The 138,000-nt window shown below is 57.3% G+C and overlaps 3 protein-coding genes and 1 non-coding gene across 8 annotated transcripts; 3 read left to right on the top strand and 1 right to left on the bottom strand.

Moving 5' to 3' along the window:
- Window positions 1–18,331: 18,331 nt before the first annotated feature.
- On the top strand, window positions 18,332–46,154 carry MAEA (macrophage erythroblast attacher, E3 ubiquitin ligase). Of its 3 annotated transcripts, XM_031685153.2 has the most exons (11): window positions 18,332–18,466; window positions 32,111–32,293; window positions 33,999–34,202; window positions 35,235–35,351; window positions 37,509–37,631; window positions 38,316–38,429; window positions 40,759–40,835; window positions 41,814–41,922; window positions 44,278–44,411; window positions 44,822–45,017; window positions 45,276–46,154. In XM_031685153.2, the coding sequence occupies exons 1-11, from the start codon at window positions 18,398–18,400 to the stop codon at window positions 45,369–45,371; spliced, it is 1,422 nt and encodes a 473-aa protein (XP_031541013.1). In that variant the 5' UTR covers window positions 18,332–18,397; the 3' UTR covers window positions 45,372–46,154. The 3 variants fall into 3 exon arrangements, with proteins under 3 accessions (XP_031541013.1, XP_031541016.1, XP_031541018.1); XM_031685156.2 differs by lacking the exon at window positions 35,235–35,351; XM_031685158.2 differs by lacking the exons at window positions 35,235–35,351; window positions 38,316–38,429.
- Window positions 43,633–43,706, top strand: TRNAT-AGU (transfer RNA threonine (anticodon AGU)). The gene has a single exon. It is a non-coding gene; the product is annotated as a tRNA-Thr (tRNA).
- Window positions 46,155–52,905: 6,751 nt separating the features above from the next.
- Window positions 52,906–81,968, top strand: UVSSA (UV stimulated scaffold protein A). Of its 3 annotated transcripts, none has more exons than XM_072947414.1 (14): window positions 52,907–52,982; window positions 53,838–53,937; window positions 54,956–55,286; window positions 56,036–56,156; window positions 57,076–57,195; window positions 57,910–58,022; window positions 58,120–58,248; window positions 64,973–65,081; window positions 69,963–70,107; window positions 70,523–70,648; window positions 71,290–71,473; window positions 71,869–71,980; window positions 74,073–74,247; window positions 75,687–81,968. In XM_072947414.1, the coding sequence occupies exons 2-14, from the start codon at window positions 53,840–53,842 to the stop codon at window positions 75,778–75,780; spliced, it is 1,857 nt and encodes a 618-aa protein (XP_072803515.1). In that variant the 5' UTR covers window positions 52,907–52,982; window positions 53,838–53,839; the 3' UTR covers window positions 75,781–81,968. The 3 variants fall into 3 exon arrangements, with proteins under 3 accessions (XP_072803510.1, XP_072803515.1, XP_072803506.1); XM_072947405.1 differs by having other exon boundaries at window positions 56,863–57,195; XM_072947409.1 differs by lacking the exon at window positions 70,523–70,648 and having other exon boundaries at window positions 52,906–52,982; window positions 56,863–57,195.
- A 7,514-nt stretch (window positions 81,969–89,482) lies between these two features.
- Window positions 89,483–92,980, bottom strand: NKX1-1 (NK1 homeobox 1). The gene is made up of 2 exons (XM_072974515.1): window positions 92,512–92,980; window positions 89,483–90,360 (listed from the first exon to the last, which is right to left on the bottom strand). The coding sequence occupies exons 1-2, from the start codon at window positions 92,978–92,980 to the stop codon at window positions 89,483–89,485; spliced, it is 1,347 nt and encodes a 448-aa protein (XP_072830616.1).
- Between the last annotated feature and the right edge of the window lie 45,020 nt (window positions 92,981–138,000).

The following is a 138,000-nucleotide window of genomic DNA, read 5'->3' as shown; positions in this document are numbered from 1 at the left end:
AGCCAGTTTGTGGCAAAACTTGGGTTTGCCCCTGACGTTCTGGCTCTGACCTCCAGCCATGGCGGCAGTGCCCCTCCACCCCAGGGTCCTGCGTGACACAGGCCCTTAATGAGCGATCATGGGGGAGGGAACAGAGGCGTGAGCTGTGCTCCCTGCTGCTGGGTGGGGGCACGGGGAGAGGGGGCGCAGACGGCAGGCCGCGCGCTCAGAGCCACAGAAGCCCTGTGGGACTGGGGGCAGACTTGTTCCGGCTGCTCTAAGTGGAGGAGTGGGGCTGGGTGGACAGAGCAAGGCAGAGCAGGATTCAGGTGGGAACTGGGAGACCGGAGGGTGTTGGCGGACGTGGAGGGAAGGGGCTGCTTCCAAGAGGCGGAGCTGAGAATCAGTGATGAGTGGACGCTGGGGGGCTGCGGGCAGCAGCTAAGGTGGGGTGTTGCCCCCGCCTGGCCTCTTGCCCACCTCCTTCCCTTCCTGAGAGGGCTAACCAGGGGCCCGAGGGGTCAGCGGCCCAGTGCCCTGCTCCACATAGCCCACATGTCTCCTCTACCATCAGCCTTGTCAACGGCCTCTGTGACAGCCTGTCCTGCCTGCTCCTGCCCGACCCTGGGACAGAAGAACACAGGCCCCCCCACCCCACGGAGGACTGTGGCACCTGTGGCCTCACAATGACCCGAAGCCCTCAGAGGCCCAGGGAGGGGCCGGAGACAGTGCAGCCGTTTCCTGAGAGTGCTGAGGGTGACAGGGCCCTAAGTGTCAGGGCCACAGGAGAGGACGGATGGACATCCGACCGAGGAGTTGCCTGACCGACGTCCCGGGGTCCTCGGGGCGCTGAGCGCTTGCCCCAGGAACAAGACCTGCTCTGGAACGCACGGGGACGCACCTGGACGTCCCCGCAGGGGTGCATGCCAGCTCCAGCACTGACTCCGGGAATGGGCAACGACAGCGTTGGGAGGCCACGTCCGTGTGTCTGCGTCAGCACCCGGGACCTGCGCATCCTTGGGGCCCGAGAGTGAGGGCCTATGAGGCTGGGTGACCCCTGGGTCCCGGATCCTCTGAGTGGCGGCTGGCAGGCCCCACAGTGGCTCTGTGGCCTGGGTGGCAAGAAGGAAGAGGAGGACACAAACGCCCACCTCCAGGCGGGCAGCCCCGGGGAGGGGAAGGGCGGGGGAGACGTGGCCAGCTTGGGCGGCGGCCCCATCGCGCACCACTTGGCCCCTGGTCTCAGCCTGACAAAGCTGCGGGTCCTGCAAGCTGACCGTGAACTGACTCTGGGCCTTACTGAGCAGCAGGTTGTGGTGTGTGTGTCACTGACGTGACCCGGTGCAGCCAGCGAGCCTCCCTGTTGGGACCCAGGAGCCCTCACCTAGGGCCAGGCTAACTCCCTGCCCTCTGCCGGACAAGCCGGACACTCCTCAGGGCAGCACGCTGGTCCTGGACGGACGACGTGTTAGCTAGGTCCCTGGGGCTGCTGTGACGAAGCACCACACAGAGTGGCTTGGCCGACAGTTGTGGAGACCAGAAGTCCGAGAGCCAGGGGCGGCGGGGCGGCCCTCCCCGGGGGCTGCCCCCAGGGGCTGGGCTTGCCGCAGCCTTGGGGCTCCTCGGCTCGCGGACGCGAAGCCCCTCCTCAGCCTTCACCGTCGCGCACCTGCCCCCACGCGCACCGGTGTCTGAGCCTCCCTGATGAGGACGCCTGCCGCGCTGCGCCAGCCCGATGGCCTCAGCGCAACCTGATCTGTGGAGACTCTGTTTCCAAATAAGGGCGCGTCACTAGCTACTTGGTGTGAAGACGCCATCGTGCGAGTTTGGGAGGACGCAGTCCAACGCCCAGCGGGTGATGCGGGCGAGGAAGCGATGGCGGTGATTCTGGGGCCTCAGTGAGAGACACGAGCTTCAGAGAATGCACACAGACCTGCAGAGCCTGGGGGCCGCCACATTAGGGAGGGCAGTCCCCTTCAGGCTGAAGGACAAACGTTGTGTCTTGCACCTCCCACCCTAAGAACGAAGAGGCCTCTTTGCGTCCCGGCAGTAGCGTGTCCCACACCACTAGTCACTGAGGGGGCCCCAGGGCTGCCGGGTGTGTGCAGGGTCCAGCCAAGAAAGGGCCAAGGGAGCAGCCCTGCTGGACGCCCTAGAACCAGAGGCACCAGCAGGCTGCTGCGCCCAGAGGAAGGCAGGACGCACGCCTGGTGGCTCTGCAGCAGGAAGCGATGCTGGGAAGCCAGGCTTGGGAGGGCGCAGATCTCTGACCTGGGGCCTCTAGGGGCCCAGGCCTCCCACCCTGAGCTGACTCTCCCTGTCCTGGGCCTCATAGCAAAACACTGCAAGTCTTGTTATCTGTCCTGACCGGAAGAGAAAGCCTTCACTTTTTCCCTCCCATCATTTTTCAAAAGGATTTATCTCCAGAACTGAACTTCAGGAAACATCTTTCTTGTATCTGATGTGTCCTGGTGTAGGTCCGCGTGTCCAGGGCTGGCCAGCTCCCCACCCACCTGCTGGGTCACCTGGTCACCCGGCGACCCCACCTGCCCCGTCCTGCCCTGTCCACTCCCCACCTGATTGGGCCGCCATCCAAGATGCCAACAGCCGTTACAAACGTTGCATACTTTGCTGGCATTTTCCTATTAACATAAAACAGAGTTAGTAAAACCTCAGACATGACAACAAATGCACAAATTCGAAAGGAATCTCCCCTGCCCCCAGATGAACTTGTTTTTCTGGTATAGACCCCAACCTGGTTACTGTCACTGCCTTTTTTTTCCTTAATGAAGTCACACTTTCCAAGGGTGGTTGTGAGAAGTCATCATAAAATTGGTGGCTTAAAGCAGCAGAAATGTATTCTCAGCGTTCTGGAGGCCAGAAGCGCAAAATCAAGGTGTCATCGGGCTTGCTGAGCTGAGGGAGAATCTGCAGCGTCTCTGCCGCCGACGTCGCACGGCCCCTCCCTCCTTGGGCCTCACCTCTTGTCTTTCTCTTCAAAGGACCCTTGTCATGGGGTCAGGGCCACCCTAATCCAGGATGCTCTCCTCCCAAGACCCTTAACTCAATTCCATCTGCCAAGGCCCTATTTCCAAATAAACCCACATTCATGGGCAGGGGACAGTGTTGGGCACATCCTTCTGGAGACATCGTTCAGCCCACTACACGTTCTAGGCAGATTGTCAAGCACCCTTTTTTCCATGTTGTAATGTATCTCAGATAGTGTTTTTTGGCCAATATCTGTATCTTTGCTGTATTTTTTTCAAGTTTTGAACACCACTCCTCCGTTTGGATGTCCCTTTCATGCAGGCGGCTGTGTTGGATTTATCTCCGTGGCAGGTGGCACTGCAGTCAGCACGCTCATCCACGTCTCTCCAGGAACCTGTGGGGCGGGGCTGCAGGATGAGCCTAAAACGTGTGTCCCCTGGGGCAAAGGACACCAGGGTCCATGAAGGAAAGAATCAGTGGCTGGACTTCATTAAAATTATGCTCTTTTTTCCTTTTGGCCATTTTCACCTATTTCCCCCACCTCCGCCCCCTACTTCTGGCAACCACCAATCTCTTCTGTTTCCGTGAGTTCAGTGTTTTAGATTCCACACGTAAATGAGATCACACAGTATTATTCTTTCTCTGTCTGACTTATTTCCCTTAGCCTAATGCCCTCAAGTTCCATCTACGTTGTTGCAAATGGCAGGATTTCCTTTTTCATGGCTGAGTAATATTCCTGTGGGGGTTGTGTGTCACATCTCCTCTGTCCATTTATCTTGATAGGCACTTAGGTTGTTTCTATATCTTGGCAATAGTAAATAATGCTGCCATGAACTTAGGGGTGCATATATCTTCAAATTTGTGTTTTAATATTCTTCAGATAAATACCTGGAAGTGGAATTGCTGGATCATATGGTAGCTCTGTTTTTCATTTTTTGAGAAACCTCCATACTGTTTTCCACACTGGCTGCACCAATTTACATTCCCATCAACAGTGCATGGGATGCCAATATCTCACTGTGGTTTTGATTTGCATTTCCCGGATGATTAGTGCTGGTGAGCACCTTTTCATGTACCTTCATGTTGACCATCTGTATTTATCGTTTGGAAAAATGTCTGTTTGGCGGGGAGGGTACAGCTCAGTGGTAGAGCATGTGCTTAACATGCGCAAGGTCCTGGGTTCCATCCTCCCCTGTACCTCCATTAAATGAATAAAGAAATCTAATTATCTCCCCCCAAAAAAACAAATAAGAAATGATGAAAAAAAGAGTCTGTTCAGTTTCTCTGCGCATTTTTTAATCAGATTGCTTTTTTGAAAATTAAAAATTTCTTTTCTTTCAAAGACACTCTCAAGAGAATGAAAGACAAGCTACAGACTGGGAGGAAATATTTGCAAATTGTGTATCTGATAAAGGACTGTTATCTAACATATGGAAATAACTCTTAAAACTCAACAATAAGAAAAACAACTCAATTAAAAAATGAGCCAAGGACGTTAACAGACACCTCACCAAGGAAGATATTCACATGGCAAATAGGCACATGAAAAATGCTCCACATTATATGTCATCAGAAAATGCAAATTAACATGAGATACTCCTCCACACCTGTCAGAATAGCTAGAATCCAGACACTGACAGCACCAGGTGCTGGTGAGGACGTGGAGCCGCAGGGACTGTCATCACTGCGGGTGGAGATGAGAGATGGTGCAGCCACTTTGGAAGGCAGTTTGGTGATTTCTTATGAAACTAAAACATACTCTTACCATATGACCCAGCAATACTGTGTGCTTCTTGGTATTTGTGCAAAGGAGTTGAAACTTATGTCCACACAAAAATCTGCACCCAGATGTTTACATTTTTATTCAGAGTTGCCAGAACCTGGAAGCAGCCAAGATGCCCTTCAGAAGGTGATGGATAAATAAACTGTGGTCCCTCCAGACAATGGAATGTTATTCAGCACTAAAGGGAAATGAGCTATCAAGCTGTGGAAAGACATGGAGGAAACTTAAATGCATATCCCTAAGTGAAAGAGGCCAATCTGAAAAGGCTGCAGACTGCAGGGTTCCAACTCTGTGACATTCTGGAAAGGCAAAACTACGGAGACAGTAAAAGGGTCAGGGGTTGGGAGGGAGGAATGAACAGGTGGAGCACCGGGGACTTTGAGGGCAGTGAACTCACTCTGTGTGACACTATACGGGTAGACACCTGTGATTAAACATTTGTACAAACCCACAGAATGTACAACACCAAGAATGAACCCTGATATAACCCTGGGGTGACAATGACATGTCAGTGGAGGTTCACCAGTTGTAGCAAATGTACCTTCTGGGGCAGGATGTGGACGGCAGGGAGACGCTGGGGGAGGAATGACATGGAAGTCTCTGTACCTTTCAATTTTGTTGTGATCCTAAAGCTGCTCTAAAAAAATTAAGTATTTTTTAAAGTAAAAGTGACGTTAGTTTGGGCTATCCCAAAATTGTTGGTATTTTTCCATTTTTGATCTTGAAGAGCAGCAGATTTGTATAACTTAGCCAATTAAAATAGTTTGTTCTTTAAAAAGAATCCACAAACTTCTGGCAGGTCTGGCTTTTTTTTTTAATGAAAAACAAGAGAACAATAAATATTCAGACTGAAAGGACGTCACACAGTAGACATGGACCACGAAGGGGTTCCGCGAGAAACCGTGGACCGCCAGGGGTTTCCCTGAGAAACCGTGGACCGCTGGGGGGTTCCCTGAAAAACCGTGGACCGCCGGGGGTTCCCTGAGAAACTGTGGACCGCCGGGGGTTCCCTGAGAAACCTTTGACCGCCAGGGGTTTCCCTGAGAAACCGTGGACCGCCAGGGGTTTCCGCGAGAAACCGTGCTCCTGTCTGTTCTAGCGGGAGATTAAGCAGGTCCCCGTCCTGGAAAGCCAGCTGCTGAGACAGAGGGCTTATGACAGGCTCTTTCTTCCTTTCTTTCTTTTTTATGATGTTGCTTTAAACGATTTTTTTTTATTGAAATATAGTTGGTTTATGATGTTGTGTTGGTTCCTAGTGTGCAGCAAAGTGACTCAGTTATGCTGTATATATACTCTTTCTTTACCATTATAATTTATTACAAGATATTGAATATAGTTCCCTGTGCTGTACAGTAGGGCCTTATTATTTATCTATTTTATATATAGTTGTGTGTATCTGCTAATCCTAAACTCCTAATTTATTCCTCCCCCCCTTTCCCCTTTGGTGACCATAAGTTTGTTTTCTATGTCTGTGAGTCTGTCTCTGTTTTGTAAATGAGCTCATTTGTGTTACTTTTTCAGAGTCCACATGTAAGTGACATCATATGATATTTGTCCTCTGTTTGACTTACTTCACTTAGTACAATAATCTACAGGTCCATCCATGTTATTGCAAAAGGCATTATTTCATTCTTCTTTGTGGCTGAGTAGTATTCCATTCTACAAATATACCACATCTTCCTTATCCAGTCATCTGTCAGTGGACATTGAGGCTGCTTCCATGTCTTGACTACTGTAAATAGTGCTTCTATGAACACTGGGGTGCATGTATCTTTTTGGTGTGTGTGGGGGCAGTAATTGGGTTTAATTATTTATTTATTTAGTTTTTTTTTTTTTAACGCAGGTGCTGGGGATTGAACCCAGTGCCTTGCGCATGCTAAGCACACACTCCACCACTGAGCTATACTTTCCCCTCACACATGTATCTTTTTGAATTAGAGTTTCCTCCAAATACATACCCAGAAGTAGGATTGCTGGGTCATATGGTAAGTCTATTTTTAGTTTTTTAAGGAATCTCCATACTGTCCTCCATAGTGGCTGCACCAATATACATTCCCACCACAGTGTAGGAGGGTTTCCTTTTCTCCACCGCCTGCAAGGGGCTCTTTGAGTCTCCACCTAGGTGGGGTCAGTAAGGCCACCCTCCCACGGGAGGAGTGATCCCACAAGAAGGCCATGTGAAGGAGGCCGGGGCAATGTTCTGTGGCACTGATGTGGCTACTACATGAGGCAGGAGTGCAACAGCCGCGCTCAGCCGGCCTTGGGACTTGGCCTCCCTCCTGCCTGTGCATCTCCCCACCCCCACTGCCAGCCCAGGATCCCAGGAGAGCCTGAGGCCCTGAGAAGTGGCCACCGGCAGCTCTGATGGCAGAGAACCGAGAGGAAGCCAGGTTGGCAGTGACTGCTCTCCAGAGCTACTCAGGCTGAGGGCAGAGAACATGGGCCAGGCCTTGGTGGAGAGTGGACAGGGGCTGCTTTTAGGTCCTGTCCCAGGGGTCATCTGCAGAGTCAAGGGACCTTAGTGCCTGGGAGAAAGAAGCTTCTTTCAATCTATGAATCTGGTGGAGGACACAAACATTCAGCCTACAGCACCCACAAAACTTTTGAGAGAAATTAAAGAAGACCTGAATATTGGGAAAGTTATACCATATTCATGGATTAGAAGACTCAATATCATTAAGATGTCAATCACCCCCCAAACTGATCTATAAATTCAGTGCAATCTAAGTCAGAACCCGGGCAGGACTACTTTTTTAGACACTGACAGACTGATTCTAAAATGAAATTGGAAATGAAGGGAATCTAAAATAGTCAACACTATCTTAAAGGGAGAAGGAGGCAAGTCAGAGGGCCTACACTCTGTGATTTCAGGACTTTTTGTTATAAAGCTACAGAAATTCGGACAGCAGGGTTTGGTGCAGGGACAGAACAGATCAATGAAGCACAACAAAGAGTCCCAAATTGACCAACACAAAAGCCATCAATTGATTTTACACGAAGCTACCAACGCAATTGGATGGTGAAAGGAAAATGTTTTAAAACACAGTGTTGCAGCCACTGGGTATCTGGACAGAAGGGAGCCTTGGCTGCAGCGGCACACAATTTGCAAAATTAATTCAAGGTGGAACATAGGCCTTGATGTAAAAACTACAGTTATTGAACTTCAGGAGGGAGAGCATTTTCTCTCTCAAGTAGTCAACAATTTCTAGATAAGAAGCCAAAACCATGGCCCATGAAAGAAAAAAATGGGTTAGTAAGACTTCATTTAAATTAACATCATCTGCTCATCGAAAGGCAAATTCAGTAAATAAAATTCAAGCAGAGTACGTGGAGAATATCACAAAACATATCTGGCAAAACCCCAAAGAACTACAACTCAATGATAAAAAGACAACACAATTTCAGCACAAGCAAATCCTTTCAACAGACAACTCACAGAAGTACGTCTGCGAATAACCAGTCAGCACACGGAAAGCTGCTCACGTCACCAGTCAGGCCAACCGTGGATTTAAACCCCGTGCACTAAACTGGCTAAAGGGGAAAAGGCAGAACGCTGGGGCCGGGGCGGCCCTCCCGCTGCGGGGAGCGACAAGCGCGGCGGTAGATGGCGTGGCCGTCCCGGCGCCGCTACACAAGGTCGCGTGCAGCTTGGGCGACTCTCGCGGGCGTCCGGCTCAGCCGCGGGGCGCGGCGGGCTCGCTCCGCTCCCGCGGCCCTAGGAGAAAGCCTCCCGCGGCGCCTGGCGGCGTCTGCGCCCGGATCCCCGCTTCTCCCTCCCAGCAAACGTTCCCAGAGCAAAACCAGGGCGCGGCGGTGTTTTCGGGCAAATCGCCCACGGCTCCAGCCGCGGCCTCGCGGGGGCGTCGGCCCGGGGATGTGCGACACCGGCGCGCAGGTGCCCGGCGTCTCCCCGCAGCTCTCAGGCTCGCGAGTCCCCGCGGGGCTGCCCCTCTGTCGCGACAGTGGCCTCAACTCTCTGCTGTGTCCCAGCCTTTTCATTGTCTGGCTCTTAGCCCCTTTGAGAAGGAACGTCCACAACCTCGCCCGCCGGGAATTCCCTCGAGCGCCCAGCCCAGGCCGCGCCCCCCGAGGCCCAGGCAGCACCTCCGGACTCCCACCGCAGCCGCCTGCGAGGGTTTACAGGCAGATGCGGTGGAAACGACCATTACGTGGTTTGGGTGGGGCCGATCGCTGCTGTTAACCTAGAAACGAATTCTAGGTTGTCCCACATTCTTTTCTTACCAAAAAGCCAACCAACTGTGTGTAAAATCTCACCGCTCTGGGTGAGGTGCATGCTTTATTCAAGAATCAATTTTTTTTAATTTTAAAATTTATTTTATTATTAGTATTTGGGTGGAAATCTTTTCTTTAAGTATAGTCAGTTACAATGTGTCAGTCTCTGATGTACATCATAATGTCCCAGTCATGCATATATATACACATATATTAGTTTTCATATTCTTTCTCACAAGATATTACAAGATATTGAATATAGTTCCCTGTGCTATACAGAAAAAAACTGTTTTTTAATCTATTTTTATATATCATGGTCAACATTTGCAAATCTCAAAGTCCCAAGAATCAATCTCTTAAGCAGGATTGGCAGGCGTTGGCCACTTCCTAAGAGATCAAAATGCAGGTCAAAATAAGCATAGGTGGTTCCGGTTTGGGACATGGAAGTGGGCACAGGCCCCTGAGCCCTGGTGGAGCAATGTGCTCCGCTGCTCTGCTGCGTGATTGAGATGAAGGAAGGGCACCGGGTCCTGACAGGTCTTCCCAGCGGCGGCCCCCCACCCGGTGACAGCCCTCCACCCTCATCTGCAGAGCCAGGGCCGGGGGACATCCTCCCAGTGCCCTGTCAGGGAGCCTCCAGCCCCTCCTCTCTGGGTCCTTCTGACCTGCCCAGGAGGCGGGTCCCACACACATGTGACCCTCAACCCGTTCCCTGGCATAGCTGATGAGTACAAACTTTAGATCCTAAGATTCTGGAAGTTTGAATGGAGAGGACCTGGCCGCTGTTGGGTGCCGTGCTGTGATGAAAATAGATCTGTCTTTGTTCCTAAAACCCTGGGATTTCTTGAGTGATAGGCGTGCCTTTTATTCACCATCAGCCCCTCTGGAGCTCACCTGAGTTTATGTCAGTGCGGTGATTTGCTGGGGCCCTGGATAGTGTCAGATCTGGCCACCAGAAAGACTCAGTGGCCAGAGGGTGGGGGCCTCAGCCCCCCACCTCTGGGAAGAGGACAGGGGCTGGGGGGCAGTTTATAGGTCTTGAGTAATGAGATTTGTAGAGCACAGGGTGGGTGAACAGGAGTTGCTGGAGGTGATAACCGAGAGTGGGGGGAAGGAAGCCCCCACCAACCCCCACCAGTCCTGTTCCTGAGTTGTGTCTTTTATCATAAACAGGTAAATGTATGTAAATTTCCCTGAGATCTGTGAATCATTCTAGAGAATTGTGGAACCAGAGGAAGGGCTCGTGGGAACCACTGGATTGTTGGTGGTTGGCTGGGAAGAAGTGCGGGTGGCTTGGGACTCCGTGCGCAGCTGGCAAGTGGAGTTGGGCAGCCTTGGGGGCCTCAGCCCTACTGGGGGTCGGCATAGCTCCCAGAGAGAGTGGCAGAACTGAACTGTAGACACCCAGCCAGTGAGGGAGAACCGTCTGGGCTTGTTAGTGCTGGAGTCCTGGGGGAGGTGCTTCCAGGAGTTCCCAGTCTCCTCCACGTGACGCCCACCCTCCCTGTCTCTCCCTGTTCTCCCCCGCCCCAGCGCCCCCTTTGCAGGTGGTGGGAATTAACCCCCACCCCTCACACCCAGGGTGCTTGTGAGCTCCTCTACCCTGGAGCTCAGGTGTATCTTGCTCTGGGGCTTGGTCAGGCCCATCCCCATCCCCAGAGCTCTGGCCCTGCCGCACACAGTGGTGCCCCCGGGAGCCACAGGGTGAGGGGCCGGCGGGCCCCTAGGTGTTCCCAGGATGCAAGGGTGTGAATGACCAAGGACAAGCTGACCATAAATGACCCCATCCCTGTCCTCCCACAGAGGCACACTTTCGCTGCAGACACCTAAGGTGCTAAGGGTGGGCCCTCATGATGGGACTCAGCTGGCAGAAGAGGGAGAGAGCCTGGGTGGAAGTCTGTCACAACGTGGGGCAGACATGACCAATCAGGACGGTGCATTCTTCAGTGAATCTTAAGGAAGCTGATGTATGGGGTAAAAGGTCAGGAGGAGGGCAGCCCCTGGGGGCACAGACTGGGCGGGGCAGGGAGCCCTCCAGGCTGCAGGCGTTGTCCTCGATCCTGCCCAGAGAGGTGGTTCCGTGAGTTCATACACTCGTGTGCACGGTTAGGGTGTGCACGCTTTACTGTAAGGTGAACTGGAAAGTGTCCGAAAGTGCTCCGGGTGATGGGAGTGTGCAGCCATAATGGGAAACTGTGGTTCTCTGCAGCCCCATCGCCTGGTAAAACGGACCATTGTCTGAATGAGGGCATGATCACTAGCATCCTGGCTCCACCACGGCTGCTTCCGGCTGGTTCCAGGGTCAGCTGCGCTCATGCGGCCCCCAGGGCGAGGCTCCCGCCTTGAGACCACACATTCCCTTAGGTGGTGCTGTCCTGGGGTTGGGGGACAATTCTTAGCTGTGCCTTTATTTGCCTCAATTAGTTTAAAATGTGCTTTTTTACTGTGATAAAATATACATAAAATTTACCATTCTTAAAAAAAATATCTTCTTAACCATTTCTTAAGTGCACAGCTCAGGGGATTAAATACATTCATAATGTGCACCCCAAACCACATCCATCCAGACTCTTCATCTTGTGAAACTGAAACTGTCCCCATTAATCAGTAACTCCAATTCCTCGCTCCCGGCCCCTGGTTCCCACCACTCTCCTTTCTGCCTATGAATTTGACTCCTCTGGGGGCCTCACACAAGTGGAATCAGACAGAATTTGTCCTTTGGTATCTGGCTTATTTCACTCAGCATATGTCCTCAAGGTTCACCTGCGTGGTAGCAGGTGTCAGAATTCCTTTCCTGTTCAAGGCGGAGTCATATTCCATTGTGTGGCTGCCCCATGTTTTGCTTATCCATCGTCCCCTGATGGGACACTTGGGTTGCAATCCCACTCCTGGGCATACATCTGAAGGGAACTCTAATTCGAAAAGACACATGCATCCCAGTGTTCACAGCAGCACTATTTACAACAGCCAAGACATGGAAGCAACCTAAATGCCCATTGACAGATGGCTAGATAAAGAAGCTGTGGTGTATTTATATAATGGAATACTACTCAGCCATAAAATGGATAAAATAATGCCATTTGCAGCAACATAGATGGACCTGGAGATCATCATTCTAAGCGAAATAAGTCAGAAAGAGAAAGAAAAATACCAAATGATATCACTTATATGTGGAATCAAAAAAAAAAAAAAGAGAGACACAAATGAACTTCCTTTGTACAAAACAGAAACAGACTCACAGACAGAGAAAACAAACTTATGGTTACCAGGGGGTAAAGGAGGTGGGAAGGGATAAACTGAGAGTTTGAGATTTGCAGACACTAACTACTATATATAATATAGATAAAAAACAAGTTTCTTCTGTATAGCACAGAGAACTATAGTCAATATCTTTTCGTAACCTATCATGAAAAAGAATATGAACAGGAATGTATGTATATGTATGACTGAAAAGTGATGTACACCAGAAATTGACACAACATTGTAAACTGACTATACTTCAATTTAAAAAAATGATGACAGATAAAAAAATTAAAATATGAATAAATAAAATGGATGTGATAATAAAAAAGGAAGAATAATAAAATGTAATTTTTAAAAGTACATTAAATTTTAGAATGATTGGAAGAACTGAATTTGCCTGACCAAATAAGTTGCATGTGTTATGTAATATTTGTAAACATTTAAAAAGTAAAACATGTTCTGTAAGTGCTGAAAAACAATCTCCATAGTGTAAACATACACACCTTGAAACTCAGCTGTGTGGACAGATGCCCGCAGCAGCAGGAGAGGCGATGGAAGGGTGGGAGCTGAGAGACCGTGTGCAGGAAGGTTGCTTTTCCTGCCATTATGGGTACGTCCCTTCTACTAACACATCGACATTCCACACACATCTAAATACGCAAGGCTGCATTGTGACCTGCTACATGTGTAGTGTCCTTACTACATCTTTCTGTGATACTCCCATAAAAATAGCAAAGCATGAACCCCATGCAGGTGGTAGGAAGCATCAGTCATTTATCCTAGGTTGGACCTGGGAGATGTTTAAGTCGACATTAATGTTTGTAAATAGCCTATTTCTCCTTTTGCTCTTTTTCTTCACGATTGACATGCACTTAGAGTGGGCTGTGTTCATAGTCGTTTGACCTAAAAGTGGTAACTGAAATACTCTTAGAAACACAAGAACTTTAATAACATATTTAAGTCAATCACCTATAGCTTTAAATCAGAAGGTAGAGGGAATTCGTCTGAATACCAGCACTTTTAGTTTCAGTATTCTGTAGCTCCTTCCACTGTTCTAAGGAACAAGACCAATAAAACTTTATAAGCAGGAACCAGTCTGAACTCGGAGGTCAGAAAAAGTCCGAAACAACAGAAATGTCACTCGGTTTTTCTCCCCAGGCCCTTCAAGAAACTAGGCCAAATTTATAAATTACTCAATGTTCCTATTGAACAGTGGTGTTTTTCTGTGTGTACCTGTCTGTACAACAAACCAAATAAGAACTCCCTAATTCTGTCAGAGTGTTGATCTGGGGTTCACTTATTAGGACTCAGGAACCTTGAACAGCACTTCAGAGTGTTCTTATACACACCCACTCACCCTGCTTTTTGCCAACTATTACGGCCAATGAATTTGGGGGTGAGGGGTGCTCAACAAATTAGGCCTAAAGACCCTCTTACAAAGAATTCTCCATAACTGAGAAGAAACCCTTCTATGGAGAGCTGGCCATGATTTGAAGCTATACCACAAAGCTATAGTAATTAAAACAATATGGTCCTGGCATAGAAATAGACACATAGACCAATGGACCAGAACAGAGAGCCCAGAATCAACCCCCTGCATATATACTCAGCTAATATTTCATAAAGGAGCCAGGAACACCCAGTAGGGAAAGAATAGTTTCCTCAGCAAACAATGCTGAGAAACCAGAAAAACACATGCAGAAAATGAAATTGAACTCTGATCAGACACCACTCACAGAAGTTAACTTGAAATGCATCAGACTTAAATATAAGCCCTGAAACCCTAAAACCCTTAGGAGAAAATGTAGGGAAGAAGCTCCTTGATGTTGCCTTGGCAATGATTTTTTGGTTATGACACCAAAACCACAAGCAACAAAGGAAAAAATCAGCAAGTGAGACTGCATCAAACTCAAGCTTCTGCAGAGCAAAGCAGTCATCAGCAAAAGGAAGAGGCAACCTATGGGGTGGGAGGAAATATTTGCAAACTATATATCAGATAAGGGGTTAATATCCCAAATCTATTTTGAAAAACTAATACAACTCAAAAACAAAATAGGGCAAAAATATTTAAAAATGGGTAGAGAGACTAAATAGACATTTTTTGAAAGAAGACATCCAAATGATCAACAGATACATGAAGAGATGCCCAGCATCACAAGTGATCGTGGAAACACAAATCAAAAGCACGATCAGCTATCACCTCACACCTGTTAGAATGGCAATTACCGAAAAGACAAAGATGACAAGTGTTGGTGAGGATATGGAGAAAAGGGAATACTTGTACACTCTTGGTGGGATGTAAACTGGTTCAGCCACTGTGAAGAACATTATGGAAGGTCCTCAATAATTTAGAAATAGAACTACCATAAGATCCAGCAATCCCACTGTGGGTATGTATCCAAAGGAAATGGAAACAGGTTACCAAGGGGACGTATGCACTCCCACATTCACTGCAGCATTATTCACAATAGCCAAGGTGTGGAAGCAACCTAAGTGCCCATCAGTGAATGAATGGATAAAGATTTGGTATGTATATGCAAAGGAATACTGTTCAGCCATGAGACAGAAATGGAAATTCTGCCATTTGCAACAATGTGGATGGACCTTGAAGGCATTATGCTAAGTGAGATGTCAGCCAGAGAAAAACAAATACTGTATGATACCTCTTTTATGTGGAATCTAAAAACAAAAACAAAATCATAAATGCAGAGAGTGAAATAGTAGTTGCCAGGGGCTGTAGGATAGGGGAATGGAGAGGTGTTCTTTAAGGGTACACACTGGAAATAGTAGGTGAGTAAGTCCCAGAGACCTAAGACACAGTTCAGCGACTACAGACAACAAGTCTGCCTTATAAACATTAAACTTGCTAAGTGACTAGATCTTAATTGTTCCCAACACTGGAAGAATTGCTAATTACCTGGTCAATAGAGGTGTTAGCTAATGCTACAACAGCAACCATGTTGCAATACAAATGCATCAAACCAATACTCAGCACACCTTAAACTTACACAAAATGTTGCAGGCCAAATATATCTCAAAAAAAAGTTGGCTAGTTCTGTGAGCCTAGAGAGGAGACTGAATGTCTCTCCGAATGCTCAGTTGCAAGTTCCCATTGGGGAAAGAGCATTAAAATAACTTGAGGGTCTATTCTATTGGCAGTTTAGAATGCAAAGTACTTTATTTTCAAATAAGGCCACCTAGGTTAAATAATAATAGTTTTCCAAAGCTGCATATTGCTCATTTCAAACTCAAAGTGAAGAGTTTTTCTGCTTAAAGTACAAAACAACTTCCTAAAACTCCTAGGCAGAACACTGCTGTTCTGATGATCTGTGATTGGATGAACTGATCAATTTCAGTTGGTAACTACCCATTTTCACCTTGGTAAGGACTAAAAAAAATTCCAGAACAGATGCATTTTTCCAGACTTATACTAACAATTTCATTCCAGATGTCTCCTGTGAGGCATATGCCATACACTGGAATCCATCTTCATCCTTCTCACCTTCACACTCTTCAGAAATCAGTGTGGACACACTGGCCACACTGTGTCTGTTCACCAACAGGAAGGTGGTGTCAGAAGTGGGATCCAAAGGTGTCAAATCCTGAGAGACGATGGCCTCTGGAATTGAGCACGGTATCTGCACGGAGCCCCCTGTGCTCATCGCTTTCATCACCACCTGCTGTTGGTTTGGTGAGTCTCCTCTCAGATTCCAAGTTTTGCTCTTTTTGCCTTTTGAGCTCTCCAACTTTGGGATCTGGAAAACCTTTGTCCTTTCAGGGCAAAGGTTTGTCCTTTCCGGTTCAAGACTCCATCCGTGCTGAGTGCTCAGCTGTTCTCTGGAATGCACAGCAACAAGATTATCTTCGGGGGATGGCGTGCACCATGATCTAGGAATTCATTTTATCCCTTTGGAATCTGGTCTAGGACTCTAGCAACTTTCTTGGGTTTCCAGGAGAACTTAGGGAAATGGGATCCTGGTCATCTAAATGTTTTGAGGGCAGCCTCTTTCATCGACTTCAGCCAGTTCTGTGCTTAAAAACTATGGATGCCCCCCACATGCTCATTTTTAATTAAGTGGGCTGAACAAACTAAAACTAATCTGGAATTACAGTGCCTTTATGGGAGTTTCTGATCTTCCCAAACATGTTTTTCTCAAGATTAAATTGGAGGATGGCAGTTCTGAAATTAAACAAAACGGATGGAATATTTGTTTTCATGGGTAACTGGAAGCTTCCAAACATACACAAAACTGTAAAATTGCCTCTTTGCAAGATACCATTTCTAAGTCGGCTGAAACAACAAATCGGAAAGGAATAAAATGGCTTTAGAAGCCTAGCGCTCCTTATGATCCCCTCCCCCAACTTGTTTTCAGGGCCATCTTGTGTTTCTTCCCGACCCCTTTGTCTCAGACCCCACCTCTCACCTCAGACCCCACCCCACACTTCAGACCCCACCCCTCCACCTCACCTCAGACTCCACCCCCTCCACCTCTCACCTGACTCCACCCCTCGCCTCAGATTCCACCCTCTCCATCTCAGACTGCACCCCAGCAGCCATCTTGTGCTCAGGTCCTGCCCCCACCACCACCTGCTTTCCTCCTCTAGGAAAACCTACCTCTTTACAATGAGGTCCAAATGCTAAACCCGTAAGTACTGTTTCTAAGTTAACTGGGGCAGACCACTACGTGAGGGGAGCCTGACTCTTGGTCAGGGACCCTTTGGAGGAAAGCTCCTGATCAAAGGGGAAGTGTGGATTAAGGAGACCTCAGCTCAAGTTGGCGTGGGGACAGGACTGCGGGCGGCACTCTCACGTCCACCATGCGTGTCAATTGTCCCGAAGAGAAAGAGGCGTCTGCCTACAGCTCCTACAGGAAGGTGCCTCTACTTACTGTCCAGCAGGACGAAGACGTCCCTCCAAACTCCGACAGCCCAATCAGAGGCTGCGGCAGCACAACCCACGGGAAGTCTCCGTACCCCGGCCCTGGCTCCCCCAGCGCCCGCTCTTCCTGCGAAAGCAAGTTCCCCTTCCTTGTTCTCCGGATCTGTTTGTGCATTCCAAACTGCGGCTCCTCCGCTAGTGCTGAAAAAGCTCACTTCTGCTGGTGAAGTAATTGCTGTTAGATTATTACAGGCGGCAGAGGTGCGGTTGGCGTCGAGCTGTACGTGCCCTCTAATTGCTTTGATGAATTCACTCACGTCGTGTGAGCAGTTCCGGAGCTTGGTTTCAGCCGGGACAGGAAGCTCGTCTCGTCTGAGCATGGTTCTGTTACCACTGGGATTTTGCTGGAATGCTGCAGGGCATGGGGCCGCAGGAGGGTGAGGTCCTGGCAGCCCCACTCGGACGCAGTGGCTTTCTTGTGTCGCCTTAGCTGTTTTTCACATTAAACTTTATATACATATATATATTTTAAGTCGTTTCAGGAATGAGTGTGAAATGTGGCGTAATTTGAAAGTCTTCTCCTAACTAATGAAACCTACTTTCATCTATTTTAAAAAAGAATAAAAGGGAATACGAATGCGAAGTGGTTGAAAGGAAACCATAGAGTCCGTGTGTATGCCGGGCCGCGTGTCGGGCGCGGGGGAGTCCGGGAGCGAGTCCGGACACTCCACCTCTCCTGACCAACGGGAACCGGGCTCTGCGTCCCAATCCAGCAGCCGTCCCTCTGCGGAAAGGCAGCCGGTGGAAAGCTGACATGCCCCGGTGGCCTGCGGACATTTTGGCCACGACTACCACGAAGGGTCATGGGGGGGGTCACCGCCCCGAGGGGCCGCCCACGAGAGCCCAGTCACCTCCCCAGCCGCGCCCCTCGCGGGTCCCCGGCCCCCATGCCCGAAGGTGTCCTGGGCAGCCAGAGAGCAGACCCGGCTGCTTGGAGCCAAGGGAGATAACCTGGCGAAGCTGCCGTCTCGCCCCGCCTCGAGTTCAAGGAGGGACCCCGCCCAGCCGGGCTTCCCGCTGATTGGACGAAAGAGAGACAGACCGGCGGTGATTGGGTGGGGCGGACGCCTCTCGGCGCGCGCGCCACGGCCGCGCCTTCTTCCGCCGCCATAGGACGGGAGGCGGACGCGATTGGTGCAGACGCGTCGGCCCGCCCCGCCCCGTGACGTCACTACCCGGCGTGCCGCGCGCCGCGCTTCCCCTCCGCCCGCTAATGTTTTGGCCGATCCAAGATGGCGGTGCAGGAGTCGGCGGCTCAGCTTTCCATGACCCTGAAGGTGCAGGAGTACCCGACCCTCAAGGTGGGGTCTGAGGCCAGGGGGCGCCCGCGCCGGGCCGGGGCCGCGGGCCGCGGGCGGCCCGGGGGGCAGGGACAGGCGGAGTTTGGGGCGCCGGGCGGGGGCCAGGGGGCCCGGGGCCGGGCTCCTCGGGGGTGGGGGGCCGGGCTCCCCGCCGTCTGAGGGTCTGCGGGCTGGGCCCCCGAGTTCTGGGGTCTGGGGGCCGGGCTCCCCGGGTCCTGGGGGCCTGTGGGCGGGCTCCCCTGGGCCTGGGGACCTGCGGGGCCGGGCGGGTGTGGCGTGAGGCCGTCCATGCCCCCGCCAGCCCTGCGAGGTCTTCGTGACAGCGCAGCCAGCGCGTCTGCCTGGCTCCCCGCTTCGCCCTCCGGAGAACCATTGTGGCCCCTTTGTCCTGTAAAGACCGTGAACTGCATCAGTGACGGTCCTGGCCGTAGGCAGGTTGGTGACTTTGGAGGCTGGGGTCTCCGGGGTGTGGGGTCGCGGGCGCCCAGCCAGAGTGCCCAGCGTGACTGGCGGTTTGTGTCCAGCTGTCCTCTCGGAAGCTTAATGTCAGAAGATGTTGATATTTGGCTTCTAACCACTAATTGGGGAACCTGAAAGGAGAGACCTCATGACCCAGTGGGAACACATTTGCGGGGCGTCACCAAACCTGAAATACAGCCCTTGCCACTCAGTTACCAGTTGCGTGACCTTGGATGGTTACTTAGGCAGGTCGCATTCCATTGAGAAGAAATTAGTGTTCTTGGGAAAAGGGGCTGTTCCTTGTTCCTTACCTAGTTAGGGGAGGACTGGGTGGTGATTGACTCTGCAGTGAAGCACCTGGGAAAAAATCCCTTAAAAGATCAGTTATAATGTTCCCAGGAGAACTGTGGCCCAGCTTCTGTGACTCCAGGTTCCTTTCCTGGGGAGCCGAGGGGCCTTTCTCTCCTCCTGAGGACACCAGCATTCCTGTCCACCTCAGTGGTAACAGGTGGTAGGTGCTGGATGGCCAGGTTGCCAGAAGCTCTGAGCTAGCCTGCCGGGGTAAGTCCTGCACCTCTGTGTTCACGTCTTTGGAGACTCCAGGCAGGGGTCCCACCACTCTGAGATTGTTTACTCCTGGCAGACGTAGGTAATGAGAGCAGCTGTGTCAGCTCAGGGTGGGATGAGGGGCTCCCTGTTGCCTGGAACCCTGCTGGTTCTCCATGGAAGGTAGCTGTCCCTGTGGTACTCAGGGCAGCCTGGAGGAAGGGAAGCACTGCTGGTCTGGACCAGACGCCTGTTTGCCGGGACCCAGGGCGGTTGGTCTTTATCTTCAAATCCATTAAGAGCCTGCAGCTCGGAGAGGCCGTGTGCTGCCTGAGGCCCCCAGCTAAAAGTTCTTCCTACCCCACCCCCTCCTCCAAAAAGGGAGGTGCCAGTGGGAACCGGTAACTGCTGACCTTCTGTCTCCCTTAGCCACCATCAGCCCCACCATTTGACTGACAGACAGGAAGGTTAAAGATGAGAACAGCAGTGGTGAATGTGGGAAGCACCAGGCAGGAAGGAGTTCTCCCTCTGGTCCTCCTTTTCTTGTTTCATAATCAAGACTGTAATTTGAGCTGCAGAGTTGTTCGGTAGCCTTGAGGAAAGTCGGCATTCAGATAATCGTAGAGGTACAGGGATATTAGAGTGTCATTTCAAGTGAGCCTGCCAGGTCAGAAAGAGTTTTACTTCTTTTTTTAGGATGATTTTAAAATCAGAATGTTTGCAAGATACTTCCAACGTTTTCCCTCACGGATTATTCTGATCCCACATAATTCTCTGTTCTATTGACACGTGTGTCACTGCTGAGTTGACACTTTTTCAGGAGTAATTCCTAGTGGATAATGAGGAAGCGTCACTAGGAAGCCAGGGATTCGTGATTTAGAAGCACTTGTTAACATGGAATTAAACAGGTGAGGGTGCACGGGCAGAGGTCAGGGAAGGAGGCAGTGAGGCCTGGGGGGCTGGGGTTCCGGAAGGTGCGTCGGGCTTCTCTAGTCCCAAGGCACATTCTCCCACGGGGTGATAGGAATGGATGTGTACCGGGCTAAGTCCTCACTGCTTTCCTGGCCAGCACATCCTCTTGAGACACGATGGGGACCCCACAGTTCAGAGGATCTCACAGGGTCCTTGTGGCCTTGGGGCTTGTGGGCGGCTCCTGGGCAGCCTGGCAAGCACTTCTGCCCTAGCTCCTGGCCAAGCGGCCAGAGAGTGGAGTGCCCCAAGCTGCTGCTACCAGCGTGCTGTGACCTGGCCCTCCTCACTGAGCCCCGCAGCATGGTGGTCAGTGTGCGGACGACACAGGCTTCTCTCTGCCTAGGGACGCTTAGGCCAGATGAGTCCTCGTCGCGGGGGCTGCAGGATGTTTAGCAGCCCGGCCTCCACTTGCCAGATGCACATGCCTGCACGGCAGCTCCGGCACTGCTGCTCGTCGCAGGGCGGGGGTGGGGGCGGGACGGCCCGGCAAGAGCGGCTGGTTGGGACCATGCATCCTGGAACTGGTTCCTGCAGCAGTGGGCATTCACAGGAGTGCGCCTTGTGCTCTGGCCCTGGTGCGCTCATCCTGGAGGTGGCCTGGTATGGTCGTAAGACCCTGCCTGTCAGGCCTCACAGAAGGAGGGGACCTCCAGGGCCAGACCCACCATCATGAACTGGAAGCCCTGCTTTAATGATGTTTTTAAATTTTTTCTGGTGTTGAAAGCAATTTGTGTTTATGCTCCAAATTATTTTGTTAATTGTCCCATTAGTATTTTGGAGTTTTTGCTTCTGTGTTTTTCCTTTAGATAGCGGAAGTAAAGCAATCTTTTAGAGATCTTTATCACCACCCAGACCGGGTGGGAGTCCGCACAGCCCAGGAGAAGGGGCATGGCGCCTGTTGCTGGGATACCTGGCTCTGGACCCGACTCCTCCCCTTGAGTCTCACCTGAGCCGGCCTCAGTTCCGCACCCCCGCCAGGGGGGTCCCTGGCTCCACTCAGTGCCCCCTCCTAGCCAGCCTCTCTGCGCACAGGGCAGGCTGGGGCAAGGGTCTTGCTCCTGACTCGGTCTGGAGGTGGACTCTCCTGGGTCTTTGAATTCTACTGTAATATTTAAACTTTATGCTTTTAGGGGTGTGGGTGTAGCTCAGTGGTAGAGGGCTACACTTAGTACTAGCATGCAGGAGGTCCCAGGTTCAATCCCCAGTCCCCCAGTTAAAATAAATAAATAACCTAATTATTCTCCCCCAAATAAATAAAAACAAACAATAAAAAAAAATTTTATGCTTTTAACTTGGTGACAGTCTCGTTGACCAAATACTGCCTTGCAATTTCAAATCCTGGCTTTGTACTTGTAGAAAGTTTGGGTGCCAATTATATGCTCAAAGATAAAACTTTCAGAGCAGTTTTCCAAATCTGATCTTAGCAGACTTGGGGTCACCTATTCTCATGTTTTGAGAAATGCTGGTAAATGTTTGGACATTTGAGACAAGTATCTGGTTATGCCGGATCCTCAATGATGCCTGTAGGCTAGGTCCTAACCTCTTTTCACTTTAGATTATTTGATTTACAAATGAGCTGGTCCCTCCCTCAGACACTGGTCCTTTCTGGTCCACAGACCTCGGAATCCTAGTTGCCTCCTTCCTCTCAAGCTCAAACCTCGTCAGGCCTTCAGGGTGCTGTCTGCCACGTGGCCTTGGCCCCCAGAACCCCACAGACCTAGAACTCCAGTGCAGGGCCCCTTTGTGAAGGCTCCTGACTCACACCACTGGCTGGATGTTGAGCACAGGCTGACCTCCTCCTGCCACGCCCTCCCAGTGGATGCAGGTTTACCTGAGCCGGAGTCAGCCTGTCCCGGTTTTAAAGTATCATTGTCGTTTTAAACAAACTTCAGATCTGGAAAGGAAAGGGCTTTCTAGTACCCAGCTCTCTAAGGGGTATGAGGTCCCTGAGCTGGGTGGCCAGGCTTGGTGGGGGTGAGGCATTGAACACTGGGGTGCAGCATTTTAGGTGAGGTCCTGGCCAGGGGGGTGGGGCCTTCTGGGTGGGGGCAGTGGCCTTAGTGGGCAGCTGGGGAAGGCGGATTTTGGGAAGAAGTTTCAGGAGCTGGGTTGGAGTCTTGGCGACCCGAACGCCGAGGGCATGTGGCCCACTGGAGAAACGTGGCTCCCGATGTCCCCAGAGCCTGACGAAGGGGACGTGATGGCCAGGCCACTGAGTGCCTGATTGCCACACAGGCTGATCATGAGTGGAGTCAGTGGGAATGAAGTGGTAGGAGGGCAGACCAGCAGGGGGAGGGGGAGGAGGAGCTTGGGCCCGGGGAGTGGGGTGTCCGTGCCCCCAAACCGGCAGAGCGGTTCCTTTATTTTCACGTGTCGTTTCAGAACTGTTTGAAAACCAGTTAGTTGCTGTTTTGGTCCCTGCTGACTGAGGGTTAGTAACTGAGCACTGCTGAAGGCGGCTGCGCGGAGAGTCCCCAACTGTGCAGGCGGCCCAGCGTCAGCGGGGCACTGGGCCAGTGGGGGGTGGGGGTCGCCCTCCCCTTGCACACTCACCGTCCTGCCCGTCCCACCGCGGGGCTGAGCTGCCCCTTCTCGGCTGTGGCTCCTGTGTGTGGTTCCCCGCCCTCCCGCCTGTTTCCCTTCCCACTGGGTCCCTGGCGGCCTGCGGCCGGCTCTGACTGCCTTGCCTGGGCCAGACCCTTCCCAGGCCTCCTGGCCTCTCCAGCTGCCGCTCCGCTCCCTCTCTTGCCCCTCGCATTCCACCATATGAGTTTGTCAAGCTCGCCACCCACCTGATGTTGCCCAAGTGGCCAGTCCCCAGAGGCCACCCCTGCTCCTGTGCCTCGCCCCTCAGCCGCCTCCGCAGCTCTCCCTGCCTCCTCCAGGCTGTGTGTCTTTCAGTCTTCGTATCTCCAGCTGGACCTCCCTGCCCCACACCTGCTCCGTCACGCCCAGCCAGCCCCTCAGGTGGACTGCCTCCTCCTGCCAGGAGCCCCCTCAAGTGGTGTCCTGACTCTGTCGTCCCACGACCTTCCTGCGGCCCCTCTTCGTCTGCTTTGGCTGCTGGGGCTCTGTCCCCACAGCATGTCTGTCCCTCTGCCGGCAGCGAGGGCATGGCGAGGGGCGGGGAGTGCCAGCTCCCTCTGCGGGGCCTCCCGGGAGTGCCGATGGCATTTACGCTCCAGCTCAGAGACCAGCCCTGGGGTGTCCGCGCTGGCTCGAGGGACCTCACAGACACAGCCTGGCGTGGGCTCCTTGCTCCCTGGCCCTGGACGGTATCGGGCTTTGTGCTCCTGCACTCTGTCCTCACCCTTGTCTCTGGGGCTTCCATCCCAGCCTGCCGGTTCTCTGTCCGAAGCGCCCTTGGAACCCTTGCACCTCGGCAGGGGCCGGGCCTTGGTGGCTGCACCCCCCAGCAGCTGGGAGAGCGCCTGGGCTGTGGGAGGCGAGGTTGGCTGTTGGCTGACTGAGCTCCTCCTCTGTCTGGTTGGGAAGTTCCTTGAACATTTGCACCTCTCTTTGGCCCCTGAGTTGCATTCTGGACGGGCGGCCTTCTGAGTTTCCTTTCTCACCCCCGGCGCCTACACCCTCCTCTTCCCCTCGAGAATCAGCCTCCCCTCTTGTCACGACTGGGGAGGAGTGGTCTGCGCCCGCCTCTGTGTTCTTCCCATGAAGGCCTGCCCCAGCTGTGACCTGAAGGTGTCTGTCCATTACCTTCTAGGTGACAAGTGGACGTGCTCCGAGTCTAACCACGTTTTACCTTCTCTCCTGCTGCTGTCCCAGCCTAAACAGGTCCCCCGGGTGGTTGGGGTGGCCTCCTAGTGGGCCCCAATCTGCCATGCCCAGCACAGCCAGCCGGTCGCCAGGTGAGGCCTGTCTTCTGTCCTGATCGCCCCTGTCTTACTCGGGGTGCAGTCCGAGGTTGTCAGGGTGGCCCTGCCTTCACCTCTGCCCCCGGGCCCTTAGGCACAGCTGCCCCTACTGCTGCGGGCTGTGCCAGCCTGCTAGGCCTCGGAGTCTGTGTGCTGTGTACTTTGTGCGGAGTCCTTTCCCCAGATGCCCGTCCGGCATATCTCCTCACCGTCTCCAGCCTCGGCTCAGACAGCACCTTCTCAGAGAGACCGGCTTGTTCTCACCTGGGAGTCCACGTCCCTCTTCTACTGTTTTCCTCCTTTATAGTTACTGCATCTCACACTGTATTTTGCTTCTTTGTCTGTTTCTAACCACCGGGATTATAAGCTCAGTGGAGGGCAGAGAAGAAATAATTCTTCAGTTAACAGATGGACTATTAAGTATTATTTTGGCAATTCCACCCAAAGAAGTCAGACTTGGAACAGAAGTAAATGTAACTATCACAATGGAGGAGACATGATATGTTTTATGTTCCCAGAAGCTCGGGCAAAGCAGCCGGAAGACGATTGCCCCTGGTTAGACAGGCCAGCACAGTAACCAGGCATGGGAAAAGCAGACAAAACCGGTCTCTGTTCTGCAGCCCCGCAGCCAGCTGTAAAGCACTGAGGAGCTGCCCGGGGAGGTTAGACAGCAGGGTCCCCGTCGGTCACCCTGGGGGGCACCCAGCGTCTGCCACAGAGCCTGTGGACAGACTCGCCACAGCAGGGCTGCGGTGTCTCCTTGTCACAGCGGACGGAGCCGTAGGTGCCTATGTGGCGGGCTCAGCCCTCTTGCTCTCAGGGAGGGAGCACCTGGGGAGTCTGGTCCAGACTGAGCTGCTGACGTGGCTGCTTTGCTGCACAGCTGCTAGCTTCGTGTCTATATCGTAGCTCTAAGGTGAAAGGGTGTGTTTTGCCGGTGATAGGTCTGCAGTCTGCACTGGTGCCCACAGTGTACTGTGTTTGGTGTGACGAGGGCGCGGCCTGGCTCCCCATCCAGTGCCCCGTGTGCAACGTGCGCCCCTCCCTGAGCCACCCGTTCTGAAAGGGACCAGCGGCACGAGAAGATTCCTGCCAGGAGCAGCGGTCATAGAGGGCATCCCCACGTCCAGGGGAGCGAGCACCAAGGTGCCGACAGCGCCCTCCCGCCCCAGCTTTGTTGGCACTTTGTGGAAGGAGAAGTCCATCTCATCACGTCCCCCCAGAGGCTGGCCAGAACCGTGTCATCTTTCAGGAAGCTGCTTAAAGGGGACTGGGAAGCACACCTGTCCTCCGGGAGCCTCCCTCGGGGTGTGCTGTGCAGGAGACTCACCTGCTGCGGGATGGGGAGGGACTGTTGCCATTCAGGGCTCCGCCCAGTACTTTAGAAGGTGTTGTTAGCTTTGTGATAAACACTGGTGAAAGATAAAAGCTTTGTGCCGCCAGGGAAACCCTTCTTGTGCTGGTGAAAATGGCTGAGAACATAAATGACAAACTAAAATGCATTTCTTTGACAGCAGGTACTGTGGGAAAACACACAGCAAACATTGCAGAAGGTCTGCAGAAACATGTCCTAAAGCAGACGGTGCGGTGTGGGAGGGTTGCTGTCGAGCTGGGCAGAGGTACCGATGTTTCATGCAGGCCTCAGCTTAGGGGATTTGACAGATTTTCTTCAGTTATGAGAACAGGAAGGAGTACTTTTTGTGAGTCACTGAAGGGGAAGGCGGTCTGGAGGAGATGTAATTTAACGTCAGCTAATTAAATGGAGACGTCCTGTGACATGAAAAGCAACAGATTACCAAGGAAAAATTAAGCAGATTTGTTCAGTACAAATTTAAGTCTTTGGTATAACCAGATAAAATAAAACGAGAATTTAAAAGCAAATAACAAACCTTTAAAAAGTCCACCAAATATGACCCACAAAGAGCTGGTTCCTATTGGTGAGAAAGGTCCACAACCCTCTCCTTGTTGCGTGTTGGACAAGGGGTACAAACAGGAAACATGTAGAAGGAAAAATGCGTTGAGTTGACTCATATAAAATTGCTGTTTTGTAAAAACAACGATAGCTGAATAGTCTAACGTGTAAAGAGAGTAAAAAACAATAGCACGGGGAGCTATATTCAATATTGTATCATAACCGTTAATGAAAAAGAATGTGGAAATGAACATGTATCACATGCGTGGCTGGGACAGTGTGCCGCGCACCAGGAATCGACACCTGGCAGCTGACTGACTCCAGCTAAAAAAGAAATTGCCCTAAGAAAAGCCCAGGCCCAGAGGGCTTCACTGGGGAATTCTGTTAAAAAACATTTAAAAAAGATTAGCATTGATCCTTCACAAACAGCCAGAAAATCGAAGAGGAAGGAACATTTCCCAACTCATTCTGTGCCGTCAGTTTTACCCTGATGCCAAAACCAGACAGGACACCACAGGAAGACTACAGACTAGTGTTCTGTTCAAATGGATGCGAGTGCTGAAACCCTCAGGAACGTGCCAGCACACTGTATCTGACAACACGTAAGAAGGGTGACGTGCCGCGGCTGAGTGGGGTTTGCCCCAGGAATGCAAGGTTGGTTCAGCCCAGGGAAGCCCACGGGGCTGCACTGAGAAGGGCAGGAGCCCTGCAGTCACCACCCTGGACATGGTCTTCTGAATCCAGCATGCTTTCATGAGAGAAACACTCAACAGACCAGAACAGAAGAGAACTCCTCAGCCTGACAAAGGGCAGCTCTGAGAAGAGCACGGCTGGCCGGCAGCACACGGGGTGGTGGACACGACCTCCCCTCCGCACAAGGAGCTGGACGCCCACTCTCAGCACCTGTGTTCGGCACTCAGGCAAGGAGAGTAAGTGGCAGGCGTTCAGACTGGAAGGGAAGGAGGAAGCTCAGTTACTGGTGAGGCGATGTCGTATGTGGAAAAGTCTAAGACACACACATTCACCTGTTAGAACTAGTAATCTGGTTCAGCAAGGCTACCGGATACAACATCAGTATATGAAAATAATTTGTATTTCTGCGCCCTAGAAATGAATAGTCAAAAAGGAAATGGAGAAAACTTTTATTTACAATAACACCAAAAATAGCAAAATACTGGGGAATAAGATTAAGATAGCAGTACTCCACAAATTGATCTACAGATTCAGCACAATCCAGATTGAAATCCCAGCTGGCTCTTTTGCAGAAATTCACAAGCCTGTCTGAAATTCACATGGAAATGTGAAGTAGCCGAAACATGACCTGGGTCACCTCAGGCTGCTGTGACAAACGCTGGAGACCTCTGAGACCTCAGGCCTTAAGCAGCCAAGCGTTTGCCTCTTGCAGTCCTGGAGGCTGGAAGTGCAGATCATGGTGCCGCAGGCTTGGTTCCTGGTTTGCAGATGGCTGCCTTCTTGCTGTGTCCTCATCTGGGAGGAGGGGGGTGGTCTTTTCCTCTTGCAGAGACTCATCCCATAATGGAGGCGCCACACTTGTGACCTCCTCTAAAACTACTAACACCACTGCATTGCGGGTGTGGAGGGCACACGTTCAGTCTACAGCAATCTTGAAGAACAAAGCCGTAGGGCCCACAGTCCCGTTTTCGGAACTCATTCCTGGCTGTAGCCATCAAGGCTGTGGGACTTGGGGAAGGGTGAGATGATAGACCAGTGGGGTAGAGCTGAGAGGCCAGATGCAGACCCACACAGTCTTCTGCAAGAGTGCCAGGCCTTCACTGGGGAGGGAAGAGCGCTTTCAGCGAGTGGTTCTGGGACAGCTGGTCGTCCACGTGCAGAAGAATGAGGTTGGCCCCCACTTCACACCATACATACACAGATTAACTCAGAGGCCAGATTGTGAGCGCTAAAAACAAAGGCTTGAACCTTCAAGATTAGGTAGTGGTTTCTTAGGTACTGTGAATGAAAAATACTGCAAGCGATGTCAGTAAACAAAGAATGCTGAAACCATCAAGTCCTCAGCGGCTGCCCCCCCCCCCCAGTGAACCAGCCTGCAGCCCGGCCTCTGCAGCCACTCACAAGGTGCACCCTGAGGGGACTCGGTAAGAAAGGACAGGACACTGGCCCTGGATGGCCAGGTGCTTGTCAGAGGAATGAATTCAGTGAGCCCAAGTGTTTGCTCCCTCCCATACACAGAACAGTGCTAAATTCTTTAACTTGAGATGTCTGGCTTTCTTCAGTTAACAAGTAATCTTTTAAGTTCTGACTACCTGGTCTTTGTTGTAAACCTGTGTATGCTAACTTCTCCCCTGCCTCTTCAGAGCAGTCCCTCGGAGCGAGTTGAGAGGCTGTCCTCCCAGGCTGAGTCCTCAGGCTTGTCCACCGAATAAAACATAACTCAACTTTTAGGCTGTGCATTTATTCAGTCGACAGTATAAACACAGAAAGCAAATTTGCACATCACGTCTGATAAAGGTCTCATACCAGCGTGTGTAAAGGACCCCTGTAGTTCAGCAGTGTAAAGGCGCGCAGCCCAGCCTTAGGTGAGACAGGCTTCTCCAAAGAGGGGCGCGGCACAGCAGCACGAGAGGCTGCACGTTGTTAGTGGGGCAGAGGAACCATGGTGAGGTGCTGCTGTGCACCCCGAGGGGGGCTGTGACCAGAGAGGTGGGGATTAAAGGTGCTGATGAGGATGTGGAGAAGCTGAAGTCCTGCTTGCTGCTCAGGAATGTGACGTGGTCGGGAATGGCCTGGTCGTTCTCTGGAAAGGTCAGCCGTTACCGTGTGACCTGGCAGCTCCACTCTAGATACGCCTGGGAAAGAGATGAGGACATGTCCACACAAAACCTGTACAGGAGTCTTTATAGCCCCAGAGTGGACTGTCCAGCCCCTTACAGATGCATAGACGAACGCGCTGTTCATACAGCAAACACAGCGCAGAAGAGAGGAGTGATGTACGTGCTGCGTTGTGGACAGAGCTTGGGAACATCACGACAAGTACAAAGCCCAGCAAAGGCCACGGGACGTGTGATTCCACCCGTGTCCAGAGTAGGAGACCCCTGCGGGCAGGCGGTAGATTGGTGGCTTGCTGCACTAGGGGGACTTCGGTAGGCTAAGGGTTCTTTCTGGGGTGATGAAAATGCCGTGGAAGTAGGCAGCAGTGACGGCTGAATGGCCTGGCGGCTGTACTGAAAACCACTACTTTGTGCACTTTAGTTAAAAGGGTGAATTTTATGGTGTCTGAATTATATCTCAATTAGAAACTGGTAAAATAAAAAATGATGCTGTTTACCTTAATTGTCTTTCTTCTTGACTGTCTTTGAAGAGCAAGAGTTTCAGTTTTGATAAAGATTGACTTACCGGTGCCTCTCTTGTAGTTAATGCATTCTGTGTCCCTGTGAAAAATCTGGGTCTATTTTAAGGATGTGTCGATTTTCTGCTGTTTCTGTCTAGAAGTTTTAACGTTTTAGCTTTTGTGTTCAGGTCTGTGCTGCAAGGGAGTCTGTGCAGGTTGTGGAAGGTACTGGTCGAGGCCTGTCGGTTTTGCACGTGGGTGTCCAGCCCTGGCTGTACAGAGACGGCCGTTCTGCCCAGGGCCGCCCCGCTTCCTGGGTCACCACCTGGACCGTGCACGGGCCCACCCCTGGGTCCCCACCCTCTGCTGGTCTCTGTGTGCCATCCCAGACCAGCACTTTGGAACCAGGTACCCTTGCCCAAAGTCATTGAGAGTATTTGCTGTTGTGCTAAAAACGTGTAAAATTAACCATCTTGATCATTTCTAAGTGTCCAGCAGCATTACCCGCACGCCTGGATCTGCAGAGCTCTGATCTCGCACGACTGGGGCTGCACCGCTAGAGGCCGGGAGTCCAGACAGGGCTCCAGCCTCCCCGTCCTTGCCGCCCCCTGTCCCCGGGCGTGCGGTGCTCTCCCGTGGTTTGGATTCGCGTCTCCCCGAGGACTGGTGGTGCTGAGCACCTGTCCCCGTGTGTGGGGGCTGCGTCTCTCTCGGGGAATGTCAGTTCAAGTCCTTTGCCCGTTTTTCAGTTGGTTCCTTGTCTTTCTGGCGTGGAGCTGGAGGAGCTCCCGCACGCGCTGGACACGAGGTCCTTGTCAGACAGGAGGCCTGCTAATCTTCCTCCCCTTTCTGGGTTGCCTTTTCGCTCTGATGACTGCTCCCTGTGCTGCACAGGTATTTTTAAGTTTAATGTCTCGTTTGTTACCCTTTGTTTTTCGGTTGCCTGTGCTTTGGGGACTGTATTGTTGATGTTTTCCTCTTTTGAGAATTCTTCCAAAGCCTGTTAGATTTACGGTCCTGTTCTCCATGTGTATTCAGACTATGCGGTTTTTTTCTTTTCAAGGGATACATACGTTTTCTATTGGTCTGGCTCTTTCTTGTTTTCTTGTATCTCCTTGATTTTACTGTTGTAGTCTCACTGAGGACTGTCTCAGTAATTTTCTCCCGGGGGGGGGTTAGCTGCTAAGCTTGAAGCCTTGCATATCTGAAAGCATCTCATTTTGCCTCATTCTCAGTGATACTTTGGCTTGATTTAGAGTCCTTAGCATTTCTGAAATTCCATTCCTTCTTTTGGCAAAAGCCCTGTGGGAAGGAGCCCTTGGTGACAGAACAGCAGGGGACAGTTTGGGAAGAGCAGGAGAGGTGAGGCCAGGGCAGCCAGGGAGCTGGCTGGGGGCTCAGCATGTGCACACAGGCAAGGATGCAGATTCTAGGAGCTCCTGTAGGGGGAGGGCCGCTGCTCACACCCAGACCCTGAGTCACAGGTGAGCTCAGAGACTGCCCAGGCAGCAGAAAGTGGGACCTGGAAGCTCAGCCCTGCGGAGCACGGGGCCCAGCTGACATGGGCCCTGAGGGCATGGGTGGGGTGTGGAGGAGTGAGGCCACGGGGATGCCAGTCAGGGCCACTTGGAGGTCAGGGTCGGGAGCGGCGGCCCCCAGGGGTCCAGGGGGTCTTTGCAACTGTCAGAGCGAGGCTGGTGTGGCAGCACCCAGGGTGGCCTGCAGAGCGGTCTGAGCGGTGGTTTTGTTACCACACCGTAGCGGTGGGTGGGCCAGGTCCCCAGTTGGCTTCTTTCATCAAAAGAGAAGTGGTTAAATGTGATATAACCCTACAGCATTAATTGCGAGGACTGGCTCCTGATCATGGACTGATGGAGAGAGCTTCAGAGTGGGTACCTCAGGCCCACAGAGCTTGCTTCGGAATCCCCAGGCTCATGTGCCGAGTGCGGGGAGCCCGGTGCATATTCAGGCGTGTGTGTGGGCTCCCCGGGCAGGGCTGTGACGCTGCTGACGCTGGAGCATGGGGAAGGGGCCTTTGGGAGTGAGGGCAGGTCTCCAGAGGGCGGGGCGGTGACCACGACGTTCAGTGCTGCCTCGTGGCTGCCTGTGTCCCATGCTCTGTAGGGAGTGGGCGGCTTTTATAACTGGGGAAAGGGGCATCCGCTCACTAGGATTCTGTGTTACTGGGATCCCCGTGAGCATCGACACCCTGACTTTTTCTGACCGTGAGTCCTCGGCCGCGTCCGCTCCTCTGCTGCTCCACCAGGCTCCCCTCAGGGATGTCGTGGGTTGTCACAGCCAGTGGGTTAGCACCCTGCGTTTCTCTCCTTTTGGTCATTTCCGTAACTGTTGTTTGGGGTGAACTTGGGGATTCTGCCTCTAGGCTTGTGTCCCCATCCAGTAACCCAGATGGCCCTCCGCTCACATGAGCCTTTGGTGGGCTCTGGCAGGTTTCAGAAGAGACTTGTTTTTAGGGAACTAGAAGCCAACGCCTCCCGCCTCGACAGGTGCCACAGAGGAGGCCCACGAGTCCGCCCGCCACCACATGCACTCAGCCGTCCTGTCTCCTGCAGGTGCCCTATGAGACGCTGAACAAGCGCTTTCGAGCCGCGCAGAAGAACATCGACCGTGAGACGAGCCACGTGACCATGGTGGTGGCCGAGCTGGAGAAGACCCTGAGCGGCTGTCCGGCCGTGGACTCTGTGGTCAGCCTCCTGGACGGAGTGGTGGAGAAGCTCAGCGTCCTCAAGAGGAAGGTTGGTGCCACTCCGGCCCCCGGTGGCCTGGCTCTCGGGCTCACCCTCATGCAGTTTGCTCTGTGGGGCTGGAGTGGTGGGGCGCGTCCCCTCCCCTGCTGGCTGGCTTCCCGCCCCAAGTTCCTGCCCCTGTCGGACTGGTTGTCCCGACCCCGGTGTCCCAGGCCCAGGTGGGGAGGCCAGGGTGGGCAGCAGACTGATTTACTGTTTTGAGAATTTCACCTCAAAGCAGCATCTTGTATCTTGTTTCTGGGAGTAATAGATGTGCCGCTGAGAACAAGCAACACTGAGGTAAGATATTGTAAAACATTTCATTGAAAGTACCGAGGGGCCCAGGAGACAGGAATCAGCAGGGTTGGGGCGCAGGGGTCAGAGGGGCCAGGTGGCCAGGGAGCACTGCTGCCTCCGGAGAGCCGGCCGTGCCAGGCGCGCGGCCTGGGGTGCGGGGCCAGCAGTGGGGCGCCAGGTGGCCGACCTCTGCGGCATGACGCCTCAGGTGAGGGTGCCCAGGGCGGGCTTGCCCAGCAAAGCCCTGCAGCCCTGCTCTGAGCGCCAGGTGAGCCGGGACCGCAGCTCCAGCCCGGAGAGGGTGGTCCTGGCTCCAGGCAGAGCAAACTCAGGTCTCTCGAGCGGAGGGCGCCTTGAGTCTGCATGTCTGATTGTTCAAGTCCAGTGACCGGCACGGTTGGAGAACTAGGCCCTGGAGACACAGAGGGGCGGCAGAAAGGGGCCTGCGGACCCCAGGTGGTTGCCAAACACCATACTTTGTTTAAAGGTGAAAAGTCGGCTTCAGAACGTCTTCAGGGAAGAGGAAGTGTAAGTGATTTAGAATTGTACACAGAAACAAACAAAACTCTAAGAAATGAAAAATACAATGACAGATGAAAACCTCACGTTTGCTTACAGCAAGCTTTTCAACACACAACAATCAGACCAGGCTGCAGAGAGCACGGGGAGCGGGTCGCGGGCAGAGCCGGAGGGGAAGGCAGCAGAGCCAGAGCAGAGACTGCCCTGCTGCCACAGTCGGGGGCGGGGGGGCAGCCAGGACGGACAGGGAGTGGCAGGAGGTTTTCAAACTGCGGAGTCCCCGGTTTTCACTTAGTGAAACTGAAGGAAACAGAGACAGAAAAATCTTAAAAGCAGGTAGAGGGGCAGTCTGCTTCTAAAGGGGCAGCAGGTCTCCTGACAGCGGGCTTGATGGCATTGGAAGCCAATACATGGTGGACGGTGCTGGAAGGAAACGGGCTGGCCAGGCTCCAGGCCTGCCGTCCAGTGCGTAGCCCCTGGCCGTGTGTGTCCTCTGACTCTGAGATGGAAGAAGATCGAGACCTCAGTGCCTGGTTGCACCCGTCACATTGAGGGGGTTGGCGGTGGCCGCCGTGTGACACTGTGCAGAACGTTTCTGCGCAGCTGTGTTAACTTTGAGTAAAACTGACACTAAGGAGAAGTATTGTAAAAGACGGAAAGTCACTTTTAATGACAAGTGGTTTAGTAAACTGGGAAGCTGGGACAAACGTAACACCCTACATGCCTGGCAGCGTAGGTCCAGGGTGCACGAGGCGGAACGTGGCGCCCCTGAGCAGAAGGCACAGGGCCCCCCAGGCCGCGGGTGCGCCTTCCCTCTGACCTGCTCCGGGTGTCAGCGCTCGGGATGGGTTGGGGGGTCCCCACCTGCCCTGAGCGCCTCTCTGTCCGTGTGTCGCAGGCGGTGGAGTCGATCCAGGCGGAGGACGAGAGCGCCAAGCTGTGCAAGCGGCGGATCGAGCACCTCAAGGAGCACAGCAGCGACCAGCCGGCGGCCGCCAGCGTGTGGAAGAGGAAGCGCATGGACCGCATGATGGTGGAGCACCTGCTGCGCTGCGGCTACTACAACACAGCTGTGAAGCTGGCACGGCAGAGCGGCATCGAGGTGGGCCCGCGCCCGGCCCTTCCTGAGACCAGGCTCCGCTTTCAGCGCTCCGAGGGGGCCTCAGTGCCTGGACGCAGGACTCTGGCGGTTGTGGCTGCAGTGCTGTCTGCGCTCTGATGCGCAGGAGCGTGGCCAGGCCCCTGCGCCCCGCTTTTCTGACAGCCGCACACAGATGTGTCCCGAGACCATTCCCATTGGCATGAGCGTTTTTCTGGGGCGGGCCTGTCTTCCCCCAGTGGGTTTGCAGTGGTCTGCGGGGTGTGGTTGGTGGTGCTCGCGATGCCCTGGCCCCGGCGGGAAGGCCACTGGTGGGATGAAGGTGTACCTGGGGCCACTCTCGCTGTCGGCAGTGGTTCCCTGGGGTAGCATTCACCAGGTGGGGGGCCGCAGGGTTCGGAGCTGCCCAGACAGAGTGCATGGCCGCCCCGCTCTGCTGTGTCCCACGTTAACTGAAACCTCCGGTGCACTGCAGTGTCTTCATCATCTTCTTGTCCCATGTTGGTTCCTGGCAGGGCCCCACTCCAGTGTGCTCCTCTGACCTGGAGTTGCGGCCTCTGCCATATGCTCAGTTCCCCCTGGGTCTACCCCCTCCTCAGCCTCATCTCAGTCACAGGGCCGCTGGCCTTCTTGGGCCCACCTGCCCCCACCATGATCCCATCCCTTTGCATGGCGTTAATCCCACCTGTGTGTGCGTGACTCCCAACCCCAGCACAGGACCCCTGCCCCCAATGGGGCCACTCGTCTCAGCCTGGTGCCCAGTGGTCCTCTGTGCCTGTTCCAGCACCCCCTTCCTTCCTTCCCTGCCCAGCACGGCCAGCTTCTGCCTGACCTGCATACTCTCTGACCCTCCTGCCCGTGTGTGGTGGGCACTGGGTGCACAGACACTGCCCCCCAGCACCTGTGAGGGTCTGGCTACACACACCTTGAAGTAGCCGGTGAAACACAAGCTCCTGCTCCTCCGGGCCCCGAAACGTGCACTCGGGGAGCGAAGCGCTCAGCGGACTAGATTTGTTGATAGTGATGTGTCTACAGAGGTGCAGAGGGACCAGAGCTGGCCATCTCCAGGAGAAAGGCAGCGTGCACCTCACAGAGGAGATAATCCAGAAGGCGGTTTCCACGTGGAGCCCCAGCGTCACAGTGTGTGCAGAGGTGAAGGTCTGTTCTAGACACAAACTCGGGAGGATGTCCCTGTGGCCTCAGGGTGGTGCAGGGTCCCCAGCGGGATGCCTGCCGTCACTAAGGAAGAGGCAGCAGCACCAGGGTTTGTTAACATTAAGAACTTCTTTTCATGAAAAGAAACCGAGGAGAGCACGTGCCCCAGCAGCCCAGATGGTCGCGGCACCTGTGTGGCGCCACTGCGCCCTCTGCCTTGGACGTCTTGCTGGCACCTCCCGGGAGGGGAGAGCTGGGCCCACCTCCGGTTGCTGGTTTAACGTCTTTACTGTCACTCCCACCCTCGAGGGTCCATGGACGTCAGAGGGCCGTCAGCAGGAAAGAGGAGGACCTGGCAAGACCGCATGGATGGAGGACACACAGGCCGCGAGGAGCTGGGGAAGAGACCGCCTCTTGGAATTTAGAGCAAAACTGAGAAAGGTGGAAAACAGGAGAGGAGAAAGGTGGAAAACAGGAGAGGAGAAAGAATAGGGTGTCATCACGGAGACCTAGCCTTTTCCAACAGGACGGGCTCTGGAAAAGAGGGGAGGAAATAGTGGCACAGGAAAGCTGCCAGACTCCACAGTGAGGGTCCTGAGCTGAGTCCCAGTTGCAGTGGCCACGTGGCCGGAACTCCTCCTGGAAGCAGCAGCCACACCGGGAGGGATGGGCATCAGGGTGGTCTGGACATGGGGCTGTGGGAGCCATGAGGGTGTCAGTCACGTCCACTGCCTTCATGGGCCCCAAGTGCTGTCCCTTCTGAGGCCACAAGGAGAGCCACCCTTTGTGGCCACCCTGAGCTGCCTGCCGTCAGGAGTGGCCCTGGGGCAGCTGGAGAGCTGACAGCGTCCGGTGCACACACCAGACAGTGGCACACCTCTTGCCCTCTGGTCACTTACTCTTCTGCCCTTGACTGGAGGTTGCTCAGTTCCACAGGAGCCACTCCAAGAGCACCGGTGCTGGCCCACAGGTGCCGCTGCGTCGCCAAGTAGTAATAGTGCTTGGTTTTTTTGTGCTTGTTAATTTTGCCTTAAGTGCCTGGTTTTCTCTGTGGAGATCAGCCAGCGTGTGCTTCTTGATGCGCATACCCTTACTGCTTCTTCCAAGGTAGAACTGGTGTCTGGCGTCTTCTGGGGCTCCTTGTGTTGGAAGGCATGCATCTTATGCTGCATTCACCAGAGGGACCCTGCGTCCTTTCTGCAGCCACAGCTTCTCCAGGGAGCTTGATGTGGCCCTGGTGCTCGGACACAGAAGCTCTGTAGCAAGCTTCTGGCACTCTGCATGCCGACCTTGGCTGAGCGCGTGTGGGCCAGAAGGTCCGCGTGCCCTGTGGTTTGTGAGGCCTGAGCAGGGGTGCCAGAGACATGTGGAGCCGGCGGACGGCGTGGAGAGTCCCGGGGCTCTTAGGGCTGAGTGTTCCACCCAGTCACAGGAGCTGATCTTTGCTGATGGTTTTTGCTCAAGTCTGTTCCAGATAGAAGAGAAATTAACCATTTGAAATTTCCTTTTTCTTCACGTGGGCCCCTCCTTTTGTGATATCCAAGCATTCATCACGCCACCCTGTGTGGCTGGGGAAGTCCTTCTTGCTGGCTGTGCCCTGACCTCCTGTGGGGAACCTCACACCTCTGGCACTACACAGAGCCCCCTGACTGCAGCAGGTGTGTGCTTGAGTAGGTGGGTCACGGCTGCAGGTCCCTGGCCCTGCTGGCATTTTCCAGCTCCGCAGACGGCTGCCCTCCGTCTGCCCTCCCAGATTGCCAGGTCTCAGAGAAGGAGAGCAGGAAGCAGACCACCGAGGCAAGAAAGATACAGCCCCCATCCATCTACTGCCCTGTCTCAAAAACGTAAACTTCAAATCAGTCTTCAGAGCAAACACAGTGGAAATGAGGGTACGGACTGCTGGGGTCTGCAGGACTGCCCTGTGAAGGGGTGATATGCGGCAAGCCATGCCCTCGCTGCCTGAGGTTCTGGCTGAGCTGGGGCTCTCACCCGGCGTGAGAGCAGGCATCCTGTGCGCTGTGCAGACCCGGCCCGCGGAGGGGCTGCCTGGTTGTGGGGATGCTCCTGTGAGATGAGGCTGGGGGCGCGGGGAGCCCAGGGCCTGGGCTGGGCGGGTCCAGAGTCCAGTTCTTTGAACCACTTCCTTCCCCGCAGGACTTAGTGAACATCGAGATGTTCCTGACGGCCAAAGAGGTGGAGGAGTCCCTGGAGAGGCGCGAGACCGCCACCTGCCTGGCCTGGTGCCACGACAACAAGTCCCGCCTGCGCAAGATGAAGGTGCGCAGGCTGCGCCCGGGGCGGGGCTCCCGGAGGGGCGGGGCTGCGCCGGGCAGAGCTTGCAGAGGAGGAGGGGTGGCAGAGGAGGGCCACCTGTACCCCGCCAACGGTGCCTTCCCCTGTGGGTTTAGAGTTCTGTGGTTCTGGTTCACAGGGTGGGGTGCTCGGATTTGGTATGGGTTTGGAGTTTTGGTGATGGTGTTTGGGTTTTAAGTAAAGTGCCTGAAAAGTGCACCCTGTGCATTACGGTTTGGACAGATGTTCTGAGCATGTGGTTGTGAAGGAGCGAGGTGCCGACCACACGTGCGCTGCACAGGGCAGCTGCTGGGGTTGGAGCCAGTCTTCCTACCCACCTGCTCAGGCCTGGCTCGGGAAGCCCCGAGTGCCCGCCCGCCGGGCTGCGGAGTTTTGGGCTGGGATAGTCTTTTCAATTAACAGCCTCTCTTGAGACCTACAAGCAGCTTAAACAATAGATACTTAAATGTAAATGCAGGATTTCAACATGCTTACTGAAGGGCGTCATCGCCACAGGGCTTGCAGAAATGCTTGATTATGTTAACCTCCCCTGCCCCCTTAGAAAACCTTTGTTTTCTGTGTCCTGGACTGAGTGCCTCTAACCCTGCCCCGTTGAGCCTGTCGTGTGCACGTAGTCACCAGCCAAGGGTGACACTCTCTGCCACTCAGGGCCGCCAAAGCGAGCACGACGCGAAGACGGGACGGAAAAGTAGAGTGGCCAGTGGCTCCCTTAAAGAGAGTGAGGATCTTGGTATGGAAACCATAAAAGGAAAGCCAGAATTGGTATGTAACACACACCCGCTCTCCTGCTCCACCCCCACAGCTGTGCGCCCGTGGGGACAGGGTCAGGAGGAAACGGGCCTCTGGTCGTGACAAGTGGTTCTGCAGGCCCTGTTACCTCCCAGAGCACACTGCTGCTTGGCGAGGGTACGCCTGGTGGGCTGGGTTGCAGGTGGGGCCTCGCAGCTACAGGGTGGGCCGGTGGGGGCAGAACCCACAGATGGCGCATCCCGTGGCCTTCCCACTTCACCTGAAGAACGTAAATAGCCATGTGACCTGAAGGCGTCAGAACATGCTCATTACAAAATACCAACTGAACAGAGTCGGTACCAGGTCTCTCACAGTGTGTGTAGCATGTGCACACATGGGCTCACACACTCGACTGCCCATGCAGGCCAGGGAGGAGTGAGGGGGCCGGGAGGGGCCGTGCCAGACGCCTGCGTCCCTCAGATCAGGGACGCGACTCTAGACGAGGAAAGAAAGCGTGAGGCCCAGGTTTCCCACAGTTGGAAAGTACTTCCACGGAAGTGGGTGTGGTGAGCGAGAGTCCCAGCGTTGACCCGGGGCTCTGGACGCTTAATGGGTGTCAGCATGCTGCCGCGTGTCTGCAGCTCAGACAGGGTCGGGACGGCAGCGGCCCAGCCTCTTCGCGAGCGCATGTGGCGTGGTGTACATTCAGCACTTGCGTGCTCACCTAAACACTTGGTGCGTTGCTCGCCTCTCCGCGGACTGCCTGAAGGTTAACCTGTGAGCGCAAAGAGCTGCCACAAGTAACAGAGCGTATTCCCAAGTGTCGGTTGTGCAAAGCTATCACCTGGGGTTTACCCGGGACACTCCCTGCTGGTCCCCGCCCTTGGCCTTGCTGGTCTTGCTCTGTGGGGGCTGCATCCTCTTCACTGGTTTGTGCCACACGCACCCCGCTCCACCTGGTCAAGGTCGAGAGTCAGGATAGACTACTGCCCGGGGCTCGGTCTCCCCACGCAGAGGGCAGGGAGACCCGCCTTCCCTGAGCACCTGCGGTGTGGATGCGAGGGCTCCCGGTGAGGGGCTCTCTGTACCTTTGCGGCCTCTGACGCCCTGGGCAGCACAGCCTGTCTGTCAGGTCAGCCTGTGCTCCACCCTTCGGTCCCTGAAGTGGGGGCTTCATGGGTGCTCTCCCCAGGTCTGGCCAGGGCGCTTCCTGAAAATGCAGTGGACATGCTGGAGGCTCGGGTGGGGAGTCTGCGTGGTTGGTAAACACAGGTTGAGTGTTCACCATCCTGTGACCTGGGTGTGGTGGAAGTGGAAGCAACCTCGAGTGGAGACCTTGAGGTTTGCCTCTTGTTCTGCCTCCACGTAGTCTGTTTCTGGTTGGAAACACTGAGTATTTTCTGAAACCACTTTGGAGATATTATAGTCTAAATTACTATTTCTGTAAAATAATAGGGTTCTTCTTCTTAGGTCACAGAAGTTAATTTTGCCCTTTTGCCCTTACCCCAGCCGCAGGAGTTTTAGCCCAAATTCGCTAAGATTCAGAGTTAGTTTGGGCTTCTACACAAGCGACCCCACTGGTGGTGCCCTGTTAGCACCCCTCAGAGGCTCCTGTGGCACTTTGGGACAGTCGCCCCCCAGACACAGCTGGCCCATGGCTTCCTTGCAACCTTCCAGGTGCACCCCCACACCTCTCGCACCCTCGGCAAGTCCTGGGGCTTCTGCCTTTTATACCAACCAGTATCTGACCAGCGTTCACCTCCTCTGCCATCTCTGCTTGGGACATTCTCTGCTGGGGTCTGTACGGCCCCCACCCCAACCTGAGGGTCCTCGCCCAGGGCTCCCTGCTAGAGACCTGGGTTCTCCACCCCTCTCCCGTCTCCCCCCTCTGGAGCAGCCCTGGCAGGGTGGCCTGCGCCCCGTGTGATTCCAAGGCCTGCCAGGCACCAGGCAAGGCTGGTGGTGGAGGCAGGTGTGGCAGTCAGGACGCAGATGTGGACACGCGCTTACCTGCTCTGTCTCCGTCAAGGAGTGGAAGCCTTTCTTCCCGCGATTACCCACTTCACTTGGGAAGTTGTATCCCCTGCCCTCCACCATCCGCCGCCCCCCAACGGCCGTGCTTAGGGCCTTTGACCTCGGGTTGCCTGACTGCTCTCACCACACTTCACCAAGGCCATGCTGGGAGGGGCTGCGCCTGCTGACCGTCAGAACTGCAGAAGAGCTGGCTGCAGATTGAAATTAGGGTTTTGGCCACAGACCTGCCTCCCCAGTGGCTCTGAGCTTCCTGGCAGTGTGTGCAGCATCAAGCCGGGACACGGCTCTGCAGAAACATGTCTGAGCCACTGTCTTATCTTCCCCTTAGAGCTGCCTGGAGTTTAGCCTAAGGATCCAGGAGTTCATTGAACTCATCCGGCAGAACAAGAGACTGGACGCTGTGAGGTACGGCTTCTCCCTGATGTCCCCTCCAGTCTGGGTTCTGGGCAGGCAGCACGGGGCCCTGCCGGTGACTAACAGCCAGCTCCTCTCCCTGTCCCTGGAGTGTGGGTAGGCCCGTGGCTCGGGAGGCCCCTGACGTGGCCGGACCTCTGTCAGGTCCAGTGCCGTCAAGGTAGGGCTGTTTCCATGTGGTTTCTGCGGGGCCTGGCAGCCCGAGCAGAAGGATGGGGACTCTGTCACTTGCTCCTGGCCAGTCTCGCTGGGGGCACGGTGTCCCTGGGCAGCACTGTCATGGTCTCCCGCTCGGCCCGCCCTTGAATGCAGACACCCTCACTGCAGCTCCGCTGAGCTCTCTGCTGGGTTCAGCCTTGCACTGTGAGCCAGAGGAGCACTGCGAATGCAGCTCCTCGCAGAAGTCGGCCAGGCAGACTTGCAGGGTGTCTGTCGTTTTGGGAACCCTGCGGCCCAGCACCCAGCGCCCTTCCTGACAGCATGGGGACAGGTTGGGGGCTCCAAGCACAGGGGACAAGGTGTTTATGGGTGGGCCAAGGGCAGATTTTCCCTCAGGACAGAGGGACCCTCTGTGAAGGTGGCACAGGGTCCCTGCATCCTCCTGGCTTCCACTCGCACACTGGGGCTGAGAGGGCCTGGAGTCTGATCAGTGGACCTCAGCGAGGCTGTTCTGGGGGTGCGGGTGGAGGCAGTTCCAGGTGCCATTAGTGTCATTGAGTCTGGGCTCGTGTGACCTGAGGTTCCCTGGGAGAGCTCCGGCAGGTGTGGATTCTGCACTTGGTGCATCGTGCCCCATCCTGTGCCCTTGTGGTGGGGTGCTTGGGTCACAACACTGCGTGTCTGGGTTGGGGCAGTGCTACGGGGAGCTGAGCATCTGGCAGACCCAGCCCTGGCATGTGGCTCTGGCTTGAGCTCAGCTTCTTAAAGATGGACATGCAGCCTTCAGTGGGCCAAACTGTCGTTTTCCAGACACGCAAGAAAGCACTTCAGTCAGGCCGAAGGGAGCCAGCTGGACGAGGTCCGCCAGGTGATGGGCATGCTGGCCTTCCCGCCGGACACGCACATCTCTCCCTACAAGGTAAGTGCAGCCGGGGCCTCGGGGCTGGGGCCCCTGCCACGCTCAGCGTGATGGCCACACTACGTAGGCCTTCCCCATTTTGCTCCCGTTCCGCTGGTGAGGACTCTGAATCGGGACAGTGCCTGAATCTCAGCCTAAAAGGCACCATGCTTCAGTCCCAAGGGCTTCAACACTTCCTTCACCTCCTGCCCGTCTGTGCCTGGAGCTCTGCGGGCAGGACTGGACAGGCCCTGGGGGCCTCTGTCCTTCCCAACCTCACCTGTTTCTGCCAGGGTCTGTCCTCCCCTGCACCAGGCACATCTGCCCTCAGTCCCTCCCCTGGATGGTTCTCCTTGACCATGAGGGTCTGTATGGGATCCGGGTGGGGACGGAGCCCCCACAGCTGTGGTCCTGCTGAAAGCAGGTGATGGCCCCCTTTTAAAATACTCGGGGGCAGCCCTGATGATCTGTGACTGTGTTTGGGGTTGTCTTGAAAAATAGCGCACATTCTCAGCCTGGCCCCGTGCTGTAAAATCTAAGTAGTCTGAAGACCCCCCCTTCTTTCTTTCCCATCTTCCTCCCATTCTGTCCAAACTGGGGTTTCTGGACGGTGGCCCATTACGTCTGGGGCAGCACCTGCCGCCAGTATCCTGATCAGAGTGGCCTCTCCTCAACAGCCTCTCTCGGTGTTTGCAGTGGGGACAATTTTCCCATCCTGAGGTGGTGGTCGCTTTCAATGAACAGTTCCTTCTGTCTTTGGGTCATTTCTGTCTTCTCGATTTTTCTTATAAACACTCAAGAAAAGCCACGCTTCACCTTCATCCAGATGCCCGGCCTCATCACCCCGTCCCACCTTCCATGAGCACAGTTCAGCCAGGCCCCGTGCCCCTCAGTTCCCAGTGACCTGTGGCATGTCCGTCTGCAGCCTCGTCAGCATGGACTTTGCGGTCTGTGTTTCTGCCACCATCCTGTCCACAGCTCCTGAGGGTGCTCTCTGCCCCTCCTCTCCTGAGCCCTCACCATCCGTGGTCTGTTCCTTCCAGCATCACCTCTGAACTCGCAGCACTGCCATGCCCCAGCTCCAGAGCCAGCTCCACTTGCTTGGGTATTTGCTAACGGCAGCTCCCAGCTTCTGGTACCAGTTCTCTGTCTCAGTTCACTCTGGCTGCTGTAACAAAGCACCACAGTCTGGGGGCTTACAAGCAGCAGGAATCGATTTCTCACAGCTCTGGAGGCTGGAGGTCTGAGGTCAGGTTGCCAGCGTGGTCCGGTGAGGCCGAATCGCACAGATTGCTCTCTCTGTGTCCTCAGTGGCGGGAGGGTAGGGGGCCCTCCGGGGTCTCTTCTTATAAGGGCACTAACCCAGTTCATGAGGCTCCACCCTTATGACCTCGTCACCTCCCAGAGGCCGGCCCCTTCCGCCCGGTACCATCTCCTCGACATTAGCGTTTCAGCTTGAGAATCTGGCAGGAACACACAGGCTCAGACCACAGTGCCCATCTCACTCAGACAGCTCAGTCCTGTTAAGGGAGCAAAAGTGTCACTCAGGGCAGGAAGGCGCAGGTGCATCCTGCTGGATCACAGCAGGAACTGGACAGCACGTTGTTTGGAGAGGGCTCAACCAAAGGCTGAGCAGGGTTCTCCGGAGCTGGCACTTGGGGTGTGGGCCTCTGGTCATGGGCTTCATTCTTTAGGGACTTTGATAGAAGAAACTGGAAAAGCATTTCTTGGGTGAGGGTATAGCTCAGTGGTAGAGTGTGTGCCTAGTGTGCACAAGGTCCTGGGTTCAATTCCCGGTACCTACGTTAAAAATTAAAAAAATTAAATATGGAAAGCACTTACTTAAATGTTGGGGTTAAGTGTGACGTGTACCCTGTGCTTAGACTCTGAGGAGCTCCCCCAGAACGTCTGATTGTGCTCTTGTTCATGTGCCTGCCCTCCCTCCCCACCCATTTTTGTCTAAACCTCGGTGGTTGTGGGGCAGACGTGAACCAGAGGTAACCGTCTGTCCTGCGGTTCTTGAGCCTGAAGTGGAGTTGGTATTTCCCATTTTAATAAGTTATTTCCTGGGATAAGACGTTTTCTTTCAAGCCTTAATGCTCTTAATAGGAGTCTCCTGAGCTTGCTGTGCTGAGCTGTCCTTCCAGGCCCCTGAGGCCTTGTCTTGCCAGGAGGCCACAGGCCCACATGCTCCAGAGCATCCTGCCGCCTCAGGAACGTCAGTGTCCCAGAAGGTCACTGCAGCAGGGGGCTTGTCGGAGCAGGGAAGTCAGAGCTGCCCTGCAGCTGCACATGTGTGGGTCAGTGGGGCTCGCCTGCGTGGAGAACGTGTTGTGTCGGTGTGCTGTCCTCACCCCTCTGTCCTGTCTCCTCCAGGACCTGCTGGACCCTGCCCGGTGGCGAATGCTCATCCAGCAGTTCCGCTATGACAACTACCGGCTGCACCAGCTGGGGAACAACTCCGTGTTCACCCTCACCCTGCAGGCCGGCCTCTCGGCGATAAAGACACCGTATCCTTCGTGCTGGGCATGGCACCCCAGTGCCCCTTCTTAGTGCGGGGCTCCTGTCCGTGATCCCGCACCTTCCCGACCTTCGTCCTCTTCCTTGACAGCAGGCTCTGCCCACCCTCTCCCCGACTTCAGACCCATGCCTTAATTGCGTTGCGTCCCACGGTGTTGAGACGGGGGTGGAGGGGTGGGGTGCCCCGTGAAACCCGCTCGGACGGGTCACCCCCACGTCCTGCCCACACGGCCAGTTGCACATAGCTTGCTGGGTCGGATGGGAACGAGCCATTCGGAGTGGCGTCCTGCGTGGTCCCAGGTGACCCTAGAACCTGACGCCGGCCCGCTGTCGTGTCGTGTTGTGTGGTGTGGTGTCGCGTCACGTCGCGTGCGCCCCGCGCTCCTTAACCCGCGCCCAGGCAGTGCTACAAGGAGGACGGCAGCTCGCGGAGCCCCGACTGCCCGGTGTGCAGTCGCTCCCTGAACAAGCTGGCGCAGCCGCTGCCCATGGCGCACTGCGCCAACTCGCGCCTGGTCTGCAAGATCTCGGGAGACGTCATGAACGAGAACAACCCACCCATGATGCTGCCCAACGGCTACGTCTACGGCTACAATGTGAGGGCGGGGGCGGAGCCCAGAGGGAGGGGCCTGCAGAGGGTGGAGCTGCGGTTGGGGGCGGGGTGGCGCAGAGCCAGGCAGATCCCGGAACTGTCCTTTGAAAGCGGGGCTGGGTTAGTGAGAACCTCAGGGTTTCTTAGAGCGGGTACCAGCAGCAAGTAACTGCAGAGGAGATTTGTCTCAGTGGGGTTTCTCATGGACATGTTGATTTAAACTGCATGGACTGGAGTTCACATGCCTGGCCTTCCTTTGCAGTCCCTGCTCTCCATCCGGCAGGATGATAAGGTCGTCTGCCCGAGAACCAAAGAGGTCTTCCACTTCTCCCAGGCCGAGAAGGTGTACATCATGTAGGCGGCGGTGTGTCGCCCGGCAGCCGCAGGCCCTCCTGCCTGCTTCTCTGTTTCTTGCGACCAAAGATCAGTGAGCAACGACACACACTCTCGGGAAAAGAGGGAGGAAGATTTAACGAGCTCTGGCTTGATTTTGCAACAAGTCAGCTGTCTGACGCTTCTGAAGCGTGCTTTCACCTTTCAGAGGAACTTTTCTTGAAAGACTGACTCGGCAGAGGGGCACTAGGACATTTCAGATAGGACTCTGTTACCTCCCGTGCGCCCACACTTCCCTCCCTCTTGCTGATGACGAACCTAGGGGAACAGGCTGGTCCTCGGCTGTGGCCCCAAAGCCGTGGCAGCCACGCCAGACTGACCTGTGGTGACTCAGTGCCACGAAGGGCCCCGTCACTTCTCTGTAGAGCTGCTGCCAAACGCCAGCCTGTGGGCCTGGGCGGGGCTGGCTTCCAGGTGGCTGTCTGCCCTCAGCCGCGGCTGTGGGGCTGTTAGGATCCATAGGTCCAGTATTACGTCACTCCTGCCGCCTTACCTCCGCCTGAGAATGTATCACGTGGAAATCCACTGGACCCAGTGTCTGCAGAGGCCTTGCCGATGGTTCCATAACTTTAGCTCTAAATTCTCTTCATTACAGAAACAATAGTGCAGTTGAAATAACCACCAACGACTTTTCAAATCAGATGAAACATTGTAGTTTATACAAGCCCGTGCGTAGAGGTTTGTACTCGGCGCTTATTTTTGCATGTTGATGTTGATTAGCTAATAAACGATAAACGTTAAGACATGCCGATAAAGGGTTTCTACTCGTTCTATGTGAGGCACCAGAGGCTCAGCATTGCTGAGGGTCGTGTCTGCTGCTCGGCCTTCAGTCCAGGATGGAGGCCCGAGTTTGCCGTGAGCTCTGTCCCAGAGCAACCCCCAGGACCCCTTCGGCCTCGCAGGCGCCCCCCCCAAGCAGTGCCTGGTAACCAGGGGCCCTCTGCAGCAGAGCAGGTGCGTGGGCCGGGAGGAGGAGCTGTGTGGGCCCCTCTGCCCCGCAGGCTCTGCTCTATGGAAGGGACTCCCCCACCTACTGCCTCGGCCCCCAGCAGTCCAGAAGCTGTCCAGTTTCCCTTTGGCAGTTTCTTCTTAATTTGCACAGCTTCTGTTACTGTGGTCAGAGGGGGCTCAGCAGCAGCTGGAGGCCCCCCGGCCTGGTCAGCACAGAGCACACCTGCTGGGCGGGGCACCTGCCCGGCTTCCCCAGTGCCCAGACTGGCACTCTGTGCTGTTAACCTCTGTTCCTGCTCCTGCAAATGATTCCTGCTAAGACCGCAGGTGGGCTCTGGGGCCCCTCGCTAACCACTCCCTCGCCTCAGGTCAGCCGAGCTTTCTGGGTTCCTCTGCTGCCTTCCTGGCCCCACCACCAAGCTTCCCTGGCCCTTGGCCTGCCCAGGAGTCTCCCTGCAAGCTGGCGGCTGTGACTCCCTGCCTGGGTCCCAGCTCTCTGCTCCCACCAGGTGCCCACACTGACCCCTGTGCCCGGGGTCCATGTCCCCAGGAGACCACAGCCTCTAGGACGTTGCTGTGCTCTGCTTGGGGGACCAAGGGTGGCAGGGCCATCTGACCTCCGTGCACAGTTGCCACCTACTGCCAGTTGGCCCCAGCACACATGTGGGCTCGTGGCCCTATGGGGCACAGTGGGTAGAGCTGTTCTCAGGGTGATGGGCTCTTCAGAGCTGCCCGCACCCTGGAGGGGAGTGACAGGGGTCTCTGCTGGCCATGCCCCCATCATCCAAGTCAGCGTTCCGGCAATGGTGGTTCTTGGTGAGAGTGGCTCAGCCAGTTCTCAGACTTGGTGAAAACGGAACCCCAGAGCTGGCTCCCTGGGCAGCTCCCCCTTCCCCTGGATGCCTTGAGCGGTGACTTCCCTTCTTCTGCAAGCTGGTGGACTCTTGGGTTGTTTCCAGGTAAACCTGCCACGATCACTCTTGTATGTGGGACACATGCGTTCTGTGGGACGACATGGAGTTGCTGGTTGTGTGTCACTTTTACTAGACAAATGGCTGCCGTGGTCCACCTCACACCACCACCCACCTCCCCAGGCCCCATGCCTGGGCTTCGAGTCAGACATTCTGTTGGCTGTGGGCACCAGCTCACCGTGGGCTTGTTTAATTGGGGTAAAAACGGCCTATGTTGAAAAAAACTCTGAGTCAACAGCCGCGTGAGCTCTGACAAGCGCATGGGCTAGCGAGCAGCCCAGGCACACAGCTCACCCGGTGCTCAGCTGTCCCTCTGGGTCTCATCGGCTCAGGTGAGCTCTCCATCCTGGCTTGTCTCCCCCAGGAGCGCCTGTGGTCACTGTGGGCTGGGGCTCCTTGTCCACCGACCCCACGAGGGACCAGGATCGGTGCCCGTGAGAGTGGTGCCCACATCTCTGGATGTGCCTTCCTTTCTCTGGGCAGGGGTCTGGGACGGGCGCTGCATCCTGGTGTTGCCGTGTCTGACTCTGCAGCTGCCCGTCTCCCCTGAGCGTCCCACCCTCTCGCGCCCTCCACCCCCCCGGCCGCCCGCCAGCACCCTTCTCTGAGCGCTGTGGGTTTTCCAGGCCGGGTCTGCATTTCTCTGACCACCTGTGATCCCGAGGTCCTTCCGGTTTGCAGAGTGGTGAGTCTTCTGCCCGTTTTTCACTAGATTATCTCTTTTTCCCTTTTTTGGGGGGGTGCGTAATTAGGTTTACTTATTTATTTATTACATGTACCGGAACTTCTGGACACCGCAGAGCATTCTAGAGCTGACCTGGCCTTCCAGCGCCGTGTTAAGTAGGAGGCTGAGGGTGGGCGGGCTCGTCTTATTTCTGGCCTCGGGTGGGTTGAGAGCGCCGTCTTTCACTGTGAAGGGGGTGTTGGCTGTGGGCTTTTGCACATGTTCTTTGTCGGGTTGAGGAAGTCTCCCAAGAGTCATTATCATGACTTGACGTTGAACTTTGCCAAATGTTCTTTCTGCGGCTAATGAAAGTACAGATGTTTTTCGTCTTTATTCTGTTGACGTGGAGAATTACATTTTATAATTTTAAGTTGTTCAACAAGCCTTGCGTTCCTGAGATAAACCCCACCTTGTGCGTTCTGTTTTTCCACATCGCGGGGTTTGACCTGCTGGTACTTCGCGGCGCGAGTCGGCCACTATGGCCTCTATCACCGTGTGACGTCTGTAGGACACGCAGTGATGCTCCCTCCCACTCCTGTGTCGTCGCTTGTTTCTTCTTAGTTTTCTCCTGCTCAGTCTAGCTAGAGTCACTTCTCTGGCAATCACTTTCCTATCAGTTTTATAGGCCATTCCAAAGAAGCACCTTTTGGTTTAATTTTTTTCCCTTGTTGTTCGACTGTTTCTGTTTGATTGGTTTCTGCTCTTTATTATGTTCTTCCTTCTGCCTATTTTGGGTTTAATTGCTCTTTTCCTTCTCACAGAGAAGATTACATTACTGATTTGGGTCCCTTCATTTCTAACATACACATTCTGTACATTTTAACGCTGTGTTCGTTTTCATGCAGTTCAAGATATTTTGTAGTTTCCCTTGTGTTTTTTCTTCCTGTGACCCGGGATTATCTAGGTGTCTGCTGGCTAACTTCCAAATATTGGGAGATTTTTCCAAGCATTTTTGTTCATCAAATTCTGGTTTAATTCTGTTGCTAGGAAATACACTCTGTAAAGTTTCAATCCTTTTAAATTTATGGAGACTTGTTTCACGTCCACATCAGTGAACGTGCGCTTACAAAGAGGTGTCTTGTGGCTGTCAGGGTCAGGCTGCTGGATGGAGTTTCATGTCCTCCTGGCTTTCTTACTATGTGATCTGTCCCTCTCGAAGAGTCTCGAAACTGGCCGTGCAAGTTGTGACTCTCTGTCCCTCTGAGTTGTCAGGTTTGCTTCTTGTGTTTTGAGTCCCTGTCATCAGGTGAAGCACACTTAGGATGTGCATTTTCTCCAGGGAGTGACCCCGTTTTCATTATGACATGACCCCCATCCCCTGCCCCCGTAATCCTCCTTGTTACCAAGTCTACTTTGGTGTGAATCCGGCCACTCTTGCTCCCGTGTTTAGTGTTCGCGTCCTGTGTTCCTTGCTCTTTTGATTTAAAGTGTGTTCCTTGTAGTCACCATACAGTTGGGTCTTTTTAATCAATTGTACACTCACCGCCTTTTAATTGGGCCTCCAGACTCTTGACATTTAATGTTATTATTGTTGCTGGTGGATTGAAGGCTATGCTTGCTGTTTTCTATTTTCCAATCTGTTCTTTGTTCCTTTTTCTCTCTTTCCCTGCCTCCTTTTGGACTATTTTTACATGATTCCCTTTTATCTTTGTTGACTTTTTAGCTATACCTCTTTGTGGTGGCTCCAGGGGGCCCGAGTACATCTTTAACTTGTCCCTAGTACCTTCAAATTACACGATAGCACTTCATGTAAAAATGAGAACACGTGCCGCCATTTCTCCCCGTCCTTTGTGCTACTGCAGTCATATTATTTTTCTTCTGCAGACAGTACATACCCTACCATAAGTGGTTATTATGTCTCCTTTAAACGATGACTTATAGAAGACATTTAAAATAAAATAAATCGTATATTTACACGTTTCCCATTTACAGAACTCTCTGTTCCTTTTGTGGGTCTACGCTTGTTTCACAAAAGAAATGTCTTTTATTTTCCCTCAGTGTGGTTGTGAAAAGACGGTCCACTGCATACGGACACTGTGCTTCCTGTCACTGCTGTGAGGACCTTGTTCCATTGTCTTCAAGCTTGTGCTGTTTTGGCCAAGAATTCTACTGTTCTTTTGTCCAGGTCTTTTTCTCTCCAGCTGCTTTTGAGGCTCTGCCTCTGGTTTTTGCCACAGTTTGAGAAGGAAGTGCCTTGGGTGGTTTTCTTTGTGTTCCTGCTGTTTGGGGTTTGTTATCCTGAAAATCCCAGTTGGTTCTTTTACAGACTTTTCATTCTCACAACAATTCCTCTTGGCCAGTTTTACTTACTTATTCAGCATTCCACAAGTGTTGAACACCTAGTGTGTGCCTGACATCTTGAAACAAAAAAGATCTCAGTTCTCACTGAGCCTATGTCCTGGGGGCAGAGGAGGAAAGAAAACCCAACACACTAATAACGAGATGGTGAGCCTGTGTGACAGAGGGTTAAGCTGCAGGACAAAGTGGAGGAGGTTTAGAAGGGCGGGGCAGTCAGCAACAGAGGCGAAAGGCTGGGGAGAAAGTGCTGGGGTGGGGTGAGCAGCCTTCCAGTCGGAGGGGGTGGCTCCTGGAGACCAGAGTGGCTGGAGTGGCCAGTGGGGAGCAGGCACAGAGGACGTGGGCGGCCAGCACAGATAGGAGGGCCCTGGGGACTGATAGAAGTTTTTGTTATGGGGTTGGGGTGGGGTGAAGGGATCACATGGTCTGACCTTCTTTAGAAGGTCCCTCTGGCCGCTGCAAGGTGCATGGCCTCTTGGGGTCCAAGTGCAAGAGTGGGGAAAGGGGAATGACAGCGGTGACCCACTTATGGGGTGGTAGCAGCGACCTGGTGGTGGCAGTGGGGTGATGGGAAGGACTCCGATTCCTGAGTGGACTGGACATGGGGTGAGAGGAAGAGGGGTTCCGGGGGACTCTAAGGTCATTGGCCCCAGTGAGTGGATAGACGTCTGTCCATCAGCTGAGACGTGAGTGCAGGGGCACGTCACTCAGGCAGTGCGGGACAGGAGGCTGGCCTGGACCATGCAAGCCCTGCAGGCAACTTGGGTGGACACACGGGCAGTGCAGGAGGGAACAAGGGAACGGACAGCTCTCTAGGAATTCTGGGGCAATGGGCTGGGGAGGGAAGTTGGATAAAAAAGGTTTTGTTAGGACAGAAGCAGCGCAGTTGAGCTGATGGGAAATGGAATTACACTGTAGGGGGAATTACACAAGAAAGGGGAACTGCTGATGGGTGCCTGGAGCCGGGCTCACAGGGAGGGCTGGCGTCCTGGGTCCAAGTGGCTTCCCTCTTTCTGAAGAGCTACTCACAGATCTAATCCACATGCCACAAGAGCCACCCTTCAGAACGCACAACTCAACGTTCCAGCCTGGTGATGAGGTTGCACAGCCCTAATTCCAGCTCACGCTGTCACCCCGACAGAATTCCTGCGCCATCACCGGCCCCATCCCTTCCCTCCCAGCCCCGGCAACTACTAGTCTGCTTTGGAGTTGACTTTTCCAGACGTTTTGTGTAAGTGGAATCACGACACTTGGCCTTTTTGACCACCTTCTCTCACTTAGGGTCGTGTTTCTGAAGTCCATCCACGTCCGTTTTAAGGCTGAAGACAGTCGCGTTTGTTCACCATTGTCTGCTGACAGACACTGAGCTGTTTCCACTAAGCAGTTGCCGCTACGGCCACGGCGTCCACACTTTGGGGTGGGCCTGTCTTTGGTGCCCTTACCCCACTCTGCCCCTACCCTAGGCCCTAAGAGAACATCCAGCCTGCCCCCTGACACCTGCTGGTGCTGCCCCGTGTACACTAATGCTCCCCGGCCTCCTCGCTGGGTCAAGCCAACCTTCCTGGGGGAGGGCAGGGGCAAGGGCTGGAGGAGGAGGGGTGAGGGCACAAGCTGGATTGGGGCACCCAGCCTGTGTCAAGACCCCGAAGCTGCAGCACTGAGCAGGACGGGAGAGGAGGGCTAGCCGGGCTGCGTGGCTGTGAGGCCCCTGGGGCTGTGTTGGGGCAGGTGCTCTGAGCCGGGGAGGTGGCGGGCAGAGCCCCAAGGGGCGGTGAGGGGTCAATGTTTCATGATGGCCCGGCTGCCAGTGGGTCTGCCTGAAGGAAGTTCATGTGCCGGGGAACACCTGGTGCACGCGTGCAGGCGGCTGGACCGTGGGTGCCACCTGGGGGCCCTGGCTGTGCGAGGAGCAGACGCCCAGCCCGTGTCCCGCCTCCGGGACGCTGGCCACAGGCAGGCGGGAGATGAGCCAGGGGAGGGTCCCTGCGCTGACGTCAGACCCGGGAAGTGGACCGCGCAGGTGACGCTCGAGCCGACAGCGGGGGAGCAACCCTTCGAGAAGCGCCGGGGGCACCTGCCGAGGCCCCCCGCCCGATCCCGTCCTCCAGGCGTCGCGTGGGCCCAGGTTTCCGGCGTCCCCGGAGAAACGCGCAGAGGCGCCCACCCGGGAGTCCCGTCGCAGGGGCCGGGCGCTGGGACCGCAAACCTGCCCCTCACCAACGCGGCCGCGCCACAAAGGCGAAGCACGCGCCCCTCGGGCCGGCCCCGCCCCGTCACCGGCGCCCGCGGCTCCTTTAAGGACTTGCTGCGCCCGCCCGCCTCCTTTTTCTTGCGCGCCGCCCTCCCCGACTGCCCCGCCCGCGCCGGGAGCGCGCCTTGCGTCACCGCGCAGACCTCGGCCTCGACCCCGCGTCCGCGCCTCCGGGTCAGGGCCAGCCACTGCTGGCGGAGCTCGAGGGGCACGTGATGGGAGGTGGGCGGGGACTCCTGCGGAAGGGGCAGGCCGAGGTTTAAGTGGCCGCGTCGCCCGGGCCGGAGCGAGCCAATGACCGTAGGGATCTGGGGGCACGTGACGGCGGCGGGCCCTTCGCCGGAAGGGCGGGGCGGGGCGAGGCGAGCGACCGGGTCGCCGGTAGGTGCCGAGGTGGCCGCTCCGCCGGGCGGTGGTCGCGTTGCGGGGCCGGAGGCGAGCCCTCTCTCCAGGGCGCCCCCTCCGTCCTTCCCCCGGGACGGCCCCTCTCCCCTCTCCCAGGGCGCCCGTCCTCCGTCCCGCGGGGCCGCCGCGCCCCGGTCTCAGGGACGCGGGCCGAGTCGACCCTGACGGGTCCGTGGGCGGCGGGGGCGGCGGGAGCGCTCCAGCTGCCGATCGTGTGCTGAGCCGGCGCCGGCGGTGAACGTTGCGGTCAACGAGCACGCCTGTGCGCACTGGCCCAGCTCCTCCTTCCACCCGGTGAAGCCGAGCTCTGCAGCCGGCCGGGCGTCCTCGCCGCTCCCGGCTCGGCCGGCGCCGAGCGGCGCGGCCCCTCCTTCCCGCCACCGCACTTGCCTCTAGGAGGCTCCCCGCGCGCAGGTCCAGTCGCAGCATCTCGCCCTGCGGTCCGGAGGCCGCCTCGTGGCCTGTGTCGAGCAGTAGTGCCGACGGGGAAGGTGCGGCGGTCCTGGGAAAGCGAGCTTGGTGTCACTCGGACAGCCTCTTCCCTTGGCCTCGCGGAGCCTGCCGCGCCTGTGTGGCGTGGCCCTCCAGAGCTCACGTTCTGTTGTTGCCCTTTCCTTACTTTTCCTGATGACCACCGAGGAGGCCTCGTTGGCCTGGCCCGGACCCTCACCCTGAATTGTATTTCAGCGCTCAGGGGTCATCTCACAGAGGCCAGGGCGTGAGGACCCTAGCCTGGCACCCACACCCCAACGCCAGCACACAGTGCAGCCCGGCAAACATTTGCTAATAAAGCTGAGGTGGTTATTTAGCGTTTGCATTACGTGTTTCTAGATATGGATCAAAAACTCTCAAAGTTGGTAGAAGAGCTCACAACTTCAGGGGAACCCCAACTGAATCCTGAGAAAATGAAGGAACTGAAGAAAATTTGCAAGTATGTCTTACAAAGTCCAACGTTTCACGGTGACTGGCTGGCTGAGCACGTCCGTGACAGCCCTGGGAGACTGTGGGGCTTCCCCTGGGGTCAGCGCGCCCCTGCCTGCCCCCACGCTCCGCCCTCTGCTGGGAAGGACCAGCACAGGACACACATGCGACGCTTCCCCAGAGCCAGCAGCGCCCAGCCCCTGCAGGCGGTCGTGTTTTGGGCAGTGGTCCCAGGGTGGGGGAGAACACATTCAGGCTGTGGTGGTGTCTGTTTTCTGTGTGTGTGTGTCCTTGAGCGCTTCTGTGTGACTTGCAGGTTGGCGCGTGTCTTCCTCTTTATTGTTGGAATATGTGGGGGATACGTGGGGGGAGGCAGGTTAGAGGTCACAGGAGCCGGGCTCCGCAGGGCCTGTCTGTCCTTAGAAGGCGTCCGTCTCTTCCACTGCTGAGAGCCTCTCAGACGTTGGGAACTTAAGCTGAGGAGGTTTACTGATTATCCTTGTGTTGTATTTACGAAACGGGAGAAGTTAAGAAGTGATTACATCTTGATGCAAAGATTTTAGCTCATATCAGGTTTTGCTGCGTGCTCTGGAAAGTCCCCCAACAGCAGGGCTTATGGGGGACAGCTAGGAAGAAGGGCAACAGGAGAGGCAGGGTGCACACCAGCCCTGCCAGGGCCACTCTCAGAGGCCCACAGAGCTTCCCAGGGGGCTGGGAGGTGTGGCCAACCTCTACCAGCCATGAGTGAAGGGGTGTGGCTGGGTCCCAGTGAAACCAGGGGCACTCACACTGAACTTCACATAGTTTTCACGTGCCACAAAGTGTTATTTGCTGATTTAATCAGAGTAAAAACCACTCTTGGCTGGTGGGCCATACAGAAGAAGGCTGGGCCAGATTTGGCCCAAGGACGGTAGATGGTCCAGTCTGCTTAGGAAAAAGAGAAAAGGATTGTGAGAGGGCCTGCATCCCTCCCACTTGTGGAGCCAACTTGTCCTCGAGCACTTGGTGAGGACGACTTCTGTCCCCAGGTCTTCCGAGGAGCAGCTCAGCCACACCTACCACCTGCTGATGGCCCAGCTGAGCCAGGAGCACGCCCAAGTCCGCCTCTCCACCTTCCAGGCTGTGGACGAGCTGTTCACCAGGTCTCACCAGTTCAGGATGCTGGTCGTTTCCAACTTCCAGGAGTTCCTGGAGCTTACGCTGGGCACAGACCACGAGCGGCCGCTGCCGCCGCCCCGGGATGTGGCGCAGAGGCTGAGGCAGGCCGCCGCCCGGGCCGTCCGCAGCTGGAGCGAGAAGTACGGCGCAGCCTATAAGAAGCTGGCCCTGGGCTTTCACTTCCTACGGCACAAGCAGCAGGTGGGCCGGCCCCGCGCTCTGCTGCTCTGCCCGGGCGGGGAGACCCGCCTGGGCCCTGGGCCTCTGTCCCCTGCGCCGGCCTGGCAGTGACCAGCAGGGGGGTTGGGGGTGGGGCTCCCAGGACTGGAGAAGCAGCTTTGCCTGTGGGTGGAGCTGAGCCTTGGGACCTGATTTCCACCAAAAGGTGGAAAAGGAGGATGAGAGTCCGCTGCGCAGACGCAGCCCTTCACTGCATCTCCTGCACTTGGGGGGCCGTGCTGCACTGTGACTTCCTGTGTGGGTCCACTGAGGGCTCTGGCCGGCGTTGGGTGGACGAAACCCCCCCGGGACCGGCTTCAGCCACCCTCCCCCAGCTGCCTGGCCTGCTCTTGGCCTGTGGGCGCTGCCTTCCCGTCGCTCCTCTGGGGTGCACTCTTGGGTGCAGTTCTCAGGCCCGTGGTTGCGGGCCGGCAGCCTCCCCTCCCGCTAATTGGAGTGAGTTTGCCGCCTTGCCACCCGCAGCGTGCTTGGGGGCTGGAGAGTTTTTTTACCTCTTACTTTGTTAGGAAACACCACTGGTTGTGTTTTTAACAGGGGTTAAACGCCAGAGTTGAATTTTAAGAGTTTTATACTTTAAAACACTGTACGTGAACTCGAGATCCATAGAGTTTCTGGCCAGATGTTAGTGTGTCTTTTCTGAGGCCCTTTTTTGATTCTTGTTTCCTTGGGGTCCTTTGTCGTCAGGTCTAACCTTTATCGACACTTCTCAGGTGGATTTCCAAGATGTGAACGCCAGAACCCTGGCAGAGAGAAAGCGAGAAGAGGAGAAACGGCACCGCTTGGAGCGGATCTACAGGGAACGATCTGAGCGGGCGGCCAGGGAGATGGAAGGTGAGAGGTCGGCCTAGGGGTGCCCCACCCACTGCCACACCTTCCCAGGCGGTGCTTGCAAGCCTGCTTCCAGCTTCCATCTTCCCATCCGGCCAGTTCCTGGCGAGGGTAGGGGACAGAGCTCAGGGCTTGAGGGATGGAGTGGAGGGAGGGGCCCCTGCAGGCCATCCACGCCTCTCCTGCGGCTCCTGGCGGTCACACTTGGGAAGTGCACCCCTCCGTGGTCTGAACCTCCAGGTCCGTCTCATGGTGTCTTTGGTCTTGCCAGCTTCCTTCCCAAGCCCCCACCATTTGCCTCTGGCAGCCGGTTCTTCCTGTGAGGGGCAGCCAGGGTGTGAGCAGCTTGGGAGGTGGCCTGGGTGAAGGCACTTCCCGAAGCCTAGCCTCAGGAAGGCTGCAAGGCAGGGAGAGCTGGTCCACCCCAGGGAAGTCCTGGGTGAGAAGTGGCCAGGGTGGGACGGCAGAGGTGTGCTTGGGCTTGGGGGAGGCCCTGGCCACTCCCTTCCACTGGTTCCGCCCTGGCGGCCTCTAGCTGGGTGTCCACAGATGCGCCACCAGCCCCGTCACAGCTTAGGTCAGCACCTGAAGGTGTTAATCCAGCATGTCGCAGAGAATGGCTTTGCTGCGGCCAAGTGGGCGGTCTCGAGCTGGTCACCCAGGGGCCCTCCCTTTGACGGCCCTGCTCACAGTGTTTCTGTCCTACCAGAAATGTCTGGGGAAATCCGCAGCTGCCTCACGGAGGTGGAGAGCTGCTTCCAGCTGCTCGTGCCATTTGACCTTGACCCAAGCCCAGGGGCCGCCTTGCCCGCCATGGCCTCCGCTGTGGTCTCAGCCGTGGCCAGGGAGGGTCCCCACGACCTCGAGGATGAGGAGCAGCCCTGCTGCAGCAAGGCCCTGGCTGCCTGTGCCCCCCTCCCAGGAGCTGTTGGTGTGGAGGGGCCCTCGGAGGACGAGGACGAGTTCAGCGACCAGGAGGGGTTCGTGCGGTGCCATGGGCTGGGCTCCCACAAGTACACGCTGGACGTGGAGCTCTCCTCAGGTAATGTCTCTCTTGCCCTCCACCCAGGCTGCGCTCACACCATGCCTCCTTGACTCCGGATCTCTGGCTTCTCGGGGCCGGGAGGCAAGGGGTGAAGGAGGGGTGGGGGTGACTCAAGGCTTGGGAGTCCTGTGTCCAAGGCCCTCGTTGTGACACAGTCCTGGCCATGATGGCGGGCCTGACTCTCCGAGTGATGGGGGCCCTGGAAGAGGGGTCAAAGGGTGGCTGGAGGAGAACATGGTTGAGAAACAGCCTCTTGCCACTTGTGGTTTGCTGGTGCCGTGGGGTGTGGGTGGGGCTGGAGGGCAGCTGGGCTCTGTAGCTGTGGAAATACCTGTCTCCCTCAGGCACCTTGAACCCTATAAGCTCCAAGGAACTTACTGCCACGTGGCTGGGGGCTGGGGACGCAGCTGGCCCGCAGGAGGTGGGGGGCCCGGGTGCAGATCACTGGGATGGCGGGGCTTGGAGGGGGGACCTGGGGCTGAGGGGCGGGTGGGGCCTTCATCCTGAGAGCAGTGCAGGGAGGGTCCCTGGTCTGCCCGATGTGTGAGAAGGCACTGGGGTCAAGGCAGCGAATCTCCTTCTGGGGCCAGATCTGGGGTCCCGGGCAACGTGTGGCCGGATGGGGTGTGGGGCAATATGGTGGCCCTGTCTGAGGTGCCCAGGTGTCTACCCAGGTAGTGGTCCTCGTGGTGATCCGCATGTGTGTTGCAGACAGCCTGAAGGTGCGTGAGGATGAGGACAACTTTGCCGTCATCCAGGCAGCCCAGGACGCTCTGAGGCTCATCCAGAACAAGTTCCTGCCGGCTGTGTGCTCCTGGGTCCAGGTGAGGCATGTCCCCCAGCTCAGGCCAGGTTTGGGGGTAGGGGCAGCTTCAGGGAGGGAGGGCACCTGGCCCGTCGAGTGACGTCCCGTTCTTGCAGCTGTTCACCCGCACGGGGACCCATGGTGGGCACTTGGAGGGCGCCATTGACCTAAAGGCGGAGCTGGAAACTGCCCTGAGGCGGTCCCGTGAGCTGGACATCTCACCCGAGGCGGGCTGCAGGAGGCAGGTGAGTGCCGCCAGCCGGCTGCGGGGACCGCAGGGGCCCTCCTCTCTCACCCTAGCTCAGCCTTCTAAGGAAGCAGGCGTCCCTGGGGGCTAGGCATGTTCTGGTTTCTTCCTCACTGGGGCCTGACTTTCCCAAGTGGGAGCTCTGAACTAAGGGACCAGAGGCCACAGCCAGGCCCTCCCCGTGGACGCAGGGGCTGGGACGGGGTCTGAGCAGGCGGGGCAGTGAGGGGAACGGGTGAATTGGGTGGAGGCCTCAAGGGGGAAGATCATTAGCGAGCTTCAGGCTGGAGGTGCTTCTGTCTGCGTTGTGGCCGAGGCTGCCTGTGGGGTTCAGAGTCAGGACGTCTCCCTCCTGGCTTATGCAGAGGCCCAGGGCGAGTGAGCTGGGTGGATGTGGGGACTGGTGCCCATTTTGGGGGGCGGGGGGAGGAGCTCTAGGCCAGACATCTGCTGGGCGTGTGGCGCCACCTCTGAGGCCCTGCGTGGTTCGGGAAGGGGGAGGCCCTCTGCTGGCTGTGTCCCCAGCGAGGCGGGGCACGTGGAGAGACCTGTGGGCCTGATGCAGGGGCCCTGAGGGCTGGGCAGGGGCGAAGCCACTTGCTCTGGGACACTGGGTGCCTGTGCATCCAGGCCCCTCTTGTTGGCTCACACCAAGACCTGGACTTGTGTGTTCGAAAGGGACCCGGAGAGAGCTGGGTCCTCCGAGGTGTCCCTGGGGGTGCTAGCCCGGAGGGAGCAGCCACAGATGGCTCCCATCAGCCTCTGGTTGGAAGCCAGGAAATAGACGTCAGTGCACCACACGGTAGGGCCACCCCAACCCTGAGCTGGGGGAGGCGCCTGAGTGAGAGGAGGGGTCAGGAGGAGGCCCTGAGACGGGAGGGCACCGTTCCCCGTTGAGGGAAAGATGGAGTTCGAAGCCCCTCGGATTTGGAGTGGGAGTGGTTGGCACCGCGAGCCTGGCGCCGAGTCCTCGCTGCTGGGGGTCGCATGGGTCCTGCGGGAGCGACGAGCCGCTGTCCGCCTACACTTGGAGGTGTACGGCCGCCAGGGGGCGACCCTGCCTTTCTCCCGAGCCGCGTGGGCGCGGGCGGTCAGCCTGGCGGCTGTGGACTGAACAGGAGATAAGTTAGTTCTGTGAATTTCGACCAAGATTCTTGTTTACAACGAAGAGAGTGTTTTCTGGTTGGGGGAGGAGGACTGCCCCGGCCAGCATGGCCTGGCAGGTCGGGGTACTTTACTTCTGAGCCTCGGCGGACGCCAGGTTGCCGCGCCGGGCGGGAGGCCGGGCGGGAGGCCGGGCGGGAGGCCGGGCGCCTGAGCGCAGCCCCAGAGCCGCAGGCCGCCAGCCGGCTCCGCGGGGCGACTGCGCGCGGCCCCCGTCAGGCTCCTCCGCGCGCTGGGCCCCGGAGCCGCGCTGCCCCCCGCCGGCGGCTGCGGGGACCCGTCGCCCGCGTGGCGGCTGGGCGGCTGAGCGGCTCCGCAGGCCCGCTGCCCAGACTAGACTCGGCGGCGGCGGTATCTGCGCATCTGCGCCCGCGCCGCGCGCTGCGGGGATGAGTTTCATCGACCAGCGTCCCTGGCTGGTCTCCGCGTGAAACGTCCGCGGTCTGACTCCTCCCCCTGCCGCTTCCCCGCTTGGCTCGGCGGCCTTCGGACCTGCCGGCAGAGTGGGGAGCGCTGATCAGCGGCGTGTGGTCCAGGGTTTTGGAGCCGGACGAGCGTGTGACGCCTGGGTCGCGGTGTGACGGCCCTGCGCACACAGGTGGCCCCGCCGCGCCGAAGGCGTGCGGCGTGCTCTCCCCGCGGCCGCCTGCCGACGTGCCTTTTTTGCGATTCCCCTTTTCTGTCTTTGGTGCCTTGTTTCTACGCTGTTTCCTTCTGACTTCGGTGTTTTGTCCTCAAAGAACATTTCAGCCAGTTTTAGTGTGTGTGACTGCTTGTTTTATGGAGGGTCTGCCCAGTGCCCTGCGGACGTGGTCGGGGATAAATCTTCACCAGGTCAATACGGAGCACTGGTTGGTGGATTTAGTTTGCAGCCCCACGGTTAGAGGAGACGTGTAGTGATCGGAGGCTGCTATGTTCATTAAACTGATAAAAATCCTTTCAGAACTTTTTAATTGCCTGCTGTTTAATTACAGAGCAAAGACCACTTACTTCATATCGTGTAGTTAACAAAATACTAATTTCCCACCAACCAGTAAGTCAGAAAAAAAAATCTGAGCACCAGTCTGTTCAAGCTGTTGGCGGCATGGGCGTTTTGCTCGCTGGGCTACACATTTCCACGCCGTGCTGCCTGCATGGACGCCCCTTCTCACTAGCTGGGCTGGTGTGGCAGCCACGGGGTTTTAGCTCAAGCACACCCTCGCTCTCTGCAAAAGCAGACAGAGCTTGAGCCTCTGGACTCTGGGAGAGGTCTCTCTGTTGTTTGCCTGCTGCCTTTCGGACCACCTCCCAACCCATGCACCTGGGTGGTGCGCGGGGTCCGCCACCAGCACGAGGTGGAAGCAAGGCAGCTCCCCACAGTGGACACATTTCTGACTGCTGGGGCCGAGTGCTGGCTGCCTGCAGGTGAAAAGGAGAGCGGGAACCCAGGGAATGAAATGTTGACCCATCGGGCACCCAGAGAGGCAGGAAAGCTAAATCAGCCAACCGACCGGCAGGACCTTGTACTGAGCAGGGCCAGTAAACAACCTTCCTGGTGACGCGCTCCCTCCATCACCTTCACGCTGAAGGCCGCACTTGAGGGCTGGAGCTGGGGGAGGGGTCTGCCCGTGTTCTCGGGAGGAGCTCTCAGCTGCTGGGGGCCACCCTCTCCACCCGCAGCCCCTGTGTGCTTCCACAGCGTATCCGCCCAGCATCCTCCAGGATGGCCCTCTCCTCTGAACCTGTTCACATGTGGTTCCCATAATCGCAAAATCAGGCCTGTGGGGAGATTCTGTTCTCACCCACATTTTACAGATGAGAAGACTGAGTCTGGGGGAGTTTGTGAACCTTCCCACTGAGGCCAGGCTGCCACACCAGGAACCCTAGGAGGTCTAGCTGTGGAGGAGGGCATGGTAGTCGTTGGGGCAGCAACCAGGGCTGAGAGCCAGCCCCGCAGGATGTGGTGTCGGTTACAGGAGGTGCAGGCAGTGCCCCCGCTCTGCGTCCACTCACACTGGCAGCACTGAGGCCGCATCTTACGGGAATCCAGCCGTGAGGCCTGGTGGGGGCACCCGGGGAGAGGGAGCTGCTCATCTGGGTGCAGCACAGACTCAGGCCACCCAGCCTCGGCCTAGAAACACGTCCAGACGTCCAGCTGACCCAGAGCGGCAGTGGCCTCCTTGTGCACCCCCGAGCAGCTCCCAGGGCTTGGCCTTTTCAAGCCTCCATCCCGCTATGACGGCCACTCTGGGCCAGGTGCCTGGCTGCCCTGGATCCCAGACCCCCGTGTGTGCTGTCCCCAGTGCCTGCGTGGTCGCGTCCATCCTCTGCCCTCTGAGGTGCGCCCACTGCAGAGATGCACATGAGATACTGGCTGGGCTGGGCGATTTGCGCGGCCTTCCAGGGAGGGCATTAGCATATAAATAGCAGCCGTGGCGACGACCACCACAGCTGAGCACGTTTAATTTTTAGTTTATAAGATAGAATGGGGTTTTAAATGCGTTGCCATCAAGCCGCGGAGACAAATGCAGCTTTGAGCTCACTTGTCTGACGAGGCCTTACATCATTTTTTTAGAAAAGGGAAACAGACACACATAAAACTGAACAAAAGTGATTTCTTGGGTGGAAAGCAATGGAGATGGCGCCCCGACTTAATCAGGTCGCGCGGGATTTGTTGAGTGGTCCAGCCATGTCTCAGTCCGCCCCGGCCTGCAGACCTGGGAGGCGGCTCTTCCCAGCCTCCTCTGGTAATTAGCATCCCGCTACCTGCTTCTGTAAACTGATTACATTGTATATTTTAGCCGTTCTGTTGCCTGTTTAATTATGATCACAGAACCTCATTTTTCTAAATCCTTTTAACTGTGGGTGAGAATCTATTTGAATGAAACCGGAGGGAGGCCTGGGGCCGCCTCTGGAGGCTTCAGTCCAGGGGGCTGGCCTCTCCCAGAGCCTCCGGCCCCCAGGCCCCAAGGTCTTCACTTGTTAGGGAGGTGGGCGCAGGCCCTGGGCAGGCGGGCTTGGTGGGGCCTCTGGGCCCCCAGGTGAGGGGTGGGGCTGGTTTCCCCAGCGTATTCTGTGATGTTTCATCAGGACTGGGAAGCCCAGCTCCCAGCAGACGGCTCCCGAGAGCAGTTAGTCTGACCCCACGCTGAAAGCTGCCCACCTTCACCGATTCCTCCTTGGGCCGGTGACCACCTTCCCAGCTCCTGGCAGCGTCCACACGGCCCTGCTCTGCCCCCAGCGCCTCCCTACCCGCACCCAGTGCTGCCTTTTGACCCAATCTGTGCCCTTGAACCTTGAGGGAATTGCCACCGCACTGCCCTGGAGCCCTGGGCGGGCCCTTCAGTGTGCTCGGTGGAGTCTTCCCTGCGGCCTCAGTTTCTCCAGCCACATGCTCCTCCAGGGCCTGGGAGGCCTGTCTGGCCTGGCTGGTGGGTTGCTTCCTCCCTCTGAACAGGCACTTGGTTGCCCGGTGTCGCGGCCACAGGACACCTGTGTCTCCAGACACCAGGTGCTGCTGCCCTTTTCCCACGGTTCGTGCGTTCAAGCTTGAGTGCGGTGTTAGCAATGACGTCCCTGCTTCTGTGTTGCCGTCGTTTGAGGGGTCACCCCAGCTGCCAAGGAGCGGGAGATGCGAGTGTGGGAGTGATCACCGCGGTGGCACCTGCTTGGGAGCCCTGGGGTTGTTCCTGGCAGAGCTGTGCCTGGAGGCCGGGCCAGGGACCAGGCGACAGTGGGCCTGACAGCCCTTCTGGACACGTGTGTGGCCTCGTCAGCGCTAATTTAAGGACAAGGGAGCTGGGGCTCTGTATTTAATCACAGGGATAAACAACTTTGGTTGGGGGGAAAGAAGGTATAATTCCTGATAGTTAGCAGAGCAGCTGAGTATTTTGGAGGAAATGAAAATTCAGTAAAAGTCCCTGGGGAAATTCAAGGGTGTGGACAATAAGCATAATATTTTATGAAAACGACCCCCATATTTAAAAGCTGGCACTGTATGTTATGCATTGTAGCACCCAGTCCACAGCTACCTTTTAGAAAATTAAAACACATAAATTCTGTTTAGTGTTTGATACGCGCTGCACAAGCCAGGACCGTAATGCCCGAAAACCTTGGGCTGCTCTCCACCTTTCATAAATTCCTGGGTAGATTCTATACAAAAATAATTTTCAGGTCCGCGGCTCATTGTTATTCAAACGTGATTGATCGTCGCCATTTGCCCGGCTCGGGAGTTAAGTGCCCCTGTCATTTCCAAAGAGTATAATTGGGACGTTTCACAGGTCAGCGGCGGAGACAGGCTTCCCTTTTGATCAGTGTTAGACTGATAACAAAAATTACAGTTTCCAGTGATTAATGTCTCCGTGCTTCCCAGACTCACCACGAGCCGTGCGAGCACAGTGTATTTGCATCTGATTAGGGCAGCTCCTCTGTGGCTTCCTGGGTCCCTGGGTCCCGGGTTGGTGGGCGGCGTGCTAGCCAGGCCTGGGCTGGCGGCCACCCCTGGCCCTGCAGTGACTGTCGGCGGGGGCGGTGCCTGCTGGCCTCCTCCCCAGGGGTCAGCGGGCCCAGGCGGCCACCTCGGGTCTCCGAGCCACAGTGTGAGTGGACTCTGGGAGGGGGTGCGTGCATCAGAGGGTTACAGCCGCAGCTGGTATGGACTCTGCAGGGGTCACCTCTCTGGGTATCTCCTTGCGGTGGGTTCTTGGGGCAGAAGCCCCTGCTGATCTGAGTGGGCCAGAGGCAGAAAGGGGCCCCAAGTGTTTCAGCTGGGGTTGGCCATAGGGCAGAGTTCCCAGTGCCTTCCTACTCTGGAAAGACAGGTCCCCTTGGGGGTTGCTGAGGATGTGGGGTGAGAAGGCTGGGGAGCAGGAGGCTGAGCTGGCCCAGAGGGGTGCCATGCGTCAGGGTCTGAGCAGGGAGGGCTGCTGACACGTAATTCCCGCTCTACACGGCCCTGGTGCCTGGTGAGTATGTGTGGCCATCGGTCGCCCTGCCCTTTGGGGGCCCTCTGCCCTCATGAGGTAAGCCCTTCATGCTCAGGGTCCCTGCTGCACCCACTAAGCTAGGCGGTGCCCAGCAAGCAAATGGGGGCAGAGGGCGGAGAAGTTCTAGGGCCCTGGGCTGGGGGCAGGGGCTCTTTCAGGCCTCTGGGCCCCCCAGGGGTGGCACAGGTGCCCGTGTCTTGCCGAGTGGGCGGGGAGGGCAGCCTTGTCTGGAGAAAGCTTTTGCTCGGTGGCTTTTTAACAAGTCATTTTAGAGACAGAATATTCCGGAAGTGCTGTGGTCACACCGGCACCAGCGGAGGCCTAGGTGGATAGGCCTGGCTGGAGCTAGAAGGAGAGCCAGCATCTCAGGCCCTGCCATTACCCCGGGCTCTAGGGGGCTGAGGCTGTCCCCTCCGTGCATTTCATGGGGACAGCTGGCGGAGGATTTAGGGAGGGAGCAGGCGGGAGATGACAATAGGCACATCCCTCGTGGTCGCTGCTAAACCCCAGCCTGGAGGAAATACACAGGGGCAGGACTGGGGGTCCTGGGGCTCTGCCTGCGGTTCCTTCACACAGATCTGGGGGTTTCCACAGAAGGCGGCCCCCGGGGACGAGGACCAGGACGAGGATGAGGACTTCGTGGAGGTCCCGGAGAAGGAGGGGTATGAGCCCTGCATCCCTGAGCACCTGCGGCCTGAGTACGGTGAGCGGCCAGAGGGGCCCGGGGGGCATGAGCTCACGTCCGGTCCGGGGCCCGCCGAGTGGGAAGCAGGCCCTGGGTCGTGCTGGGCACTCCAGGCTGTGCCTCATGGTCCTGAGGTTCCCCGTGGTCCCGCCCGGCAACCCTGCAGAGCTGCTTTCGTGGAAAGTCCTGTGATCCTCCCTCGTGAGCAGGCTGCTCGCTGGCCCTGGGTGGGCGGGCCCTGCCGCCAGCTCCTGCAGGGGTAGCAGGCTGTCCAGACCGAGGCCCCTGACTCAGCACGCAGGCCTGTGCTGACTCCTCACCCAGCGGCCTCAGGCCCCACCTTGGCGCAGGACCGCCCTGCTTGGGGTCACAGAAATCTCGGGACCGGGGTCCAGGGCAGGAGGGGCACCCTCCAAGCTGAGAGCAGGCCTGGGCTCCTGCACTCACGGGAGGGCGTTGGGGCGGATGGTGCGATTCCTGAGCCATGGGGCCCTTTGGGCTGCGAGGGAGTCGATGGCCGGGGCCGCTGCTGCTCAGTGGGTGGGGACCGCCACCTCGTGCCCTCGGGGCCCCCCTGCTGCGCGGCCGCCATTTCTGTAAGTGCCACAAGTGAGGCCGCATCCTCCTTGCCGCCTGTGGAGTCACGGGCTCAGCGTCCAGCCGAGAGTCTGTTTTCTCCAGGACGCGGAGCACAGATGCAGTTCGGGGAGTGCCCGCCCACCTGCGACTGACCAGTCTTTCCTGTGTAGAATTTTCTTCTTTCCCAGAAAACCTCCAAAAGCCAGTTCTGTACAGGAGGCATCTCTCATCCAAGGAAGCAAACAAAAACAAGAGCTTGTGGGGTTTGTGGCGAAGTGGTCGAGGCGACCAGAGTCTGAGTGTGGGGTGAGGTGTAGCGTCGTCGACGAGCTTGGATGCCTGGAGCCCAGGGTGCAGACATGACCCATCGCGGTGTCGTGCCAGATTAACGGACGGACTTCCCGACCCTCCAGTGTTCGGCCTGTTTACTCTCTGCCTGTGCCTGCTGGCTCGTCTCTGGGCACCCCAGGGCAGCGCTGTCCCCCACCCCCTGCCCACTGGGCCACTCCCGTGCCCTCTGTGCTTCCGTGTCCTCCCAGGTGCCCAGCCATCTGCCACCCGCAGCTCATGCTGCCCCACACCCACAAGGCACACAGAGGTGCAGTGACTGCCCTCCCACACCCAGAGTCCTGCCCATTCCCTGGGGCCCTGCCCACTGTCCCACCCTGGGTCAGGCCTCCCGGAGGGCCCGGCTCTGAGGGCACCCAGCCCCAGCAGGCACTTGTCCTCCTAGTAGAGGCCCCAGGCACGAGAACAGGGGTAAACCGTCCTGGTCCTTCCTGGTCCGGACGGTCTGTGAGCCCTCGTCCGAAGGGCCCCACCGGCCCAGGGGGCTCGGAGGCCCTCTCGGTGCTGTGGGCCTTCGCCACTGCCTGCACCCCACCGCTGCTGCTTCCTCGCGAGGGTGCCGGTGCCAGCAGGTGGGCGCTGGAGCTGGGTGGGGACGCGGCCTCACTGAAGTCCCACGGGCCCACGGCCGGTGCTGGGTGAGCCAGTTCATAATGCTGGCTTATGCTCTGTCGCTGCTTTTTCAGTTGAACGCGGTGAGCCTGCAGTGGATTCGGTCTAGATCCACACGGCGCTCCTTTTCTTTCTCAGAGTTTTCACAGAGGGGCGTTTATCTTCCCCTTAATCCTGCCGTTTCTGTCAGGACGTAATCTCTTTCTCAAATTTACATTTTAATTACAAGGCCAGCTGAACTGGCGAGATCAATACGGTCGAGCTCGCTGCCGAACTTCGCGGGAAGCCCTGGCCTCTCCATTTCCTGCCATCGATCCCGCCCCCACCCCCGCCCCACTCTGCTTCAGCGCTTCAGGCCAATAGCGGCCACTTGGTCAATTTACACAAAAAGGGGGATTTGGACATTTTTATGGCTCTTTCTAAAAGCCACCTTGGGAGTAAATTTGAGCCGAGATCTGGTGCTTCAGTCCGACGCCCTTGGGCAGTGGGAGCTGTGCAGCCCCCAGTTTTCCCAGGGGTCACTGTTCTCTCCAAAATCGCAGCCCGCGGCCTGGGGCATGCCTGCTTTTTGGGTTCTTACTTTGAAAGTATGTCATCGAGACTGATTTTTCTGGGACAACGTGAAGCTGGTAGTGTTTTTTCAGTGCCGAGTACTTACCCTGCTTCAGCACGCTTACCCATCTTTTTAATGGTTTAAAACAACAAATCAATGAAAAATACATTTCATTCTTGTAACTCTGAGGAATTCTCACATTGATCTCGCGGCTGTGATTGTATCCACCTAGGTGCCACGGCAGCCACTTACCAGCCGCGCTGCCGTGTGTGCACCCGTGCATGCCCGTGTCGGGGTCTGCCCCAGTGGGTGATGGCGGTGGGGGCATTTGGAAGTTTTGTGACCACCTGGGATGTGTTGGTGACTTGGCTGGTCCCGCCTACCTTCCAAGTGTGCCCATGTCTCCAGGGCTCATAGCCAGGGCACTGCCAGGTGGCCCTCCCCCACCCTCAGCCACGGGCACTTGAGAAGCAGGGAGCCCCCCACTCACAGGGTCCTGTTAGACCTGGAAAGGTGTCTGGAGCAGGTGCCGGCAAGTGTTCTCTGGGGTGGGGGGTGGGGCTGGGTGAACATTTTGGATTTGTGGGCCACGCCAGGCCTCTGTCGCAGCTCTTCTGTCGTCTGCAGAAGCACCAGACGGCACACTCACGGGCGCCTGCCCTGAGCCCAGAGGCTGCGTGCAGACCCTGCAGCAAAGAGCCAGGCGCTGTGACAGTGGCCTGAGCAGGGCCTCCTCCTTGCCCAGGGAGCACTTCCCTTGGTGTCCAGTGCTCAGTGCTACGAGACGTCCTTTCTCATTTGTCTCTGTAAGTGGAGGACATCCTGAATTCTGTGCAGGTGGATGGAGGCGTGGTGAGGAAAGCCGGTGCACGGGGAGCATGGGGGCGCAGACACGTCTGCGCTGCCGCGTCTGCTCCTCTGGTGGCCCCAGGGGCTGTCCCCTGGTTGTCGTGGCCGCTTCTCGTGTGTGCTGGGAAGGACCGCTCGGGCGTGAAGTCCCACGATGTCGGTAGGAGAAGCCACGACTCCACTGACCCCGGGGTCCCGGCCGCCGGCCAGGGTCCTTGGAGCTGCTCACGTCTGCACATGTGCTCGCTCCTTGTGTTCCCTCGTTAACAAGGCCTGGTTTCTCCTGGTGTCTGTCAGCTCAGTTTTCTCCTGGTTCCCGTTTGCACAGCAAGTCTTCTCGTCCTTTTATTTTCAGCCTTCTGTTGACCGGTTGCTTTGAGTGGTTCTCGGGTGGACTGGGGGCTGGGTGTTCTTAGGCGAATCGGTCTGAGTGATTTTAACCCACCTGAGTAGTGGCCGCTGGGGTCCCAGCTGTGCTCAGTGGCCCCCATGCTTCTGTTCTCCAGACTTCCTTTTCCGCTTGCCGTTGCTGCTGTTTCCTTTTTCCCACTTTTTGTGGGCTGGATAAACTTCTCTTCTGCTGGTCTTAGAAGTGTTCATGTGGTGTAAACGGAGCAACGAAATGCTGTGCTTCAGGTGGTTTCGCCCAGTCTGGGTGTCACCCTCATGCTTACTGCACACCCTTGCCGCATGCTGTGTCCACTCCGGGCCTGCACGAGGTCAGGGACGTGGTTGCTTCCCTTGCCCCGGCCTCCGGGGTCGTCCGGGAACCAGTTGAATTCTGATTGTTGTGGAGGCTTGGGCTAGGGGGAGCGAGTCCTCCACGCCCTCCAGAACCTACCCTGCCCCCAGGCGGGTCATCATGCGGAATTGGGTGGAGTCCCCTCCTGCACCTGCACATTGAAACCTCGCGTAGCTGGGTGTGAAATTCTGAATCTGGGTGGCGTTTCACCAGCGTGAGGTGCCTTCCGAGGCCCTTCCCTCACTGTTGTGTTGGAGACGAGGGTCCCCGCGAGCACTTGTGGCTTTGGGGCATCGGCTTTCTCCTCGGAAGCTCTGCAGGCCTCTCTCTTCACATCTGATGTTCTTGTGTTTCCTCTTAAAGCACTAGCGTGTTTGTCCTCCCATCTCCTCCGTGACACTCACTGAGTCCCTCGGGCCTCCTCAAAGTCCTGGAAGGCTGGGCTCTTTGCTTCTCCCACTGCTTCCTGCACACCGGTTCTCTTCCTCTCTGTCTGGGATTCAGCGATGGGGACGTTGATACTGGTGCATCTGCCCTTGATGCCCCCAAACCGTGGGCTCCTGGGAGCTTGTTCCCTCTGAGCACCTTCGCACGTCCCGCGGCCACCCTCCCCGCTCTTCCAGCCACCTAGAACTTGTTGAGGCCCTGCTTGCCTGTGGGCTTCCGTCCGGCGGCTTCCTCTCCCAGGGTCCCTGTCAGGTCTCTAGCTCTGGCTTCTGGTCCTCCCTGTCCTCCAGATACTTTGTTTCTTTGTTCACCTGTGTTTCTCCTGGCAGTGCAGGCGCTCCACTCCGTGGAGGGGCAAGTGCTCTGTCCTGGCCAGGGGCTCCCGCCGGCTGTTGGGGAAGGGAGATGACGCCCTCAGTGTGGGGTGCCTCTGGGGCCCTCTGGGCAGCCTGGGAGCCCCAGTCCCTGTGCCCAGCTGGGAGGGGCGTGCAAGGGTCCGGGGAGCCCAGACAGGCCAGCGGGCTGGGGAGCAGCGTGGGTGGGATCCAGTAGTTGCCTGCCCTGAGGACCTGGGCGTGGACGCAGCCTGCAGGTCAGTGGCCTGGTGGCCTTGATGAGATGCCTGCGTCGGGGCCGTATCTGGTGGGCAGCGGAGTGGGTGCTGTTGGGGGCCTCGGCACGCTTATATGTGGGATAGGGACATGGTGCCCTTGCAAGTCTGTCCGGGGTCATGGGACAGTGGCCAAGAACAGACATGTCTCTGTCCCAGGGTTGGAGAAAGAGCCATCTGCGCCAGGCCTGCAGGCGAGGAGGACAAGGACTGAGGAGGAGGAGGCGTCTGACCCCACCTCTGCGGCCGCCCAGCTGCATCACCTCCGGCAACACTTGCCTGTGCCCTTGCCCCCAAGCCCCAGGTGACTCCCGCACGCCAGCCTCTGCCCAGGCCAGGCCCACCTTTGGCCTCAGAGGCTGCCCTGCCTGCACACCTGGCCCGCAAGCACTGCTGTACTGGGGGAGGGGGTCCTCAGAGCTGGTGTGCAAGCAGCACGAGGTCCCAAGGCCCTGGGGTTTGAGGGGCCGACCACAGGGCACCCCCAGGCCCAGCATGAGGACTGGATCCATAGCCAGCTCCCCTTGGAGTCCCAGGACTGCCGGGCTTCTGAAAGGGGCTAGGCAGCTGCCCTGGGGCCCGGGCCGGAGGTAGTGGAGTTCACTGCTCCAGTGTGCTGACCAGGGCTGCAGCGGGCTGTGAAGGGGAAGGGCGGGTGGCCCTGGCCGGCTCCAGGTGCCGCGTCACCGAATCCTGCTCTGTCGTGTTGTGCTCTCCAGGGCACCACTGGGGCCAGAGGAGGCTGAGGCGCAGGCTGCAGCGCGGGCCCGGGCACCCGTCGTGCCCTTCGGGGTGGACCTGTGCTACTGGGGCCGGGAGCAGCTGCCGGCCAGGGAGATGCTCAAGTGAGTGCGTCGTCCGTGGTCCTGTGGGCCCTGTCCCGCTCCTGCCCTGGCCCGGGGTCTCAGCCTGGGTTCGGCCCAGCTTTGCTGTGGGCCCCCCGGGCACCAAGAGTGGCCTGAGGAGGCGGCCCCTCACATGTCCTGTGTCCTTTTCTCAGCTTCCCTGTCGCTCCTCAGTGGGACGTCCTGTGTTGTCCTCCCTGATCGTCGGGCTTCATGGTGGCCTGGAGGGCTGTCCTTCAGGGTCCGGGGTCCCTCCCGACCCGTCCCGCTCCTTCCAGCCTCTGCACCCAGGCCCTTGCCACGACAGCCCCGTGGTCCTCTGACTCGGACCTCTGCCTGGGCTAGGCTTCGCTTGGGCTCTGCAAGAAGTTTCCGGGAAGCCCCCTCTCTCCAGGGTCGTAGAGGAGAGGGGCACAGGCCACAGGCCCAGGCCGGGCTGGGGCAGCGTGTGGTGGGGGACAGGGGTGCCTGACGGCGCCCCCGCCGTGCTGGGTGTCTGCTTGTCCTGGGAGAACTCACAGGCCCGAGTGTCTTTGGGTTCTGCTCCCAAGAGGTCCACCCTCAGCTGCCAGCCTGGCTTTGCTGCTGGCACCGTCCGGTGGCGACTCTACAGTGATGCCAAGTCTCGGGTCTGCATGCAGGTCGGACTCTGAGCACCGCTTCTGGAAGCCCCTCGAGGCGGACGTGGGAGAGGACGGCGCTGCTGTGTCTGAGTCACTGTGGAGCCGCCGCATCCCCTTCGCGGGGCAGTTTGAGCCTGTGCAGCACCAATGCCGTGCTCCCCGGCCCGACGGCCGGCTCTGCCAGCGCCAGGACCGCCTGAAGGTGAGCCGGGGGGGCTGGGGCGTCTTGGCCAGCCCCCCCTCCACAGGATGGGCTCATCTGTGGCTGTGCCTGGGCTTCCTGCGTGGGCCGGTGGCCTGACACGTGGACACGGGACTTGAGACGCTCCTCCCCCATTCCTGGCCCCCACCTCCACGTGCACACATCCTCCTGAGCCCGCTCTGTGCCTTGCCCCAGCGTCTGCAGAGGTGGCCTTGTGCACTGGGCAGGGCTTTGGCCAGACTGACTCAGGCCCCAGACCCTCCTCCACTGCCTGGCTCCTTCACGGCCATGCCCGAGGCCCCTCCTTTGAGGGGTGTGTGGCTGGAGGGCGAGCCTGTTGGTGGGGAAGGCTGGTGGCCCCTCTGGCATCAGAATTCCTCTTTCCTTTGCCGCAGTGCCCTTTCCATGGGAAGATCATCCCAAGAGATGAAGCAGGACGGCCCCTCCACCCGGAGGACAGGGCCCGGGAGCAGAGGCAGCAGCTGCAGAGGCCAGCGGGGCGCCCGGGTAGGTCTGGGGGGACAGGATGGGGGTGGCACCATGTAAGGACACACCCGGACCCGTCAGTCCCCAGGGCAGCTCTGTGCCTGCACATGGTCACCTGCCGCCGCCTGCTGGTTGTAACTCATGAGTGTGGCCGGAACACTCTGCCTTCAGGCCCCTGCCCCACCAGGCTTTCACACGGCTCCTGATGTGGACACACCCACAACCAGAAACCACCTTGTTACCATTTGTTTGTTTGGAGTCTGGGTTCTTAATTCTGTTTTTAAGCAGATGAAAAACTGGAACAAGAAAAGTTAAAGATTGAGCCCCAGGTGGCTCGTCCTGGCACGTGCCGCGGGCTGGCGGCTGCCTGGCCCCTAGAGGGCCCCTGGACAGCTCGGCCCGGTGGTGACACGCAGAAGTGGTCGTCACTGCCGGCACACTCAGGGTGAGGTGGAGGGCCCGAATTGATGTGTCTGTGGTTTGTCAGAAGCAGGCTGGGGTCTGGAGACCCTGCAGTCCCAGGGCCCCTTCTGAGAAAGGCCCGGCTGGCAGGCCCAGAGCCCTGGGGGACAGAGCGGGGGGCTCAGGGGGTCACCGCTGGGCACCTGTCATTAGTGGGCTTCTTTCCTTTGTTGCAAGAGACAAGGATTTGGTTTCAGCCTCACACCCAAGGTCGGCGCCTGGGCCCCCGGGGCCTGGAGGGCGGCAGGGAGGGGCCTTGACCCGCTAATCCGCGGGGCGAGGCCTTCCCTGGTGGCTCACACTCAGGAGCAAATTAAGTGCCTATTTTTTGTGTCAGCCCTGAAGAGTATCTGGTTCTGCAGCCCTCGGTGACTTGTTAACAACAGGTATCGGGCTGGGGCCGCGGGCCGGCGCTGGCCAGTCAGATGTGAAATAGCATCTCTTTACTAACTACAGTATTGATCCCCACCTCCCTCGCAGGCCGGGCAATTTTCTTCTCCCTGGCGCGACCCTCGGTGACAATGCGCACAGAGCTCCGGGGCCCGTCAGCACGCAGGACGGCCACACGGCCCGGCTTCTATTGATTTTCTTCAAAGGCTTTTAAATTGCTCCTTCATTTTACTGAGATGCTCATTCCATCTCGACTGGGTGCTGGCGTTTTCCCGTTGTGTTTAAACAATTGCTCCATTCACCAGGTTCCTAAACTGTGACGCCTTCTCATTACTGGGAGATAAACTGTTTGGACAGTTTTCCTTAATCTTGGATTAATGGTTCCTGTATCTGGGTTGTGCAGCCCCATATTCCTTCACTTCAGATATCAACTTGGGAGGCCTCGCCATCTGTCTGGGCGCGTGGCTTCTCCCCTTGCTGGACGTGCCCGGCCCACGGCCCCAGCCCACGGGCCTCTTGTTTGCATGGTGGTGTCATCGGGGGCAGCAAGCCAGGGCTGGGGTCTGGGTGCCTGGGGGGTGCTGTGCTGTTACGTTGCTGACCTGGGTGCCTGTCCCGAGCCAGCTGGCTGGACAGACGCTGAATCTCAGGGATCCCTGTGTGGCCTTCAGATGCCCCCCACCCCTCCCCAGGAGCAGAAGCAGAGGCTGAGAGGGGAGTAGCTGCCAGGGCAGCGGCGGGGCTGCTGTTGGAACCCCAGGCTGGGAGCCCCCCCATTTTGACAGTTAATGCTGTGAGTCCTGGCAGACGGACACACTGACTGAGCTCTGGTGTAGCCTAGGGCTGGCGAGGCTAGACTCCGGGGCTGGGTGATGTTTGCTTCCCCACGGAGCTGTCTCCCGCTGCCCTGAAGGGCCTGGGCTGAGGCGGTGGTCCCTGCAGGAAGGGTGGGCTGTCTTCTGGCGCCTGCGACCAAGTTGTCTTCGGATAGATGAAGAGTCCCTGGCCCCTCAGCCTGGCTGACCCTGCTGCACACACCCACCGGCCAGCACACGGGTCTGGGGGCCATGGCCCAGCCTGGAGGCTGGGAAGCAGCCTATGTGTGGCTCTGCCCCTGGCCACCAGCTTCCGTGGCCTTCCTGCCTGACGGGTGGGTCTGGGGGGTGGCCAGTGGCCCTCCCGGCCCCCGTTTCAAGGAGGGGTCAGGGCTCAGGTGAGGTTGGTGCTGGGTGTCTTCTGAAATCTCGGGGTCTGTTTGCAGACTGGCAGGACCCCGAGTTCATGAGGGACGTGGAGGCAGCCACTGGGGTGGATCTCGGCTCGTCCAGGTCCAGGGGGAGAGGCCAGGGGAGGAGGAGGAAGCACCCTGGCCTCACCGACCTCAGGCGGCAGGCCGACACAGCGCGGGCTCGCATTGCCAAGAAGGTCTTTGCCAAGTAAGAGCCTCTCTGGGGTCCTGCCCCAGCCCCGGGCCTGGGTGTGCAGGAGGGGGGCTGACTGCACTCCCAAGATGTACCTGCGGCCAGGGCCCTGGCTGCCATGACCAGCAGGCCCCTGGGCGGCGGAGGGCAGGCGGGTGAGAGTGGAGGCTGGAGCTGGTCACCCTGAGGGTAATGAGCCAGCCTCTTCCCGAGGAGGGGCCTTTGCCAGCCAGCCAGTGAACCCGAGGTTCCCAGTGAGGGGCTGAGCCAGCCCTGAGGCTCCCCCTTGCTCGGCTGACCTCAAAGGGGTGGTCAGGGCCCAGGCGTGTCCATGTGGTGACTTCGGGGATGGCAGGTACCTCCATGGGTGGCGGGATGGTGGTTACTGCGCAAGTCTCAGCGCCAGGGAGCAGGCGCCTTGTGCTGCTCCAAGCACCAGCCCTGGGGTCCAGGCAGCTCTCTGGCCCAGCAGGACCTGCCTGGCTGGTGGTGACTTGGCGGGGCCAGAGTGGGGAGGCTGCTAGCCCAGCATCCTTGCTGTCAGGGGCTGAAGGAAGGCGTGGGGGCTTCTGATTAGAAACACACTTGTGGCTGATGCTCCTTCCGAGGTCTGCCCAGGCAGGTGCTGTCCAGGAGGCTGTCTTCTCGGGCCGACGCCTGGAAGGTGCTCAGCGCACCAGGCAGAGGAGGTGCCACCAGGGACCCAGCCTGAGTCGGGTGGGTCAGGAGGGTGGCTTCCTCAGTGTCCCGGCAGCTGTGGGCACTGCTTCTCACTGCTGGCCTGCTGTGCACGTCGGTGTCCAGAGGAGGGCCTGGCTCCCGGGCTCTGGGCATGAGGCTGGTTTCCTGTGGCTCAGCCACAGGTGCTGATGGGGCCCTCCGAGGGGCTCCTTGCAGGCAGCTGGGTGGCCTGGAGCTCTCCCTGCGGGGGGCCATGGGTGCCCCGGGAACAGGGCTGGCAGGGGGCCTCCTGGCTTCCCCAGTACTGCCTCATCCAGGCAGTGGCAGCGGTTGGATGGCAAGAAGCACTTGGTCTGCCTTCCACACCTCTCTGTTGCATGTCCCTCAGTGTTTCCCCGACACCAGATGTGCAGCTCTGGGCGCAGCAGGACTGAGTGAATCAGGCTTGTCCTGGCGGCCTTGCTCACCTGCTGCACGGGCTATGCCGTCATCTGGGGGTACAGCATGGCGCTGGCAAGACTGGGGTTCCTGGGAGCCACCCTCAGGGCTTGGAGTGGCGGGAGAGGTGCCAGGGCACGGCCAAGGCTACTTTCTGCAGCAGAGTCACGCACTGTGGTCTCCAGCTCTGGACTGGGATGCTCTGCCGGTTTCCGAGCTGTGTTGCCCATCCGCAGGGAGCCTGCGAGTGGTCTGTGTGCAGCAGCGCCCCCAGCATGGGTCCTGACCCCAGTCTGGGGCCTCCCCAGTCGCATCTTGCTTTGCTTTCTCTGCAGGGCGGCTGTGCAGAGGGTGGTCACAGCCATGAGCCAGATGGATCAGAAGAAGCACGAGAAGTTCGCAAACCAGTTTAACTACGCGCTGAACTAGAGAGCGAGGCTGGGTTTGTGGTCCCCTCTGGCCATCGGCTCCTCTTCTTCCCCTGCTGATGCACGAGGATGGGAAAGCAGGCCCAGGTCTGGGCAGGGACCGTGGCCGCTGTTGTAGCATGTATTAACGCGAGGAGGTGGGACACATGCTGATTAACACGCCCCAGAGGTGTGGGCTCTCCCCTGCGGGGTGGCCACTGCCATCTTGTTACAGATTTGCCTGCCTAATAACCAGGCTGGGCTCTAGCAGCCGTGTCCCCAGGGCATTCTGCACAGCCCGTGTGCTTGGTGACATGGATCAGAGTCGCTCAGCGTTTAGAATGACTGTGCAGCCCCCACCCTAGCTTCCCAGCCTTCCCCGCTGCTGGCCACTCAGAGGAACTCCAGGAAAACCCACGCTTGTGTCTTAAAGTGAAGGAGTGAACCATTCGCGGTTGGCACCTGTGGCATCTCACAGGTGTCCTGTGGTGGTTCCGCATCAGAATGCAGAGAACTACCTCACTCTGTTTCTTTAAAAGCAGCTTTATGGAGACTGAACTCACATAGCACAGCGTTTACTCCTTTAAAGCGTGGCGTTCAGTACATTCACGGTGTCGTGCACCCACCACCACTGTCTAGTTCTGGGACTTTTTGTTACCCTGCAAGGACCCCCGTTCACCCTTCTGCAGCCCTTGCACTGTCTGGTCTACATCTGCTTCTGGATTTGCCTTTGCTGGACATTTCCTATGAACTGAGTCATAACAACACGTGGCCTTTTGTGTCTGGCCTTCTTCACCGTGCTCCACGCGGTCAGGGTTCTTCATGTTGTAGCACGTGTCAGCGCTTCGTCCCTTTTATGCCGGGATGATGCTCCACGTAGGAACACACCTCACTTTGTGGTCCGTGCCCTGTGGACGTTCGGGTGATTTGCACTTTGAGGCTGTGATGAGTGATATCGCTGTGACCGCCCGTGCACAAGCTTTTGTGTTGGCTTATATTTTCACTTCTTTTGGGTTTATACCTGGAAGTGTAATTGCACAGGGGAGTCATACGGTAACTTTCTGATGAATTGCTGAGATGCTCTCCAAAGCAGCTGCACAGCTTTACACAATTTACATCATCACTACATCATCCCACCAGCAGGGAATGAGGGTTCCTGTTTCTCCATGTTCTTGCCAACACTTGTTATTGTCAGTCTTTCTAACTTTAGCCGTCTTAGTGGGTGTGAAACGGTAGCTCGTGGCTTTGATTTGCGCTTTCCTGATGAATGACATGAACATCTTTTCGTGTGCTTAGTGGCCATTTGTGCGTCTTTGGAGACACATCCAGATCTTTTGCCCGTTTTTAACTGAATTGTTGTTCTGAGGTGTCGGCGCACTCTGTATGTGCTGGGTGCTAGGCCCTTATGCGCGTTGCAGGCGTTTCTCCTATTCTGGCTCTCCACTTTCTTGATAGTGTACCTTGAACACAAGAACTGTGACTTTTGATGATGTCCAGTACATCGATTTCTCCTGTTGGCCACTTGTGCTTTTGGTATCATATCTAAGCAGCCAAGGCCTAACCCAAGGGCATGAAGCTGTGCCCTTATGTTTTCTTGTAAGAGTTTCATGGTGTCTTAAATTTAGGTCTTTGGTCCGTTTTGAGTTAATTTTTATATGTGGTTTAAAGCTTCCAGCTTCATTCTTTTGCATGTAGATGTCCAGGTCTCTCAGCATCATTTGTTGAAAAGGTTATTCTTTCCCTCACTGAACTATCCTCGTGCCTTTATTGATCATCAGTTGACAATAAATGTGTGAATCTATTTCTGGACTCTCAGTTCTCTTCCCTAAACCTGTGTGTCCTTGTGCCAGTGCGACCACGTCTTCGTCAAAACGAGTCCTCCATCCTTGTTCTTTTTAAAGACTGTTTCGGCCGTCCTGCATCCTTTGTGTTCCCAAGTAAATCTGAGTACCAGCTTGTCAATTTCTGCAAAAAAAGAAGGAAGGAAGGAAGAAAAGAAAAGAAAGAAAAAGAAAGAAAGAAAGAAAGAGAGAGAAAGAGAGAAAGAAAGAGAAAGAGAGAAAGAGAAAGAAAGAAAGAAAGAAAGAAAGAAAGAGAAAGAAAGAAAGAAAGGAAGAAAGGAAGGAAGGAAGAAAGAAAGAAAGAAAAAGAGAGAAAGAGAAAGAAAGATAGAAAGGAAGGAAGGAAGAAAGAAAGAAAGAGAGAAAGAGAAAGAAAGAAAGAAAGAGAGAGAAAGGAAGAAAGAAAGAAGCAACTGAGATTTTGATGGGATTATGTTGACTCTGGAGATGAGTTTGGAGAGTACAGTTGACCCTTGAACAACATGGGTTTGAACTGCACGGGTCCACGCATACGAGGGTTGTTTTAAATGGTGAATACTACAGTCCTGCACGGCCCATCATGCGTTGAATCTTTGGAGGCAGAATCACAGATATGGGGTCGGGGTGGGGCTGGGGGAGCAACTGTAAAGTCACACAAGGGTTTTTGGGTGCATGGAGACTCAACGTGCCTAACACCTACATTGTCAACTGTGTTGTCATCTTAATATTAAATTTTATAATTCCTGAACTTGGAATATCTCTATTTAGGACTTCTTTAATTTATTTTCACAGTGTTTTGTAGTTTTCAGTGTACAAGTTTTGCATTTATTTTCTTAAATGTATTCTTAAGTGTTTTGTTCTTTTTGATGCTGTTGTAAATGTGACTGTTCTCTGAATTTCATTTTTGGATTCTTCATTGCTAATGCATAGAAGTACAGCTGATTTTTTTATGTTGGTCTTTTGTCCTGAAACCTTGCTGAACTCACTCACTAGCTCTAATGGTTGTGTGTGTGGATTCCTTCTGTTTTCTGTGCACACTGTCATGTCATCTGCAAGAGAGATGTTTTGTTTCTTCCTTGTCAATTTGGATTTCTTTTGCTTCTTTGTCTCCCTTGGTTGCTCTGGGAGCCTCTGGTACAGTGCCAGAAGTGGAGGGAGAAGACACCCTTGTCTGGTCAAGCTTCCGGTCTCCTCAGTGAGTGTGATGGCAGCCGTGGGCGTTACAGGCGGCTTGTGTCAGACTAAGGAAGTTCTCTTAGGTTGCTAGTTTGTTGAATATTTTTGTTGTGAAGGGGTGTTGAATTTTGTCAAATGTCCTTTCTTCAGCTATTGAAATGATCGTGTGATTTTTGTCCTTTTTTCCTACTGATAATGGTGTAGTGTATTAGCTGTTTTCCGTGTGTTGAACCACCCTGCAGTCATGGGATAAACCCTGCGTGGTCAGTTTCAGTGGTTCGTGTATTTCTAGTACTTCGTCCACGTCATCTAGATTATTTGTTGTAATTTGTTGACATGCAGTTGTCCACAGTATTCCTTTATAACCCTTTTTGTTTCTGTAAGTTTGGTAGCAATGTCTTTCACCATTCCTAATTTTACAAGTTGGAGTCTTTTCTCTCTTTTTTAAAATTTTCTTGGTTAGTCAAGCTAAAGGTTTATCAATGTTATTGATCTATTCAAAGTTGCTTTTCTGTATTATTTTTCATTCTTCATTAATTTCCACTCTCATCTCTATTTCCTTTGGGTTGCTTTGGGTTTAGTTTTTCTTTTCTTTTCTAGTTTGAGTGGAAATGAGATCTGTCTTTTTAGTGTAGGTGTTTATGGGTACAAATTTCTATCTAAGCACTGCTGTAGCCTCATCTCGGACATTTTGGTATGTTGTATTTCCATCTTTATTTATCTCAAAGTACTTTCTCATTTCTCTTGTGATTTCGTATTTTACCCATTGCTTGCTTAGGAGTCTGTTGTTTAATTCCTATATACTTGTGAATTTCCCAAATTTCCTTCTGCTATCTGATTTCTGATTTCAGTCCATTTAGCCATAAGGTTTTTGTCTGCCGTCTTTCTGTTTTTCTGTGTGTCTTTTAAAATCTTTCTTCCTCTATTGCTTTTTCTTGTGTGTTAAGTTATTTAGCTCCCTTTTGTCTCCCTATTTTTTTGTTGTTGTTAATTCTTTCAGTGGTTGCTTTGAGGATTATAATGAACTACTTAATGCAGTCTGGTTTGGATTAACACCAACCTGGTTTCATTAGTGTTCAGACACTTTACTCCAGTGTAGCTCTGTTTTCTCCCAGCTCCTTTGTGCTAGTTTTGTCATACAAGTTGCATCTTAATAGCTTGCAGGCCCATGAACATAGTTTTGTGATTATTGCTTTACGTAGTTGTCTTAAATCCGGTAGGGAAAGGAAAGCTTCACAGACAAAATCGCATTTGCGCTGGCCTTTGTTTGGCCGTGTGGTTGCCGTTACTGATGCTCTGTATTTCTCTGAGGGTTTGGGTCCGGTGTCTCTCTCCTCGCCCTGCGGGGCTCCCTTCAGTGTCTCACGCACGGCGGGTCTGCTGGCAGAGGGTTCTCTCCATTTTTGTCTTAATCTCTCCTTCACTTTTGAGGAGTAGTTTTGCTGGGTACGGAATTCTTGGCTTAACAGTCTTTTTCTTCCAGCACTGCCTTCTGGCCTCTGGTTTCTGGTGAGAAGCCTCGCGCACCGTGAGCTGGGTTTTCTGGCTGGTTTGGGGTGCGCTCTTCACCTCCTGCTTTTGCCCGTCACCTGTGACGAGTCTGGTTGTGGGCCTCTGAGGGTGCGTCCTACTTGGAGCTTGTTCAACTTCTTGCACATGGAGATTGTTTTCCATCAGATTTGGAAGGGCTTTGGCCATTATTTCCCCAAGGATTCTTTCTGCCCCTTTCCCTCTCTCCTCAGACCCCCATCGTGTGTACACGTGTGGTTGACGGTGTCCTTTGGTCTCTGAGGCCCTGTTCATTTTTCTTCATTCTTTTTCCTATTTCTGAGACTGGAACTAGTGACCTGTCTTCAAGGTCACAGGTTCTTTCATTTGCCAGTGGAAATCTGGCGTTGAATCACTGTGGTGAAGCCTTCATTTCAGTTAACTGCACTTTTCAGTCCAGAGTTTCTACTCTGTTCCCTTCTGTGATTCCTTTCTTTTTATTGATGCTCTCTGCTTGGTAAAACTTTATTCTTATACTGCAGTTCTTGAGACCCGGTTTCTTTTAGTTCTTTAAACATACTTTAGCTGACTTAAAGTATTTGCCTAAGCTTTTGCATAGCTAAGGATACCATCAACAAAACAAAAAGACAACCTACAGAATGGGAGAAAATATTTGCAAATGATGTGCAGACCAGGGACTAATTTCCAAAATATACAAACAGCTCGTACACCTTAATATCAAAGAAACAAGCACCCCAATCCAAAAATATGCAGAAGACCTACACAAGCAATTCTCCAGTGAAAACATACAAATGGCCAATAGGCACATGACAAAGTGCTCAGCATTGCTAATTGTCAAGGAAAATGCAGGTCAAAACTACAATGAGGTATCTCCTTACACCAGCCAGAATGACCATCATTGAGAAGTCTGCAGATGATAAGTGCTGGAGAGGGTGTGGAGAAAGGGGAACCTCCGACACTGTTGATGGGAGTGTAGTTTGGTGCAGCCACTGTGGAGGACAGTATGGAGCTTCCTTAAAAAACTGAAAGTAGACTTACCATGTGATCCAGCAGCCCCGCTCCTGGGCATGTATCTGGAGAAAAATGAAATTCAAAAAGACACATGCACCTCAGTGTCCACAGCAGCACTGTTTACAACAGCCAAGACGTGGAAACAACCCAAATGTCCATCAGCAGGTGGCTTGGTAAAGAAGATGTGGTATGTATATACGATGGAGCCATAAAACAAGACTAAAATAATGCCATTTGCAGCAATGCAGATGCACCTGAAGATTGCCATTCTAAGTGAGGTGGGCTGGAAAGAGAGGGAAAAACACCATATGACATCATTTGTATGAGGAACCTAAAAAATAGTAACAATAACAATAAGGACCCAAACGGACTGCTGTATAACTAAGATGGCTGATCTCTTGAATATGTGTGGTCACATCTGACTGTCCTTTATGATTGGATCACCACGTTCTGTTGATTCTTATTTTGTGGTTGGCTCTATTCCTTTGATATCTATGTAAGTTTAAAAAGCTAAAGCTCTAATCTGTTCTTAGAAACAATGACCAGTACATGTATGTAAACTAAAAGAATGTGCAGTATGCTGTATATGTGTATTTACACGCAATATTATGTGCATGTGCAATACATGTGTATGTATAATAATCCAACATAATAAAACTGAGAAAGGGGGAAAATAAAGTATTTGTCTAGAAAATTCAGTGTGTGGGCTTACTCAGGGACAGTTTCTGTGGGCTGCTCTTTTCCCCCGGTGCATGGGACTGTACTTTCCCTGTTTCTTCTTGCGTTTCAATTTTTTTTTTTTGGTTGAAAATTGGACACTGTAAATAACATGATGTGATAACTCTGGAAGAGCCTCCCATCCCTGGAATTTGCTGCTGTCGTTGTTTGTTTGTTGAGTGTATTTCCTGGACTGACTCTGTAAATCTGTCTTCTGTCGTGCCTAGCTCAGCCACTGCGGTCGCTGCTTGGCCAGCTTAGTGATTAGCCAACAGTTGGGCAGGGATTTCCTTACATGCTTTGATCCGGTGGGTCTTGTGGTTTTGCCGACAAGCTGGGGGTGTGTGTGTGTGTTAGGCACACTTTCAGCACTCCTGCAGCCAGTTGCCAGCTCTGCCTTGGCCTTCATTTCATGAATGTTTTGATCTTTGCTACGTGAGAAAGTGGCACGTTGTAGTTTTGAGTGACGTTTGTCTTGGGAGTGAGAGTGAGCATTTTCACATTAAAGCAGTCACTGTTTATCCTGTCCTGTGAATTGTATCCGTGTCTTTTGCTCATTTTGCTGTTGGCAGATTGGTTTCTTTCTTATTAAGCTACAGAAGCTCTTTATTCATTCAGAAAACTAGCAAAAAAAAAAATAGCTGTACATGACAAGTCGCAAATATTTCCTCATTTTATCTTCTGATTTTGCTTATGTTGTTTTTCGCCCTGTAGATTTTTTTATGTAGTTGAATTTAACCAATCTTCCATGGCTCCTGAGTTTCGTATTCCTTCCCCAGTCAAAGATTATACTTAAAGATTCTGTCTTTTCTTCTAGTATTTCTGTGTGTTTCATTTTCATGCTTAACTCACTGATAAACTTACTGTTTATTTTGATACAAAGTTTGGCCCTGGAAATTCAGTTTTTTATTTTAAATAGCTGTTCTGTTGTCCCAGCACCAGTAATTAATTTTTTTTCAATAGATTTGAAATACCGCCTTTGTCATATACTGCTGTCCCCTCGCGCAGTGGTTCTACTTCCGAACATTCTGTTCTGTCCCATCAACTTGTCTGCCTATTTACGTTCCTACCATTTTAATGACTGGCTTTGTACCACACACTTGTGGCAAAGACCTCTTGTATTCCTGTCCTCTTGTATCTGGAGGTAAAATTAGAGAACTAGGAGTGAGATGGAGGAGGAAACGTGCTTTTATAAAATGTAATCCAGGATGAATGTATGACCGGTGCCCTTTGCATCCTCTCTCTTAATAGAATCTCCACGAGTGTTTATGAAGACACATGTCAGTGTGTTTCTGGCTGGCGGGGCCTGGGGTGGAGCTGGCTGGCCCTTCTGGCCAGTGGGTCCAGCAGACTGGACCTCGGGGAGCAGGCCTCGCCACTCTTGAGCCCAAGGCCCCTGTCAAGTGACTTGGTGCCCAGGGGGTCCTGGGGGTGGGCCCCACTTTGCTCAGAGGCCCCAGGTGAGGCAGAGGGAAGCTCCACCCCCTCCCTCCATGCCCTTAGCACCCCTCCCCACCTGTACTGGTCACATGTTGCTTGGGTCCCCAAGAGGCAGGAAGGGGTGGTGGTGGGGTGCCTGGGACTGTAGGGGGTTTGGAGCCAACAGGGCACAGCTGTACCCTGTGGACAGGAGTGCACCTGCATGCAGGAGAGCAGGGCCCCCCAGTGCAGGGCAGGCTGGGAAGGACCCAGGCCGAGAAAGACAGGCACGGGCGGGCGGGGCGGACTGCCTGAGGGGTGGTCCGTCCCTGTGCAGCTGCCTGGCCCTGCCCAGCTAGCCTGGCGCTGCCCAGCTAGCCCTGCCCACCGCACCTCTCCCTGAGCCTGGGCAGGCTTGGGAAAGGACCACTCCTAAGGGGCTCCTGGCCCAGAGGAGAGAGGGGCAGCTCTGCATCGCAGGCCGGGCTGCCGGAGTTTGCTGGGTAGGTAGGGAGCCATCGAGCACTCTTGATGGAGCGGAGCCAGGTGTGACCCAGGTGCACAGGTGAGGAAACCCCAGGGGAGATGAGAACCGCACTGGATGGCGCTGTAGGCAGAGCAGAGCTCAGACCCCAGGCTATGCACCAGGGGGAGGCTGTGCTGGAGTTCATTCAGCTGGCTCCATTCAGGAGGTCAGAGGGCTGGAGCCATGAGTGGAGGGGTTAGGAGTGGGGCCTCCACATGGGGCTGAGGGCTCTGGCTCCAGCCTGGGGCCACGGTGACTGCTGTAGGGCATGGGGTGGAATCCTGCCAGGCCCTTGTCCAGGCCAAACAGGTAGGGGCCGGCCCAGGGAGTGGCAGAGGGATGGCGGGAGAGAGGAGGGCAGAGCTGTCACGGCAGCGGGTGTCAGTCAGCATTGGCTCACAGAGCGGAAAACTGCAAGTAACGGTGCCTTGAGGACATGAGGGTTTAAATGTGCTTCTGTCCTAAGACGGTGCTCAGGCTGGTGAGGAGGCTGCATTAGCCATCGGGCCTCATCCCTTCCCAGCATCAGAGCCCAGGCTCTGCATCCCCAAGGCTACCTCTTGGCCCAGTGTAGCTGCTGGAGCTCCAGCCATCAGGAGCTAGGTCTGGGTCTGCAGAAAGGAGGAGGGAATGTGCCTCAGGCTCAGCCCTTTCCTGTGAGGCATCTTCCTGGGAATGCCTCCAGCAGCCCACTCTCTGCTGACATCATCTTGGCCAGAGCTAGTCACATGGCAGCGTCCAACTTCCCAGAAAGTAGGAAAAGTCTTTATCTTGGGGATAGGCACCCAGCTACCATCAGCCCCTGTGTCCTGTTAAGAGGGAGAAAGGACGGGTCAGTGCCCAGCAGGGGCTACTCCAGACGGGCCACTGCACAGGGCTGTCTGGATGGGGTGGGACACAGCATCCTGGAGTTATGGCCTGCCTGCAGGGTGGGGGAGCATGGAATGGACAGGACCACCACAGACATCCTACCCTTGCATCCCTGAGAGTGGCCTGTTTGACCCCTCCCTGCTGTTACCCACCTGCCTGTCCCCAGGTTTTGTGTCCAGCCCTGCCCTCCCCCATAGAGACACCACTCCCTCCATGAGGCCTTGCCTGCTCCTGCATGTGGCAAGGGAAGGTCCCCCCAATCTGAGTGACACTTCAGTGGCCCGGGATGGAGATCTCGATGCCACCCTGGGATAGGGGGCATGGTAGGTCAGGCTGGCTGACCAGGAGCAGGGGCACGTGGTCACCAGTGAGGAAATGCGGGAGTTGGGGGGTACCACTGGTGTGCGGAGGGCTGGGTGGGCTGGAGGAGCGGCCACAGAGGAGAGGACCGTGGGGACGGGGGCAGGAAGGCCAGGCTGGTGGGGAGCAGGAAGACAATGGTGTGGGTAGTGAGGTGGGGGAGAGGCGTGATCCAAGCTGGGGAGGAGCTTGGCTGGGCTGGTTGGGCTCACCCTGGCCTCTGCGGGACAGCGGTGGGTGCCATGGGTCCCTGAGCCCCAGGCTTTGAGGAGGGACCGGCAGCGTCCACAGCAGGGAGTCGCAGCAGATTTGTCCAGGGAGCTGTACGGATGGAGAGCTGTGCCAGGTGGGAGTGGAGAAGCCCAGGGGGACAGCGAGCATGGACAGCTCTTTTGGTAACTTTGGTGCTGACAGGAGGCCACACAAGGGGCAGCTGGAAGCCATACAGGGTCAGGTGGAGACACTAGAGTGTGTGGACGCTGATGCAGCTGGTGGGGGTGGGTGACACTGGAGGGAAGTCTGTGGCAGGACGGAGCAGGTGCCATGAGACTGCTGTGGGGGTGGGGCAGTGGGGGCGACAGTGAGGAGGGGTGGACACAGGGTGGGAGGTTGGCCAGGCGACCGTCCACCTGGAAGGGTGACCATGGCTGGTTAAGACACCAGTCCCCAACATGCCCAGACGGAATAGCTGGGTAGGTGGCAGGGAAAAGGCAAAGCTACTAGGGTACTTTGCAAGGGTGGCAGGTGTGCTAGCAGCCTCCACACCCATTCTCCCTTTTTTACCAGGACTGAGATGCCAACCAGGTGAAAAACCACATTTCCCAACCTCCCTTGACTAGGAGTGGTCATGTGACTAGGCTCTGGCCAATGAGATGTGAGCAGCTGTGTTACGTGGGCTTCGGGAAACCTCCTTGAAAGGGAGGGTGGTTCACCTTTTCTCCCTTCCTGTTTGCTGCCTGGGATGCGGATGTGATGGCTGGAGCCTCACCCTCCATGTGGGTCCATGAGGATGAGGGCCCAGCCCAGCCAGCGTAGGGTCGTGGAGAGCTGAACAGAGTTGGTTCTCCAAGGACGCTCAGAAGGTGTCATAGTTGCCCAGGGCCACCAAAGGCCAGCATGCCCTCACACAAGAGAAAATAAACAATCTCCTCTCAACTTCTGTTCATTCAGATTTTCTCTCTCATGCAACCAAAGCCAGTCCTAACACACAGCAGGGGACCCACAGGGCTGGGCACGAGGAGGGGTGGAGGGCTGGGCACGGGGTGCTCTGTCTGACTGGGCTCAGTGGTCCCTGGGCAGGAGCTTGGGGGTGGCGTGGGGAGGGGAGCTTTCCAAGGAGGCCTCCAGGTGAGCCTGTGCCTTTCTCATTCCTCTGATGTGACGGAAACTCCGTGGGTGCCATTCCAGGATTGGCGGTGGATGCTGTCTGAGGGCAGGACTGGTCCTAGGGACTGGAGGGGGGCCTCCCCAGAGTGCACTCACATTCTGGGGCTGAGACAGGCCTCATGGCACTGACACCAGGGTGGGACCATGGGGACAGAGGTACCAGCAAGGCCACCACTCACCTCTGCCTCTGGCTCAGGAACCCCAGACTGAGAACTGGGTGGGCAGGGGGGTCCCAAAGCCTCGTGGGAGCAAGGGTCGGGGGGCTAGCTTCAGGTCCCTGGGGGAACAGCCCGAGGAGCCAGCACCCCCATTCCCCCCAGGTGCCTAGCGGATTCTGAGGACACTGTAGGACAGTGAGCTGGGGAGCTGGGGCTGGAGCTGGGCCTGATCTGGGCGCCTCTGAGAGGGAGCAGGGGCACCCAGGCTGGGGCCAGGGGTGTGGCTGCCCCCAGCAACACCATAACTGCCCTGGCTCTTTCCTCCCAGGTGACCACATGCAGTCAACCACAGCACAGATGCCCCAGGATAGGGGTGTGTGTGGGGATGCTCTGATGGGCTGACACAGGTCTATACCCACAAGGGCCCAGCACACAGTAGGTGTGCCCCCAAGAGGGACTGGAACAGCCCTGAGCGCCCTGTGCGTGCCTGGCACGTGGCCTGCTGTGTGGCTGTGGTAGCAGCTCGGGGCTGAGTTGGGAGCCTGAGATGGAGCAGACTTGGTGGTGGGGCGATGCTTCCCCGCACCCTGGCCTGAGCCGGGGTTGGTGTTGGAGGGTCCAAAGGTGTGGCCGCTGTGTTTCTGGGTGACCCTGGGGAGTGAAGGCAGGATGTAGGGTAGAGAAAGGGAGGAGGCCAGGGCTGGCACATCTGTCTGAAACTCCCTCCCTCCTCCTCCCCCCCTCCCCTGCAGAGGACGTTGAAGGGCCAGGCCTTGTGGAGGGGTTGCAGGTGTGGCAGGAAGAACTGAGGAGTGCCATCTCCCCCTTCCTCTCCCTCTGTTCCTGCAGGCCCCGCCAAGCTCAGAGAAGTGGCTTAGGGGCGGGGTCCTTGGCCGACAGACCTGGCTCCTACAAGGTCCTGATGGGTGTGTCTTCCTCCACAGCTCCCAGAACTGAGGTTGTGGCTTCCTGCCTGGCAGCCTCTGGCGTCTGCTCCGGCTAAGTGCACAGTAATGCTGATGATCTGCTTTGAGGCCGAGAGCCTTCTGGAATCTTCTGGGGCTCCTCTGTTGGCCATCTACACTCTGGAGGTCCAGGCCTCAGTGATGAAACCAGGGATGTCCCCACCCCACCGTTCAGCATCCATCCTATTAGATTCGGGGACACACGGGCTGCCCACAGGTTGGGTGGTGCTGTGCAGTTTGGATGGGGACTGTCCAGCCCCTGGGCTGGTAACCCAGGAGGGTTACTTAGAGAATTTCTGTGCTGATCAGGAGAGTAGAGGAGGGGGTGGCTCATGGGGTGGGACCCGGCTCTGTGGCAAGTGAGGGGCAGCCTGCCGGAGGTCCAGGGGGCAGGGTTGTAGCACTGGGCAGAACGGTTCCAATGCCTTGGCCCTTCCCATGTGCCCAGTGGTCGGGCTGCTCCTCCCCTGCCCTTTGCCTACCAGTGATGGCGGAGGTGCCCCTTCCACTCCCACCCAGCCAGTGGTCTTGCTCCCAACCCCAGCCTCAGCTCCAGCCTTGCCCACAGTGGCTGGTGATGGCTGACCAGCTCAGGGACGAGTCTTTCTGAGAGCCTGCTCATTGCACACAGAGGACACCTGGAGGGGGCGCGGGCTCAGTGTGGCTGGCCCCTCCGCGGGCGTAGGGGTGGGCCATGGACCAGCTACATGGCGAGGCAGGCCCAAAGCCCCACCAAGTCGTCTGGCAATGTATGAGCCCACTCCAGGGCAGGGTGGCACTGCAGTGGGGACCCCTCATCCCTGCACGGCAATGCCCGCATCCCCGCGCTCGAGCTCGGCTCTCACATCCAAGCAGCTACCTGGCCGGGCACCACTGCTTCTGGCTGCCCCAGGCTCCCAGGTCTCCAGGAGCCCGAGTGGGGACCTCGTCCAGAGCAGGGCTGCGGGCTGGGAGGAGAGGGGGCCGAACTGGACTCCTGCAGGCTGGGCTTAGGGTCTTGCTCGGGCACTGTTGGGCAGGCGGCTCAACCCGGGCCAGCACCAGCTTTCCTCCTCTGGGAAGCGGCAGGAGCTCCCTCCTCATGGTGCCTAACGGCGGGTGCACCCAACAGGAGCCAACGCTGGCTGGCTTGGCGCTCCGGAGTGGCAGAGCTGAGGGGGAGTGGGGCTGGAGCGTGAAGCAGGGAGAAGGGAAGGGGCGGCACTGCCCTCGCCCTCACAATCCTGCTAGGCTCTCCCTACCCCCAAGGTCTCCTGAGGCTACTTGGAGTGGGGAGAGGATGTCCCCGAGGCTACGGGGCCTGGGGTAGGCAAAGGAAAGGCGTGGGGACACAGGGCTCTTGGAGGGGCCTCAGCCCACACAGCCGCTGAAACGTGCACCCAGCCCTAAGCGGGTGGGGGGACCTGGCACCCCAGGACAGGGTGAGTTTGGCCACGGAACACCGGGGAAACTGGGGCCCAAGCCCCGTGCTTGGTCAAGCATCGCGGGGCGCCTGGGCCACGCCGATGTCCCCACGAAAGGGCAGTGAGGAGGACCCCGCCAGGGCGGAGAGGGAGCCTGGGGGTGGGGGGCGGGCACGGCCTCCTGCGTTTTATTGATTGAGTTCAGCAAAGTGCTTCTGAGAGGCCCGAGGCTCGCGTACAGTCGTTTATAAATTTAAAACTCTCCTGTAGCAACCGGCTATATACAGAGTCGGCGACCGCAGCCTTACAAAAGAGCCGGCCTGCGGGCACCCTCGAGTCCTCGGGCCGCGGTCTCAGGGGCGCGAGAGCTGCACGGAGCTGCCCTGCCCGGTCCCCAGCCACACTTAGAGGTGCGGCGCGTAGAAGGCCGGCGCGCCGTAGGTCTGCGAGCCCAGCACGAAGGGCGAGAGCACCGCCGGGCTCGACAGGAAGGGCAGCTGCGCGGCACACACCAGGCCGCCAGGGCCGTGCGCTGGGTACCCGGCCGGGCCGTGCATGGCGAGCGGTGCGCCCATGGGCGGCGACGGGCTGAGCGGGCTGAGGCCGCCGGGCAACCCCGCGCCGGGCCCCGAGCCCGGCCCCGGTCCCCCGCCGCCGCCGGTCGGCGCGCTCGTGTCGGCGCCCGGGTTCTGCTTCTTCCACTTGGTGCGGCGGTTCTGGAACCAGATCTTCACCTGCGTCTCGGTTAGACTCAAAGACAGCGCCAGGTTGAGGCGCTCGCACACCGACAGGTAGCGCGTCGCCTTGAACTTGTTCTCCAGCGCCACGAGCTGCTCGTAGGTGAAGGCGGTGCGAGCGCGCCGCGGCTTCCCGGACTTGGAGTCGGAGCCCGTGCGCTTCCGCTTGGGCTTAGCCGCCGCCGCCGCCGCCGCGCCCTGCGGGGTGGTCCCCGCGCCCCCAGCCGCCGCCGCCGCCGCCGCCGCGGTCCCCGGCGGGCCCGGGGCTCCGGGCGAGTTCCCGCGAGGGCCGGGGGCCGTGGTTTCGTCGACGGCGCCGAGGGGCGTCTCAGCCTCGCCCTGGCAGCCCGACCCGCGGGCCCCGAGGCTGCTGCCGCCTCCCCGCGCCTCCGTGCTGCGCACCGCCCCCGCCTCGGGCGCCTCGTCTTCGTCCTCGTCGTCGTTGGGCGCCTCGTCCCCGCTGTCTGCGCTCGGGCTGCGGCCACCGCCGCCGCTGCTGTAGCCGTTGGCCTCGGCCTCGTCCGCCTTGCAGGGGTCGCCGGCGTCTGCGGGCGGGGACGGGACAGTTAGGACCCGGCGCCCTCCCTTCCGCTCGCTCCGCCCCTCCGGCCGGCTTGCTTCCCGCAACGAGTCCCTTTCCTGTGTCCGTTGTTTCTCTTCGTTCATTTGCCGCAGCCCCTTTCCCCTAGCTTTCTTTTCCCTGCTCTCTTCTCTCCTTTCCTTCTCACCCGCCCGCCCGCGCTTCTCTCTCGGCCCCTTGCTCATTCCTTCTCTCCAGAGGCTCTCGGGCCCGCCACCTCCGGAGCCGCGCGCCTTTGCCCGAGCAGAGCGGGGCAGGGCTGCCGGTGTACAAGGAAGGAGAGATCCCATCGATCTGCGGGGCAGATACAAACTTAATTAAACTCACTTTGTGTAATGTACAAACTAGTTAACGGCCATTTAATTTATTTCGGCATGTATTACCCTCCAATTATGGCAAGGCGTGGGGCCAGCCAATTACTGGGCATTTACGAGCCGGCAGGAGACCTGGGAGTGGGGTCGGAGCTGAAGGCAAGGAGGCGACTTCTGAGGACCAAATTCACCGCCCTCGCCCCCATCCCTTCCTCAAGACTTGGGGCCCCATAACTTGGCCGCCCTTGGCCTTTCCGCTGAGGCCCCAGTGAGTCTGGGCTGGTCCTGACTAGGAGGTCCTGACTTGGCCTTGTCGGTGGTGGTCCAGAGCAGTGCTGAGACCAGCCAAGATGGGAGTTCCCACCAGCTGTCTGAGCAGCAGCTCCAGATCCTCCGAGCAGAGGACCCTGCAATTTGAATCTTAGAAATTTGGTCAGGGCCTGGGGGTGCCTCTGTGCAGCCCCTGTTCCCACAGGTGGTCACAGAACCATGAGAGAAGCCAGGGCAGGTGCCCTACACAGAGCCACCCAGCCGGACACTAAGGCCACTGTCAAGTTGAGAACCGAGGAATAAAGGCCAAATTTAGTCCTGGAAGGTTCGTCCAGGGCGAACACAGACGCCGTACGGAGGCCAGCAGGGCAGGTGTCCTGGCCCCCATCCACAGCCCTTAGCAGGAGCGGGGACCATTTCCCAGGTGACCCTGAGAGCGCCTTGCCACCCAGAGGAGGGAGGGGACCTGACCCAGCTCCCTCCCTGAACCACCAATAAACTGGGCCTTCTGCCAGGGATGAGTTCCCCACTTGAGTGGAAGCTCGGGACAGAAACTCCCAGAACCCTGGCCAGGCCAAAAGCCCAAAGGGTTCCCCCCAGCCAGCGGGGGTTTGTTCCTCCCTCATTTCGGCCTCACCCCGGGGAAGCCCAGGGCAGGTGCCCCAAGGCCCCTTGCCCGAAAACAGCGGCCCCAGCCCTGCCGGCCCTGCATACCTGTCCCTGCTAGGCAGAGGGCCCAGGAAGTTGGAGGGAGGAAGGGCCGGGGGAGGGGGCACCAAAAGCAATCAGGAGCTGGTCGAATGCAATCCTCGATCAATAGCGGCCCCTAATAAGTGTAATAGGTTTTAATCGAGTAATTATCCGAATTTTGACCCTATAATTTAGATGTTCGGGGGGAGTTTGCAAGGTGCTTGAAAGAGATATGCATGCAGCCGTAATGGGATATCGACCCGGCCGGGGGCGCGGGCCGCCCCATTACCGGCCGCTTTCCGCCGCTAAGCACATTTCCCCTTAACTGTAATCGAAGGGATTTAATTGTTTTTCCAGAGATAACCAGCGTTTTGTCACAATTAGTCTGATTCGTCAAAAAAAAAAAGGAAAGAAAGAAAGAAAGAAGGAAAGAAAGAAAAGAGAGAAAAAAGAAAGGAAAAAAAAGGAAAGGAGGGAGGCAGGCCTCGGGAGGCTGCGGCGGGAGTGGGGAGGTCCTCGGCCAGCAGCTCCGCACGATCCCCCCTCCTCCGCCACCTACTAGTCCCCAGTGCCAGAGACGCGCGTCGCCAAACCCGGGCCAGCCTTACAGCACACACAGCCTTGGGCCCGGCCCGGGGGAGCCATTCCGGGAGGCACCGGGTGGTGCGGGTCCCGGAGTCCGGGTCGAACGGAGGCCGCGGGCGGGCCGGTGCGAGCCCCGCGCGCTGCGAACTTTCCACGGAGCCTTGGCACCCGGCCGGCCAGGTTCGCCGAGGGGCCCCGGGAGCGTCAACGCGTAGACGCGGCCTGCCCCCGCGACCCGGCGCCGGCCGTGTCCTACTCACGCGGCGACTCAGCTCCGGTGCCGGGTCCAGCTCCTCCGGCGGCGGCGAGGGCGCGGCGCTCCAGCTCCTCTGAGGGCGGCGCGCGTCCCGGGGCGGCGGGGGCCTGGGCGCACGGGGCCGGGGCGCATGGGGCACACGCCGAGGGCGCAACGGGGCCCAGCAGCACACAGCGGCGTCTTCTGCTATTGAACTTATTGGGGTCCAGGATGTCCAACACCGAGAAGGAGGTGGGGCGCGGTGGCGGGGCAGGCCGGGCCGCCCCAGCCCCCTCGGGTGCCGCGGCCACCGTGTCGCTGGCGGCGAGCGGCGGGGCTCCGGCCCGGGGGAAGGCGGGCAGCTCGGCGCGCCCGTCCATGGCGTCCCGCGCGGCGGCGGCGGGAGCGGGTGGTGCGGGCCCCGGGCCGGGCCCGGGCGGCGGCGGTGGCAGCGCGGGGCCGTCCCCGGGAGCGACCGGGCCGCTTGCGCTCATGCCGGCCTCCCGCCGCTCCAGCCGCTCGGGCCCCTCTGGCTACTGGGCTCCCATCCCCCGCGGCCCGGGCGCCGCCGCACGGTCTAGCGCAGGCGGCCGCGGCCCGGCTGGCTCTCGGTGCGGCCCCCTGCTCGGCCGCTGCTGCCTGGCGCTGCCTCCACCGCCGCCTCAGGAGCCCGCCGCGCCCGGCCCGCTCATTTATGGCGGCCCCGCCGGCGGCGCCCACGCGCCCACTCGCTGCACACACGTGCGCCCGCAGGCGGCCGCGGGGCTCCGCCGCCCTCGTTAGCGCGCGCGCCTAATTGGCTGCGAACGGTCCCGGGCGGAGGAGGCGGGCCCCTCACGGGACGCACGGATGGAGGCCTGGGTCCGACCGACAGACGCACAGCCCGGAGCCGGAGTGCGGTCCGCAGAGAGGCTGTCGCGGTTAGCGGCGTTTTCGCTGCGCCTCCGCTCGTCCGGAAACGGAGCTCCCGCCTCCCGGGTGGAGGGGGAGGAGACAGCCCCAGCTTTAAATAATTGCGGGATCAATCTGCGGAGGGGCCGCGGTGGCTCCGGGGTGCGCGTTAGGAGTTGGCGGGGGCATCCCGGCGCTCGGCCGGCCTCTCCTCCGGCTCCCGGCTCGCGGGGCCCTGACGCTCAGCCGGCTCCCGAGTCTCCAGCGCCCCTCGGCGGCCGGGGCGAGGGGTGGGTCCTCGCGGGCTGACTCTCGACATCTTCGCCGCGTCGTCAGCCCCTTCCCAGGCGTTTCGTGGATCTCGGCCCTGCCTCTCTCTGACACTCCGCTCAGGGTCTCCCCTCGCGTCTCGGGGGTCTCCCTTCCTCAGGGTCTCTGGCCCACCATCTCCTCCCGCCCCCGTCCTCTTTGCGTCGTCAGATTAGGGTCTGGCCTCCTGTTCTCGCTGGGGGCGGGGCCGGCGGCCCCTAGGTTGGCTAATTAAAAGTGGAATCGAAAATGGAGAAGGCCGACCGGCCCTCCGGTCTCCGTCCCCCAAAATGTGGACCGAAAAATCGTACAAACGACAGGAGGCCTTCACAAAACTCGATTCAAGTAAGGGGAAACATGAAGGCAAACTCCCCTTCCCATGCCCGGAGAAATAAGTCCTTCGGGCCGGGTCTCTATTTGCGCACGTTTGTCTACAGCGGCGAGGTTTTCTCCGAAGGGCCCTGAGGCCCTCGGCCCTCGAAGAGAGCAGCCGGCGTCTGGCGTCCGGCGTCGGAGGGCGGGACCGCCGCTGCTCCTTCCTCCCTGCACACGCCACCGAGCACACCGGCCGCTGCTGGGACCCAGGTGGGAGCCGGCGGTGGGAGCGCGCGTGCGAATGTCTTCAGGGTGAGCGGCTGTGTGTGGCGGGTGTGTGTGCGCGCGGGCGTGCGCACGAGCGGTGTGCGCCGCCTCACACTGCGGTCCCCGGAGCCTGCTCTGCGCACAAGGACGGGTCCTTTGCAATTACCGCGGGCAATGATCCTTTGGAAGCAGAAATTAAAAGTTGGGAGAAATAATGGGGGACCGATTGGCTGTAATTTGGGCCCAGCTCGGACATGCTGAGCCTCAGGGAGGCGGGGGCGGGGGTTGGGATGGGAGCGGGTGGGGGAGGCAAGACCTCCCCTTCCCCAGACCGTCCCTTCCCCCACTTGCTGGTCGGTCCCGAGATTCTAATCAGACCCACAACACTGTGTCCTTCCTTGCCAGGACTTGATTATTCTTTATCTTTAAATTATAAATCACCTCTGGGGGAAGGAGGGTGGATAATCTCTCGTCACAGAGAGGTAATTATCTCCTTCCCACCCCTGCCTTCCTGCTGGGACTCCTAGGCTCTCTCTACCCCTCCCCCCGCAAAGTTTCAGTATAGATGTGCAAACGCATTCACACGCACTCACACACACCCCCCAGCACGCACCAAACACAAGTGCAAATCCATTCATGAGCACCCAGGCGCACTGGCTGGAGCTCGTGCCCCACAAGTACGCTCAGATCGCTGCAGTCAGCCTCACTCTTTGCCCTGCCAGCTGCGCTGGTGCTGGCAACTCGCCCAACCCTTTCCGTGAGGAGGGGCACACAGGTCGCCTGTCGCCTGAGCTGGCGCCTTGGTGGGGGTCAGGTCACAGCTGCTGGGTGGTGCCCTAAGGGGCCGGTCGCAAGGGCTGGGCTCTGACCTGGCTCTGGGTGGCCAAGTCTCAGCGTGACATCGTACCACAAGCCCCTCAAGTGCATGCTGATCCCTACCGCGTGTCACCAGGCGAGGCACAAACACAGGTCAAAACCCCCACGCCCTGCTGGGTGGGCAGGGGGTCAGGGTCTTCTCTCACCTCCGTTAACACACACGTGAGGAAGAGAAATGTGAGCTCTCTCGGTACAACTCGCGTTCATCATGAACACAAACACACATAAAATGACGTTTTATATAATGTAGATGTAGTATAACGTATAGTGATTCTCACTAAAGCATAGCAAGTAGAATAGAGTACATTGAATATGGTATGTAATAAGCATGATGGAATAATATACCATAATATACAACCACACGGTGTTCCTCTCCCAAGCACACACTCGCACTCAGCACGGCAAAGTGCTCTCTCTCCCTGCTGAGAGGTGTGGGCTGCCCCCAGGCTGTGTGCTTCTTGCACGAAAGCATTGGGACTGTCCTGGAGTCTGCAGGTGCTGATTCCCTTCCTTGGTCCTTCCCTCCGCTTTCACCCCGTCCCGAAGCATTCTAATGGAAGCTGCAGGAGGCAGGGTGTGAACTGCCAAGCCTGCAGTCTGGCCCCAGGGAGGAGGGGTGGGGCAGTGGGGTGTGAGGGGGACCTTCAGAGCTACACAGGGGACCTCGGGTCACTTTCCCATGTGGAGGGGGTGCTGTGTGTGGACAAGGATGAGGGAGGTCATCTCATCCTCTCCTGCACCACCTCTCCCCCACCTCTAAGGAACAACCCTCTCCTCTCCTCTCCCAGATACCTGGAAACAACCTCCCCTCTCCCCAACTTCAACCCAGAGTGTCTGGGGCTATAAAGATGTCCTTCACTCCTAATCACAATTGATTGTCAATTAGACCCTCATTTGTGCAATCTCTGCCCATCTGCCATATCGGGTTATCTCCAAGTCACCAGTTTCCCTTGCAGGGCCCCAAGTGGGCAATGACAGGTGAAATCAGTGCATGAGACGGGGATGCCTCAACCTACCCACTGGAAGGGAAACACCCCTTCATTGCTAAGCCCCCACCCACTGCACATCAGTCAGGACCAGGTGGGTTCACTGGCGGGCTGGGGAGGAGTGTGTCAAGGCAGGAATTGACAAGGGGCAATAGGGAGAGACTGGTGGTAAAAGGCCTTAGAAATGGACCCGGGAAAATGAATGGGTGAGGGCTTAAGATTATGCAGAAGAGGGAAGGGAGATGTGTTTGAGGGAGAAGGATGAGAGAGAGCTGAGCATCCAGCCCTTTCAACTCATGGCCAGTATCCACTCCTCAGCATTGGAGTTTTCAGAAGTTTGGGAGGCAGGAGCAGGAAGGGCACCTCACCGCTTCTGCCACTAACTCATCATGTGTTCATGAACTCCCTCCTCAATTTTTCATCTGTCAGTTGTGGGGTTGGATCCCATGTGACCTCTAAGGTCACTATATCCTCCTCTCGAGGGTCAAAGGATCACAAGGTAACAGCTTTTGTTGTACATGATGGTGGGGGTGGGGGGCCTCCCTTCTCTTCTTGCACCTGGAGGGGCAGCAGTGTTCAGGGGGCTCCAGGGCACATGGATAAATAACCCCAACTTTGGATGATGTTTGCTTCATGCAAATCGCGCCCCAACCCAGACTGCCTTGGGTCCTCCCAACATGTCCTGAGAACTACACAGGGCAAGGGTTACCATCCCCATCTACAAATGCGTACTTCAGCTCCAAGCTGGGTCCTGCTGCTGACGTTGTGCTCTTTCTGAAGAGGCCAATTTCCTGTGAACTTGTGGGAAGGGTACAGGAGTTAGAGGTGGAGACCTGGGGGCAGAAGGCTGCTAGACTCCCTCCTCTCACCTCTCCACCTCCGAACGCCCCATGGCAAACGCTTTTGCTTACTTAGATTTGGCAAATGAACGGGGAACTTTCTGCATATTGGCTTCCTCATCTTCTCTAAAGTATACGTCTCCTGGGGTCTCCTGACTGCTCCAGAAAGGGAATTCCACACTCAGGACACTGGAGGAGGGAGGGAATGCGGGCTTCTGATTGCCTCCAGAACACTACAGCTCTGGGACACTAGGGCACTAGCCCCGCGCGGCCAGGCGGCAGAGGCATCTTCAGCACCGCGGACAGCGCGCGCCCGATGACAGATTCAGCACCGCGGACAGCGCCACGGGCAGAAGGCGCCTTCGCCCTCCCAGCAGCGTCAACTCGGTCAGCGGCCCATTCACCAAGGTCAAGCCAGGACCGACCTACCAGAGGTAAAAACCAAAGATTTTTACAGGGCTTTTCACTGCTTTGGCTTGATTATCCGTTTTGTAAGCTTCATGAGTTCAGAGATGAAGAGCATGTAGCACTGGGCCTGGTTTGAAGCTAGGAGGTCAGTCAGATGCAAAGGTGAGGTTTAAACTCTTGAAACGTAAAACAAAAACAAACAAACAAAAATCAACAACTGGGAGTGATTTCAGCCTGTGGGAGACCAAGGTGCTCTGTGTGGAGGGCAGGGGCCTGACCCACACGTCAGGCCTGTGGAGGTGCGGCCAGCTCCTTCTCTCGGCCTTGGAGGGCCCCCTGCCTCAAAAGGCTTTCTGACCAGAGGGCAGGGCAAGGGCAGAAGTCACCACCTTACAGATGAGTAAACTGAGGCTGGTGAGGACTGATTACATGTTCAGGACCACCCAGCCAGTACGTGGTGGAGCTCTGATGTGAATGCCGGGTCCTCCTGATGACAGCATTTTTAATGGGCAAGAAGACAGGCAGCGGGTACCAGAGGGGTGGCCGTTTAAATGGAGTGCCCAGTCCTTGCCTCTGCAGCTCCTATCCCTCCAGACTGCCCCTTGCCACCCCTACCCTCTCCAGACTCTTTCCCTGTCACTGGTCCATCTCTGAAGGGCAGCAGGGGTATCCATGTTTGACCCTAGTGAGGATGGCCATCCTCCCTCCCTGTCCCCCAGGGTCCTGCCAGCACCCAGAGCTCTAAGCTCAGATATTCTCACTGCCAGTTGTTACCAGAGTCGTCTGGGGTGTCTTTGTTTTTTCCCCCAGGTTAATGCCCAAGGCCACTCTGTGTAGGTGGGTGGTCAGAAGACTCCTCCCAAGTGGAGAGTCTGGGATACCTTAGGCACTGGGGGTCAGGATCGGCTGCTAACGACAGCCTCCCCCTCTCCTTGCCCCTGCTCCAGTTTGGCCCCTTCCAGTCCAGCTCCATCATTCTAAACCCCATCGTACTCCTCCTCTTCCAGAAACTCCCTAAGGCTGCCATGATCTAGGGCTGACCCTGGGCTCTTCAGCCTGGCATCAAGGCCTTCCTGACTGGGTCCTGTGGGATGTCCTGCCTGGTTCTTCAACCTGCATCCTGTGCTCAGAGCTCCTGACATACCTGGATGTGTCTCTGATGGCAGTGTCCTTGGCTATTGTCCACATACATCTTCCTACTCACCTTAGTGGCAGCACCTCCTGGAAGCCATCCGACTTCTTCATGTGGAGGTAGGCACCATCCTGGGTGCCAATCCAAACCTCAAGCTTCACTGCCATGTCTTAACACATCATGGGACCCTTATCTGTTCACTTGTGGCTCTGGCTCCAGACTGTGGGCTCCTGGACATTGTGTGTCTCACTTAGCAAAGCAGGGGCAGGATGCAAAGTGCAAAAGCATGTTTACACTGACAAGGACAATTGGAAGGAGCAATGTTAAGGGTGGAGTAAGCATTTCAGCCTGCGCACCACACTTCCACCCAGTAGTGGTCTGATTTCCTGGTCTGTTTGTTCAACCCCTGTAAATAGGGAAATGGCCCTGGCTTGGTAGTCAGGGATCTGGCCACCTTGCCTCTGTCCTCCACTAACAGTGTGGCCTGGCACTGCTCAGTTTCCTGCCTGGTGCAGTGGATGCAGGTGGTGCCCTGCCCAGACCCCTGCCCAGATCCCTGGCTCTGGCTGCCAAGTGCAGTAGATCATGCTCACACCTGCAAGCTGCTTGGGAGAACTGCCCCTGGCTGACCAGTGGCACATTTTCCAGAGATGGTGGGCAGGCAGGGGGAGACCACCCCTCCTCCAGGGGCAGGGCTACAGGAGGGTATCCTTGCTGCATTCTGTCCCTGCCTTTCCCACACTCTCTCCTGGATTCCTCCTGCCTCAATAAGTCCCAGCTGCCTGAACCGCTGCCTCTGGCTCTGCTTGGGCCCCTCAGTCAGGTAGGAGGTCAGGATTGGTGGAGACAGACCTGGGAAGCCTCTGCACTGACGAGGAATTATCACTCCTGCAGGATTCTGGGGTCTGGATGTGTCTTACATGCAGTAATGCTCCTTCTCCCTCAACCCCGCCCCAGCCCCCTTATTAAATCAGAAATGTCCTCAACTGGCTAATTTGGCCCCAGTTTATCCTTCCCTTCATCCTCCCATCCCACCGTGGCCTTCCAAGGGGGGAAACTATGCCTCCCACCTGCTGAAGCCAGGCTTCTTGACCATATGACCTGCAGTGGGTGGAAGTGACCAGGCCTTCTGAGCTCAGGCCCTAAGAGGCCTCTGTGTTTCTGCCCCTTGCAGCTTCCAGTCTTCACCATCAGCACACAGTGAGGGTGCTGCTGGTCCTTCAGCTGAGACTGGGAATGCAGGTGTGGAGGCACCTGAACCCCACCTGATGAACCTGGAGAGGGAGGGAGCACCAATCAGCCAGTGATCCTGGTCCACCAGCAGAAAACGAATGACCATCGCTGTGCACCACTGAGAGCTTTGGGGTTGTTTGTTACAGAGCAGGATTGTAGCAGAACCCTGACTGATACAATGGCACACTTTATGGTCCAAGACATCAGGGCTGAGAAACCATGGTCTGGTCACCACCCACCCATTGGTTTGGTTCCTGGCTTGCATGACCTCCTAACCTATTTCTCCTCTTGTGACCGGGCCTCCACGTGTCCACCAGCCTAGCCACTGCACCTCGAGTCACAGTGTGTCCCCCACTCCATACACCTTTCCAGTTCATTCAGTGCTATCCACCTTGGGCCTCTGACAAGTTGGGTCCTGTGCTGGGTCTGGGAGCAGCAGTGAGCAGTATCGGAGCCCCAGCCAGTCACCCAGGGAGGGCAGGTGGTGACCACTGGACACAGCTTGTGGGAGGAACGTCAGTCAGGAGGGCGGCTGGGCAGTGGTGACTGGGAAGGCCGGGGAAGTGAGAAGGTGCCCTTCTCTGACTCTGAGGACAGCGGGGGGGGGGGGTGCTGGGTGGTCGCTGGGAGGAACCAGGGGGTGAGGAGTACAGGGTTGTGAGAGGGTGGAACCAACCGCAATTCCAGAAGGGGCTCTGAGGGTGCAGGGAGGGGCCGATCGGTACACAGAGGGCGCTTAGTCGATGAATTCACTGAAGTCGTCCCTACCCAGCCCCATCAGCCACACTCACAGCGCCTGCGGGGCCGCGTGAGCGGGTCGCGAGGGCATGAAGGGGGGCGGTGGGGCGGCGTAATGAGCTTAATTGAGGTTAATGCCTCTTGCGCGGCTCCCTGATTATTAAATTATTATTATCACATGCATGAATCATAATTAGAAGTTTGAGTAACGCTCAGGGGAAGCCTCGGAGCAGCGCAGTGGCCTTTGGTCTGGGCAGCGTCCGCGGGGAAAGGGTGTTGTGTGCGCAGGAGGGGCGATATGCGTGCCGTGGGGGCGCGGTCTGCTGGCGGGTGCGGGAGAAGGGGGCGTGGGTGTGTCCGCGGGGGGCGCGAGTCGAGGGCTGCGGCGGCGCGATCACACGGCAGGACCGGAGATTGAGGGTGATGGGACCCTCCCCCGCCCCGCCCCGCAGGGCTCCCCAACCGCCGAACTGCGTCACCTTGGGGGCTGTTTGTGTGAGGGTCCCCTTCAGCAGCTGCCCTCCTGCCCCCAAGCAGGGCGGTACCTGGTGTCGGGGGCCCGCTTTGGGGTGACCCAGCAGGGAGGGGCTCATGGTCTCTGTTCCCTCCTCTCCCGAGGCCCCCTGCCTACGTTTGCAACTGCACCCTCTTCCAAGTGCCCTCACCCGAAGGATTCTTTGTGACCCCCGCCATGCTACGTACGCACCCAAGAGGCCAGGAGGCCCTCAGCGATCTAAGTTGGTTGAGGATGTGTGTGTCCGTGTCCTCCACTTGCAGGTGTCATTGTGTCCATCTACACAAGTGTCCACCCCTGTGTGTGTCTGGGTGTCCACGCATCTGTGTGTGTCCGTCTGTGGTGTGTGACTGTGTGTGTGGGTGCCCAGTAGGTCTGTGTGTGTGTGTCTGGGTGTATTCGTGTGTGTGTCTGTGCAGGGATCCGCACCCAGCATGGGTCTAACTCTCACCGCTGTGACCTGTGTGCCTGCCAGTGGGTTTTGGGGAGTCTTTGGAGTGCAGGTTGGGTGGAGCCCGCCCTGAAGGGGCCAAGATGCAGCACGTGTGTCTTGTCTGCGTGTGTGATTCAAACCCTTCCCCCTGCACAGCTTTGCCAGGAGAACCCCCACCAGAAGACGTGCTGGGGGCAGGGAGAAGGAGTCCGGGTCGTGGGGGGAGGGGAGGGGACGGAGACAAATCAGCCCCGCCTCCCCTGACCGGAGAGCGGCCCCTCCCCCGCCCACACCCCTCTCTACTTCTCTATTTATTTTCTTCTCTGTGGCTGAAACATATTGAAGGGGAGGAAAAGGAAACATTAAGATCCACTGTGAGCTGCGCGGCGGTTTAACGATTTCAAATGAGCCCCGGCTTGGGTGAGGACCTGACAATTCGCCGTCAGGATGGCAGATGACGGCTAAAATTACCCGGAATCAATATTCTCACCGGGTGTCCCGGGCTGATAAGCGCTGCCAAGACAATGTTGACTATTAAAGTCGACAGCTTGAGATATTACACTATTAGTTATGCTATTTTTAATAATCTATAATATTTGGGCTATAATTAATTAATTATACGGGTCAGATAATATCTAGGGCTGGAATGAGGTCTGAAGGACCTATTACCGTGGTAATGAGAAAGGAGAAATCTAATCTGGGGACAGGTGCTGCGAGGGCCCCGCGTGCAGGCCTAGGACACTGCCGCCCGCCTCGCGGCCTCCCCCCGGCAGCCTAGGCCCCCGACCTGGCCCAGCACAGCCCGGCTCCCTCCGAACCAGGGGTTGGTGGCGTCACGTGCTGTGGGGCTGCTGTGAGGTGGGTCTCTGCCTCTGAGCAGCTGGGGGAGGAGGGGAAGGTCTGTGCGTCCTGCAGAGATGTCCTGGTCCCTGGCCAACCCCTCTGCCTCCCTGTCTCTCTGACTGGAGATCCCTGCTTCGAGATGCTCAGAGCCTGGATGGAAGGCTTCGTCTCAGGCCATCCAACGTTGCCCCAACACAGAGGACAAAACCCAAGCCTGTTGCCTCAGCCTGAGAGGACTTCAGCTATTCAACCCACCCCTCTCCTCTCCTTTCCCTGGGCTACCATACCCCTGTCAGGAGGACTTTCTGCTGCTGCCCCAGGGCCTTTGCACTGGCTGTTACCTTGTTTAGATTTCCAGTGGTACCTCCTTGAAGGCCTTGTCTCAACTCCTCCCCCATGACAGCCCAAAACAGTGATTACTCGTTTGCTAGTGGAACAGAGGAATGACAGGCTGGTTGGTGCTGCTCCGGAGTGAGGTGCCTCAGCGTGGGAATGGTCATCCTGAGCAACGAGGGCTGGCAGGGTGCCTCCCCCTCCACCCCAGCGCTCAGTGATGCCACTCCTTCTCCTCGGCCATCTTCTTGCTGCAGGAGGCAGCCCTTTCCCCCACTGGGATCCTTCCCCAAGACCACAGTGTGAGCTGGTTCTCAGCAGTCAGGCCCTGAGAGCGTGGGGCTGGGGGGTTAGGAGCCACCTGAGGTGGGCTCCTCTCGTTCCGTCTGCACCTCCCAGTGGCCCTGGGCCTCGGAGGAGCCTGGGGACCTGACCCTCTGTGGCCTTCCTGACAGGGCGAGGGTCCCTGCAAGGCTGTCACCCTTCACAGCTCGTGTGTCCCCTCCCCTGTCAGTCAGCCACCTGGCTGGCCCTCTGCCCTGATGGCCTTGTTCTGTCCCCACCTCCTCATGGCCAGGCTGCCCGCTGTACTGGGCACACTGTCTGCAGGGATTTTAAAACACTAATAGAACCAGCTAACAGGCTGTCTGTTTCCTGTTCTCACAAGATCTGCGATTCTAAGTAATGGTGGCGGTATATTCCTACCAGGAAAAAAATGTTGTCAGTCCAAGTTCTAGACAGTGGCTGTGGTTGCTGGAGAGCTGGTGGAGGTGTCTAAACTTCCATCTCCACATTTGTCAGCTTCTCTGGCCGGGGGTGAGTACAGTGTCTGCTTCAGGCCTCGCCTGTCTCCGCCCTGCGTTCTGCTTGAGCCCACGTGTCAACAGCAGGCCCCAGAGACAAAGAGACGGAGACGCAGACTGTGTCACCTCAGCTGTGTTGATCTGGGCACCGACCCCACAGCCCCTTGTGCGGACTCCGCGGGGCATTCGTCCTGTGCCTTTGCCCATCAAAAAGGCATCGGTGTCTGGTGCGCTGTGACATCCTGCCCTGGACCCTGGAGCCAGGAAAGGACACAAGTGGGAGAACGGTGGGGAAACCTGATTTGCTTCTCCTTAACATCTCCCAGCACTGGGGTCTCAGCGGCCTGGCAGCAGTGGCCCCACGGCGGGCGGGGGGCGCCAGCCAGAGCTCTCTGTCCACTCTGCAACTCTTCGGCAGATCTAAAACTATTCCCAGATAAAAAGCTTAGGAAACTATGTTCCTGTGATCTAAAAGTACCAACTCGTTCCCTTTTCCCTGTTTTTTGCATGGTAATATTTAGTTAGGTTTTTTTTGCTGATAAAAATTCAATAAAAGAAAATCCTCAACTTTGGCATTCAGTGTTGGTTGCTTCACTCCTGCTGAGGGTGGGAAAGAGCTGTGTTCACGTGCTCGTGGTCTCGAATACTGTGGGCCGACCCCGGTGGCCACCTCACTCTTCAGCCCCCGTACAGACATCCTGTTGTCTCCCCCGGGGTCCTCCCTGCCCCCATTCTGGCACCCGCTGCCATCTCTAGGACAGCACAGGTAAGCCTTTGGCCATCTCTCCTCCCTTGTCACAGCGGATCTGGGAACAGCTCAAGGCACTGCAAGCAGAGAAGCTGGCGGCACCCCCAGGTCCCCTAGGTGGAGGCCGGTGGGGCGAAGGGGCAAGAGCCCTGTTTAGGAGGCTGCAGTCCCAGCTGTAAGAAGGGAGTCCTCTGGCTCCCTGTAGCCCTGGCCTGGCCGTGCTATGGGTGCCAGGAAGGAGTCTGCCAGCACAGAGATCCCTTCTGCCACAGAGGTGACACAGAGGTGCAGAAGTCCAGAGAAGCCACAACACCGCCTGCAATCCTGCAGCGCAGCCCTGGCCCCGCTCAGTCCCATCCGTTTCCCTCTCGACTAGTTTTCTGCTTTTTGGAAACACAGGCATCAGTGCCATATGTACAGCTTTGGGGGCGGCTCTCCTACCCCATTACGTCACAGGCTCGCCCGCGTCTCAGAGCAGTGCAGTGCCACCCCTGTGAGGCAGGGTCCACCCTCGGGTCGCCTTGGGGCGCTCTGGTTTAGGTCTGATCCCCTCTTTAAGAGAGAACAGACTGAGTTGCAGGGTTACCGGGAAGGAAGGGGCCGGTGCTTCCAGCGAGGTTCAGCTTGGCCCCGAGCTCCCAGGCAAGGCTGGCAGATTGCGTCTTGCTGTGACTTTCATTTCTGCAGACGCTGGTGAGGATGCCGGTCACGTGTGGGTCTCCCCTTTTGTGAAATGCTTTCGTCCCTTTACTATTTGTTCGCTCTTGGGGTTGTTTTGTTATAATAGATTTTAAAATTCTTTATTATAAAGTATTTCAAACATACACAAAAATTCAAAGAAGAGTAAAATCAGCCCCTCAGATTCAACAATGATCCACGTTTTGTCACCAGGATTTCATCCACTCGCAGCCACACTTTTCTTTCTGTTATATTTTAAAGCCTATCTCCAGACAGCAAGTTCCAGACACCCGGAACACTTCAGGCAAGAAAAACAAACCAAAAAAGGGTATCCAGATTGGGACGGGAAAATGAAACTGCCCTAAGTTTAGAGGACATGGGGACCCGTGCAGGGAATCCCGCCGGCCCTGCGAGTGTCCCCATGACTCGGGAGTCAGGCGGGCCAGAGGACAAGACCTGAAAAAGTCAATCACGTTTCTACCTACCGGCCTCGGTAACTAGCACGGAAATTTACAGAACTTCACGGCCACTCTCGATTCCGGAGCTCCCTTCTGATCCTGACCTCCGTCGTGAACAAACATCGCGTCTGCTGAGACGATCACGTGGTGTTTGTTGTCTGTCCTTGCAGCGGGTCACAACTGGTGCTGCAGTGTTGAACACTGCATTCTCAGGATGAAGCCGCTTGGTCACAATGTTTTTGTTCTTTCTATATGTGGCTGGATTAGATTTGCTAATATTTTGTGGAAGGTCTTGTCTTACCTGGTTCTGTCTCTGTCTGCTGTTGGAATTTGGGTAACGCTGACCTCGCGAAGTGGGAAAGTGTCTCCTATTTTCTCTAAGATTGTGTAGAACTTGGGTTGTTTTTATCTTCACATATTTCGTAGGATTTGCCAGGGAAACCACCTGGGTTTGGAGTTTCCTTTTTTGAAGGTTATTAATTATGAATTCGGTTGTTTTAGCAGGTAGATATTCAGGTTATTAGCGCTTGGGTGCGTTTTGATAGTTTGTGGATTTCAAGAAATTGATCCATTTGTCAAATCTCTCTTTTCCTTTCCAGGCTGGTTAGAGATTAACCAATCTAATCGCCTTTTTCCAGAGAACCAGTTCTCAATTTCGCTGACTTTATACAAGGCTTTCTGTTCTCGGTTTCGTTGGTCTGGGCTCCGTCTCTGTTTCTCCCTTTCTTCCGGTTGCTTTGGGTTCTGTTGCTCTGGTTCTTCTGGTTTCCTAAGGGGAAGGCGATCTTTCTTCTTTTCCAATATGAACACTTAGTGCTATGCATTTCCCTCTAAGAACTGCTTTAACTGCAATCCACAAACAATTTTGACATTTAAAAATTTTCATTTTCACTTAGTTCAAAATGTTTTCTAACTCCCCTTGAGATTTCTTCTTTGATCCATGGATTATTCAAATGTTCGTCGACCTCTGAGCATCGGGGGTTAAAGACATCTTACTGTTACTGATTTCTAGTTTAATTCCATTGCAGTCAAGAACATACCTTATATAAGTTGAATCCTTTTAAATCTCTTAGGTTGATTTTATAACCAAAATCTGATGGTCTCTCTGGAGAATGTCCCGTGTGCGTTTGAACAGAACAGGTATCCTACTGTCGTTGAATGGGTGTTGTCCTATGAGGTCATCTAGGAATGTGGGTGGACAGTGATGTGCAGTCCTTCTATCTCCTTGCTGACAGTCCGCCTGCGTTTTCTGTCTGTGCTCTGAGAGGCTGGTCGAGGTCCCAGCCATAGCTGTGGGTTTGCTATTTCTCCTTCCAGCTCTATCAGGTTTTGCTCTGTGTGTTTTGAAGGCCTGTTGTTAGGCGATGGCTCTTTCATATCCTGGTTAATTGGTTTACAGTTATGTCATGTCTCTATTGACCCCTAGTAATTCTCCTCCATCCAATGTTTTTGTAGCCACTTCAGCTTCTTCACCAGTGTTTCCACGTGGTGTCCTTTTACGTTCTGTAACTTTTCCTCCTCTAGTTTTTTTGAGCTGTAATTGGCGTACAACACTGTGTATGCTTGTGTACTGCATAATGATCTGATTTATATGCATCATGAAGTGATTATCGCAGTAAGTTTAGTGAACATCCATCATATCATATGGATACAAAATCAAATAAATAGAAAAAACTTCCCCACCATTTCCTCAGTGGCTGCACCAACTTACACTCCCAGCAACAGTGCACCACGGGGGCTGGCCAAGGGGTCTGAGGCGTCTTGGAGCTGGCACCAGCCTGCTGGTGGGTGGGGCCAGGGCTCGGGGGTTCCTGGGCTAGCGCTGGCTCACCTGTGGGCAGAGCCAGGTCCCACGGTCTCTGGCTGCAGGGGCCTGGGTCCCGGGACTGTGCCCGCCCCTTGGTGGGTGAGGGCAGGTCCTGGGCCCTCTGGTGGACGGGGCTGTGTCCGGGGGGGCTGTGAGATCAGGGGTCTTGAGGCATCTGGCCTGTTGGTTGGTGGGTCTGGGTCCTAGTGCTAATGATCTAGATGGACACTTGCCAGCACCAGTGTCCACATGGTGAACAGCTCCCAGGAAAGGCCACTGCCAGTGTCTGTGTCCCCGGGCAAGCTCCAGTTGCCTTCTCCCTCTCCGGAGATGCTCCAAGATCAGCAAGTGGGTCTGACCTGGGCTCCTTTCAAATGGCTGCTTCTGCCTCGCATCCCGGAGTGTGTGAGACTTTGTGTGGCCCTCTGAGAGTGGTGTCCCTGATTGCCATGGCCCTCTGGGTCTCCCGAAAGTCAGCCCTGCTGCCTTCAAAGCCAAACAAACATTCTGGGGGCTCGTCTTCCCAGCACTGGACCCCTGGCCTGGGGAGCCCGAAGTGAGGCGCAGACTGGTGGCTCCCTAGGGAGAACCTGTGCAGCTGTCATCACCCTCCATCTCTGACCGCGCTGTGTCCCCACTCCTCCCACGTGTCTTGCTGCGGTCCCTGCGGTCCGTCTTTAATTGTAGAAGGTTGTTTCTGCTGGTCTTCCGGTCTTCCTCGTCAACAGCTGCCCTGTAAGCAGCTGTGCTTTTGCTGTGCCCGTGGGCGGAGGTGAGCTCAGGGTCTCCCCGCTCCTCCACCTTGGCCGCTCCTCTCACACCCTTCACCTTTTAATTTAACCACACAGCTATAGGCAAAGGGAATTTTGTGCAGACAGTGTGTAGTTGGATTTTTCTCAATCCAGTGTAAAAATCTCTGCCTTTAATTGATGGTCTTTTAATGGATGGTTTAGATATTCACATTGAATGTAATTATTTACATATTTGGATTCAGGGCTAACACTTTATTATTCCTGCATGTTCATCTCGTCTTTATTCCTCTGTTGTCCATTTCCTTTATGATTACTTATATTTTTTTAGTACCTCACCTTATCTCCTGGGTTTTTTTTTTCACTACATCACCCTGTATACTTATTTTTTTACTGATTGCTCTGGAGATTATAATCTAGATACTGGACTTCTCACAGGCTATTTAGAATCAACATTTCCCCTTCAAGTGGGACGTAGACAGGTAGCACCGAACCGCCTCGGTCCTCCCTCTGCGGCTGTGGCCGCCGTTGCCTCAGCACTGCCTCCTCGCGCAGCCCCGTCCCCTCTGGCGGCGCCACAGCTCTCACTCTCGACTACCATACACGCTCTACAGAAGTGAGAAGGGAAACACAGCGTTTCACCCGGACATTATGATTTCCATCCCTTCGTCCCTGAAGTTCAAGCTTCCCTGCTGGTGCCACCTTCACCCTGGCTGCAGAGGCCCCTTCAGCGCTTCTTTTACAGCGGGCTTCCCGCTGGCAAACGCTGCTCGTTTTCCTTCCTCTGAGAATGTCTTTCTTTTGCCTTAATTCCTGAAGGACATTTTTGCTGGATATGGAATCCTGGGCGAACAGTTCATCTCTTCTTCCACTGCCTCTTGTCTCCGTGGTCTCTGGCAGGACATCTGCTTGTTTCCGCGTGTGTAAGTCTCTTCCTCTGCCTGCTCGCAAGGCGTTTTCTTCATCTTTGCCTTTGAGTCGTTTGATGGTATTTCTGGATGTGGATTTGAGCGGACCGTCTTTGGAGCTCACTGAGCTTCTCGAACCTGTAAATGTGTGTCTTTTAGCAGATTTTGGAGGTTTGGAGCCACTCTTTCTTCAAAAACCTTTCTGCACTTTCTCTCTTCCTTCAGGGACTCTGTTGTGGCGCATGTCAGCTCTTCGTCCCTTTCTGTTGCCCGGTAGGCGTCCATTGTGTGGGCACATCCCATTTCGTTTACCCAGTCACCAGTCTGTGGACATTCATTTAGCCTCCGCTTCATGGCTGTGTGAGCAATGCTGCTGTGAACACGTGCGAACGAGGTTCGTTTCTCTTGGGCGTCCACCTTGGGGGGGCTGTTGAGCTGTAAGGCAGCTCTGCTTTAACCATTTGAGGGACTGCCAGACTGCTCTGAGAGTGGCAGCACCATCTTACGTTCCCTGCAGCCCTGTGTGAGGGTCCAAGGCCTCCGTGCCTTTGTCAGCTCTTGCTGTTCTCTGAGTTTCTGATTCTAGCCATTCTAGTGGGTGTGCAAGGATGCTTTATTGTGGTTTTAGCTTGCATCTCTAGGGACCAATGGCACTGAGCATCTTTTTCGTGTGTTTATTGGCCATTTGTACATGTTCCTTAGAAAAGTTTCTATTCAGATTGCTTGCCCATTTTTAAACAGTTGTTTGGTCTTTGTATTACTGAATTTTAAGAGTCCTTTATTCAGGACAGAAGGGTCTTATCAGACGTGTTTGGAAACATTGTCTTCCATTCTCCGGGGTGTCATTCCTCCGTCTTTGCAGCGCTCTCGGGGGCATGGACATCGCTAGCTTTCACTGAGTCTAGTTCATCCATTTTCCCTTTTGCTGTTGGTCCTCCTGGTGTCATATCTGAGACGCCATTTGCCAAATCTAAGACCATGAAGATTTACTCTTATCTTTTTTCTTCTAAGAGTTTCATAGTTTGGGTTCTTACATGGTTTTGAATGGGTTTTGAGTTAATCCTCGTACGTGGTGTAAGGTAGGACTCAAGCTTCATTCTTTCGCACGTGGTTATCTGGTTTTCCCAGCACCATTTGTTAAAAAGGCTATTCCTCACCCGCGGGCAGGCTCAGCACCCTTGTCAGACGTCAGCTCACCACAGACACGTGCTCTGTTTCTGGATTCTCTTCCAGTCCACTCTTCAGTGTCTGTCCTTGTGCCAGTACCGTGCTGCCTTAGATACCCTTGCTTCATAGGTTTTGGGACTGGGAGAATGAGTCTTTCTACGTTTTCCTTCTTTTTGGGGATTGTTTTGGCTATTCTGGGTCCTTTGCAATTCCACAGGAATTTTAGAATCAGCTTGCCAATTTGTGCAAAGAAGTCAGTTGCGGTTCCGAAAGGGCTTACAGTGAATGAGGATCAATTTGGGGAGTTTGGTCATCTTAAAACAATATTAACTCTTTGAAAACATGAACACAGGATACCTTTGTGTTTCTTTAAGTCTTCTTTAAATTCTCTCAGCAGTGTTTTGTAGCGTTCAGTGTACAAGTCTTGCACCTTCTTGGTTCAATTTATTCTTAAGTATTTTATTCTTTTTGATGCAACTTTAAATGGAATTGTTTTCTCAATTTCATTTTCAGATGGTTTATTAAGATTACAGTTTTAAACTTCATTACTTTGCTTTGCAATTTCATCTTTTTTTCTCTTATGCTAAAAATCCCTTAATGACATTAACATAATCACTTACGTGCCTCCTCCTGCAATATACCTACAGTAAGTTCAAAATAACAGTGCCAGTGCTTTTATTAGCAGCGGGATCACCAAGGACAGTTTAAGATTTCTTGATGCAGCTTTTTTTGTTTGTCCTTAGAATCCACTCGGCACGTTCATACAAACACTGGGTGTTACAGTCACTTGAACTGATTTTTTTTCCTGTGTGGTCAGAATAACTGGTTCCAGCTTGCTTTAAAATTTTGTGGATTGATGCTCTCCTTTTTTATTGAAATTTTTATCATGTAAAGCCCTTATTGTTCTGATGTCAAAATCTAGGACAAAGTGAGGAGGAGGGTATAGCTCAGTGGTAGAGCGCATGCCTACCCCATACACAAGGTCCTGGGTTCAATCCCCACTACCTCCTTTAAGAGATAAGTAAATAAATACATAAATAAATAAAATCTGATTCCTACCCCCGCAACCAAAAAATAAAAGTAAAAAAAACCCCAACATACCCATATACAGGCCAAAGTCCTTGCACGGTGTCCCCCTTTGCCTCAGCCGCCACCCTGTTTTCTCTCTATCCCTGTGGTAACTGTTTTGACTCATTTTCCGTCTACTTTTTCATAATTTCTCTTTGAAAACAAGCAAATAAACATTGCTATCCACAGCCCCCTTTCCCCCAGAGAGGACGCCGCCCACCGTGTTCTGCATGGACCAGCATCCCATGCACTTCTCAGCCTACACCCTCGCATTCCCCACCGCCTTCCCTCCCGGTGAGCCTGCTCAGCTGGCAGCCCCTTGGGTGATGGGAGAGTGAGTGCCCTCAGTTTTGGCTTTTAAGCGACCCCCTGACCATGCCCACTAGTCCTGTAAGAGGCCTGCTTCCAGGCTGCACTGGCCCTTGAGGCTGGTGATGGAGCCACCAGATACAACACCAGCAGCTACCAGAATGACCGCCGCCGCTGCCACCTGCCCTGCGCTGGGCTGGGCCCGCCCTCCAGGCAGGTCCTGGAGAACCTCCGTGTGGCAGCACGTCAGGGCAGTGCTGCTGTCAGTCCATGTCTTCGACAAACAGCCCTGAAGCACAGTGAGGAGCGGAGAGAGCTGAGGAGATGGCGCAGGTCCCCCGCGATCTCACGGAGCCGGTGCCGCTGTGGCCCGTCCCAGCCCCGGGTGGGCTCACAGTGGGAGGCCCGCAGCCTGTGGGCCCCACTCACACACTCCTGAGTCCTCTCTCTGGGTGGGACCCCGGCTGGGGAGCAGTCTCTGGGGGACTCAAAGGGAAGGAGCGCTGTGAGGGGAGGTGGTCTGGGAGGGGCAGTCTGAGCCCTGCAGCACCTGCCCCGCCTCCATCTCCTCCCCGGCCCTGGTCTTTGTCCCCAGCCCCGCGGCTGTGCAGGGCTTCTCATGGATGGAGGCCCTGACAGCGTGGAGCCCTTGCTGCCCTACTTCTGTCTGGCCAGGGGCCACCGAGCCTGGGTCTGGGCTGGCCAAGCCCCTGGGCAGTGGGGTGCCTGCCCACCACCAGGGTGAGGGCTCTGCAGCCCTCTGCTTGTCTCTGCCTGGGCTTTGAGGCCGTCCCTCCTGTGAGTCGGCCAGAACCTGGTGGGCCTTTAACAAATGGTGTTCGTGACAATCGCATAGCTCCCCAGTCTCAGTTTGCCAACCAGAAAAGGGGGTGATGCAAGCTCCCCACGGGGCTGGTGCAGAATTAGAGGGGCTTCCTCCTGGCAGACATCCTGGGAGCATGACAGTGTCGCACTTCCTGCCACCCAACTTGCAGGTGGCTCCCGGGGCCCGGCTGCCCCCCAGCCCCCTGCGTGCGGCGGGCTGCAGCGGCAGAAGGCCAGAGGGCCGGCCCTGGGAGTGCGTCCGAGGGCGCCTCTGGCCCCTCCTTTGGCATCGTTTCTCGGCCTCAGGGCCCGAGTCCCAGCGCTGAGGCCGGCAGACCTGGGCAGGAGGCGGGTGTGAAAGGAGGTGCAGCAAACTGGAAAGCCGGTGTGAGCCCCCGGGAGGGAGTCTGGCTGCTCTGCCCGGCAGCCAGGGCCCGGCAAGTCCCAGACTGGACTGTCCACCTGTGGGACCCCCCTGGTCATGTGGGGCAGGGCATCTGGTTGAGGGCAGCCCCCAGTGTCCACCTGCTGGCCTTGGAACCAGCAGCCTGAGCCTGTGTGGACCAGTGGAGATGCTTGGTGAGACAGAGGGTCTGGGTGGCCACATGTGGCAGGGGCTGGCACAGCTCATGGGCCTGAGGTCAGGGTGGGCCTGCAGGGCTGGAGGGAGGATTGAGGAGCGGGTCTGGCCTCTCCCCACATTGGTCTCCCCCTTGGTATGAAATAAAGATCCTGCAGTGTTGGGAAGTGCAATCACTACACGCTTGGGATCTTTGACTCTCAGGGGTTGCTAAGGAAGTCCCTGTGGCTGACCCAAGGGGCCAGGGCGCGAGCAGGGCCCTGCGGCCCTGCGCAGGGTGCCACAGAGGTGGCAGGTCTCACATGTGCCCAGGGTCCAGTCATGGGGGTTGCAGGTGGACCTGGGGGTGCGGGCCTCCTCCTGAGATGGGAGGTGGGCGGGGCAAGGGGAGGGGCTGAGGGCCGAGCTGACAACTTGGTTTCCTCACATTTACTTGCACAGCTGAGTGGGGGCTTTGAGGAAGCAGCTGGATTTCGGGATCTGGAATCTGGGGAGAGTCTGGGCTGAGAGAGAAAAGGGGTCATGGCGCTGTGGCCAAGGTGGCAGGTAGATGGGGTCTCTGAGCCCTGGCCCTGGGCGCTAGTGACCCCACCCATCCTCTCAGGTGCTGGGCAGACCTGGCCCTCCTGGCCCCACACCACATCGGCCTCCAGCAGGCCTCGCGGCACCCCTGCAAGTGGGCACGAGCTGCTGTCACCGTCTTCAAGGCTCCAGGCCCAGGTTCAGGGCCACTGATCTCAGAGGACTCTCCCAGGAGGTGAAGCTTCCGGAACCGGGGAAGACAGTGTCTCAGCCAGAGTGGGTGCCCGGCTGGACTGCAGCCTGCTGAGCAGTGACATGAGTGACACCTGCAGGGATCCAGGGAGGGGAGTCAGTGATGACCTTGGGAAATGCTGGGGGTTGCGGGGAGGGCAGAGACGGGAGGGAGGAGGTGGAGCAGCTCTGTCCTGGGGGCTCTGCTGCAGGGGCTGGAGGTGGGGGGCCTGGGCACTGGCTGGTCCCTGCACTGGCCTGCACGCCCTTGGTGGCTGCTTGTGTGTCTGGGCTCCTGGAGTGCCCCACGGGGCCTGTTCCCTGTGCACGGTGCCCGTCCAGCACCGAGCAGGCCCAGCCCCACCCGGCCAGGATTTGCGCCCTGCCCCCGCTCCGTGTGCAGGCGGGTGGACTTGGCAGGTGCGGTTCCAGTGATGCAGTCTCTCCCAGGTGATGCCCGTGGGTCCTCAGCCTGTGTGGGTCACGCCCAGCGTCAGCCAACGGGCATAAAGTAGATGGTCCTGGTAACCTGAAGAGCTCCTGGCAGAGGGGAGACCCCGCCCCCACCTGTGGGCTTCTCACCTGCCCAGCCAGACTCTGTAGCCTGTTCTGTAAAGTGGCGTCTTGGTACACAGACACTTCCTGTTGGTCTTCTCGGAGAGTCCCGGCTCACACATGGTGCTGGGCCCACTTCAGAGTGAACCCCTCAGTGGTGAACCCCTGGCAGCACAGGGACCCTCAAGTCAGGAGGCCACAGTGACCGCAGTGTCCTCTGGCCCCTCTATCCTGGGCAGAGGAGCAACCCTGATGCAAGAGCCTGGAGGACCCGTCCAGAGCCCCTGAGTCTCTGCTGTGGGGTGTTGGCTCTGGGAGTCCGTCACCGGCTCCATGTGGAGTCCTGCCAGTGCTTCCCGTGCGAGGGAGTACATCTCAGGGGCCTTTGACAGATGTGCGGTAGAGGAGGGGCATTTACAAGGGGTCCTGTGTCCACATCGATGCTGAACAGCGGGGGTTTGATTTTGCAGTTACAGGAGGGACGATAAGTGGGCAGGAGATTCAGGGTCGAGGCTAATTGACGGAGAAGCTGCTTGGAGTCGATCGTGAAGCATCAATTCTCTGTGGCAGCAGACGGCGGTCTGGGGGCCATCAGTGTCTCTGCTTTTGATACAGAGCAAAGCGCAGGCTCCGTATCAAGGCCAAGTTCCACGGGCCCTAAACTGCCTTCCAGCGCCAGGCCAGGCCTGAGCATGCACGCCTGAGATGCTCGCATGCCCTATGGACCCTGGGTCAGACCCGGGGCCCGCTTGGTTCTCAGGGCTGGGCTGGCGTGAGCCACCTTCCGGCTGGGCTGCAGGGACGGCTTGATGGTGGGAGTCCAGGTGCTTGGAGGCATCCGTGCCTATGTGGCTCTGGGTCAGGGTGGGCCCAGCTCGTGGGTGAGGTCCCTGCTGCCCTCCTTTATGCTGCTGGCTGCACGCTTGGTGCTCCTCCCATCACCCCAGCGCCCCCTACCCCACTCCCCTTTCCTGTCACTAGTCCCCACCTTTGTGCCCTCCAGGGCAGGCGTTTTCCCTGGGCTCCAGGCCGGTCCACACTGCCCACTGAACAGGCCCTCTTCTGGGTGTCCTGCCGTCCAGAGTCCCCTCCAACTGCACCTCCAGAGAGATTCCTGGGTGCTCCGATGGCCCCTGCCCTCCCCTGGTGGCATCACAGCCCCCTCCCACCCACCTTTTCCCCTCTTCCATCCTGACACTGCCCGAGGAGGCTGTCCCTGGGGCCCTGCCTGCGTACCCCATGGGGCACAACCCGGGATGGAACGGGGTGCCGTGTGGTGTGGGGCAGATCTGTCCTGGGAGCAGGTGCTCCTGCGCTGGGGCCAGTAACCGTGCAGTACAGATGAACCAGTAACACGATGGGACTCAGCCTCCCTGTCTCCAGTTCAAGTGGGACAGCCCTGTGGGACTCCTGTCCTGCCCACCCCGAGAGTGTGACCGTGTGGGGCCAGGCATCCCCCAGACCCTCTGCAGGCTGCTGCTGCTCAGGGCATATGGCCGAGGCACCCAGGAGCTCCGTGGCCAGTGGGGTGGCTGTTGGGACCCTAGGCCACCGTCCTTGGGTGTTTTGAGGTCCTGGGAATCGGCACTGCCCACCCCCAGGCTTCCATGCAGGCGGGAAGCCCAGAATATGGCGGGAGATGGAGCTGGCTGCCGGCCTGGGCGTTCACCTCCCGGAACGAGAGCTAGATCGTGGATTAGTTACTTCCTTGTAAATAGTGTCTTTTCAAAACTGGGGACCCAGAGACAGGAGCCCCTATAAATGGCACTTTTGTTACCATTGCCAGGAAGAAAGTAAGGCCTGGAGATGGGCGGTGAGCTCCCTTCTCCACTCGTAGCGTCTGTCACATTGAGGGAAAAATGCAGCCCGCCCACCACCTCTTGCTACCCAAGCGGCGGGGCCTCGGCTCTCGGATCTTGGGGCCTGTCTCTGGCCCACTTCTCCGGCTGGGGGAGGGGCTCAGGTCTGGCCCCAAGGCTGCACTGGGGCTGGAGAGACCTGGGGCCCGGCACAGCTGTGGGTCAGCCTATCCAGCCCAAGCCAGGGCCCAGGGAGCTGTGTTCTCTGTAGGCTTGTGACCAGGAGGGTGGATGTTGAAAGACTATGTGGAGAAGGATCTGCTGGCATGGGGGCTGGTGCCCTGCATGGCCTGGGAGAGTCACCAGGCCTCTGGAGGTGCCTGCAGTGGGCAGAGGTCCACAGGGTGCCAGATGGGAGAGAGGGTGGGCAGGGGCGGAGGCCTCAGACCCCAGGGCCCTCTGGAGGACTGCTCTAGTGCCCAGGCCCCCACTGAGGGTCTGGGGGCCCGCAGGCTGGAGTGAGCCTGGCTGAGGCTTTGGGCGGTGACCAGACAGGGTAGGGAGTCGGGATCAGCGGTGGCCTAAGGGGACTGCTTCAGAGGGAGGCGCCTGTGACCTTGCCTGGCAGGCGGAGGTCCCACTTTGGCCATCTGTGGGGCAGCAAGAATACACACCAGGTTGTGTGCATGTGCCCTTCATGGTGAGTCCTGTGCCCTCACCACACCTGGAGGCCTGGGTGCTGGGTGCAATGTGCTGGGACTGGAGGAGGCGGCTGGGGGCTCCAGGACCAGTGGTGGCTACTGCCCCTGGAGGAGAGGAGAGAGGGCCAGAAATACAGGGGCACTGGGCCAGGTGGGGTCACGGCCCTCAGAGGGCAGAGGAGACACAGGAAACCCGCGGGGCTGGGTCTGGAAATGAAGGAGCCAAAGAGACACTGGTAGGGAGAGAGGTGCAGGGTAACCAGCACCCACGGGCTCAGGACAGGGTTCCAACCCAGGCTGCCACCGAGTCCTCCATCAGGGCCCCCACTGCTGGGACAGGGACTCACTGCGCAGCAGCTGGTCAAGAAGCTGATACAGAGCATGTGGTTGCTGTCCAGCACTGATGGTGCTGAAACCAAGCCTCCCTGCGTGAGCGCCAGACGCCCGCAGCCCACTGCCTCGGGTCCTCCCACGTCCCTGCCCAGCCTGTTATCAGCTCATCTGCAGTGGGGCTGACAAGTTGCCCACAACTTGGCGTCGCCTATCGACGACTCACCTTTGCCCCGTTCCAGCCGCGTTGAGTTGTCCAGGCACTGGCCTCCCAGCAGGGGCTCCAGCAGCTCTTGGATGCCCACAGATGGGTGGTGCTGGGGCCCCCTGTGCTTGGACCATCTCACCAGGGTGACCATATTCCTATTCATGTCCAGCACAGGTATTAATAGTGTGTGAGCTGGTCGGTTCCCCACTGAACACCACTTTACCTCTTATCCTTTGGCCTGAGCCCATCCCCTGCCCTTGGAGCCAGGTGACCTCAAGGTCCTCGGGTGCTTGGGAAGGATCCAAGGATGTGAGACGTGCAGAGAGTGAACTTGGTGGCCAGTCTTGATTAGAGGCCCCTCTTCACCCCTGTGCATCTGCCACACCCCCGCCTCCTAGGCCCTCCGGCTAAGCCATCTGATGACCCCTGACACACCTGAGGCCCCATCTCCTGGAGAGGCTGAGGGTGGGATGTATCCCCCTGCATTCTGTGTACTAGAGGGACAGGAAGGGTGCTTCATGCCTCTTCCTTTGGAGAGAAGTCCCTGGTGGGCAGCTGAGCTGAAAGTAGATGCTGCTGGGCAGAGACATGGGTGCCAAGTGGCTGTGTGTGACTCTGCCACACATCTTCATGGCCTCAGCAGCTGGATGGCTTGCTCTTTGTCTGTGTTGCCGAGACAGCACCACCATCACCATTATCATCACAACTATCACCACCACTGCTATCACTGCCATCACCACCACCATCACCATCTTCACCACCATGACCACCACCTCCACCATCACCAACACCATCACCACCATCTCCACCATCATCACCACCATGACCACCACCTCCACCATCACCACCACCATCACCATCATCTCCACCATCATCACCACCATGACCACCACCTCCACCATCACCACCACCATCACCATCATCTCCACCATCATCAACACCATCACCACCACCACCATCACCACCATCATCACCACCACCATCATCACCACCACCACCACCACCACTTCCACCATCACCATTACCATCACCACCATCATCACCATCATCACCACCATCACTTATGGCATTTCCAGCGTAAAACAACCCAGCCAAAGAGGTGTTTATTATCCTCATTTTGCAAATAAATATCCCAACCTTCCTCATGGAAATGAAGGAAAGTGCTCAAGGTCACACAGCTTTCAAGTGGAGGAATTACAGTTTGCATTGACATCCGTCTGATCCTGGAGCCTTTGCCATGACCAAAGGCCACAGCTTCCTTTTCCCTCTGGCCCAGCATGGGCATGTGTCCTGAGTCCCCCACCCCTCCCATCCTGTGTCATCAGCAGGCATCGGGGCCTGTCTGTCCCACTCTCCCGACCATGGGGAGTGGGGCTGCTGGGTTGGGGGAAAAGGAGGAGACAGGCCTGAGAGGTGGGCTCCAGCTGGGGTGAGGGCCTCCCTAGTGAAGGTGGAAGCCTCTACCTCTGACCCCTTCCTGGGAGAGGCACAGAGAGCCTGGGTGGTCAGACTTTGAGCCATAAGGCGCCAGTGGGGCCCCCTTACCAGGAGGAGGCTGGTTGTGACTAGAAGGTCACAAGTGGGAGCTGTCTTCTCCTTCCATCCCAATGTGGCCGGGGTCTGGGTGAGGGACTCAGGCTGCCCAGGCTGGGGGCTCTGAGGCCCCCCCTCCTCCAGCTCCCCTCCACTCCCAAGACGCTGTGTGGCTGCCCAGCCTTCTCTTCTGTCACTGCTCACTACTGTCCCTGCTTCCCTCTTGGCTGGCTGAGTGGGGTTTTAGCAGGTCCTTCAGGAAGAGTCCACCTGATGCTTTAGAAGGGGTCATTTCTGCTTGCGTTGCTTTCCTGAGGGTATTTGCAACAACCCCTCATGGTTTCTCTGACGTTAGCTGGTTTTTTTCCCCCGCAGCCATGACTTGGTCATTTTCTTTTCTGGCTTGGGTGTCCTGGACTGTATTCTCCAAGCTTCAGTGCTGATTATCTGTGTCTGTTTTTCCTGGGGAACACTGTGTCCTTCCAAATCTTCCCTCTTCAGCAATGTTTTCTTAATTTTTAAAAATGTTCTGAAATTGTGCCGTGTGTCAGGCTGGCTCCCCCCCCCCCCGGGGGTGCTGTCAGGCAGGTGCTGGCGGCCTGTGCTGCCTTGTGGGTGCCAGCTTCCCAGACCCGGTCCCGGCCGCCCCTCCCTGACCCTGGCCTTGACCCTGTGGCGGCCTGTCTGCTTCCTCAGCGTCCAAAGAGCCCTTGTCTGAATCAACAGGTCAGGTGGCTCGCGTGGAGCTACAATTTTTCGCTCTCACTTCTTTTCCTGAGATCTGTCAGCTTGTTCGCGGTTTCCCTCTATCGTCGTCTTTCTTTCTTGAGCTTTTGTGTTTCTGTTTTGAGCCTTTGATTCACCTCACGAGGCCCTTGTGTCTGTAAACCCTTTCTTTTTATAGAGAACTGTTTGGTCAAATTTTTCTCTGCTCTTTGGCAACATTTTCCTGGTACGTTTTCTTTGCTTTTACTTATTCCCTCTGTCTCTGCCTGCCTGCCTGTCTCTCCCTTCCTCACAGTCTGCCTCAGCCGGCTGGCAGCATTTCAGGGTAGCCTCTGTCCTGGGTCCCTCACCGCCTTTCTGTCGCTGCCAGTCACCTTTGAACGAGGGGCCCCTGCAGGGCCTGGGAGCCTGGGGCTTGTCTGTCATCTGTGCAGCCTCGAAGAGTCTCTCGCTGGGTGGTCCCAGGTCAAAGAGGCAGGAGACCCCTGACGTGGAGCGAAGCTCGGAACGAGGCAGGGTGGGAGCGGGGTGCCGTGTGCGTGTGTGTGTGTGACTCCCAGCCGCTAAGAAGCGCAGGGAAGATGCTGCTTACCCACCATTTTGTTGCCACCTGATCCCACTGCCACTGAGGGCCCCGTTCGGTGCAACAGAGGAGGCCGGTGACAGTCAGTGCCACCTGCAGCCCATCCTGTGCAGACATGCTGCCGGGAGCCCAGGTCCTCACGCTCCAGGAGCTGCACTGAAGGCCCCCTGTCCTCCAGCCCCTAGCCCGCAGCTGGCGCTGTGTCAGGGACAGGCTGACGTAGGAGCGGGCACAGGTTGTAGGCGCCAGTGCTGGGCTTTGGTCTCCAAAGCAACTGAACAGCCTGCATGCCTTTGTGTCTCATGTACCTCTGTCTGTCCTTGCGCCCCCTCTCTGTCCTTGTGTCCCTCTGTCTCCCTCATGTTCCTTGCTGGGCACTCCTGCCAACCTAGCCCTTGGCTGTGTGAACCCTGTCCACCCCCAGAGGCCCCGCCCCCTTCCTGCTGCCCTCTCCTCTCCGCATGGCCTCCAGTCTCAGGCTTGGCCCCTCCACAGGGTGACCCTGGGCTGTCCTCCACATGGCATCCTTGCCTGCATTCTGTCCAGCTGCCGGCGCACAACTGGCCCTGTTCTTAGGACAGCCTTGCCAGTCCGGCAGACCCAGGGTCCAGTTCCAGCCACAGCAGGGGCTCCCCGAGAGTGACACACTGTGTGGCCATCCAGGTGGCCCAGCAGAAGGGGGTCTGGAGGAAAGGGGAAGCCTGGGGGAGGACCTTCCCCACCCCCATCCCTGCCTGTCCTGATGTCCCTTCAAGGAGCCGGGCTGGCTGCCAGGGCCTGTGAGATGGAGGGTGTGTGGTGGGGCCAGAGCTCTGCCCACCCCACGGCCGGGGCAGGGCTGGGCTTCTCCCGGTCTTGCTTCCATGGAGGGCTCCTGTGGGGCCCCATCAGCTACAGCGTCGGGCCACACGCTGGCTGGGCAGGAGTGACCCCTCGTCCCATTTGTCTCTGGAGGCGGGGGCTCCCTGTGGGGTGGTGGAGGGGGAGAGGGGAGAAATCAGGAGGAGGAGTAGGGGAGAAGAGCACTGGGCCCCTGGCCACCCTGCGGGGTGCAGACCCTGGAGCGTGGCTGAGCAGGGCAGGAAGGGGCGGGGCAGGCTGGAGTCCTGGGGTCAGGCAGGGCCCGGGCCCTGAGCCCAGGGGACATCCTGGCTGCGGCCAGAGGCTCCGACAGACGGCAGACGGGCTTCCTTGAGTGGGGCTGTGGGTCTCCCACACGAGCCCACCTCCCACACTCTCAGCTATTGGTAATTAAGACTGTCTCCATTGTGGGCTAATTAGCAATTAGCATAAACATAATTAGCCGGTGCCGACATTTAACTCATTACATTGTTTAAATAATTTTCGGAAATTGCCCCGAGCAGCGTTCTGTCAGCTTGCAATAATGGTGCCACTTTGTCATGTAAATTAAATGACATTTGTGTTGTTGTCTCCCTGGTGGGTGGGAGACAGTTGGCCCATGGGTGTCCTGTCCTGCTGTCCCCGGCCTGGCAGTGAGCCGGCCCAGCTTGGGCCCCTGTCCCCACCGTCCCTCTGGCCTGGCCAGTGCTGTGGGAGGATGGGGAGGAGCCCAGGCAGAGCCATCTCCTGCCGCCTGGAGCAGGAAGTGGGGGCCCGATTTCCCACCACCCTAGTGGTGCCCAGGGCAGAGGGAGACCCCTCCAGCATCCTGGGGACTGAGGGTTCTGGGGTGCAAACCTTGGCACCCCAAATTGAAGCCCGTCCTGTCTGGTTGCAGCCGCCTCTGAGGCCCCTCCCCGCAGGGACAGTCCTGTGCCTCCCTGGGGGAACTCTGTCCAGAGGTTCCTGTTGGAACCAGCCAAAGCTGTCCTCATGGCCAGACCCCAGGACGCCCTCCAGGCTGGGACCCCCGCAGCCCCGGCCTGGGGCCCCTGCTCACTGTATCCTCTCTGATCATCCTCGCAGCCAGCAGGTTGGCAGGCTTGACGGGTCGTCTGGCCCAGAGCTGGGGACCCCCTGCCACCAAGGGCCCAGGGAGTCCTGGCTGGACAAGACCAGGCCTCTGCCTCAACCCCTAGCCTGGACACCAACTCAGAGTCCTGCTCGTGGATGGGGTCTGGGAGGAAGTGACCCCATGTGACTTTAGCAGCGTAATCCCTGCTGAGCACGTCCTTGCATCCTTCTGGGAGCCCCTGAGCACAGCCCTGCGTCCAGCAGCCCCTCCCCTCCCAGCCAGGCCGTCCCCTCCCCCATGCACTCCCACCGCCTCCCCCTGCCCTGGCTTCTCACACCCTGTGCCCAGGGCGGAGAGTGACTGGCCCCAGGTCCCCCTGGGGGAGAACAGGGTGCCCTCCAAGGGCTCACCTCAGCCCAGACTGACTGTCCTCCTCCCAGCCTCCCTCAGCTCCCCTCCTGGCTAGGTGGGCTGGCGGGTCCCACCCTCCTCTGCACAGTGGGGCCTGTGTTCACTCCACCCCTCATTCATTTATCTGCTCATTCATTTGTCTCTCTTTAGTCCTGCCAATGGGGCAAAGCTGCAGGCAGGGCTTAAGGCATCGCCTGGACCCCTGGACGCTGCCTGCCATGGGGCAGGCCTGACCTCCGGGAAAACTGGTTCCACCTGCCCCCCTCCACGGGTTAACACCGCCGTCCTGAATTTTCCCCCAGTGAGGCCCCTGGTCCTCGCCTGTCGGTGGTGGGGACATAGGACGCTCCTGTCGGCCCGGCTTCTGGCCGTTTGCTGTCTGTGTGGCCCCTCTGGGTTGGGCCAGTTGGCCCCTGAGGCCCCTCCCTCCCTCTGGAGGGTGTGCGGCCACTCGGCGAGCACCGGCTGGTCTGTCCCCCAGCCCGCTGGGGCCCCGGGCCCCTGATGACAGCACCGACGGGCAGGCTGCTCTGCTGTTCCTGGCGGGGCGGCAGATGTGTGTCCCCAGCCCCGAGAATGACAAGAAGACTAGACAAATGAAGTCTGTGACTCCAGAAGTGACCGCCCCTCACCTCCCGCCCCCCAGGCAGAGCGGAGGGGCCTGTGGTGCTGCGGTGGCTAAATCAAATGGCCCGAGGGTTGTTGGGGACTGGCTCTGGCTGTTAAGTGCTTGTCAGCGTCCACGGGTCTCTCCTGACTCTATAAAATTCCCAAGAATTATAGGAGCGCCGGGGTCACATAACTCATCGCACAGTAGATTTAACCTGGCGGCCAGTAATTCATGTTTGTGGCGATAATATTGTTTTCCACTTTCCGAGAGTTATCGCCGTGTCTCCCTTCCAGGTCGCTATGGATATCAAAAATCAATTTGGAAAGATGGATACTGTCAGGGAATAAAGCATGAAGGCGGCGGCCTCCCCCTCTTGCTGCCGTGCCGAGCAGGAGGGCGCCGCGTCCGTGCTCCTGAACCTTGGCGGGGGCTCTGATTGCTCGTCAGTGGGACCTGACTCGGAAAATCACGGGTTGTTCATGGCACGGGTCAGCTTCTCCCCAGGCGCCCCCCCCCACCCCCTCCAGACTCTGCCTGGCTGCAGCTCTCAGCTCCGAAGAGGCCCGCGTCCTCAGCCCTCATCCGCGTCTCTGGGTCCTGTTCCTGCCTGAGCACGTGCAGGGCGATTGGCTTCGGTTCCGTGTCCCCCTCACCCTACCCCAGGCTGGGGGACAACTGGCTGCCGGACTGGACCTGCTGCACCCCACCTCTGCTGCGACCACCTGGGGGTTCCTGATGCTGGACGTGGGTTAAGGAACTTGAGATTTGCTCTCCAGGGAGACCATACCCAGCCTGCCTCCTCAAGCCCCAGTGCCCACCAACCCCAGCAGCACACATACAGAGGACAGAGCTGGGCCCAGCTGGCTCTGTGGCCACGCACAAGACCCCTCCTGCCCTGAAACGGCATCAGGAGGCCAGTGCCACTCGGGGAAGAAGTGGGTCCGTGGTCTCAGCCCTGGGTTGGGGCTCAGGGAAGGGTCCTGAGGAGGAGCCTAACCAGCGAGTGGAAGGGTGGCTGGGAGCTGACGGGCCTGAGGAGGCGGGGGAGGGGGTCCTCACCGGGGGGCCCAGGATGGCACGGGGACAGGCTGGAAAAGGGCAGAACTGCAGGATACCCCCCAGGACAGGGGCTCTGCCTGCCCCCTCTCCTTGTGCTGGGGAGTTTAGGGCACAGCCCTGGTCCCAGGTGGCCCTGGGGCTGCTCTGCGTGCCCGGAGTGGTCCAGGCAGGTGGAAGCAGCCGGGTCTAGACCTCTCCACCAGGCGCTCCCCTCTGGCCAAGGGCCAGTGGTGGCATTTGCTGGAATGTGTTTCTCCAAGATGAGGCTGACAAATGTGAGGTGTATTCAGTGTGGAAGACGGCTTCCGCAGGGCGGTCAGTGCGGAGAAGGACCTCAGCACCCACGGGCACACCCGTCGTCCTCCCCAGCACTGTCCTCAGCACTCAGAGCCTCCCTGCCATTCCTGCACGGCGAGCCTGGGGCTCCTGCTGTCACGTGAAGGGCCTGGCATGTGGGTCAACAAGGGGGCGCGTGTCTGCAGCGTATCCAGGTGGCGTGAGCGAGGCCCCTGTGCACCACGTGGTGGTGGCGTGCTGAGCGCGAACTGGCGGCAGCTGCTTTGAGCTGTGCGCTTGTGTGTGTGCACGTGTGTATGTATGAGTGTGCATGTGTGGGCATGTGAGCATGTGTCCGTGTGTGAGTGTGCCATGTGCTCACACGTGTGCGTGTGTGTGTGCAGGGGACGGCCCCCACCCCACCCGTAGCCGCAGCCCCTTCCGCCGTTCCTCCCTGCGCCCTGTCGGATGCTGCCTGTGCTCCAACCATGTGGACCTCCGGCCACCCTCCGGCCTTAGGACTCTGGCCTTAGCTCCACGTCGCCTCTTCCAGGAGGCCCCCCCAGTCTGCCCAGGCTGAAAGGGCACTGCTCTCATCTCCTCCCCCGGGGCCCCCAGGTGGGAAGCCCCCTTGCTGGCCACGTACCTGGAAGCAGGTAATACTGTGGGCAGTCGGGCCGAGGTCAGCAGCCCCCAGCTCACAGTCTGGCTTCCCTCCGCCCTGAACCTCCTGCAGCCTCGCCCTCAGCTTTCCACCTCGGAGCCGCCTTTCTGCTGCCACAGCCTCACAGACATGGACTTGGGTGACCAGCAGGCCCTGTGAGATCCGGAAGAACTGCGGTGAGTGGCTGGTGCAGCACCAGCACCAGCGCCAGCGCCAGCGCCGTGGGCTGGAGGAGCTGCAGGACTGGGGTGGGACGGGGCCCTGCAGTCAATCTGGCTGGGCTTCGGGGGAAGGACACCCCTCCCTCTTCTGGGGGTGGGACAGCAAACAGTTAATTAAAAAGCAGTAATGACTGTTCTGAGACAGCTGCCACCCGGGGCAGGGACTCGAGGATATTGGCCCATGGATCACTGTCCTGTGAGGGCCGCTGGCTGGCTCTGCGGGAAGAGGTGGCCCTCTGGCTGGTCAGCACTGCCCTCCACCCCGAAAGCAATTTAATTCGGGTTCCTTTAATTAAGAAAGACGGCTCAGAGAAGATCTTCCGTTGAAGAGCCTTTTTAGTACAGAATCGAGCCCTCCCCTCGTCCCCAGCAAGCTGGTCAGCTGGTCAGCTGGTCCCCAAGGCAGTGTCTGTGGGCACTGTGAGCCTTTAGGCGCGTGGGTGGACGAGTTGGTTGGGCAGTCAGGCTCCCAGACCGCGGGGATGGATCACTGTGGGGCAGAGCCCAGCGCTGGGTGCCCAGCCAGAGGCACGCTGTCCCCAGGCTCACCACTCGCCTTCGGTTGGGGGCTGGTCGGGTGGTTGGACCTGGGGCTCCTGCGTGGCTAGTACTGCTGCCCTCCCCCCGCACTGGGTCTGCAGACCGCCCGTTCTGCTCAGCTCATCCCAGCTCGCCCGTGGAATCCACACCTCCCCTTGGGGGCAGGCAGGATGGAGGGTGTGGCTCACCAGACTCGCCTCCGGTGCCCCAGCTGGGTCAGGGCAGGAACAGTTCTGGCGTGCTAGCCCCACCCCTGCTGAGGCCCCCGATGCTGGGTGCCAGGCAGGGGCAGGGCTGGCTCAGCCACTGTATTCTCAGGGTTGCTGTGGCCAAGGGCCCAAGGGCAGGCGGGGACAGCCCGATTGCATCACTGGAGGGTTGAGGCTCTGCCATGAGCTCTTCTTCCCCATGATGTGGCCATCCAGTGTCTCAGCAGCGCTCGAGGGAGCCCAGGTCCCTGCTGCACCTGCCCCCACATGGGGAGAAAGGCTTTAGAGGGCCGGCCAGCCCCGTGCCCTTGTCACCACCTCCACGACCTCTGAGAGGGCGCCCAGGGTCGGCCCTGGTGCCTCCTCTGCTTTGTATTCCTGGTGGCCTCATCCCACATCTGAGGACCCCGAATTCGCACCTCCAGATGGCACACTCCTGATGGTCCCTGTGTTCCCAGCATCCTCTTTGGAATGTGCAGCAGGTCCGCGCCTGCCTCTGCCAGCAGCTCCCCTCGCCCCTTTGTCCACATAGCCACACCCCACCTCTGTCTTCAGAGTGTTTCCTGGACGCCATGCCTCCACGGCCACGCAGCAGAGTGCAGTGGCCCCCTCCTACGGCCTGAGCTCTGTGTCAGCCCCTTCTCTGCACCAGGAACCACCTGTGGGCTCCATGCACAGCAGCCGGATTCGCCCTCTGTGTGAGCCCCCGAGGACAGGGCCTGTCCACCTCGGGACACCCAGCACCCAGACCAGGGCCCAGTGTGTGGAGGCCACCGGGTGTCCATTGGCTTAGCAGCTGTCAAGAGACTGCACACACAGCCTCCCAGCGCTGTCCCTGAGACGGATACACGGATGTGGGGTGACAGGCAGGCAGGGCTCTGGGAGGGGAGCTGGGTGCTCCAGGGAGTACAGGTCCATAAGCATTGTAGGTAGAGTTGGGGGGCCGTGGTCCCTAGGCTGCAGTGAGGAGGGCCAGTTCTGGTCATCCTCCTCACTGACCCACGCCCAGGGAAGCCCCCTGTTTGCAGGCCCCGCCAGTGATAGTCACTGGGGCCCCTCCTCATCGGTTTCACGGCTGCACCCTCAACATTGACTTCAGCGCATGGGAGGGCTGGCCACCAGTGGGCGGGGAGGGAGCTCTGCTGGGCGGTTGGTCTGCTCGTCCGACACCTGGCAGCCCCAAGCCCTGAGCTTGGAGGAGGCTAAGGAGGTCTGCGAGGAAGGGCCTATTGATTTTAATTACCCACAAACAGCCCACAGGGACAAAGGACTTTGGCTGTTTACGTAGGGGCTGTGTGCACTATTGTGGAAGGAGAGATCCAATCAGCTGCCCTCATTATTACGATAATAATAAGGCCAAAATGCTGCTCGGGGCGGAGGGCATTTTTTTAAAGCAATAACCTCGCCACCTCGTGCCCTCACTGCTCCTCCTAGGCAGGCTTGAGCAACAAGGAGCAATTACATGCTGTCGATATTAATTCAATTAAATCCAGGTTATTTATCGGTATTATGGAAGAGGATTCTCTAGTCTCACAGAGACGGGAATGACTGAGGGAGTGGGCAGGGTACAGGCCTCAAGCAAAGCTGATTGTGGCACAGGCCAGAAAATCAGCAGGCATCCAGGAGAGGGGAGGAAGGGGTGGGGCATCGGGGGCCGCTTAGGTGGGCTTTCTCCTGGATTAGAATAGAAGTCAGGTTGGAAGGTGTTTGAGTCTTTGCTTTCCTACAAACCAGCTGAGTGGCCTTGGGCTAGTCATCCAACATCTGCACCTTTGACTTTGCAGCTGAAAATTGATTTTGGCTGATGATGGTGATAATTTGACAATGGTGGTAAGGATAGTGGAGATGACAAATGACATAGTTAAGGAGATGATGGCAATGACAACAATGGTGATGGTGGTGATGGTGTTGATGTGGTGGTGTGGTGGTGATGATGGTGATGGTGGTGGTGTGGTGGTGGTGATGGTGGTGGTGATGGTGGTGGTGGTGGTGTGGTGGTGGTGGTGTGGTGATGGTGGTGGTGGTGGTGATGGTGGTGATGTGGTGGTGTGGTGGCGATGATGGTGATGGTGGTGGTGTGGTGGTGGTGGTGGTGGTGGTGATGGTGGTGTGGTGGTGGTGATGGTGGTGTGGTGGTGATGATGATGGTGATGGTGGTGATGGTGGTGGTGTGGTGGTGGTGATGGTGGTGGTGGTGATGGTGGTGTGGTGGTGGTGATGGTGGTGGTGATGGGGTGGTGATGGTGGTGTGGTGGTGGTGGTGATGGTGGTGGTGGTGATGGTGGTGATGATGGTGGTGTGGTGGTGATGATGGTGGTGATGGTGGTGGTGTGGTGGTGATGATGGTGGTGATGGTGGTGGTGTGGTGGTGATGATGGTGATGGTGGTGGTGGTGATGGTGGTGGTGGTGGATGGTGGTGGTGGTGATGGTGGTGGTGATGGTGATGGTGTGGTGGTGGTGGTGGTGATGGCAAAGGTGGCGATAGTGAGCATGGTGGGGGGGGAACAAGTGATGGGGGAGTGATAACGGGGACAATGCCTGCCTTGCTGACTGCACACTGTTCATTAGATTAAACAGGATACTAAGTTTTTAATAACTTGGCAGAATGCAAGAGGCTGTTACTCAAACGGGAGCCATGCCCTGCTTGGAATGCCTTGGATGAGCATCAGTGCCTGTTGCAGGATGGCCTCGCATTTGGGGCCTGGGTGCAGGGGAGAGCAGGCCACATGTCCTGGTGACACCTCCCGCTCCTCCCAGCTGCAGTGTAAGGTCCTGGAGAAGGCTCTGGGCAGCTGCCAGCTGTCAGGGGCCGAGAGCGGTGTCTGCTGAGTGCTGCCAGGGGGCGGAGGCTCCGCTACATGGACTTTAGAAGGCTTCTGGGCTGGGGCTGTTGGCAGGGCCGGGTTCCCCCCAGAGGTTCTCGGGGAGGATCCTTCCCACCCCTTCCAGTTCCTGCTAGTGCCCCACCATCCTTGGGGATCTTCTGGAAATCTTGCCCACTCAGTATGTGTCTATTCTCTTCTTCTTGAAAGGACATCTGCCATTGTATTAAGGGCCCCTTGACTCCACCATGACCTCATCTTAAGTGTCAGGAAGCCTAGGGTCAGTTGCTGGTGACCTCTCTAGGGAACCCTGCCCTCCTGTGCACGCCTGATCGTGCCCTGACTGTCAGACCATGTCCTCTGACCCGGCCTTGAACCACAACCAGAGCCAACTCAACCCTGCTCCGTGTGGAGCTTGCAGCCACTGCGACCCCCGGGGCTGTGAACGCTGCCTCTGGCTCCCACGGTGGGCTGCCCGCGGCCTGGCGTCGGACACCGTGTCTAACCGGCTGAGATTGACCTGTTCGGGGCTTCTCACGGCAGCTGAGTGATTTGATCTGAGCCCAAGACAGCAGTAGGGGCAGTAATTGGATGTTATGAGATCGGAGGGCCACTCTCGGAGGAGGGGGCAGTTCAGCGGCTGCCGGGCCACTGGAGGAGAGGGCTTCGGTTGGCAGGTGGGGGTGGGGCAGCCACTGTCCTCCAGAGATAAGCCCCTCATCCTCTGCCCCCTAATCTCCTGGCTGGGGTCACGGACGGAGCCTGAGGAAAGATGGAATGAACGTGGTCGCTGTCCGGCCACTGCCTGGGCCGGCTGTCCCGAGGGCACTGTACAATTAGTTTTAAATATCAATTTCACGGCTGCTCAGGGGAGGAGAAAGCGGGCAGGCAATGCTGCGAACTACGTGTTTCTTGCTGGCCTGAACTTTGTAAGAAAAGGCAGAAGCTGTCAACGACGTGTCCGGTGGAGGGAGTGCCAGCACACCTCCTCTGGGGCCTTCCAAGACTTGCCCGAGTGCCCGTGGTCCCATCCTGGATCTGCTCCATCCTGACTGCAGGGCTTCCCCCTTCCAGCCCTACTCAGGACTTCTGTGCCTCTGTACCTTGACCAGGGTAGCCCCTTCCTGCTCTTTCCTCAGGGTTGGCTGAAAGAGCTCCCTCCTCCAGGAAGCCCTCAAGGAGAGCTCCTTCTCAGACTAGGGAGCCAGGCAGAGCTTTTTCCTTCTTTCAGAGACTGGGCATGCCTCTGGCCCACTCACCCCCCAACTCTGGACCCCATCCTGTACCTGAAGCAGCTCTAGCCAGCCAGGCTTCGATGCTGGGAAGCTGGAGGAAGTGAGGCTGTGCCTGGAAGGGTTTGTAGAATGGGGTGGGGAGCTGGCTGGGACCAATGCTGGGGACAGGTAGAGGACAGAGGGGACACTGGGAGGGAGGCCAGGTCCTGCTCCAAAGACAGGTGCAGGAGGGTGAGGGGCAAGGATGGATCCCTCAGGAGGGGTCAGGCAGGGGATGGCATGGCGGAGGGACATCATGAGGAAGGTTCCACGGAAAAGGGAGGTCAGGGGCAAAGCCAGCTTGGAGGAGAGGGAGAAAGCCTCACTCTTGGGGAGACAGGGCAAGCCTCGTGAAGTTTCTGCCGAGGCAGCCCACGGTGTTCCTCCCCCAGGCCTCTGACCCCACCTGACCAGGTACCAGGTACCAGTTACCCGGCCCACCTTCCCGCAGACGGGGAGGCTTCTGAGCCATCCTGGGCCTGACCCAGATGGCGAGGCGGGCCGGCACTTCCGGGGGTGGGGCATCCCCGCAGGTGCCGCTGAGCAGGTGCTCAAGGAGTGTTTGTCGAGCAGAGGAATCCGGCGGTGGCGGCGCCTGCATTCCTTCCCTCCGCCAGGTGGGTGTGAGCCGGCAGGGGAGGGCAGCGGCCGTGGCTAGGGCGGTGCCGCCCCCAGGGCGCCCCCAGCTGTGGCCTCGGCCCCCCGTGGGGCCCCACGGCGGAGCCCAGCGTCCCCGGGCGGGCGGGCTCTCACCCGCGGCGCCGCAGCGCAGGCAATTTATCTCCGTCTCCCCTCTCTTAGAGCACTTTTATCAAAATTGGCGGTCACACCGCGCTGAACCGTGGTGGCCTCAATCTTAAACGCCGCGCTGCAGATTTTAATTTGGGGAAGATTAATGCGCTCGAGGCCTCGGCGGCGCCGCGCCCGTTATCGGGCCTGACGGGTGTCAGCGGTCCCCGCGCGCGCGTCCCCGTGTCCCTATGTCCCGCCGGCCGCCGGCGCGTTACGGGTTGGGGGTGGGGCGCAGGATGAAGCCCCGGGGCTGGGGTGTGTGGCGGGATGGGGCGCCGGGTGGGAGCCCGAGGCCCCTGCGCCGCCCTCCCCTGTCCCGCAGGCACCCGTGCCGGGTCTTCCTCCACCGCAGAGTCCAAGGCAGGCCCTCCAGATGTGACCCCCTGCGGGTCCACACCCCTCCTCTGGCCTCCGGACCTCACACCCCTTCCTGAGCCCTGGTTTTGGAATGCTGGTGTCCAGGCAGGGCCTCTCTTGAGGTCCAGACCCCTAGATCCAAAGCTGGGAGTTCCTCGCCCTCATCTGGCCTCACCCCCACCGAGTGCCCCCAGATGGGAACTCGGGCTCCCAGTCTGCCTCACGTCTTGCTCACAGCTGTCCCAGCAGCCTCTCCTGGCTCCACCTCCAGGATCTCTCCAGAGCTGTAGCTCTCCCCCAGCCAGGCAGGCCCCCTGCTCAGTGCGCTGTGGCCCTGGACCCCACACTCTGTTGGCTGCATAGAAGGGGGATGGTCAGCTCATGCCGCCTTCTGTTCAGTGCTCCCAAGGGCTCCTACCCCCCTGGAGTAGGGGCCATCCCTGGCCCCAGCCCAGCAGGGCCCCTTCTCACCCCTTCTCCTGACCCCAGGCCCCCTGTCCTGTCCTTGCCTGTCCACCTGCCCAGACGTGCTCTGTCACCATGGCCTCTCCAGGCCTGGAACCTTCCTCTCCTTGTTCCTCCTCCTCCCTGCACCGTGACCCTCCCCACGGCCCTGTGACAGCTCGTGGTGTCTGTCTGTCATCACCATCTCCCCCGCTAGCCTGGAGGCCGTCTGCCCTGGTCCCCAGCTCCAGGGCAGTGTCAGCACACAGCAGGTGCTCAGGAAGTGCTGACTGCTGGGTGTGTCGCTCCCCACCCTGAGGCGCACTGGCCCAGGAGAGGGGACCAGCCCAGAGGTCTTGGACCCAAGGTGGGCCAGGAAGAAGGCCAGGAGCCACCCAGGGGAAGGATGGCATGGGTGGGGAGAGGTGAAGGACAGGGGTCAGGGAGGGCGCCCTCTCTCCCCAGCACTCACTAGAGGTTCTGGGCCCACCTTGAGGCAGGGGTGGGACGGGACACTGGCCTATACATGGGTGTTCCTGGGACCCTGCACTCTAGGCTCCCTGACCTGCCCCCCACCCCTACAGCCCACCTTGTGGCCGCCCTGGACCAACCCCGCGGTCCTGGGGAAAGCCTTCCATCCTCCTCCACCGGCTGGGAAGAGGGCAGGGCAGGGCAGGCTCCCCGACCCCTATGGCTCTGGCTCTGGCTCTCCCTCGCCGGCCTCACCGCCACTCTGGGCACAAGTGAGCTGCAGGTGCCGACAGGGCTTGGGGGCAACACAGTGCACCCCTGACTGATGAGACCCCCCACCCCAGGCACTGCAGAGTCAGTCTCAGAATATGTGGGTGCTTTTTGTGTAGTTAGTGGACAAGAAAAGTAGGAAGCTGCTGGTTCCATTGATCAGCTGTGGGGCATTCATTCATTCATTCAACGATATTCACTGAATTCTGGCTGCTGGGGGCACTGAGGGGGACACAACCCTTCCTGCCTATGAGCCACGTGTGCCTCTCACGGTGACCAGAGCTGAGAGAGCACCGAGGGGAGAAGGCTAGAAAGGCTAGTTCACGGAAAGCCGAGGGCACTGGGTGTGTGACGCTGGTGGTGGAGGGGCTCCCAGAGGCTGCTGTGCAGAGTAGGCAGGTGGGGGCGGGCAGAGTCTGGACAACAGATGTGTGGAGTGGGGAGCTGGGCCAACACACCAGGCTGGCTTTGCCGAGATCCCTCTGGCTCGGTCTCCCACAGACAGACAGACAGGGATAATGGGGAGGGGGCAGTGGGGACACGGTGCTAAGATGGCTCAGCTGTTCAGGCAAGAGCTGGGGGCCAGGCAGGGTGGGAGGGCATGGAGGGACAGGGCCAAGGATGAGGGAGGGGTCCAGGAGGACCCCTTGCTTGTGGCCCACTTGTTGGGAAGGTGTTTAGCTGAGACAGAAGGGCTCGTGTCCAGGTCTGGGCCCTTGGGCAGGGGGGGCAGGCAGCAGGGTCATCTGTGGGGCTGAAGTCGGGTCCTGTGGGGGAGCTGGGCGAGGGCCCTGGGGCTGCGTCCGGCGGTGGGGGGCAGGGTTTCCCACCTCGGTGTGTGCACACTGGACTCCTGCTCTGGACTCAGAGCCCTGGTACCCGTGGGCACTCTTAGCCCTGCCTGAGTGGTCAGGGAGGGCTTCCTGGGGGAGGAGACCACAAGGGGAAGAACTGGGGAGAGGAGTCCAGGGCTGAGGACAGGGAAGGAGGGAAGCAGGCTGTGGGTGGTGGGGTGCAGGGCGTGGGGGATGAGGCCGGGTGTGCTGGGGTCTCAAGGCTGTGTGAGGGGCTGGCCTTGATCCTGTGGGTGGCAGGAGCCACTAGGGTGTCACACAGAGTGACTGGTTGCACCAGTGGGTGGGGGGAGGAGGTGGGGGCCTGCCAGGGAAGCCCCCCGGGGAGGTCCCGTCCCCCCACCCCCTTCCTTGCACTGTCTTTCTCCTAGCACATCTCCACGGAGCATCTTGCACATTGGCTGGATTTATTGTTTACAATCCGCTTTTTCTGCTGATCACACCTACAGGTGTGCAAACTTGAGGGCTCAAGCCGTCCTGCCCACTGTCCCTGCTCTGTGCCCGGGGCTGAGGCACAGCAGGCCCTCAGCACACACCAAGCTGGGGGTGGGGGCGTGGGGAGACCAGGCAGAGGTGGAAGTGTGAGTCAGGGGGCGGATGGGTGGAGGGATGGATAGGAGGATGGGGGATTAATGGGGGGTGGGGGGTATGTGGAGAGGCATCTGTTCCCAGGTTCCCTGAGCAGGTACTGATGGCCCATCTCTCCTTCCTGCCCAGTCAGGAGCCAAGTCTCCATCCATGAAGCGGAAGGGCAGTCACCACGGACCCCTCCCTAGTCACATTATGGCCTGGCCTCAGGGAAGAGGGGACAGCGACTTGGAGGGAGATCTCCTGGCTCAGTTGGATTGAGAACTTTCAACTCTGTCACAACTGCCCTGTCCATCTCTTGATGGGGAGGATGTGGACCTGGGACCCTGAACCAAGCCCCCCAGGCCACTCTGTAGACCAGATTGTGACCACGTCATGGGATTCCTTGTCACAAACCATGGAAAACAACTCCAGCTAACTCCAGTGGGCAGTGGGTGCGCTGGGACCCCTGGCACCATCTCAGAGTCTCCCCGTCCAGCCGGCTCTGCCACCCAGCTGCTGTTGCCATGACACCCATGTCTCCCACCCGAGCGGCCCGTGGGTTTGGGGTCCTGGGAGGGTGCGTTTGATTGGCTGAGCCACAGTACTGCCAGGCACAGCTAGGGGTGGGGGGTCCCAGGGCCTGTCCACTCTCACCCAGCACAGGAGAGGTGCTTTTCCAGGTGCCCTGGGGACCTGTCAGGAAGGGGACTGCCTGCGATGGCGTCTGGGGCTCCCTGGGCCTGAAGGTAGACAGCCGAGCCCAGGGTCTCCCACCTGGGATTCAGAAGGAGCCCCCCCCCCCCCCGCCACCAGCCACCGGGTGCCCTGCTGGGAAAGGGTTCAGCCTGCACTGGGGAGTCATTCACGGGCTCAGTCTGATGGAGAAAGACCATTTGAGTTTTCAAGATTATTCCTGGAACCCTCACATACAATTTGGAAGCCTAATAATTCATCAGGAATCCATTAAGTAGTAGACCCACGTGCCCCGTGACAGGCCTCTGGGGCTCGGCTCCCGCAGCCCGGCCGCCGGAACCGCGGTGCTGGGGCAGAGACGGCCCCGCCCCTCGGAGGGCAAGGCTGGGGAGTCACCAAGTGTGGCGGAAATGAATTCGGCATCTTTCAGGGAACAAAATCATTGAGCTTACGGACTAAATTTAACAGCCTAATAGAAATATGCAGGTGCAGGTACAATTAATTTTAATTACTAGACTATACACTGTTGGTTGCACGGCCATGAGTAAAATTAAAATGGCAATCACAATTAGGAAATTGCGACCTCATTGTGCAGCAAATTAGTCACAAATTAAAGAGCGCCCACGCTGCCTCTCCTGTAGCTTTATGGCCTCTGTCCTCCCAGGAGGTGGGCCGGGCTCGCGGAGACGGCTGGCCCCTTCCCAGGAGGCTCCCGCGCCCTCTGCAAACGCCCGGTACCTGGGGCTCTGGCTGGGGATCTGGTAGGTGAGCCAGGCCAAGAAGTGGACAGCTCTTAGGTCACCCACCCTCAAAGCATCCACGTGTCCAGCACGCAGGCTCCACTCACCTGATCCCGCCTGTGGCTCGAATCCACAGAAGGCCCTAGTTTCCCTCCAGAGGCGGGGTCGCAGCTTCAACAGGGTGGCCGTGAGCCCTGCAGAGGAGGACAGGACACCCGGGAGGCCGCACTCTCCTCCGTGGGGTGGGGGGCTGCCACTGCAGGGCATAGCCAGCCCCTTCTCTTCCTTCCCTCCTCAGGCGAGCTTGACCCAGCCTCACCTCTGGCCAGACCTCACTGTCCTCTCAGCGTTTCCATCCAGGGTCTCCAGACACCCCAGACACAACTCAACCAGCACAGAGTACTGGAGGGTCCCCTGTCCAGCCCTTTCTCCTCCAGGGAGCCGGACTCACTGCCCCACATGCCTTAGAATCTCAGCTCTCCCTCCCTCCTCCACTGGTTCACCCCATCTCAGCCTGGGCTCAGACACCTGCCATCACGCCTGCTTAGGACCCTTCAGCAACTCCTTGTGCCACTAGGATGAAGGCACAGCCTCACCACACCAGGATCCTCAGGACCTTGGTCTCACCACAGCCCCACCCCTTGAGCTGGGAGCCTCTGTTCTCCGTCCTCCAGCCTCGCTGGCCCTGTGCAGTCCTGGTTTTCATAGCTCCCTCTTAGCACTCTGCTTTTGTTCATGCTGTTCCCTCTGTGGAGATGCTGTTCCCTTTGCTCATGCTTGATCCTTCAGTTTCAGATGGGTCTCGTGCGTCAACAGGTCCCCATGCCATGTGTGTCCCTGAAGGTTCCCGTGGCTGCTGGTCCACACTCATCTGTGTGGTTCACTGACCCCGAGTCCAGGTTTGTCTGCTTCTGTGTCCTTGGTGCCTACAGCGAAGCCAGGGCCCTGGGGAGGCGGGTGTGTGGGTCAGAGGGCAGGGAACGCAGCAGCCAGAGCAGCACCCAGGCCAGGCACTGGGGGTGTGATAAAGAGCCAATAAGGAGGCGAGAGGGCAGGTGGAGGCTGGGCACACCGGCCAGCATGGTGACCACTGAATAGATGCTGGGAGGCGCCAGGTGACGCTCACTGCTGAGTGTGGTCACCCAGGTGACAGGGGGCCGGGGTGCCTCTCTGACTCAGGAGTCTAAGCTCAGGACCTGTTGCATTCTACCTTTTCACTAGAAAGCTCGTGGCAGCTCCAAGCTCCCAGAGGCACAGCCATGACCCGGAGCAAGGCGTAAGTAGGAAGGCAGCGTGGTGGACACCACTGCCTCCCAGCTGGGCATGATCCCCCACCCCACTAGGAAATGAAGTGATGAAGTGGGCAACCCCCCGCCCTCCCCCTCCCCCTTGCCCCCCCCGCTCCTCCTCCCCCTCCCCCCTTCAGTGCCAAGCGCACCCGCCAAGGCTTGCAGGGCCTGTCTCTGCGCTCTCCAAATCCCCCCCCCATTTAATTTTAGTCTCTGGGGCTCCCTGCCAGAGAGCCAGCTCTGAGTGCCCATCCTCCCAGCTGGGAGACACCCAGGCCAAGGTGGGGGGTGTGTGAAGTCTTTGCACTAGCCCCGTGCCCCCAGCCTCTTCATCACCACCTGCTCTCCTGTGGGGCTTTTCCACCTTTGACTGCTCCTCTGCCATGACCTCCGAGCAAGGCTTGGAGGGTAGTACTTCACACTGTAGTGTGAATTCGGATCACTGGATCCCATCCTGTAGGAGGTGCAGCAAGAGGGAGGGGCTGCTTTCACAAATTCTGGAGCTTAAGCAGCACCAGAAGCAGGATCAGTCACATGACACCAGCAGCCTCCCCTCCAATTCACTGAGCCCCTCCAGGAGCTGCAGCGCCCCAGTGGGGAGCCCCTGCTGCACTCGGGGGACTTGCCTTGTGTCTTGGGACAAGCCACCCCCTCCGCCTCCTCTCCACCTTCAGCCTGGGTGAAGGTGCAGGTGTGGGATGGGAGGGGCTTAGCTGGGGTTGGCTTTTGTCCCTGGATCATGCTGAAGAAAAGGGCAGGGATGCTCAACCAGGGAGGCCAGGGAGGCGTGTGCAGAGGTGACATGGGGCAGGTGGGGTGGAACCACAGGCGGGCGGAGGGGAAGTCCCCACGGGGGGCGGGGGGCTGAGCCAGGTGCCTGACCCTCTTTTCCATGCAGGGCTGGGATAACTTGTGACCCCTCCTCCATCAGACCCAGGAGGCGGAGGGCAGGCAGGCGAGGTGCCTTCCGGCTCCCTGCCTGGATCTACAGAGGTGGTCTCAGTCCCAGTTGGCAGAATGGAGGTGAGCTGACAGCCAGTCTCCCAGATCCCCAGAAGTGTGGTGCCCATACCCCCAACAGGGAGCTCTCAGCACCCTCCTTGTGCCTGCAAGTCCCAGGCCCCTGGCAGCAGGGCTCGTGCTCCCCTGAAGCAGCACTCCAGCCATGCCCGTCCCTGGCCAGGAGCCGCTGGTTCGCTCCTCCTGTTGGGGCAGCCCCTGGTGGGCAGCCCAGAAATGCCCTGGGGAGGGGGCCTCCCAGGGCTGAGAGCCAGTGCCAGCCCTGGGCAGGGTGGCAGAGCATCCTAGGGTGATCCAGGGCTGCCGGGTCCTCGTGCAGCTGGTCCATAAGTACAGTGAGAGATGGCGTTGTCTCAGGAAGACAGGTGGGGATCCTCTCTGCCCCCTGGACAAGTGGCCTCCCGCTCTGAGGCCTCCTGGGGCCGCCATGTTGTCCCTTCTCAGGATTTCCCTCACCTGTCAGTCACCGGTGTCACGTCATTTCCCTCCTGTCTTCCCCGCTGGCCCACACTCCCCGTGGGGGGCCTCAGCCTGGTCCCTGACAGGCCCAGGCAGCCCGGACGTTGGTGAGCGCGGGCACGGACGTGGCGGCAGCCCCGCGCCCTCT

Source organism: Vicugna pacos, chromosome 2, assembly GCF_048564905.1.
Source record: "Vicugna pacos chromosome 2, VicPac4, whole genome shotgun sequence".
Lineage (NCBI taxonomy): Eukaryota > Metazoa > Chordata > Mammalia > Artiodactyla > Camelidae > Vicugna > Vicugna pacos.
This window is presented reverse-complemented; position numbering and strand designations above follow the sequence as displayed.

Excerpts from the sequence above, each read along its gene's own strand:
- MAEA (XM_031685153.2), top strand. The coding sequence starts at position 18,398 with ATGGCGGTGCAGGAGTCGGCGGCTCAGCTTTCCATGACCCTGAAGGTG. Across the intron at positions 32,294-33,998 it reads TCAGCGTCCTCAAGAGGAAG|GCGGTGGAGTCGATCCAGGC; the intron begins GTTGGTGCCACT and ends CGTGTGTCGCAG. Across the intron at positions 41,923-44,277 it reads CGCACATCTCTCCCTACAAG|GACCTGCTGGACCCTGCCCG; the intron begins GTAAGTGCAGCC and ends TGTCTCCTCCAG.
- NKX1-1 (XM_072974515.1), bottom strand. The coding sequence starts at position 92,980 with ATGAGCGCAAGCGGCCCGGTCGCTCCCGGGGACGGCCCCGCGCTGCCA. Across the intron at positions 90,361-92,511 it reads CACCGGAGCTGAGTCGCCGC|ACGCCGGCGACCCCTGCAAG; the intron begins GTGAGTAGGACA and ends CCCCGCCCGCAG.
- UVSSA (XM_072947405.1), top strand. The coding sequence starts at position 53,840 with ATGGATCAAAAACTCTCAAAGTTGGTAGAAGAGCTCACAACTTCAGGG. Across the intron at positions 57,196-57,909 it reads GGACGTGGAGCTCTCCTCAG|ACAGCCTGAAGGTGCGTGAG; the intron begins GTAATGTCTCTC and ends TGTGTGTTGCAG. Across the intron at positions 74,248-75,686 it reads GCCAAGAAGGTCTTTGCCAA|GGCGGCTGTGCAGAGGGTGG; the intron begins GTAAGAGCCTCT and ends CTTTCTCTGCAG.